Source organism: Myxocyprinus asiaticus, chromosome 48 (genome assembly GCF_019703515.2).
Source record: "Myxocyprinus asiaticus isolate MX2 ecotype Aquarium Trade chromosome 48, UBuf_Myxa_2, whole genome shotgun sequence".
Taxonomy (NCBI): Eukaryota; Metazoa; Chordata; class Actinopteri; order Cypriniformes; family Catostomidae; genus Myxocyprinus; species Myxocyprinus asiaticus.
The window spans coordinates 286,445-430,623 of NC_059391.1; the positions used below are offsets into that span (position 1 = coordinate 286,445).

The 144,179-nt window shown below is 40.5% G+C and overlaps 1 protein-coding gene across 5 annotated transcripts; it reads right to left on the reverse strand.

The window, feature by feature from the left end:
- Positions 1–32,716: 32,716 nt before the first annotated feature.
- Positions 32,717–119,288, reverse strand: LOC127437222 (zinc finger C3H1 domain-containing protein-like). 5 transcript variants are annotated; one of them, XM_051692021.1, is made up of 36 exons: positions 118,726–119,288; positions 98,070–98,459; positions 97,897–97,973; positions 91,237–91,374; positions 87,308–87,602; positions 87,011–87,219; positions 83,754–83,874; positions 83,524–83,579; positions 83,263–83,436; positions 83,012–83,173; positions 82,796–82,933; positions 79,495–79,607; positions 71,200–71,307; positions 70,923–71,097; positions 70,335–70,466; positions 69,669–70,235; positions 60,059–60,168; positions 59,834–59,965; positions 59,632–59,753; positions 58,506–58,607; positions 58,305–58,427; positions 58,040–58,217; positions 57,236–57,422; positions 56,955–57,146; positions 51,756–51,999; positions 51,506–51,611; positions 51,221–51,419; positions 38,108–38,202; positions 37,611–37,718; positions 37,427–37,531; positions 37,044–37,212; positions 36,721–36,821; positions 36,453–36,554; positions 34,016–34,055; positions 33,656–33,718; positions 32,717–33,566 (listed from the first exon to the last, which is right to left on the reverse strand). In XM_051692021.1, exons 1-36 carry the CDS (start codon positions 119,159–119,161, stop codon positions 33,441–33,443), a joined length of 5,895 nt encoding a protein of 1,964 aa, XP_051547981.1. In that variant the 5' UTR covers positions 119,162–119,288; the 3' UTR covers positions 32,717–33,440. The 5 variants fall into 5 exon arrangements, with proteins under 5 accessions (XP_051547981.1, XP_051547980.1, XP_051547978.1 ...); XM_051692020.1 differs by having other exon boundaries at positions 37,044–37,209; positions 83,263–83,448; XM_051692018.1 differs by having other exon boundaries at positions 83,263–83,448.
- Between the last annotated feature and the right edge of the window lie 24,891 nt (positions 119,289–144,179).

Consider the following 144,179-nt stretch of genomic DNA (forward strand, 5'->3'; position numbering starts at 1 on the left):
AGATTGAGGCACATATGGGCATAGAACTTCTAGCTAATTCTAAAACTACATTCATGACACATAAACATTTCAAGTTATTGGAAGGCACAGCATTAACCATAACACAATCCTTTGTTGTTCTTTGGTCATAACACAAAATCCAAGTAGAACCTGACATTGGTTACTAGGAACAAAATGTTAGAGGAAAGGAGGGTTAAAGGTTAAAAGGCTTATCCTTGGAAATGATGGGGTTAACCTGTGGGATGGGCTCAGACTGGTGTGTAAAATGTGGCTGTATGAGAAGTGAGTCCAGTCTGGCCTGTAGGTGTTGAATGTACCTGTACATTCTAACCCTAACCCTAACCCTAACCCTAACCCTAACCCGTGTGCAATAATTGCGATGATCCAACCACTAAGGAGGAGCCAGAGGGCAACCAAACTGATAGGGTGTTCTCGGTAAGATGATGATCTGCTTATGTGACCAGGAAATATAGTGGTCAAGTCAGTCGGTTTGAGACTGAACTTCACTAATTTCATCCCTTCAGCCTGAAGCTGCTGTCGAAGGGTGTCACTAACGGTGAGGCTGTGACCTAAATGCGTCCGTGATCTCAATTTCTACGTCATGTTTGTTGACGTTGAGATGATGGAGGACAATATCGTCAATGTGCAGGTTGGCTCCTTGGGGAACCGTTAAGAACACCGTTTGGTTTGGTAGCCTTAGTTTAGTGGCTGTATCATGGCAGTCGTATGACACTGGGATTTCGGTGGCTGGTGTGTTAACGAGCCAACGATTGCCTGCTCGCTCTACCTTTGTCTCTGTTCCTTCATCTTTGATGGACATGCTACCATGACACTTGTTCAGGGAGGTAGTTAGTCACCTCTCTAACAAAGGGGTTGCGTTTTGACAAACCCAACGAATGTACTTTGTCTTGGTACACCTGTTTAGGTTAGGGATAAGGTAGCGCGAGGGGTCCTCATCATGGTAGGCGAGTGTTGGTGGTGTTTTGAGGTGAATGTGTGCATTACCTCTCTGAAAACCAACATTAAATACAGATTTTAGTCTATATATATTCTGCCTATGATGGTAGATTGAGGATAAATCCTATTTTGAGGTTCTGAGGATTTACATGGATTGGAATTTCAATGCCAAAACTATATGCCAAGTGCATCTGTGAAGGTTGCACAATGGAGATAGTAGCAGATCTAAGGATTTGTTCAACAAGGTCTAGGGAGACCAGGTAAGCTGGAATCCTTCCATCAATCAGACTGTTGACTAAGGAGCTAATTTCCCTGAGGAGGTCCTGCATTAGATCTCTAACGATACACGCATAAGTTGTTTTCTCTGACAAAGTCCCTAAAGCGTGCAAAGTGTTATTGATAAGAACAGAGTGCAAATTTACAGTGACTATAGTACCCTGAAGGGTTTTATTCAGGTCCTGTAATTGTTCTTATTGGAGTCGTCGTCTCTGCTGGATTTTTGGACGATGGCGACGTGTGTATCTGAAGCTGGCGAACTGTTTTCTGGACCAAGTGGTCTCGGTATGTCAACCTGAGCCCACATGTGTCCACAACGGCAGTCAACGAGCGGAGCCAATCGGTTCAGTAGGTCCTGGCCAACTAACAGTGGTTCCGTATTAATGGGACATATGTAAACAGGGTCTATTAGCATCATCCCTTGAAAGGTGTCAATCCAGGCCCGTTTTGTGATAGACAACCTATCTTGCGTGTAGCTTGTGATGCTTACGTTGCAGGTCTCTGTCTATAACGGTTTGCCAAGGGAAAGCTTTGCTCTAGCCACTTCTGCGAAGGTGTTGGAACCCATTAGACTATTTCGGAACCGGTGTTGAGTAGTGTGTGGGAGCTGAATGACCCATGTGTCAGGCATTGCTCTTACGGTACAGATCGCCCAAGAAGGTCAGAAAAGGAGGGTGTGGCATGTTAGGAGTGACTGTTTTGGGGAGCAACTTGGACACTGTTCCCCTTTTCCTGACCTACAAAGTAAACGTTGGCGTTAACGGGAGGGGGTACATCATCTAGTCATACTGGCGGGGTTTCAGTGCCGTGTTCCTTTGAGGAGGTTGACGGACCTGGTGAACAACGGAGCACGTCAAGCTTAGTTACTAACTCAGTCAAGCGTCTCCTTATATCCTCCATTTCCTCTCTCAAATCTTGTTCTCTGAGGGGATTTGAAACCTTGCCTACCCACTCACCTTCTTGTTTGGGTTTTCGTTTGAACCGCGCATTTCCTTTCGGCCGGCGAACCTGTTGTTTAGGCCTGCCATGACCCTGGGGGTGTGTCTGGTCACCACCCCCCTGGTTCTGTTGCCTACCCTGCTGGCGGGGTGATCGGCGCCTCTGAGGTCCTGTTCTGGCATTCACCTTAACGCGAGGCATTTCGTTGCCTTCAAGCGCTAGGTCTGCATATTCTGAGGCTTGGATCCCCAGGACTCTGGCGTCGCCTTAGTGCCCTCGGGCAGGGAGCATGCGTGTCTCCCATGCCAGTTGCGCGTATCTTCTGATTTCCTCCATGGTGGGGTTGCCCATTCTGCAGTGCATTGTGACATCATATCGCACGCACTCGTGGAGGTTGTGAAGGAAAAGAGACTTGAAAGCTCATTCCTCCTCCAGACCTGGTGCATTACTTCCTTGGAAGTACGTGGTTCTCAGGCGTCTATAATATTCACGCGGAGGCTCATGCCTCTTCTGGGTGATGGTGAAAGCAGCTATGATAGTGGAGGATTCGTCGATATACAGCGAATACTCCTCACGTAGGGCTTTACACAGAGCTGAATAGCAGTTTCGTGTACCAGTCGGTAGCGTTTCCATAAACGCATGGACACTCCTTACTGTGGTCTTCCATATAAGCTTGAGTTTTTCATGCGACGAAGCATAAGACAAATCAATCAGGCAGTGCTCAATTTCCCTAAGATAATTGTCGATGTTTGAATCACAATTACTTGGGTCAAAGCGTTCTATGTCCCCTGCGAGGGACTCGAGTTGTCGGATGCACAAGCATTGGTGTCGGTATGACCACGGGTCATCCGAGTCATCCGAAACATCATAGTCACTCGGATCACTATAGCGATGAGGATGACTTCCTCCCCTTCGTGGTGGGGAAGGAGTCCAGTCGACGCGTGGGGGTGGACCCCGGGTTGCATACAGCTCCTTGGCTAATGGGATATTCGAGCCGCTTACACCACTCTGGGCTTGGAAATAATTTCCCCCCCTCCGTGGTGTGGAATCAGTCGGTTTGAAAAACACGGTGGCGTGACTGAAAACTGACTGAGGAGGGTAACTGTAAGGAGGGGCACCTGCATCCAACCAGCGGGCCGCTGGAGGATTTTGAAAGGTGTCTTGGAGGACGAAGTCAGAGACTGTACCACTAGGGGCAGCTCGGCTCCTAGCGTGTGTCCCTGGGTTTCTCAGGGGCACATTTCTACGAGTTGTGCTAAAAAGGGGGCCCTCTTCTATGTCAGATGTCATGCGGTGCGTTTCAGCTGCACTTACCTGATCTGACTCTACTCTTAGCTGGGCAGCTTGAAGCTGCCTGCGCAGGGCTTCGTTTTCCTCCTGCATCCGGGCATTATCTTCCTGTGCCTGGATTTTCTCAGCTTGGGTGTACCTAACATCTTAGTGCAGGCTGAGATTTTCCTTCTGCACCGCTTGATAGGGAGGAGGGGTGGTAGTGGGTGTTAAAGTTGATTTTGTGTATTTATAATTGTTTTGTTTTTCTGTGTTTTAATAAATAAAAATGTTAATCATAAAAAAAAATAATGCAAAAAGTGTGAAAATATGATTTAATTGTGTGTATTCTGGATAAATAAAATGTTAGTTATTAAATTTGTCTTAGCAAAAAAACAAACAAAAAAAAAACAAAAAAAAAAAAACAATTGTGGTAAGTCATGGCATCTGCTCATGTTATTGCTTCCTGCATTACATGCCACGTATACTATAGCTTCTTCTGTCAGCAGTGAGTGGTTTGCATGTGATAAATGGAAGGAATTAATCAATGTAGGGCTTTACTGGTTGTTTAGATCAGTGTTACTATCAGAAATAATTAATAATTATTTCTTTAGTTATTCATTAATATTTAAATTAATTAATTGAATCTAACTCATTAAAACCTCATATGGGGCTCCAGTAAATGTAGTGTGCTACATTTAGGAGCAGGTTTGGTTATTAGCATAATATTTTTTATTAGCATAAAAAGATAATTATTAATTATTAAAATCAATAGAACGTTATTGAGAATCAATGTTAGCTTTTTTAATCCTTTAAATCAACAATTATCAAAGATAATCACCAATCATTAAAATTAACACTAGCTTATTGATCCTTCAAAATTAACAATCGTCAAAGATAATTATCAATTATCAAAAATCAATAGAATATTAATTTGGATTAACATTGACGGGGCACCACCCTGGAATCAGGGACTAATAACCAGATAGTATAACAGTCTTAATATTAGATTGTTTTCTTAGGAAAATTGACATCCGAAGAATATCGGTTTTTGGAGAAAAAAACAATGAATGAAGGCTTGAATCAGAGCACTGACATCCCCGTCAGCATGACACAGGTGTATGCAAAACAAACCAAAACACTTCTCTTTGTAATATAACAAAGTTTATTTATGCAGTAATATCAATTAATAATTAATACAATGCAGTCAATAAACTTCCGACTTACAACTACAAACTAAACAGTGATATGATTAGATATGGAAACTAAAATAATCCTATAACACATAAGGTGTGTGTGTGAGAGTGTGTGTGTGTGTAAGGAAAGACGCGCACAAAATGGCGGACGTGACACTCGTGGAGAGTATGTCACGCGAAACTTCCGGCCAGGGAATATGGCCGCGAATGTGGGCGGAGAGAAACCAGTCAATGGTAGCTTAGGGAGAAAGATGAGCTTTATCACGATACTATCTACTAGCCAAAAATGTGTGCCAGAATGTTTGTGAGGGGTCGCGTGTGTGTGTATGTGTGTGTGTGGTTAGCACAAGAGAGAGAATTAAGTGACGGACCCAAAGCTGATTTCGCGATCGTGGGAGAGAAAGCAGCTGTTAGTTTATCACTCAGAGACGCGGTGGACGGCTCGTAAACTGTCCCACATTCTTTGATTCTTTAATGGATAAACTCAGTTTGCCGGTCTCACCCGCGAAGGTGGAAATGCACAACAGCCCAATGTGGTTAGACTACAATACACCAATTCAAATTCGTGATAATTAATACAGAGTATTAATAATGAGCGAACATGGCGGTCCGTAAACTGTACAAGCAATAACCTTGATACACAAGAATAACACACTATAATATTCTATCTCTGCCCAGATGTAAATCTCTTACTTGAATCGCATGAGGATGCAGAATGTGTGTTCATCCATCCTTTAACTCAGACTCGGTTCCTCGAGGCTTGGGTGATGACGGGAGGCCGTTTCCTCGCTCTGTCGGCAGGCGGTACGGCTGCTGAATCTCGGCGGGCTGGCAGAGAAATCAGCGACATTGACTTGATTGAAGAGGGAAGAGAAATCTTTTCTCTTCACTTCTGTAGGCAAACGGATGAAGATGCGGATTGCTCAGTGGTCTCCTTCGGATCCGTTAGAGTGTTCGGTGGAACACAGAGCAATCTCAACTCATCCAGCGAGATGGAGATTTTATGGCCACAGTTTCAAGTCAGACGTTACTTCCTTGTGCCACGAGGCTGCACCTGAGGACACACGGCGAGCAAAGTTGCTGGAAGCAAATCCCGGAAGCATTTCAGAGGTATTTCTACTCCTGATGATGTCATGGTTGAGGGACGTTCTGTTGTGTGCCTCATCCAATAGGAGTTGAGAGTTCGATCCTTTAGTGAGCAAGGCTTCATGGGATTTGTAGTCTGTTTTGGTCTCCCTTTGTTTGATTTTGGCGCGGTTTTTATCAGTAAGATTTATGACTAATGTGGGGGCCTGAGTTAGGTTTTATGACTGTGTTAGGCCTGCCTTTGTCTTCTATCTGACTACATGAGGCCCAACATTCCCCCCCATTGGTCTGAAGAGGTTGTTGTCCAGCATCTTTAGAGCAACTGAAGGGCCAAACAGTTCTTGTCGGTTCACAGTAACCTGTGGGTTACACCATCCATGTATTCCTGATAGGAAAGAAAACGGTTGCACAGTCCATACAGTTCATTAAATTTCACAGAAGCTTTATCGTCTGGACAGAGATTGAGGCACATCTGGGCATAGAACTTCTAGCTAAATCTAAAACTACATTCATCACACATAAACATTTCAAGTTATTGGAAGGCACAACATTAACCGTAACACAATCCTCTGTTGTTCTTTGGTCATAACACAAAACCAAAGTAGAACCTGACATTGGTTACTAGGAACAAAATGTTAGAGGAAAAGAGGGTTAAAGGTTAAAAGGCTTATCCTTGGAAATGATTGGGGTTAACCTGTGGGATGGGCTCAGACTGGTGTGTAAAACGCGGCTGTAAGAGGAGTGAGTCCAGTCTGGCCTGTAGGTGTTGAATGTACCTGTGCATGGCGTGTGCAATAATGGCGATGAGCCAACTACTAAGGAGGAGCCAGAGGGCAACCAAACTGATAGGGTGTTCTTGGTAACATGACGATCTGCTTATGTGACTAGGAAATATAGTGATCAAGCCAGTAGGTTTGAGACTGAACTTCACTAATTTCATCTCTTCAGCCTGAAGCTGCTGTCGAAGGGTGTCATCAACGGTGAGGCTGTGACCTCTAAATGCGTCCATGATCTCAATTTCTGCGTCATGTTTGTCGACGTTGAGATGATGGAGGACAGTATCGTCAATGTGCACGGTGGCTCCTTGGGGAACCGTTAAGAACACCATTTGGTTTGTAGTGTTATTTTAATGGCTGTATCATGGCAGTCGTATGACATTGGGACTTTGGTGGCTGGTGTGTTAACGAGCCAACGATTGCCTGCTCGCTCTACCCTTGTCTCTGTTCCTTCATCTTTGATGGACATGCTACCATGACACTTGTTCAGGGAATTCGGCTCTTAGGCCGCAGAGGTAGTTAGTCACCTCTCTAAGAAAGGGGTTGCATTTGGACAAACCCAATGAATGTCCTTTGTCTTGGTACACATGTTAAGGATAGGGATAAGGTAGAGAGAGGGGTCCTCATCATGGTAGGCGAGAGTTGGTGGTGTTTTGAGGTGAATGTGTGCATTACCTCTCTGAAAACCAACATTAAATACAGACTTTAGTCTATATATATTCTGATTGAGGATAAATCCTATTTTGAGGTTCTGAGGATTTACATGGATTGGAATTTCAATGCCAAAACTATATGCCAGGTGTATCTGTGAAGGTTGCACCATGGAGATAGTAGCAGATCTAAGGATTTGTTCGACAAGGTCTAGGGAGACCAGGTAAGCTGGAATCCTTCCACCACTCAGACTGTTGACTGAGAAGCTAATTTCCCTGAGGTCCTGCATTAGATCTTTAACGATATATGCATAAGTTGTTTTCTCTGACAAAGTCCCTAAAGCATGCAAAGTGTTATTGATAAGAACGGAGTGCAAATTTACAGTGACTATAGTACCCTGAAAGGTTTTACCTAGGCCCTGTAATTGTTCTTGTTGGAGACGTCGTCTCTGCTGGATTTTTGGATGATGGCGACTTATCCATCTGAAGCTGGTAAACTGTTTTCTGGAACAAGTGGTCTCGGTATGTCAACCTGAGCCCACGTGTCCACGATGGCAGTCATTGAGCGGAGCCAATCGGTTCAGTAGGTCCTGGCCAACTAACAGTGGTTCCATATTAATGAGACATATGTAAACAGGGTCTATTAGCATCATCCCTTGAAAGGTGTCAGTCCAGACCCGTTTTGTGATAGACGACCTATCTTGCGTGTAGCTTGTGATGCTTACTTTGCAGGTCTCTGTCTATAACGGTTTGCCAAGGGAGAGCTTTGCTCTAGCCACCTCTGCGAAGGTGTTGGAACCCATTAAACTTATTTCAGAACCAATGTCGAGTAGTGCGTGGGAGCTGAATGACCCATGTGTCAGGCATTGTCCTTACAGTACAGATCGCCCAAAAAGGTCAGAAAAGGAGGGTGTGGCATGTTAGGAGTGACTGTTTTTGGGAGCAATTTGGACCCTGTTCCCCTTTTCCCGACCTACAAAGTAAACTTTGGCGTTAACGGGAGGGGGTACATCATCTAGTCATACTGACGGGGTTTCAGTGCCGTGTTCCTTTGAGGAGGTCGGCGGACTTGGTGAACAACGGAGCACGTCAAGCTTCGTTACTAACTCAGTCAAGCGTCTCCTTATATCCTCCATTTCCTCTCTAAAATCTTGTTCTCTGAGGGGATTTGAAACCTTGCCTTCCCACTCACCTTCTTGTTTGGGTTTTCGTTCGAAACTCGCCTTTCCTTTCGGCCGGCGAACGTTTTGTTGTTTAGGCCTGCCATGACCCTGGGGGGGGGGGGGTGTCTGGTTACCACCCCCCTGGTTCTGTTGCCTACCCTGCTGGCGGGGTGATCGGCGCCTTTGGGGTCCAGTTCTAGCATTCACCTTAACGCGAGGCATTTCGTTGCCTTCAAGTGCTAGGTCTGCATATTCTGAGGCTTGGATCCCCAGGGCTCTGGCATTGCCTTCGTGCCCTCGGGCAAGGCGCATGCGTGTGTCCCATGCCAGTTGCACGTATCTTCTGATTTTCTGCATGGTGGGGTTGCCCGTTCTGCAATGCATCGTGACATCATATCGCATGCTCTCGTGGAGGTTGTGAAGGAAGAGAGACTTGAAAGCTCATTCCTCCTCCAGACCTGGTTCGTTACTTCCTTGGAAGTACGTGGTTCTCAGGCGTCTGTAATACTCACGCGAAGGCTCGTGCCTCTTCTGGGTGATGGCGAAAGCAGCTATGGTAGCGGAGGCTTCGTCGATATACAGCGGATACTCCTCATGTAGGGCTTTACACAGAGCTGAGTAGCGGTTTCGAGTACCAGTCGGTAGCGTTTCCATGAACGCATGGACACTCCTTACCGTGGTCTTCCACATAAGCTTGAGTTTTTCACACGACGAAGCCACTCTCCCATTCCTGCTAGGGTTTCCAATCGATTCTCCCCACTCAGTGATGCCCCTTCTGAGAATCATGTTGAAGGAGCCTTAATAATTGATGATTCTATTGTAAGGAATGTGGAAATAGAGACTACAGCCACTATTGTTAAATACATTTCGGGTGCCAGAGCGTCTGACATCAGATTAAATTTACAAGTGCTGACTAATGCTAAACGTAGATTTTCTAAAATTGTTATTAATGTCGGCACTAAGGATGTCCGGATTCACCAGTCGGAGATCACTAGAGACACTGTTAAAAAGGTGTGAAAAATAAATCCTATAGTTGGTGCCTTAATGTGTCCCTTTTGCAAAATCCTGATTTCCAACAAATGCTAAAGATTGAAATCAGTGTTTATATGGAGACCAACTGGTCCACGGTATCCTCTGTGGGCATGGCTTGGGAGGCACTTAAGGCGGTTCTTAGGGGTCGGATCATACAGTATGCCTCATTCATTAAAAAATCCAAAGCACGAGAACTCGTGGAGTTGGAAGAGAATATTAAAAGTGCAGAGGCAGAGCTGAAGCGCTGTATGTCAGCTGATGGCCTCAAAGAATTGACCCAATTGAAATATAGATGTAATACTATTTTGTCACGGAAAGTGGAGTAACGGTTTTACATCAGCTGGAATTTGTTTCGTGGAAGATCACACCTTTGAGACAGTTCTGTGAATTAATCTACACATTATTTGTGTTCATTCCTTCTATTGACTGGGTTTATTTTACAAAGCATTTTCTGTTATGTAATTTTGCCTCACAAATTGAGCAATCTGATGGCAAAGATGTCGTGGGGGCTCGTGGGCGTTCATGGACCTTTTGAGTTTAGAGGGATTGTCGCCGGTTGGCGCTGTCATGCGTGGGGTTAATGTGCACGTTTTTCTTTTTTCTGTTTGTTTTGTTCGGGGGGAAGTTCGGGGTTTGTTTGTTTCAATAATGGGGAATGTGGTCTGTATAATTTTGTTTTTGACACAATTAATTTTTTCTACTATATCAAAATGTCAAATGTTAATATGAGTGTACTATCTCTCTCCACATGAAATGTGAATGGGTTGGGGCATCCATTAAAAGAAGGAAGGTTATTACTTTTCTTAAACGTAAGAAATATGATATAGTGTTTCTTCAAGAAACACATCTCTCCCCGCAGGAAGCTGACAAATTTGGGAAGATATGGGGTGGACATGTTTTTTAGTGCTGGCTCAAGTAAGTGCAAGGGAGTCATTATATTGGTAAATAAACATCTACAATTCAAATGTCTCAAACAGATTAAAGATAAATTAGGAAGAGTAATTATTGTTTTAGCTGAAATTCAAGGGCAAAGGTTGATTTTGGCTAATATTTATGCACCTAACGCTGATGATCAGGGCTTTTTTATAGATCTTGAAGGGATGCTGCAAGCCGCTGGCACCCCTCATGATATAATATTGGGAGGTGACTTTAATCTTTTGATGGATTCAGTCCTTGATCACAGTGAAGCAAAAGTGTGTAAACCCCCTAGAGCAACATTGACGCTTCACAGGATGTGTAAAAATCTTGGTCTTTCGGATATTTGGAGACTTTTGAACCCATCTGGTAGGGACTATACATTTTTTTCCATCAGTCCATAAGATTTATTCTAGAATAGATTTTTTTTATATATATCCAATCATATATAAATCATATATTATATATCCCTCATTTCATCTGTTGTTGACTGCTCAATTGGAAACATTTTAGTCTCAGATCATGCCCTGGTGAGTTTAGAGGTGATGCCACATATAGAGAAAAAGAAATCATATAGTTGGTGCCTTAATGTATCCCTTCTGCAAAATCCTGATTTCCAACAAATGTTAACGACTGAAATCAATGTTTATATGGAGACCAACTGGTCCTCAGTATCCTCTGTGGGCGTGGCTTGGGAGGCACTTAAGGCGGTTCTTAGGGGTCGGATCATACAGTATGCCTCATTCATCAAAAATCCAAAGCACGAGTACTCGTGGAGTTGGAAGGAAATATTAAAAGTGCCGAGGCACAGCTGAAGTGCCGTATGTCAGCTGATGGCCTCAGAGAATTGACCCGATTGAAATATAGATATAATACTATTTTGTCGCGGAAAGTGGAGTTTTGGTTATTCAGGGCAAGACAGTCATACTTTGAGTCGGGTGACAAAGCAGGGAAGCATTTGGCTAGATATATAAAGCAGAGAGAGTCTTTTTCTACCATTCCCTCAGTGAAATCTGCTGGTGGTGAAATTTTTACCTCAGCCATTGATATTAATAATGCCTTTAAAGAATTCTATATTGATCTTTATAGTTCCACGTCTACATTTATCGATGATTGGGAAGGTTAATGTTATTAAAATGAATTGTATTCCAAAATTCATCTACCTGCTTCAGTCTCTCCCTGTAGATGTCCCCCTCTCTTATTTCAAGCAATTTGATAGTATAGCGAAGTCCTTTATTTGGAATGGTAAGTGCCCCAGGTTAAATTTCAATAAGTTACATAGGCCGATTGACAATGGTGGGTTAAGCCTACCCAAGATTTTGTTTTATTATTATGCGTTCGCTCTTAGACATTTGGCTCATTGGTCGCTTCCACCTGAGAGAGCCCCTCCCATCACAATATTTACCAGTCTCCTCCGTCGCTTTTTCTTGTGTGACGGAGGAGTTCTGCACCGCAACTGGACAGGGCGCTTATTTGGAGAGCGAGATGATGCACCTCCATTTTTCCCGCATCTGTTTGGAATGCATCATCACGCAGGTACGCTTACGTCATTACCAAAGCAACCCATGCAGATAGGTTGGTTATGTCTGAACGCACAAATCTGATTTGTTCACTTGCAATTAATAGTGCGGACAGTCTGCCTGAAAAGATCTGATTTGAGAAAAAATCTGATTTGCCTGCAGTCTGAACATAGCCTAAGAGTCTTATCAGTGATTAGGAGATCCAGCGATGATGATATCCGATGAGGTGGTTGTTGGTGAACAAAATTCTAATAGTTCCATTTAAGGTGAATTCCAGGTAAGGTAAGTGGTCTTTCACATGAGTGTAGTAATCCAGCGTTCAGAAAGTTACATCCTTACATCCATCTTGTGACTTATCCACACAGTATCCACAATGTCGATGCAGAATTGTAGTAAATATATAGTGCAAACACAAAGTCCTTCTACAAAAAATACAAATGAACTCAAATTACTCTTCCAGCTTGAAGCAAACAAGTCCAAACATCAGAATAATTATAAATACAAGGTCTCAGTCACATTACAAATAAATCATAAGCATGATACATTTCTTAAAAAATAGAACAACGTCTTACTTACAGTTGAACTTGAAACAGCACGTTTTTCAACAAGGACTTTTGTTTGTAACACAGAGCAGGTGAGACATGCTTCCTCTACTCTACACCTAGCATTATACAAACTTTATGGCACCCTAACACCCCCCTAGCGGTGTGGAATAGTATTATAGCCTGAATACAAACTGGTAACAGGTTTGTGTCTGTTACAAACAAACTAACAATGAACAATTGTATTTTTATTAACTAACATAAAGATTAATAAATGCTGTAAAAAACATATTGTTAATAGTTTGCTCATGATACCTAATGCATGAACTAATGTTAACAAATGGAACCTTATTGTGAAGTTTTACCCATATATATTTATGGTTAAGAAATAACATCTACAGCAAGCTGCAACTGTTTTCCTTCCTCTTTTGAAAAAACAGCACAAGATATAGAGCGTAGAGTGAGAGAATTTTTTTGCAATGACTTAAAGGATGCTTAATTATTATCAAGAACACAATTCCATTCTTTATGATTTACTACCAGTCTTTGTGTCTCTATTGTTGGAAGAAAGTCAGATATAGGGATGTCTTAAAAAGAGTATTAAAGTCCTACCATGTGATCTTAAACCTACTATATGATCTTCTCTTCCACATATAATTATGTTTAAATGACTTCCCGTGTGGCGATGTAGGGGAAGGCAGCAGAGCTGACAGTCTCCCGACTAATCACATATTTATAGTATTATTTGTAGTGAATTCCCTTTCAAAAGACAGACTTAACAGTAGGGCGAAGCGGTAATAAATATTTTGCACAACTAGTGCACAATGAGCAGCACTAAACTGAAAAGTTATTTGGCTCAGATGAAAAAAGCCAGCATGGCTAGTAAACTAGCAAGCATGGCCACCGCTTCCTCACAAAATCAGGCCTTCGGAGGAAACCTGGACAATTCTCTCTCTATGACACCACTTTTCTCTGAGTTAGCAAAGCAGCGAGAAATTCTCAAGGAAGACATGGCCACCCTGATTCTAAGCTCTGTCAAACCATTGCAAGCATCCATGGATGCTCTGCGTGACACAATCAACACTTTTCAGAGTCGACTGACATCAACAGAAACTATAGCTGGTGAAAACGGAGCATCTCGCTGCGGCCAAAGCCACAGTCAACTCCCTTAAAACTCATTGATCGCCTAGATAATCTTGAGGATAGATCATGCAGAACCAATCTGCATATTTTAAATGTACCTGAGGGAAGCGAGGATGGTAAAAGTCCCTACTGTATTCGTCTCAGAGATGTTGGCTGAATCTATGGTTGAGGTGTTCACAACTCCACCACCACTGGAGAGCGCGCATTGCTCTCTCGGCCCCAAACCCACGGCTGGAAAATCAGCGCAAGCATTTGTCCTGTGTTTCCATCGTTATCAGGACCAGGAGCCTTGAGATGGGCCTGACAGCATGAGGTGAAGTTCAAGGGAAATATGCTCATTCTGAGTAAATTCTAGGGACTGTCCCAGGATATCAGCAGTTACAGAAATACTCAAACGAGCCTGTCTGGCACCAACAATCATGCCACGTTCCAAATCACTGAGATCACAATTTTTCCCCATTCTGATGGTTGATGTGAACATTAACTGAAGCTCCTGATCCTTATCTGAATGATTTTATGCACTGCATTGCTGCCACACGATTGGCTGATTAGATAATCGCATGGATGACTGTTGGTGCGAGACGGACTGGTTTGATTATTTCTGTAACTGCTGATCTTCTGGGATTTTTTTACACACAACAGTCTCTAGAATTTATTCTGAATGGTGCTAAAAACATCCAGTGAGCGGCAGTTCTGTGAACGGAAATGCCTTTTTGATGAGAGAGGTCAACAGAGAATGGCCAGACTGGTTCGAACTGACAAAGTCTACGATAACTCAGATAACCGCTCTGTACAATTGTAGTGAGAAGAATATCATCTCAGAATGCTATTCTGAGATGCGGGTTGGCGCTGTTTTGGCAGCATGAGGGGACCTACACAATATTAGGCAGGTGGTTTTAATGTTGTGGCTGATCGGTGTACTGTAGCAAGAGCAAAAGTCGACTGATTTTTTTATTTATATCAGACAATGTCACTTTCAGCACTATCACTTCAAAAGAATTAAACTTGTATCCTGACCTCTGAGTAACACCAAAAACATCACTATATAAATTGTAGCAACACCTCCTCCTCGACCCTGCAGCCTGGGCTCATGTTTATAACCTGGGGGAGTAGACTCATTTAAACTAATATATTCATATGGTTTAAGCCAAGTTTCAGTCAAACAGAGCAAATCCAAACTTTGACCTGTAATAGTTTAATTTACAATAATTGCTTTGATGAAAGCAATCTAATGTTTAGAAGCTCTACCATTTTAAGATGTTCATCTTCAATTTTGTTTTGTTATTCTCTAGTTTGACATCCATAAATTATTTTCTAAATGATTTGAGGAATTTTTGTTTGGTAGTTCGGGGAACAGACCCGGTCTCTATATGATATCTAGGTGATACAGTTTCTATGTGACCTGTGTTACATCTCAAGGCAGCAAGCAGACATTCAGATTAGCTTGTCTGTCTGCTTCTTGACCTGGGCTCCAGTCAAATACTATCAATATATGAATATATTAAGACTATGAGCCAAATTACTAGAGAGGAGAGCGGCACCCGACCTGGAGGGATGGAGACTATCTCTTTTAGCATGTCAGGTCTACTCCAAAAACTCGTCCAATTGTCTATAACTCCTATGCTATTCTCCAGACACCACTCAGACATCCAGCCATTCAGTTACAATAATCTACTATAAAGCTTGTCACCACGACAAGCAGGGAGGTGGCCAGAGCATATTACAGTGTCAGATTTTTTTGGCAAGTTCACACACCTCTTTAACGTTACTTATAGTGGCGAAGCCAGACATTGTTATTGCCGATGTGAATAAGAATCTTAGAAAATCTATGTTTAGCATTAGCACCAGCACTTGTAAATTTAATCTGATGTCAGATGCCCCGGTACCAGGCAAACATTTTACAATGGCGGCTGGAGTATTTATTTCTACATTCCTTAAAATCGAATCTCCTATAACCAGGGCGTTTCAACAGGCTACTCAGTGGGTGCGTCACTGAGTGGGGGGAACCTGTTGGAAACTCTAACAGGAACAGGAGAGTGGTGTGACTTTGCTGAGCGAGTATGCCATGAGACATCACCCAAATGCCCGGCTGTACTGCCGGAACCGAAGTGTGTGTGTTGCTCGCTGTACTACCAACATCCAAAACAGAATCTAACGGCTTCTCTTTCTCACTGACCTCCTCCCACCCTCATGGCTCTTTTTCAAGAACTGACTGCATTCTGATTTCAAAACAGTTGGTGAGTCAGGTCCAGTCTGCTTCAGTTTGAAATATTGTGAACAGAGAATTCTGTTTTGTCTTAGGGTACTTTTTGTCATGCCCACTGTCTAGGCCCTGCTCCGTCTCCCGTCTCTTGTGTTTCTGTGTTTCAGCAGGAGAAGATGGATCTGTCCGGAGTCCTGCCGGAGTACCATGATCTGTGAGCGGTCTTCAGCCAGTCCCAGGCCCCATCTCTCTGGGGTTATTCTTTGTGATGGAGGATGGCTCCTTGTGTACCTGCATCTATTATGGGGGGGTTGAATGACATAATAGTTAAGAACAGATACTCCTACCTCTTCTGTCATCGGCCTTCGAGATCCAGCAGGGAGCAAGGTACTTCACAAAGTAAGACCTCCGTAATGCCTATCATTTATTAAAGATTAGGCAGGGTGATGAGTGGAAGACGGCCTTTAACACACCCACAGGGCATTTTGAGTACTTGGTCATGCCCTTAGGGCTGATCAATCTGACATGATCAACAACTTTGTGTAACTGGATGACATTCTTATTTTTTCTTGCTCCCTCCAGGTGCACACCTAGCTTGTCAAGTGGGTGTTACAGCGTATGTCAGAATCAGCTGTATGTTAAGGCGGAGAAGTGTTCTTTTCATGTCCAGTTGGTTCCATTCCTGTGGTCCATCATTTCAACTGAGGAGATCCACGTGGATCCTGCCAAGGTGAGGGCCGGTTTGACTGGCCAGCTCCTCACTCACGCAAAGCTCTCCAAATATTTTTGGGCTTTACTAATTTCTATATATGTTTTATTAGGAACTTTATTAGGCACTTTGTCTTCATCCTTTCCTAAGAATGTCAAGCCAGATGCCCTCTCCCACCAGTTCATTGTCGTGGGTGACAGTTCTCCCCGATACTATTTTGTCTTCGGGCAGCATGGTGGGGGCTGTCACCTGGGGCATCGAGCGGCAGGTGAGGGGAGGCCCTTGTTCTGGTCGAGGTGCCCGGCGGGTCGATTATTCATTCCCGGGTCGGTCAGATTTGCAGTCCTCTGGTGGGGACACTCCTCCAGGCACATTCAGGAGTTAGGAGGACGCTATTTGCCATCCGTCAGTGGTTTTGGTGTCCAGCCATGGCAGAGGAAGTCCGTCGGTTTGTGGCGGCCTGCTCGGGCTGTGCTCAGAACAAATCCAGCAATTCTCCCTCCATTGGTCTGCTCCGCTAATTGACCTCCCACAACCCCTGCTCTTGGAGTAAACAGCTTACCTGTGCCAAATACACCCACAACTTTCTGCCGGTGTCATCCACTGATCTCTCCTTGTTTCTCTGCTGCCTGGGCTACCAGCCTCCCCTTTTCCCATTGCACAAGCACAACATTGCCATCCCCTCTGCCCAGGCATTTATTCAACGTTGCTGCCACACATGGAGGAGGTCCAAAGAGGTGCTTCTCCGGGCCGAGGGGCGCACCAACAAAGCAGCTGATGGTCTACGGACTAAGGCACCCAGGTATGTTTGTGGGAAAAGGGTGTGGCTCTCTACTCCACCAGAGACCTACCTCTTAGGGTGCCAGCATGCAGGCTGAAGCCAGAGAAAATAATTGTTTTGAGATTTTAAACTTTAAAGCATTCATTTAGCAATATGTTTTATATCAGCATTCAATATGTACAGTATGCATAGTGTCTAATAATGCATTGGCAATGTACGCTTAAGTTTCTCTTTCCAATAAAGTTTCATATGAACTGAATCTGCCCATTTGATCCTATTATTAAAAAAAGTCCACTGAAAAACAGCAGAAGATTTTGCCCTAATTGTAATTAAAACAAGTCCACTGATTTTAAGGCATGTATACTTGTATACCTGTAAAGATGTGTCTAATTAACTATCCACACACACAAATACACACACCAAAAAAAAAAAAAAAAAAAAAAAAATGTACATTTTAACATACATATTTAAATAAGTAAAATAAATGATTGAACTAAGAAGACTGGAAAGTTTTCCACATGAACTTCAGTTTATAGCACTCCACGGTCAGCCAGATGCATCTGTTACCAATGGATCATGGCAACAATAATCATACATGATACCAGAGTGTAACACTTACGAAGTCTGCTAACCTACCGAGGAGGAAGACCCTTTAACCAGCTAAACTGTCAGAGATGTGGTGCAGTGGGCTGTGCAGATACTCAGGACATATAAGCAGGGTCAGTGGATATCCAGTGCTTAGCCCAGATCTCTGTGGATACGCATTGGGCCATCTTTGATTAAATATTACAACCCCAATTCTGAAAAAGTTGGGTACATTATGAAAAATGCTAATAAAACAAAAAGGAGTGATTTATATATTAAATTCACCCTTTGCTATATTGAAAGTACTACAACTACACATTTTACCTTGTGAATTTAATTGTTTTTTTGAAAATGTTCAGAAATTCACACATCAAAAAAGTTGAGAAAGGGGCCATTTAAGACTAATAACAATTTGACAAATCGAAATAAGGCGATGTGGAACAGGAGATGTTACACAGGTGAGGCAATCATGTCATAGTATACAAGGAGCCTCCAAAAACAGCCTAGTCCTTCAAGAGCAAGGATCGTTCAAGACTTGTCAATTTGCCAACAGATGCTTCAGCAAATGATCCAGCACTTTGAGAACAGTGTTCCCCAAAGACAAACTGGAAGGATGTTGGTCATTTCCACTCTACTGTGCACAATATAGTTAAAAGATTCAAGGAATATGGTCAAATCTCAGCGTGTAAAGGACAAGACGAAAACCACTTCTGAATGCACTTGATCTCCGATCCCTCAGATGTCACTGTCTTAAAAAAACGTCATTCGTCTGTAATGGATATCAAGAACATGGGCCTGGGATTACTTTAGTAATACTTTATTAGTCAACACCACTTGCCGCTGCATCAACAGATGCAAGTTAAAACTTTACTTTGCAAAGCAGAAGCCATACATCAACACTGTCCAGATGCGCTGCAGACTTCTCTGGGCTCTGTCTCATCTTAGATGGAAAGTAGACCAGTGGAACCATGTTTTTTGGTTTTATGAGTCCACATTTCAGATAGTTTTTGAAAAACACAGCCGTCGTGTTCTCCGGGCCAAAGAGGAAAAGGACCATCCAAGCTGCTGTCAAGGTCAGGTCCAAAAGCCAGTGTCTGTATGGGCCAGGAGTGTGTCAGTGCCCATGGCATGGGTAACTCGCACATCTGTGAGGGCACTATTAATGCAGACAGATATGTACAAATTTTGGAGCAACATACACTGCCATCCAGCACCATCTTTTACAGGGATGTCCCAGCATTTTCCAGCAGGACAACTTTAAACCACATACAGGCTGGATTACAAGTGCATGGCTGTGTAAGCAGAGAGTGTCTGTGCTAGACTGGCCTGCCTGCAGTCCTGACCTGTCTCCAGTTGAGAATGTGTGGCGCATTATAAACAGGGTTGGGGAGTAACGAAATACATGTAACGGGATTACCTATTTAAAATACAAAATATAAGTAACTGTATTCCACTACAGTTACAATTTAAATCATTGGTATTTAGAATAGAGTTACATTCAGAAGTATTTTGATTACTGAAGAGATTACTTTGCATTTTATTGTCATTTGTTTCATTTAATATTTAGTCCTTTCAGATGGAAAAATGTATACATATAAATGATGTGATCCAAAGTGCATTTGAAAAGTGGTGAAACACTTTCTTATGATGTGTCACATTCATACGAGCAGACAGAGAAGTTTAGAGCAGAAGAAATAGAAATAAACCTTGTGTAAATTGTCAGCTTTTCGCTAAGCTAAAATGCTATTTCTAGCCATTTTACATGCACGTTACCAGGCACGATCATATTTTTTTATCAAGAAAATTCACGTTGGATCATAATTTCTTTTTTTCTAGTAAGGCCTTTGATATTAGGTCAAAAATCGTATTCTTGATAATAATTTTTGTATTGTTTTCCTGTAAAAATATCTAAAAATCCTTAAAACAAGATCAATTTGATTAATCTTGTTTTAGAAACAACACTGCATAAGATATTTAGGTTTTTCAGAGAATGTATTTTGAACATGTATATTTTGTCTTACTGTTCTGGCAGAGTTTTTATAGTCAAAACAAGTTAAAAAATCTACCAGTGCTGAAGAAGTAATCCAAAGTATTTAGAATATGTTACTGACTTTAAGTAATCTAACGGAATATGTTACAAATTACATTTTACAGCATGTATTCTGTAATCTGTAGTGGAATACATTTCAAAAGTAACCCTCCCAACCCTCATTATGAAACACACCATTCTGCAACGAAGACCCCGTACAATTGTGCAGCTGAAGACCTGCATAGTGGATGAATGGGGGAAAATTCCACTTTCTAAACTGAACAAATTTGTGTCTTCAGTGCCCAAATGCTTAAGTGTTATTAGAAGAAATTATGTTTCACAGTTGTAAACACTCGACTGTCCCAACTTTTTTGGAGCATGTTGAAATCATCTGATTTGAAATGACTGAAAAAAAAAAGAAAAAAAAAAAAGAAAAAAAAAAAATTAAATTCACAAGTTAAAAGGGTGGTTGAGCGGTGCCAAACAAACAAAATAAACAAAACAAAACACACTAGCTATACACCAAAAACAAAACACCATATCTAAACTGACTAGAAAACAAAAGATCTTCAGCATCCAAGACACCCTGCCTAAACTACTCTTCCTAGCCAAACACAAAACATACAGCGGGTGGCACTCACTCCTAACCTAATGTGCCTAAACAGTTGCGAAAACCTGCATGTGTGCACAATGTCCATCACGTGACTATCTTACCTGTCCACTTTCCCCAATTTTACAAAAATAATGAAAATGACGAAACTATATAACCAAATAACAAATAATAATGAAAAGGGATAAGAAAAACAGGACAGAGAACATACAATATGAAACAAAAACGAATGGATTGATTTATTTGCAACAATGAACTGATAGAGTACAGTAACACAGCCGGAGCTCGCGTGAATGGGTTTTGGCAGGGTTTTAAAGTTGGCGGTCTATGGCAATTGGTGGAGGAGATGATGACGTCAGAGGGGACTCCAACGGAAACAACCAATGGGAGATGTCTGGAAGGTAACAGAATTCGGAAAGCTGGAGACAGCGCTGAATGACACACACACATCTCATATAGACACACACAGGCACGTAACACCCCCACCCACAAGAGAGAGAATAAATAAGAGAGAGAGAGAGAATAAATAAAAATAAAGTCAGTAAACAAACAAAACAACATTCTAAACCAGAGAAAGGGCATCAGCAACCACATTTTCAGTGTTTTATAGGTTGTAGATTTGTACAACCAGAGACAAGCGCATGAGCTGCTGATTCTGGTTGTACATACAGGAGGGAAAGAATAATGGATTGTGATCTGTGTAAACAATGACTGGGAGATTGCAACAATGCAAGAGCCTCTTTTTCGATAGTGGAATAGTTGACTTGATGTTTACTGAATTTACGGGAGAAGTAGCAAATGGGGTGATCAATACCAGTATCCTCCTGGAGGAGTACTGCTCCAGCACCAACAGTGCTCACATCTTCCTCTATTTTAAAAGGCAGAGCAAAATCCAGAGCGTCAAGAACAGGAGCACTGCATAAGAGGGATTTGACGCTCTCAAAAGCATGCTGGCACTCTGCAGACCACATGAAAGTTTTAGACGGACACAACAAGCTAATGAGGGGGTGGACAACAGTGGAGAAGTTACAACAGAAACTGCGGCAATAACAAGCCATGCCCAAAAATCTGCGCAACTTGGCAATGGCTATGACCTTGGCCTCCACAGGATGAACTTGAACTTTCCCCACCTTTTTACCGAGGTAGGTAACTGTCGGTTATCCAATCTCACATTTTGCCAAATTTAGTGTAAGTGAAGCTTTTGCAAGGCATTCAAAAACTGTTCATAAAAGGGAAATGTGTTCTGACCACTCTACAATGAGTGGTCAGGACACTACAAGGTCATCCAAATATGCACTGCAATTAAGCACACCTGCCAACACCAAATTGACCAGTCTCTGAAACGTGGAAGGTGCATTGCACAAACTGAAGGCCATGACGGTATACTGCAGGAATAAATCTGGTGTTACAAAAGCGGATATTTCTGAGGCACGTGGAGTTAATGGCACTTGCCAATAACCTTTCAACAAATCCAGCTTACTGACAAAATAGGCAGAACCAAGGTAATCAATACAGTCCTCCATACGAGGCAACGGAAAGTAATCGGGCACGGTAACAGCGTTCATTTTGCGATAATTCATGCAAAAACGGAATGTTCTGCCCAGTTTGGGAACAAGAACACATGGGGAAGAGCATGGACTACAACTTGGTATGGCTAAACCGTTTTCTAGTAAGTACTCGTTTTTCAAAATCGAACACTTGTTAGCATTCACACGGTAAGCATGCTGCTTAATAGGAAGTGAGTTATGTTGTACAAACGCTCTTGGAACTAGCTGATGTAGCTCAACACATTAATCTTGGGACTCGAGTCAACTGCCAACATTTGTTCTTTGAGGACTTTTAGGGGTCCTCTAAAGTTTGACTAAAAACGAGCTCAGCAGGACTGAACCCGAGAGACTCTTGAACGGTCTCACGTACAGCAAACAAAACTAGCGGAACACCTTCGTCCCATGCTTTACAGTACTTTTTTAACATATAATTTTAACATCTGATGAAAGCATCCTGATTCTCAGGATGGTATGCACTTGAAACTCTGTGGGTTATGGCAAGTCATAATCATAATATGTGTTCTGCAGTGGGTGAGTAAATGATGAGAGAATTTTCATTCTTGGATGAACTATCCCTTTAAATATTTATCTGTTTCTCACCCACACCTATCATATCACTTCTGAAGATATGGATTAAAACACTGGAGTCGTATGCTTTACTTTTAGGATGCCTTTATGTGCTTTTTGGAACGTAAAAATTTTGGCACCCATTTACTTGTATTGTATTTATACATAGCTGAAATATTCTTCTAAAAATCATAATTTGTGTTCTGTAGAAGAAAAAGTCATACACATCTGTGATGGCATGAGGGTGAGTAAATGATGAGCGATTATTTTATTTTTATTTATGGGTGAACTATTACTTTAAATAAATCACTTTAAATAAATCACCGATCACTTTTTTCTTTTAATCTAACCACGGTTATATGAGATACTTTGCTTTCAACTTTGATATTGAATGCAAACCGCTCCAGTTTCACTTGAAACTATTGTTTTATGGCAAATGTTTCTGGTCATAGTGAGTTCATACACACAGTGTTAATGACATACAGTGACAGTGGAGGAGATGCATGCTTACTCTGTTTCTGTGGAGTGATAAAATGATGAAACAAAATCTCAAAGGTTTGCTTCATGAGAAATAAGGGCTTGTGGGTTTCATCAAAGATCATTAAAATAACGTGTGAAAGTGAAATATTTCAGAAATACATGTGAAAGTGAAATATTTTACTATTGCATAATATATAACATTTTTTTTTTAAGTTTTATAAAAAATTTGAGTTCCAAAATCAACAATGTAAGTAATAATAATAATGCGTTTTATTTATATAGCGCCTTTCTAAAACCCAAGGTCACTTTACTGAATCAATCACAACAAGAAATGAATTACAATCAATCTCAACAATAAAACAGAGCACGCACACACACACACACAAAACATATCATGGATCAAAAACAGGTAACACAGCGAAAAAAATAGTAGTTTTCAGTAGTTTATTGAAAGAAAGCAAGGAAGAGACTTCACGGAGGTTCTGAGGAAGAGAGTTCCATAGTCTTGGGGCACTAAAAGACCTGGCACCCATAGACTCTAATCTGAATTTAGGAACTGCAAGCCAGCATCAGAGGACCTTAAGGAGAGGCCAGGGGAGTAGGGCTGGAGTAACTTGGATACATAATTAGGGGCAAGGCTATGAAGAGCTTTGTATGTTATGGTGAGGATATTGTACTTTATGCGAAAGGAGACAGGGAGCCAGTGGGGGTCCTGAAAAATTGGAGTGATGTGTGCAGTTTTTGTTGTTGTTTTTTTTGTAAGAGTGACAAGACGGGCTGCATAGTTTTGCACATATTGAAGTCGTTTGATAGTTTTTGCAGAAAGTCCAACGAGTAGTGAATTACAGTAATCCAATCTTGATGTCACTAAGGCATGTATTAGGGTTTCAGCATCCTGGAGGCTGAGAGAGGAGCAAATACGGGAGATGTTACGAAGGTGGAAAAATGCTCTTTACAACCTTGCAAACATGAGTATCGAATGAAAGTGAATTACCTCAGAATTACCTCTGTTTTATCCAAGTTTAAAATTGAACAAAACTAAAGTTGACCAAAAAGAGACTATATATTTTAAAACCATTTAAAACCATATTTATATTTAAATATTTAATACCATGATCAATAGAAACATTTAAATGCTTCACGCTGCAACCCCCTCAATGTTCAAATCAAATCTATGCCCTTCTGGTCCTAAAACAGACAATCGGTCATCATAATCGCAATTATTTGTTTGACAATTAATCATCAGCCAAATTTCATAATTGAGACAGCCCTACTCAACACAGTTTCCAATATCTCACAGAGACAGTGATTTTGACCATTCACACACAGCCGCAATTGTGAGTGCTCTTCTTGCATTCGTGCACATCCGCATGACAGGCTTGAGTGCTGGAAACCAGCCAACAACAAAACAGAGCATGGGTAATGAATTGAGTCTTTATTTGGTATTGCTGATACAGTAGAAAGACCTCATTAATTTAGACATATATTACTTAATATTAAATATATATATATTTTAGTATCAACTTGATACCGAAGCACTGGTATTTTTTATTTTTTTTCCTCCCAATTTGGAATGCCCAATTCCCAATGCACTGTAAGTCCTCATGGTAGCATAGTGACTCGCCTTGATCTGGGCGGTGGAGGATGAATCTCAGTTGCCTCTGCGTCTGAGACGTCAATCCGCGCATCTTATCGCGTGGCTTGTTGAGCGCGTTACCGCGGAGACATGGAGTATGTGGAGGCTTCACGCTATTCTCCGCGGCATCCACGCACAAATCACCATGCGCCTCACTGAGAGCGAGAACCACATTATAGCGACCACGAGGAGGTTACCCCATGTGACTCTACCCTTCCTAGCAACCGGGCCAATTTGGTTGCTAAGGGACCTGGCTGGAGTCACTCAGCACACCCTGGATTCAAACTTGCGACTCCAGGGGTGGTAGTCAGCGTCTTTACTCGCTGAGCTACCCAGGCCCCCGAAGCACTGGTATTTTTTGACATCACTACAAGATGATAAAAACATTCAAGGCTTTCCTGAAAACATTCTGGGCTTAAGCCCAATTAGCCTTCCTCTAGCTCATGCATATAAGACCTATTTGCTCACGGACACCCAGATTCGAGTCCAACCTCATGTCCCAATCCCGCTTCCTCTCTCTAAACCCTACTTTCCAGTCTACACTCTACTGTCCTATAAATATAAGACAAAAAATAAAAATAAAACCCTGCTAAACTAGTAATAATCCTGGTGGATGACCATGATTTTGCCAAGGAGGACTTTACCCTAAAACCTTATTTGTACTATGGAAGAAGCTGAACTATTTAAGTATTTCTGTAACTGCTGATCTCCTGGGATTTTCTCGCACAACAGTCTCTAGAATTTACTCCGAATGGTGCCAAAAACAAAAAAAACATCCAGTGAGGGGCAGTTCTGTGGATGGAAACGCCTTGTTGATGAGAAAGGTCAACAGAAAATGGCCAGACTGGTTCGAACTGACAAAGTCTATGGTAATTTAAATAACCACTCTTTACAATTGTGGTGAGAAGAATAGCATCTTAGAATGCTATTCTGAGATGCGGGTTGGCACTGTTTTGGCGGCATGAGGGGGACCTACACAATATTAGGCAGGTAGTTTTAATGTTGTGGCTGATTGGTGTACTGTATCACCTAAATATGACCATTTTTAGCTCTTGGCAAATGTGCACATTTACAACAAAGAATATGTCCATGAAATCTGACAAATAAATGAAAAAATATGGATCTAACTCAACACAATGGCCTTGCTGGTTACGCACATAATCTGATAGCTCTAAGACCAACTATCCTATTGTTCTCCAGTGGAAAACTTCTCCTTTCTCTTCCAAAAGACGTGTTATAAAAGTGTTCCTCTGGACACTTGATAATGCCCATATAAGAAATTTCAACCTCAGATAGGAAACACTTCCTGCACAGCAATCAGTGATTTCCTGCCGTTATGAGACCTTGAGAGCAATATGTGTGGGCACATAACCAGAAGGGAGGGAGTGTAATGCTCCGTGCAACATTCTGATGAGGAATATTGGGTCTGGGCATTCATGTAGATGTTAATTTGACACATGCCAGCTACCTAAGCATAATTGTGGGTTAGGTACACCCCTTAATGGCAATGGTATTCCCTGATGGCAATGGCCTCTCTCTGTCACACATTAGGCTCATTTGAGAAGAGCAAGTTCTGCACAGCAGAACCAATCACCGGCATGTGCACGTGAGTTAGAAATGATCTCTGACTTGCTGAGATGTCATGGTGATGTATGCCAAAATAGTTGCTTTCTACTTGCTACAACATGATGGGACAAAAAATATTGTTAATTGTTAGTTCATGATACCTAATGCATTAACAAATGGAACCTTATTGTAAAGTGTTAACACACTCACAGTCTCCTAATAATCCCCAACCCTATTCCTGGAGGCACACCAACATTAGGGGTGTAACGATTCATCGATCTGGATCGATGCATTGATCCAATAACTAACCATCCAATGTTTTCGATACAACGCATAAATATCGATGTAGACATTTTTTAAAGATGTACCTTTATTTTAGTACTCTCATGTCAGCCACATCCGTACGCATTTCAGTCAGGCAATGAAGCAACCTTATTACATTCATTTGACACAGACACGGATGTGTGCGGGGTCTTTGAAGCCAAATTGTGCTCTGCTATCCGTTTGGCGTGCGCACGCGTCCACCGGGCTTCCGCGAAGCGTGGGCTCCAGTGACAGGATCAATGTGAGCATGTAAACCAGGCGCTCCTTGAAATGTGAGCTCTCGTGACAAATGCGGAGCGGCTCACATACGCGGTTAATTCGGCCGATATCGTTGCGCATGCGACCCATTTTAATTTTACATGAGAATTTGCTATTTAAAAGTACCATGGAGCAGTTCAACCATCATGTGAAACGTCTTGACAATGCCGACATTCTTGTTGTGTGTTAATGTTGGTATTAGGTTTGTCCAGTAGGGGGCGGTGTCGCATTGTGTTGGTGGGATGTAGCACTGTTAAAAGCAGAGAAGAAAGCGCAGTGTGGGGGCATTTGTGTGTGTATTGCTGGCTACTGAGATGGGTCCTAAATAAAAGACCATCAAGATGCAACAGTTCTCTCCGAGTTTTCCTTTGTATCTAATATACAACATATGGTGACGAGGATGAAAGTCGGAATTGTGGAGCAGCTGTTTCCTGAGTGCAAGTGAAAAGCAGGATGCCGACGGGGTGAGCTGATGCAAGCTAATAGCTACCACGTGACGTACTGACTGAACAGAACGATGGCTGGCATGGTGGGATCCGTGGCACCATTTGATAATAAGTCACAATCATGGGAGGAGTATTGTGAAATACTGAACCATTTCTTCGTGGCAAATGATGTTGAGGAACCTGAGAAAAAACGAGCCATATTGTTGAGCTGCGTTGGAGCGCTGACATACACACTGATGAGGAATTTACTGAGTCCTGAGAGACCAGGATCAAAGAGTTATGAGGAATTGGTGAGTTTGCTGAAGAATCACTTTAATCCAAAGCCCAATGAAATAGTTCAAAGGTGGAAGTTTAATTCACGTAACAGATGCCCTGATGAAAGTATAGTAGAATATGTGGCCGAACTGAGAAAGCTTGCACAAGATTGTAATTTTGGAGACATGCTCACAATTATGCTGAGAGACAGATTAGTGTGTGGTGTTAATGATGACAGCATACAACAGAGATTACTGGCTGAGGATGGACTGACATTTGAGATAGCGCTAAGGAAAGCTCAGGCTATCGAAGCTGCTAATATGGATATGGCAAATTTGCACAAAGATAAAGGAAATCGACTGGGTTCCACTGTCTTCAAGATGGACACAGGAGAAAAAAGTTGAGTGGTACAGGAATGTGCTATCGATGTGGCGGAAGTAACCATGTGCCGAAAGATTAAGTTTGCCAAAGAAAAGTGTTATAATTGTGGTAAAATTGGACATGTGAAAAGAGTATGTAGAATGAAACCACAAGAAACTAGTGTTGATAAAGTTAGAAAAGCTTTGAAATGGGGGAGAGGAAAACAATCAAAGAGGGCAAGTTACCTTCAAGAGGAGGAGGAAGATCAGCCTGAAGAAGTTTTCACCATGTATAGTATAGAGACAACACAGCCTCATGTACCCCCTATCACACAGATGCTGTTTGTAAATGAATGCCCTGTGATGTTTGAGATTGACACTGGATGTAGTGTGACTGTATTAACACAGATGGAATATGGCAAAATGGAAGCTAAAAAGAAACTGCCTGAACTGAAAACAAGCTCTCTCAGTTTAAAAACATACACAGGACAGTCAGTGAATGTTCTAGGTACCACCAAAGTTAAACACAAAGGGCTTACCAAAGAACACACAGCAGTGGTGGTGGCAGGATCTGGGCTTAATTTATTGGAGTGATCATGGCTCACAGATCTGGAATTCAGCTGGGAAAAAGTGAGTAAAATTAAAGACAGCTCAGAGTTGTTGCAGGACATCCTTCAAAGAGGAACTTGGAACATTAAAAGGAGTCACTGCTAAGATTCATGTACCAAGGGATGCAAAGACTAATTTTTTTTAAACCGCGATCACTGCCTTTTGCCATGAAAGAGAAAGTTAAAGCTGAACTTGATCGCCTGCTTAAAGACCATATAATCGAGTCTGTGAAATTCTACGAGTGGGCAGCACCTGTTGTGCCGGTTTTAAAGCCAGATGGGTCAGTGAGACTTTGTGGAGACTACAGAGTAACCATTAACAGAGAGTCGTCTCTGGAGCAGTATCCCATTCCCCGAATGGAGGATATGTTTGCAGTTCTAGCTGGAGGAGAAAAATACAGCAAGTTAGATATGAGTCATGCATATCAACAGATTCTGTTAGATGAGACGTCAAAGCAGTATGTGACAGTGAATACCCATAAAGGATAGTTCACGTACACCAGATTACATTTCGGGGTTAGTTCCAGTCCAGCAATCTTCCAGAGGACTCTGGAAGGGGTCCTGAAAAACATTCCAAAGGTAACTGTATACATGGATGATATCTTGCTGACAGGACGAGATGATCAGGAGCATTTGAGGACACTGGATCAAGTGTTGTAGCAATTGGAGGAGTATGGTTTGCAGTTGAAAAGAGGAAAGTGTAAATTCTTGGAAAAGGAAGTCATTTTCCTGGGACATAAAGTGGATGCCACTGGTATTCATCCCGTTCCCGAAAAAATCAAAGCAGTACAGGATGCACCAACACCGACGTCAGTAACAGAGCTGAAAGCATATTTGGGACTGTTGAATTTCTATAACCGGTTCTTGCCAAACCTTTCGACACTGCTTGCTCCATTTGCACAGGCTTTTGAAGAAGGATGTCTCCTGGTGTTGGAAAGAGGATCAAGAAAAAGCTTTTAAAAAATTCAAAGAGTTACTGCAGTCTAACCGTGTGTTAATACACTATATATATATATATATATATATATATATAAAAAAATAGGACTTTCCTATGATGCTTCAGCATACGGTGTGCGAGCCGTGTTAGCACATCGTATGGCAGATGGAACTGAGAGAACAATCGGGTTTGTATCACGAGCACTTTCAGTAGCAGAAATAAAACTACTCACAGTTAGAGAAAGAGGGTTTAGCTGTAGTGTTCGGGGTAAATAAATTCCACAAATATTTTTATGGCCATAAATTTGTAATCTGTACAGACCATAAACCTTTACTCAGTTTATTGAATGAACTGAAAGCTGTGCCACAGATGGCCTCGCAAAGAATTATGAGATGGGCAGTGATGTTGGGGGCATGTGAGTATATCATTCCTTACAGAGCAGGCAAGGACAGTGGAAATGCTGATGCCCTCAGTTATCTCCCTGTTCCCGAGAAAAAATTGAAGGAGAAGCATGTGTTGATGTTGGACAGAGTTGTTAATCCTTTGACGACATCAGAGCAAATCAAGCACTGGACCACCCGAGATCCTGTCCTCTCTAGAGTGCGTGAGTATGTGCTTAAAGTTTGGCCTGATCACAGTAATACCAATGATTTTGCACCTTATAAACAAGTGTTCAAGACAGGTGTGTGCTGTGGGGAGCCCACATCATCATTCCAGAGCAAGGACGTTCAGGGTTGCTGGAACAGTTACACCCAGGTATGTCGAGGATGAAAGTCCTGGCCAGGAGTTAACTGCGGTGGCCAAATTTAAATGCTGACATTGAGGCCAGAGTAAAAGATTGTACTGTGTGTCAAGAACAGAGAAAAGCACCGGTGTGTGCACCACTTCATCCGTGGGAGTGGCCACAACAGCCTTGGAGAAGAGTTCATATGGACTATGCTGGTCCATTTTTGGGGAAAATGATTTAATCTTAGTCGATGCCCATTCTAAGTGGATTGATGCATATCCAGTAAATTCAGCAACAACAGCTACTACTCTTGAGTGCCTTAGAAATAGTTTCAGTACACATGGCATTCCTGAAATGGTGTCTGATAACGCTCAGTGAGTGAAGCAAGTAAAGAATTTATATCTAGGAATGGAATAACGCATGTTACCTCTGCACCATATCATCCATCATCAAATGGTCATGCTGAGCGGGCAGTACAAACTTTTAAGGAACTCATGAAAAAAAGTTCTGGGAACACTATTTTGACCAAGTTGCATAGAGCACCCCAGTCTACAACGGGACTGTCACCTGCAGAAATGATGATGGGGAGGAAATTGCGATGCACCTTAGACAAAATGCAACCTGACTTCACCAGCAAAATTGAATCCAAACAACAAGTTCAAAAAGAGCACCATGACCAACATGTGAGATTCCGTTATTTTGAAGTAGGAGATACTGTGTATACTAGGAACTTTGGGTATGGACCAAAATGGGTACAGGGAGTAATTCAGGACATCACAGGACCTGTATCTTATAAAGTAGCATTAGGAAGTGCCCAAGTAGTACGGCATCATGTTGATCAATTATTCAGACGACAACAAAAGGAGATGCTGACTAAAGACTTTCAAGCTGGCCTGTGTGCTCAACCTTATGATACTGATGTGGCGTCAGTGGATACTGATATTAAAGTGCCAGAATCACTAAGTAATTCAACAACACTTGAATTGATTCCAACTGTAGATAGCAGGGAGCCTGAGAGTTTGCAACCTGGATATCAAAGAAATCAATTGCCAGATTCACCCAGTGCTCAAATAATGCCTGAATTTACTCAAATTGCAGATAGAAAGGACCATGAGAGTGAACCCCCAGGAGGTCTACGACGTTCAGTAAGAGAGAGGAAACCACCAGCATAATTTAAAGACTTTGTGACCAAAAAATAGAAAATAAAATAAAAAAAAATTGTAATAAAAAAGAACATCAGCCAAAAGGTTTTGGGAGGTTAAGTAATATGTATTGAATTAGGATTGTTATGAATTGTATGATGTAAAAAAAAAAAAAAAAAAAAAAAAAAAACTAAGATTTGTTTACTCTGAATTAAGTTGGGGGGGGGGGGATGTTGTATGTTAATGTTGGTATTGGGTTTGTCTAGTAGGGGGCGGTGGCTCATTGTGTTAGTGGGCTGTAGCACTGTTAAAAGCAGAGAAGAAAGCGCAGTGTGGGGCGCGTTTGTGTGTGTATTGCTGGCTACAGAGATGGGTCCTAAATGAAAGAGACCATCAAGAGGCAACAGTTCTCTCTGAGTTTTCTTTTGTATCTAAGATACAACATTCTGAACAGCACTAAAGAGGGAAAGAGAAATAACCTGCTCAGCACTAGCATCAGTTATAAGCCTGTACACATCTACACCCTTACTAACATTTATCCGCTAACTGTAACATAATTTTTCATTATAACTGTGGAAGTTGTAGCCAGGAAAACCGCGGATAGCACGGATAGTTGGAAACACGTCATGGGTATGTAAGTATTTTGAATTGGATTAAACTGAAAAATAAGATGTAATCAAACGATTGATGATCACTTGTGTGTGAGACGTTTTTTTTTTATATTGTATATATAATTTTTTTTTCAACATCTGAAGTACCTTATTTTGTTTTCAATGTCCCAATATGGATACTAAATTTGCACTTTTAAGAGCTCAATAAAATATTCAGATTATATTTTGGTTGCATTTGAAGGCAAACATTTTTTTTTACTGATTGTGAAAAATTGGCACATAATATCAGAATATCGGTCGCAGGGCCGAATCAAAATCGTATCGCTGCAGATTTTGAAGTATCGGCAAGAGAATCTATTTAAGATAGTATCGTGATGAAATGTCCAATTTACACCCCTGACCAACAATGCACATTTTCGATGTCTCCTTAAACTAACACACCTAATTCAACTTAGCTTGTTAGTAGAGACTCCAAGACCTGAAATGGATGCGTCAGATCAAGGAGACATCCAACATATGTACTGTTGGCAACGCTCCTCCCACCAATAGCTGGCGTGTGGTGAGCGTACTATTGCTGCTGTTGCATAATCCAGGTGGATGCTGAAAAATGGTGGTTGATGAGTCCCCTGTTCTCTATGTAAATTGCTTTTTAAGTATAAAATTATTTTTTTTAGTTGCAAATAAACCAATTTGTAATATTTTAGATAGAAACACATACAGGTGAGCTGGACTAGAATGTTTGCATGACTAAAAAGGCTTTATTTATCATTTATAATACTTACAATAATATAATACTGAGATACAATATAGTTTTCCCCATTCAGTAAACTCAGTCCCAAAGTTATTCCCCATAATAAACACACAACACCATATTTCTGTACAAAATAATTTAATAAAAACATTGTTCAATTATAAATGTAAAGAAAAACAGAGTATTATATAAAACTATTCCAGCAGATTATGTTAATCAATTTGTGTGTGGATTTTTTTTTTTTTTTATTGGTGAAGGAAAAGGTTTCTTGGCACAGTCCTTGACTACAGACATATTTGGCAGTCCGTAGAGAAGTTTCCAACAATACATGGACCCTGGTGAATCAAATACTTTCAGCGGTCTTTTCAATCCATAGTTGAAAAACAAAAAAAAAAAAAACTGTGCTGAGCCCTTAAACTCTCAGTTGGAGTTAATGTCATCCTTCACAAGACATGGTTAATACACCATGAGAAAATCAAGTATATTTAGAGGAAGGAAGCCACCTTAAAAACAGTCAAAGTCCATCAATGATGATGCAACATTAAAGAAAAACTACAATAAAACAATATGTTAGTGTACAAATGGAACACAAACCAAAAACAAAGAAGCAAATGGTATCATCAGCAAATTCATACTTACGTACATGATGATAAAAGAGGCCCACATACTGGATAACTTGAAGCTCTTAGTGTCTTCAGTGGCTTTGTAATTAATACTGAGTATATGCTGGTGCAGGCATGTCCACCTGCTGCAATCTAACCTAACACACCTGTCTATGTATCTGTGGAACTTTGGGGTGGTCTAATGGAAGCATGTACTCTTGTTATGGGAGTGTGGTGATCATGTCACTGTGATTGGCACGGCTCTAACCCTAGCGGCTCATTTAGACTCACGCCCACCTCTTGGCACTTGTCAATTATTTTTTTCAGTGTGTCAGTTTTACCTCCTTCAGCCGCCTCAAACAGCAAACACTACAAAGAAAATGAAAAAGACTCATAAGGAAAGAGTTCCACAGCGAAAAAGACAAGTCAACAGTAAGTCATTGCAAGAGGTTTTTTACATCTTTCCAGAGAGAAGCAGACAGGGGCAGTTTCTGGAGTGCCTGCTGGTAGAGCCGCTGGACCTGCAAATGTGTGAATAAAAGCACAAACACACCAGAGCAGAATCACAGTCAGTTCAGTCCAACACAAAAATAAACATTCACATTCCCCAACTACAAAAGCAAACTCCATTTGTCTTCATCAGAGTTATGCCATTAAAACTCTTACATATTCGTGCACTGAGCATACCCTGCAGAAAAAACAGTAGATTCAACAAAATGAAACAGTAAAAATAGAGACCTGCGGGATAAGTAAAGGTTAAAAATGATGGACACTGGACACTGTAAATGGCTTGACCTGACCTCTGAACTCTCACTCACCTCTGCTTTTTGCCTTTGCTCCCTCCCAACAGCAATCGCTCTGGCAAGAAATATATCAATACAGGACGTCAAACACTTCACACCTAATTTCTGCTTCCAAATTTAGGGACATCAAATTTACAAATTTCTACAACCATTACTGTCCTGTCAGTGGCAAAGTTCTGAAGATAACTTTATGCAAGTGTTTAAACACCATGGTAGTTTCACCAAGTAGATGAACAGAGTAGCTTTGGGTCTATGAGTTTTGCACATCTTGACAACAAATTCTTTGCTCATTCTGAATAAGATTGTTCTAAAAGGGTCATGAAACACTACACATGTTTTTCTAGATGTTAACAGACTTTTTTGTATGTGTTCCACATTATGCAAGACAATGATAGTAAGCATTCATTTTCATTTCAAGGATACATTTTTTGGGCCATTTTCTACTAACTGCTTTGAAGTCAATACTGAGAAAATGTCACATAGATTTTTTTATTTACACTGGACTTAAACATATACACGTCATTGGTTTCTCTTGATATTATTCATGAGATGGCGCTTTCTCAGCCAGTCAGTAGCATTGGTGGTGAATAAGCAATTGTATGATCCAAAGTATGAGAGCTGCCTGTTTTCCACTCCAAAGCAGACAGCTTGTTTGAAAGAAGTGGTCTGATGTGACGTGGTACCATAACATAAACCATTTATCCTTAAAGTGAGTGTTACTCAATTAAAGCAAAATATAACTGACTAGATGAGAAATGACAGGCGTGTTCTCTTCCCCTTTCCCCCCAGTCCGCTAATTACCATGCCAACTTTCCCCCGCATTTTTCAAAACTGGTGCGAGCGGAGCTATTCTGAAATAGGGATTTCTTGACCCTTTAATGAACTGCTTGAACTGCATCAGTCTGGTTGAGACTGTTGGAAAATGTTATAATATGACCTTTGAGTAAAAAGAGAATATGTAACAGAGTTTCCACTCTGTTACATATTCCATATGTACAGGAAAACTCAAGACATAGCTGTAGTCCAGAGTATGATTAGAACGCATGTCCAAAAAAAGAACAGTTTAAAAAATAATTATATTGGGATTGTTTAAACGACGATGGTGATTAATCAACCCTTTTGCCAAATATTGCTGCCTCAAGCCAAAGCACCAAGCAGTAACGAAAGGCTTGCCAGCTTCTCAAAGCACTAGCAAGGCAACTCATTTAGAGAACGCCAGATGCAAAAGCTGACTGAAAATGGAGACAACACTACTCCATTTTGGAATTATGCCCAGCCCACATGGGGAACAGTAGGACATTAGTGATGAGGTGTGCTGGACACCAACTCCCCAAAGGCTTCAAAACTTAACCAATGAAATTTTGTAAAGGTAGAAAGAGACGACCATGTGGCAGCTGGACAAACCGCCACAAAAACGTTGGATTTTTAAGCAAGACCAGTCGCCTTGGTTTATGGTCCTCCACATCCTTGAAACAGTCAACTTCTTGCATTTCAGAAGATGGAGGTATTCGTTTAGACACCTGGGGTCCAGTGTTGGGCAGAGGCCCCAATCCCATGTGGGTATGAGCAAGAGAAAAATTAAGGCCAGCAAATCACTTCACTTACCTGATGGCCCTTTTGGAGCAAGCGTGACAACATCTGCACAGAGCACTTCCAAGTGTTGTGGGTCTATTGCTGCAAAACTCATCAAGGAAGGGACACTAGAAAATTGCAGTCAGTAACCCTGGGTCAAAGGACCATGGGGCTTTGGCCTCAGTGCTGCCCATGCAGCAATCCGTGTTGAGGCGAAATGAGGGCAGCACAACCATAGGAGCAAGGCAGTGACTGCACAAGCTCCTGGCCCTAACTACCCTCCACCTGTGAGCAGAATCAGACTGGGGACTAAGGTCTCTAAGGCCCCACTGAAGTCCATACTCTCAAGGATACTGGAATTACAAGGATTCTCAGCCATAGGAAGTATTAGCTGCTCTGCACATCCATGCCCTCCTCTGGAGCATCAGAGGGGATTGGATACCCAACCACTGAATGTGCAGTGGAAAATCCATCATAGGAGTAGCCCTTGCTGACACCCAAGTGCATTATGCACTGAGTGAAGTAATCCAGAAAAAGCTTACATGCAACTACCCTTAGTGGGGATCAAAAAAAGCTGCAACTCCATGCAAGCATAAGTGCTTAATATGGCACTTATTTTGGGCATGGCAGGCCCAACTGGAGTGTCTCTAAAAAGCCTTCATTGTGTAACACTACATGTCAATCCTTGTACATGTGGAATTGGTAATAAAAAAGGGGAATAAGTCTTTGATTTGGTTGGAAAAGCACGTTTTTTAAATTATGTATTATTTTTAACATTATACAGAATTCAAAATAAGCTATGCCAACTAAAGCTTTGAATTAACAGCTGCCTTCATAAATATAAATCTCATTTGGAGACATGTTTGGAGCATGAACTTACATTTTCCAGATGGCCAGACAGGTTGGAAGGCTACTGCACAACATTCGGCTTTGCAATTTAAAATGTTCAACATTTCCATCCTGCCATTCCTGCTGCAGCAACCTACACAACAACAATTGACACTAAAACTCAAGGACATTAAATGTCTTTAGAAGTTGTGACTTGTATCTTGAGTCACCAATTTACATGGTTGAAGAATCAAATATTTCTCCATTAAAGAGAAAAAGACTGTTATGCCTCCAGTGAAGCAGGATAAACATCGGAGTACCTTATGGCCAGTTCAGTATTGGTTGGCATGATATGCTGAAGTCTTTCCAGGACAAGGGAATGTTGGGATTGAGGAAAACAACCCAAATAGAAGGATATAACCTGCAATTCACACAAGAGCTTCAAAATGCACCATATACACAAATAAAATGCATGAGCCTATGCAAATTACAAACACAGTACATTCACCACTATCTGGGAGCAATTAGGATGACATTTGCCTCAAAGTGCTAATAATGTAATAATCTTGTACAGAATTGAGTGAAACTATAACTAGAAAATGAGCTTCATAATTAGTGGGTGATTATGGAACAGGAGATGTACCTTGTTATGGAAGCTAAAGCAGTTCCAATACTGTGAGGAGCTAAAGGGCAGAGTAAGTCTGGATGGCACCGTCTCCAGGCATCGATGCACCAAACCTGTAAACATCTTCAGCTCGCGAACACTAGGCTGCAGCCCCAACACCTTACTGCTTGTAAATGACAGATAACTGCTGAAAATAAAACCACCAGCTGTTAATACAGGAAGATCAGACTGGGTTCCTTCAACTACACAATGACAGGATGCTCATATCAACAAAACCTTTGGTTTTTGCCCAACCCACCCTATGAACAAACTGAAGTCTACTCTCATTGGTTTAATACTGTGATAATTAACAGCTAATAATTCAAAGAAATAAGGTACGAATAACTATTTGCCTTACTTACTCCAGCCAAAGTGTGTAGATTAACTCCAGCTTCGTAATAGTTCCCAAAGCCTTTTCAAAAGCATCAATGGCCTCTCTCACACCGCCATAGACAGACTCCCAGAAACTGCATTAAAATCAAGAATCAGAGTTAGAAGAGGACAGATCTAGAGACATCTATAGCAGGAGACTCAGAGAGGACGTACCAGTGAATGAGATGCAGATATGGCAGCTGATCTCTTATCTCATCCTGAAGTTGATCTTTGAGCGTTGGAGCTCTAAGTAAGTCTCGAGTCACAATGCCAAGAATATGACTGAAATAATAATGGTGCACATTGAATAAAGCAAGAGATCTGTACAGTGGCCTAAAAAGTTATTTGGACACTGAAGTTGCACGTATAAATGTCTTTTTAGTAGCTATATTCAATCTGCCCCACTCAAATACTTATTGTCTTCATTCTGAACACTATCTATTGTTTTAGAATTTCAAACCAAATCAAACTTCTTTTTGTGAAATATTTTGTGAAAAGTGTGCAGTGCCATCCTCCTTTCGATGATGCTTTGATATTTAGTATCTATTGCAATATTTAAACATTTTGAGTGAATTAAGTGTCCACTGTATCTCTATCTCTCTCTCACTCACTCACACACACACACGTCTCTTTAAACACATGGTAGAGTGTGGTGTCAGTGATGATGTTACCGTAGTACATCTAGAGACGTCAGCTGATCTGGCACAGTTTCACAGAACGAGCACATGAACTTGTCAAAGAGTTTCTCCATAACACTGGACCTCCCCTACACAGCAGAAACACACGGACATGAGTTAATACACAGACAACACAGTGATTTTTACATTGAGAGAGTATTTTGTTCTGTGTGTGTGAAAAAAAAAAATGCAGCTATATGCTTCATTGTTACTCATACATTACAACATATTACAGGGTATCTGCAGGTATCAGCATTTATAATTTAATACTTTAACACCTTTTGCAAAACATGTAAAAAAAACTAAACAAATTAAGATCTGCACATCGTAAACCTAATGGGATCAGGGTTAGGGCTGGGTGATATGGCAACAAAATGTATATCTCGTTATTTTTTTTGTCTATTGACGATATTCAATATATATCTCAATAATTATGTATTTGCTATAAAATGGCTTAAAAGTGATCTTTTATTTAAATAAGTTCTGTCAGTGAATTAAAAATATAGAACTGTGATTAATTGCATGATTTTTCAGTTAACTGCAGATTTAAAAATTGCTTGAAATTGATTCATACAGTGCTGTGGAAAAGTATTTATCCCCATCCTGATTTCTTCTGTTTTTGTGTATATTTCATACAAAATTGTTTCAAAAATACAAACTAAATCTAACAAAACAAAGGCAATCTGAGTAAACAAAAAATACAGTTTTTAAATGATAAATGCAATTTATTGAAGCAAAAAAGTTACCCAATACCAACTGGGCTTGTTTGAAAAATTATTTGCCCACTTAGTTACTAAATCCCCAACTCTATGAAACTGCATTCATAATGGGGTTAAGCTGGACTAGACACACCCAGGTCTGATTACTGCCAGCCTGTTCAATCAAATCAACACCTAAATAGAACTTTTTCAGCAGCAAAGTTGGTAAAAAGGTCTCACCCAGTAGCACACTATGCCAAGGTCGAAAGAAATTCCAGAAATGATGAGGAGAAAGGTGATTGAAATACATCAGTCTGGGAAGGGTTACACAGCTATTTCAAAGGCTCTGGGACTCCAAAGAATCAGAGTGAGAGCCATTATTTCCAAATGGCGAAAACCTGGCACAGTAGTGAACCCTCATAGAAGTGGCCAACCTTCCAAAATTCCTCCAAGAATAATATATATATAGTTGCAAGCAGTGATTAACGGGGTTCAAGCCTTTAAGGTCCTTAAAGTTCACATGCAAAAGATATTAAGTATTAATTAGATAGCCTGAAAACAACTAAAACAATGTTAAATTGCCTTAGTTTTGAGAAACAACAGGTGAAATATCACATGTATATGGTATTTTTTACGTTCCTGACTGTTATAGCGCCACCAAGAGGCAAAGGTTTGTATTTTTTCATGTGTCCTCCAAATGACCCCATACATAAGTGTCTCAAATTTTATGAAAATATCTCATTCCATTCAAGAGTTATAACTGTTTAAGTAAAAGTGGCAATGCCCACAGCTTATGTTTTGGTGTAGCTTAGAGACTCTGAATTGAAGGTTAAAACTTTTTTTGATAATTAATAATAATGGGACTCCAGAGAATCTTTCTGCACTGGTTTGGATCCGATCGGGTGAACGGACTGCTAAAAGATGATTTTGTTGATAGCAGCCATGTTTTTCTAGGTATGTGACTGTGCTTCTAGACCTTGATGGAACCTTAGATACAGACACTGCATGCAAAATTTCAAGTTAATCGGTCCAGCCGTTCCATAGTTAGATCCATTTAAAAAAAAAAAAACTTTTATAGAGCCACCACACATATGTGTACCAAATTTGGTGACAATATCTGATTCTGTTCAAGAGTTATAACCATTTTTGTAAAAGTGGCCACGACCATTACGAACGTTTTGGTTAACCCTATATTAAACCTACTGAAAGCTGATTGGTCGATGGCGGCCATGTTTTTAAAGATATGTGACTGTCCTCATAGACCTTGATGGCACATTTTACAAAGACCCTGCATGCAAAATTTCAAGTCAATCGGACCAACGGTTCCATAGTTATCGCCATTTTAATTTTTTTTATTATTATAGCATCCCCAAGAGGCAGAGGTGTGCAATTTATTTGTGTGTCACAAATGACCTCTTACATAATTGTACCTAATTTGGATATATCTCATTCCGTCCATGAGTTATAACCGTTTAAGTAAAAGTGGTCCCGCCCACTATGGACATTTTGGAATACTGTTTAACAATGAACCAAAATTTCAAAAATCCTTTAACAACTTTTCATATTGGGACTCTGTTGAATCTTTCTGCACTGGTTTGGATCTGATGGGACGAACGGCCTAGGATGAGTTAGTTTAGAAATTTTTCAAACTATCCAAAATAGCGGGAAAACGAAGGGGTGGAGCAAAAATTTGACAAGGGGCAAAACTCTTCGGCATGGCGCAAGGAATCACTGGAATGGCTCTAGCCTTTACACCCCAAGATTTATGGCCCAAAATGTGACTTATTTTTTTGTTTTCATCACTGTAGCGCCACCGTGAGTTCGACTGGGGCAAGACTTTGCGGCTTTGTAGACTGGAGTACTACCTTTCCCCAAAGTTTTGAGTCTATAGGCCTTACAGTTTGGTCTGCACGGTCAGTTTTAAGGCAGAAAAATAAAAATAATAATAATAATAAATATAGCTGCAAGCAGCGATTAACGGGGTTCAAGCCTTTACAGTCCTTTAAGTTCATATGCAACAGATATTAAGTATTAATTAGACAGCCAGTTAACAACTAAAACAATGTTAAAGTGCCTTAATTTTGAGAAACATCAGGTGAGATAGCACAGATATATGGTGTTTTTTTTACATTACTGGCTGTTATTGCACAACCAAGAGGCATAGATATGCAATTTTTTTTTGTGTCCTCAGAATGACCCCATACATAATTGTCTCAAACTTTGTGAAAATATCTCATTCCGTTCAAGAGTTATAACTGTTTAAGTAAAAGTGGCCACGCCATCTGCGCACGTTTTGGTGTAACTTTATGACGATGAATCAAAAGTAAAAACGTTTCTGATAAATACTAAATATGGGATTCAAGAGAATTTTTCTGCACTTGTTTGGTTCTGATCGGATGAACGGACTAGGACTAGTTCAAATAGCTGCTAAAAGATGATTTTGTTGATGCCGGCCATGTTTTTAAAAGATATGTGACTGTCCTCATAGACCTTGATGGCACTTTGGACAAAGTCACTGCATGCAAAATGTCTAGTCAATCGGACCAACGGTTCCATAGTTATTGACATGTTTAGTTTTTTAATTATTATAGCACCACCAAGAGGCAGAGCTTGCAATTTATTTTGTGTGTAATCTGTATTACCCCATACATAAAGTGTACAAAATTTGGTTATAATCTGTTCAAAAGTTATAATCATTTAAGTAAAGTGGCCACTCCCACTACGAACGTTTTGGCGTACCGTTTGACGATAAAAACATTTCAAAATTCCTTTGATTACTTTTCATAATGGGACTATGCTGAATCTTTATACACTGGTTTGGTTCCAATCGGGTGAATGGCCTAGGACAAGTTTTTTCCCAAACAATCCAAAATAGTGAGAAAACGAAGGGGCAGAGCACAGCTTTGACAAGGGGCAAAACTCTTCGGCATGACACAAGGAATCAGAGGGAAAAAATTATTTTGTTTCTAGCCCAAGTTCAAGAGTTATTGCCCAAAATGTGAACATATATTGTTTTGTTAACTATAGCGCCACCTATGGGCCGATTCAATGCATATGGCTAGCCAGCCGGAGTACTACCATTCCCCAAAGTTTCAAGTCTCTAGGCCTTATGGTTTGGTCTGCACCATCAGTTTTAGGGTAGAAAAAAAACACATCCTTGCAAATATAATAATATAGCCGCAAACGGCAATTATCGGGGACCAAGCACATATGGAAAAATGACAAAAATAATCTGATTTTAAAGGAAAGATCCTGTGGAACCCTAACTCAAACCCTAACCGCCTTCAGAGGGCTGACGGCATATTCACTGTTCTCTTACAAAGTCATGTTTTATTGTAGGTCAATTTAATATTTATACCACCTCAGCTGCAAGTTTAAAGTTAATCCATAACTGAGATTTAAATCTGAGTTTAAAGTAATGGAGCAACAGCATTAAAGTTAATTCAGATTTACTGTGAAATTTAAATCAGGATCAAAATTATTATTTAAATGTAACCCTGATCATATTTAAACAAATTCAGTGCAACAGAATTAACTACAACCATGAAACTCAACTGGGTACATAGCTTTTGTGTTTTTGTACACTGGTAACACACATGAAACTGCTTACTGGTGTGCATAAAACACCAAATACATAGTCTGAACAGGACAAAAACACATTAAATCAGATTCTTACAAGCCCCAGCCAAACCATATTCATAGTTGATTTGGAATCCGATTAAAATCTGATTTTTCTTAATGCATCTCGGTCAGATCGGATTTCATGTGGTTTTTTCATCCACATGTGGTTTTTGCTGCTGTGCGCGAAGGTTGTTATATGTCATATTTGCGACGAGAAAACATACTGCGCTCTGAACGGCATAATTAATGCCTTCACTGGGCACTTCAAATTTAATACAATAATGATGGCCATGCAATAGGATCATTACAAACAGAATTTTTTATATAAAAATGACTTCAAAATTGAGTTCAGCCTGTTTTATTACACATTTCAGCACTACAAAACTCTCACAGTGGAAGGTAAACAGGGCACAGAAATCATCACTTCTGAATGAAACACACCCATATGTCATTTATATGTTGCAGGGCATGCAAAGCACTGCAAACCTCTTATAATAACACAGAAATTGGCTTAACTTACCCAAAGAGATGCGCTAAGATGCAGTAACCCATACTGGTTGCGAGAAACCATAACGCTATAGATGAAGTTACTGTTTACAAACAAACGCTCTGCCCTTCCGGGTTCTTTTGGTAGCCCAGAAAAGAACTGCTGTCAATGGCCACTTCGCTCAAATTGCGCTGAAACTGCAAATTACTGTCCAGCAAAACTTCTGAATATTCAAAAACTGGGAAAAGATTGTCTGGATAGATATAGTTCTGTTTATGTAGATAGATATTTCTATTCATAGCTTTCTCTTCCTCTTCTTCCTGGGATTGTTTAATAACACTTAACATAAAACTATATTTGATTTAGATCTTCAACAAATCAACATTCCATGGTAAATTATTCTTATTTAAAAAATAAATAAAATAAAACAAAATCTTAATTCTGTTCTTACAGTGCCACCTTGTGGTGGAATAATGCAAGGACACCACATATTGTGTCATCGCGTTTGCGTTTGAAGAACGAGTTGAACGAGTTGAATAACGTGAAAAAAAGAGGAAGAAAATTAGCGCTCAGAGCAAGATCTTCCCCACCTATATCTGAGGTCACGAGCCACAACACATCAATCATTATTTTCCTGTGTTACTGCAGGATTAATGTGTTGCTTAAATTGCAAGCAAAAACAGTATAATATTTTACCAATGTATCAAGTGGCCACCCCCACTTTGTAAGTTTTGGCATACTGTTGCATGTTTTATGCACACCAGTAAGCAGTTTCATGTGTTACCAATGTACAAAAACACAGCTGAGCTGATTTACATGGTTGTAGTTTCAGTTCTAAACAATTTTACACATTAGAGTTTAAACACAACAGTTCACGAAAACACAGTTTTATAAGTTAGAGGGCCACATATGTTTATTATAGAAATACATATTTATATGTCATAGGATATCATAGCTCCATTTCAAACAAATGTGGAGCTACTATTTATAGTTAAAAAAAATTTAAGTCCACAAGTATTTATCTTAAGCACTCTTATTTTAATGTTTATTTAATATGTATTTCTGTTATAATGTATTTATTTATCTGATTTACAAGGAGTGGCTGAATGCAGGGGTGTAAAGTAACGAATTACAAATAACGTTACTGTAATTAAGTAGTTTTTCCCAGGAATTGTACTTTTAGTTTAAAAATGTTATACTTTTACTTGAGTACATTAAGTGCTGTAACTGTACTTTTAATGCGCTATTTTGCCACCATCTGTGTTCACTACTTCCCTAGCAATGTTATCAATAGGGCTGGGCGATAAAACAAACGATGTTTATCTGAAAAAAAAAAAAAAAGAGACGTCCTCGATATCGATGATAAACTTTTGAGTAATTTTCTATACTTAGCCTATGTTCTGCATCTAGAACAGGGGTGTTCATTACATCGATCGTGACAGCAAGACAATCACTGGTTGGTTGATCTAGATGAAATATAAAAGATTGACTTTATTTCTGGGCGTCTGTAGCTGCGTGCTGTTTGACTGACAGGCGGCTAATGTTTGTGCGCTTTACATGCGCTTGTTCTCCAAGAGTGCTAATGCGGGTACGCAACTAAATGGTCAAATACACTTTATAATTCCGCCAATGCCCGTCTTGGTGAGGCATTAATGTAAATGCACTCAGTTTGGTCTTAAGTGAACGTAAACAGTGGGACAAAAAGTGTATTTGTATCAAAATGTCAGACTTGAAGTGTACATGTTACAGAATTGAGCACTGTCTAGTAGGCTATGTCATAAAATGTAGAGAGTGTGTTAATTTGTATAATAAATTCCCAGGAAAGTAGAGATGATAAAATAGTTTATAATTATGCTTAGCCTTTATCAAGTTTTTTCTAATGCCTGATAGAAAAGATCAACCTTTGTAGAACAATACTTCAGGCAGAACATTCCACCAGTCACAAACTTCAGAATATTGTGTATCATGCATTAGAATGAGAACACAATTATTTCTATGTGAACGACGAGCTCTGTGCACTTTGCTAAATTTTTTATTATTCTCATGTTATAATTTGGTGAAATTCGATACACCCAGTTACACATTTGCTCTTTGAGGTAAAACATGGCAAAGAAGTCAAAATCATCGGGCTCTGGAGACATTAAAAGACACTTACGTGTTCAGGATGAAAGCCCCGACAGACCTACAGACCGGGGACTCGATTTGGATGGCGCGGCGGGAGAGGAGATCCAACGTCAGTTGTCCATCATGTCGGTGATGTTGACGAAGGTTCTTGTTGACTTGGAGGATCTCGCTGTAATACGTCAATCGATTACGGCAATGGAAATAAAATTCTCTGAGTTAGTTACAAGAGTGTCGGATGCTGAGAAACTAATAGATTATTTGGAGAGGGAATTAACCGCTAATCCGCCAACGACCAAAGTTGATCTGGAACGTATTCTTGAAAAGCTTGAAGATCTTGAGAATAGAAACCGCAGGAATAACGTCAGAATTGTTGGAATTCCTGAGCATGAGGAGGGCAGAGATATGATGAAATTCCTAGATGAGCTCTTCCCGAGTCTACTCAACATAACTGGCCACAAGCTGGAAATCGAGCGAGCTCACAGAGTCCCTGCTCGGAGATCTGCTGAGGGAGACAGTCCCCGATCGATTATGGCCAAATTTCTGAGGTCATCCGATAAAGATCTCATGTTGCGCCAGACGAGGAACAAAGGGAAGCTTTCTTGGAGGAATCATAATATTTTCTTGTTCCCGGACTTTGCGAGTTCGATAAGAGAGAAGTTCGGGGTTTGATTGTTGCACTAATGGGGAATTTGGACTGTATAATTTAGTTTTTGACACAGTTTTATTTTTTTTATTATATCAATATGTCAGTTGTTAATGAGTGTACTATCGCTCTCCACATGGAATGTAAATGGGTTGGGGCACCCCATAAAAAGAAGGAAGGTTATTACTTTTCTTAAACGTAAGAAATATGATTCTTGGTCTTACAGATATTCGGAGACTTTTGAACCCATCTGGTAGGGACTATAAAGTTTTTTCCATCAGTCCATAAAATGTATTCTAGAATAGATTTTTTTTTTTATTTCCAAGTCCCTCATTTCATCTGTTGTTGATTGCTCAATTGGAAACATCTTAGTCTCAGATCACGCCCTGGTGAATTTAGAGGTGGTGCCACATACGGAGAAAAAGAAATCATATAGCTGGCGCCTTAATGTGTCCCTTTTGCAAAATCCTGATTTCCAACAAATGCTAAAGGCTGAAATCAGTGTTTATATGGAGACCAATTGGTCCTCAGTATCCACTGTGGGCATAGCTTGAGAGGCACTTAAGGCAGTTCTTAGGGGTCGGATCATACAGTATGCCTCATTCATCAAAAAATCCAAAGCACGAGGAGTTGGAAGGAAATATTAAAAATGCCGAAGTAGAGCTGAAGCGCCGTTTGTCATCTGATGGCCTCAGAGAATTGACTCGATTGAAATATAGATATTATACTATTTTGTCGCAGAAAGTGGAGTTTTGGTTATTCAGGGCAAGACAGTCATATTTTGAGTCTGGGGACAAAGCAGGAAAACTTTTGGCTAGATATATAAAGCAGAGAGAGTCTTTTTCTACCATTCCCTCAGTGAAATCTGCTGGTGGTGAAATTTTTACCTCGGCCATTGATATTAATAATGCTTTTAAAGAATTCTACTTTGATCTCTATAGTTCCACATCTTCGTCTACTGATGATGATATTAGAAACTTTGTGGAACCATTAGATCTCCCTAAACTGACGACTGAGCAAAAAAATTCTCTTGATTCTGAGATAAACTTGGAGGAGCTTGGCGAGGTTATTAAGGCCTTACCTACAGGCAAGTCTCCGGGGCCTGACGGCTTTGCTGCTGAGTTTTTCAAATCTTATGCTACAGAACTGGCTCCACTTTTGTTAGAAGTTTATACTGAATCATTAAAGAATGGAAAGCTTCCGCCAACCATGACGCAAGCCCGGATCAGTCTGATTCTTAGAAAGGACAAAGATCCAAGCGAGTGTAAAAGTTACCGTCCAATTTCCCTGATCCAGTTAGATGTAAAAATGTTGTCAAAAATTCTGGCTAATCGATTAAGTTATGAAATCATTTATACATATAGATCAGGTGGGGTTTATTCGGGGCCGTAGCTCTTCTGATAACATTAGGCGTCTCATCAATATCATGTGGTCAGTAGCGAATGAACAATCTCCGGTCGCTGCCATCTCACTTGACGCCAAAAAGGCATTTGATATGGTAGAATGGGATTATCTTTTTAAGGTTTTGGAAATATACGGGTTTGGGAGTACATTTATTGGTTGGATTAAGTTACTTTATATACACCCAGTAGCGGCGGTACAAACAAATGGACTAATTTCAGATTATTTTACTTTGGATAGGGGCACCCGGCAGGGTTGCCCTCTTTCCCCATTATTGTTCTGTCTTGCACTGGAACCATTAGCAACCGCGATAAGAAAGGAGGATGATTTTCCAGGGGTGGTGGCGGGAGGTATGGCGCATAAACTCTTGCAGATTATATTTTATTATTTGTCTCTGACCCCAGTAGATCTATGCCTTTCCTCCACAGAATTATTAATTCCTTTTCTAAGTTTTCAGGATATAGAGTCAATTGGTCTAAATCCGAAGCTTTGGCTCTGACAGCGTACTGCCCAGAAACAGCTTTCCAGCCGGGTGCTTTCCACTGGCCCAAACAGGGCACTAAGTATTTGGGTATTTTATTTCCAGCAAATTTGTGTGATTTATTTAGAGTTAATTTTGACCCCTTAATAAAACGGTTTTCGAGCAATGTGGGCAGGCGGGCTTCACTACATTTATCTATGATTGGGAAAGTTAATGATATTAAAATGAATTGCATTCCAAAATTCAATTACTCACTGCAGTCTCTCCCTGTAGATGTCCCCCTCTCTTATTTCAGGCAATTTGATAGCATAGCAAAGTCTTTCATTTGGAATGGTAAGCGTCCCAAATTACATTTCAATAAGTTACATAGGCTGATTGACAAAGGTGGGCTAGGCCTACCCAAGATTTTATTTTATTATTATGCATTCGGTCTCAGACATTTGGCTCATTGGTCGCTTCCACCTGAGAGAGCCCCTCCCTAGTTCTGTATAGAACAGGAAGTTCTTGCCCCTATTTCACCACCGCAGAGCCTATCAAATTAATCGGAGAAGCTAAGTTACATCCCGTTATCTCACACTTGAACTCGGTATGGACTAAAGTGTCCAGACTGTTTAATTCTGACATTTTTTTAAAATGTTGCCTCGAGCAAATGGCTGAACCCCAAACTATGCATCAACAAGTCCCCTTTTTGCTGGTCAGAGTGGATTGGGAGGGGGGTTACTACACTCGGTGACCTGTATGAGAATGGAGTGTTGAGATCCTTTCAAAATTTGGTTAAACTTTTTGGGATTCCTAGATCTCAGTTCTGTAAGTATTTACAGCTGCGCCACCTGCTCTGTACTGTTTTTGGGAGTGGTTTACACCCTCCTAAAGCGGTAGACACTCTGGGAGAGGTGATTACTGCTTTTGTAAACGGTCATGAGGCATTGGTGTATTACTCCCTACTAATTCAGAGTCTGGGAGATGGAACTTCAACTTCTCTTAAGAGATTATGGGAGAAAGATCTAAATTTGAATTCTACTCTCTACCAGAAAATCCTAAATGTGAACGTCCGGTCATCAGTCCTTTTTTACTGTAAATCGACAGATCCTTTTTTCACCCACACTTACCATATCTCTTCTAAAGACATGTATTTAACCACTGGAGTCATATGGATGAATTACATTTATGCTGAATTACATTTAGAGACTAAGGAAACAGTCAGAGTCACTCACAGTACCTTGTGGAGGGACAATGTAGGAAAAACCACTCACACAACTTCGAGCTTTGATGTGACTGGGCTTTTCAGCAAAACTGGAGATGACAGCCACCCTGGAAGTTCTAGTTACGTTACTTGGGCTAGGCGCAGTGGTTAGCCTAGCACAGAAATGTGCCATAGACAGAGACTTTTCCTGACAATTTGCAGTGGATTTGTGGCTGGTGACTGCATGTATGAATTTACTGCATTCAACGTTATTTTGAAGAACGTTTTACAGATTACACGATAAGCTTCCATGTTTGTTGCCCTCAAAATAGTTCAAAGTCCTTTTCCTCCAGCCATTCCTTAGAACTTACATTTCTCCATGTTGTCATGGTCCTTCTAATGTGTTCTTTTTGCTAAGTTAGACTAAATTAAAAGGATGACGTCAAGTTAAAACATAGTTCTATGCAGACACACAAAATCACTGTGCGCAACATATATCCGAAAAAGCAATTTAATTTAACCTTATGACATAAGAAGGCAAATGTAAAACAAATTTAAGACTTTTGAATCTAAATGACCCAACAGATACCCTGTTTTAAGTAAAATTCTTTACAAATATAGAACTTTGTACAAGAAGCTCAATGGCTTTGCCATGCAATCATCCTAGGCCTCATTTACACTTTGCATTAACATGCTTTCAAATCCAGATATTCCTTAGCTGGATTGCATTTACACCTTGCAGTCAAACGTATCTCCAATGTGATCGGAGAGAGATCCAATTAAAGTTACTCGTGCAAAATGGAAAACGCTACTTGCATATCACACCAGAGGCTGTGGTAACTGATGATTCTCCATCATTTAGCAAATTTTTGAAACATTGATGGATAATTCAAATGCTTTCCATCACTTTGACAGTCAGGGTTTTTTCTTCCTTTTCCCTGTATCCAAATAACAAAAGCATTTGCATTTACACCTTTGAATGTGGTCAGAATCCATCCCTGAGCACCTCCGAAAGTGGTTTCAGTGAGCTGATCACCAAAAACACATTAATGCAAGGTTTAATTGGGGACATAAAGTACGTAAATACATAAACATGGTACAGTATGCATGATATTAGTGGCCAAGCTTAAATATAACAATATGTATGAGGGGGTCCCTGATCCACAGTGTTTCCCATGGTTAGTAACTATGGTTTCTATATAAAGAACTATGGCATTTTTGTTATGACAAAACAGCAGTCTTAATACATACAGAAATTTTTTTCTGCCACAACTACCATAGATAATAGAGTACAGTTAGTGTTACTGCAGTAAATCTATAGTACAATTTTGGAAGCGTTGTGACCTGAGAATTAAAAAGCCTTCTAATTTGTTATTTTCTGTTTTCTTTGTCAGTGCCGTTTAGAATGTGGGGGCTGTTTGTTTTAAACTAGTTTCATCAATGAGACATAAGAGTTTTGCTAAAGACAATTCTGTACCACATTTAAACGGGTTTTGCAATCCCCGCTGCACATCTCACTGGTTCACACATGCATTTAAAATAGTCTGTTTTTCGGTTGAGACCAGTCCGCGAATTACTGCACCTGCTCTGCGCTCATGTGGCTTTATCCATTATTGAGCTGTGTTGATAACTGATCCATGAAGCGTTGATTCATTCCACTTTTGAAGCGAGCAAAATGCACTCCAAAACATAGAGATGACAGGGGAAGTCTCATATTCATGAGGAAAGCACTAACTGATTGTTCAGTGAAACGTTGCGATCCCCTGCCATGCTACGTTTCAGAAATGAGCTCGCGGGTCGCCTGAAATGAAGCGAGTTTGACGCATGTTATTATGTGATGACGTTACTGTAAGTGTATGTATTTGTGTGTGGTGGGGTCTCTTGCAGTGTAGAAAGCGCACAGCTGACTGGGGCTGGCAAGCGTTATGTAGTGAGGAGCCATGCATGGTTTTACCTATGGTTACCATGAACTATTACAAATATCACTGTTAAAACTAATGGTTACTATGGAAGAACTATGGTGCATTTTCATAATGATGGACCAAGCTATCAGTTTTCCATCTGTGCAAAATCTGTACGCTTGTAATGCTCTGATTGTAGGAAAATGTAAGTTGTTTTGTTTGCCAACAGAAATTCCAAACATGGTTGTAGTTTAATTAGTAGTAGCCTGTTGAAAGGAATCTGTAAAGAGACCCAACTTATTCTTGGGTGCTACCAAAGCAGGTGCTGGTGCCACATTTTCAAAGGGCCCTTTGAGGGCACAAATAAACCCTGATGTGGCCCAGGCTGAAATTGAGTTTGACACCCATTTTAATACATTTGTTGACCAACATGCATTACTACAGGTCAGGCATTGCGGGCTTGTGGACGCACGCACAACAGTACTGCTGCTGAAAAAATTCCTAGGGGAAACACTGCTCCATTTCTCTGTCCACCAGAAGGTCCCTGGAAGATTACAGGACATCATACCTGAGTGTGCAAACACTTGCTTAGCTGGTAGAATATACGCGCGTCTCTGGAGCTCTCGTGATAAGCGCGCATCCACATGTCAGCAGCTTTATCTGCATGTCCAGTGGAGACGTGCAGGTCACTGGTGATGTCCAGCAAGGGGCAGTAGAGTGGACACACCGCCAGCAAACGCTCGCACAGAGCAACAGCCTCCTGATGTCTGAACACATGTGACTCATGTAAACAGTACAGCACTTCATCAACTCATTATAATCACATGATCAAAGTCCATGATGAAGGCAGTACCTGTCCAGCAGACGGAGCAAATTAATGAGGTTTGAGTGAAGAGGAAAACAGGCCTGAATCTGTTCACTGCTGGACAAACGCTCATCTGTACAGTGTGATAAAGCATCTACAGCAAACAGACACAACAACAACACAATGGAATGACTCGAATGACAAACAATGGCTGGCTGATATACAGCCATTATATAATAAGAATTTCCTTTTATCTATATAATCTGTTGACTGTGATTGAATCACACAGGTATCACACCTTCAAACAGACTGATGATGTCGTCAGTGGGTGTGTGGATATCTTGATGTTTGTCTGTTCCCCAGGGAATGACAAACGGATCTGCGCACACGATTCGGGAGGGGTTGGAGTTGGAGGGGTCATACAAACACGGCGGCAGATATTTGAATTCAGTCATGTAAATATACGACAGCCACATCAAACACCGATCCGGCACAGTTAAATGCTTTGTGACGCTCGATTCAGAGCCTGAATCCAGCACGCTCTACATAAAAACAGACATAACACATCACAGTTTCACTGAAAACATTTTTCAAATTTTGAAAAAAGAGAAAGACATTAAATCAGACATTTAAATGTCAGCACCTAAGGAGCACTCACGTTAGTAAGTGAAGATTTTTGGGGCACAGTTGGAGTTTGGTTTTCAAAAGACTTGTGTATAACTATTAATGTATCACAACAGAACATGCATATATACAAGCAGGCATAAAGAATTACTACAGAATTCATCAACAAAAATATACTTGATCCTTGACTATTACACTGGACACTTTGCTGAACCTTTTTCATGTTTTTGTTTTATTTTTATTTTCAGTTAACCTTATAGATGGCAGTAAACAACATCATACCTGACAGATCACCTTTATGAGCATCTAATAAAGAAAAAAATATAGATAACACTTCATTTGTCATTAAACAATAAAAACATATAATTCTTAACAGACTAGTACTGTAGAAGATTAAAATATAAATGAATATTACATTGAACTTTCATTTGAATGCATTTAAAATTCTTCCCAATCTGTGTAATGTTACAATGCTTGTTAATGTTATTTATGAAAATCATTTATACCCATATATATCTTACATAAGGTGCAAGTGAACTACTGCACATTCTTTATTCAAGATGCCTGTGTTATTGTACACTACAAAGGTAAAAGCTTTGCTTGTGAATATTATGTTGCGCAATTATTGTCTGACACGGACATTAAAAGTGCGCTAATCAGCTGACGAATGAAGGAATCTCATAAAAGCATGACTCATTTATATTAAGTTAGTTGAGTGGACATTCTGGGAAGGTACAAAGCAACATCTGCGTGACTCAAGTAATATTCATTAAATTACTTCACCTTCATTTCACTTCAGGACGTACACAGAAAAAACTGTTGCGTTTAAAAACAGAACGTGGACAGAGCTTATGAAAATATATTGTCATTTACCGAATTTTTAAAAATATTTACAGATTATAAACAATAAACCCCATTTAAGCCTAGCGTGTTGATTTCATCTGAATCATCTTTATGTGGTGTACACTGTATATGCCTATTCGGCTTCTCTCTCCCTTTTTCCCTGTGCGTGTGTGAGAGAAAGAGAGAGAGAGAGAGAGAGAGAAAGAAAGAAAGAAAGAGAGAACTGTTAGCCAAGTGAAAGTGAGAAAACAGCACTTTTTAATGCAAAAATAACTTATGTGCTGCTTTTCAAGGGAACGTTCCCCAAATTGACTTTCACCAGACTTCCACTTGTCATTAGTGCCTGACCGATTTATCGGATATTATCGGCCAATATTAGCCTTTCACCGATATATTGGTATATGTTTACTGATATGCGCAGATATAAAAACTTTTTTCAGAACATATAATGCAGAAAACAATGCTTGAATTGGTGTCATAACTTAGTTTGTCCAGCAAAGCGCACTCCGACTCCATTGTTTACAGAGCTGAGCTGACGGTGGTTCTGCAGACAGGGCGGAGTTAAGCGGTGCAGTGTTAAGCGGTGTCAAGCGGTAAGTTGCTAACTAGTTTGTGAAATACATACTGGAAAGTTAATAAACAATGATCCCATCATTTCCCCTTTTCAATATAACTAATATAATGTTAACCCTGTCCCTGATAACCATGTCACTCATGTTTATCACATCTGTTTGCTGTTAGCCAGCTAGTTTGTCAGTGCAGTCAGTAATGAAGCAGATTGAAAGGTAAATATCAGAGCATCTTTTTGCAGCTCAGTAGACAACTGTGCGGTGGTGGATTGTGTCTGCTGAGTGTTGATTTCACGCTATGAGTTGGTGAGACGCAATGCTGTAAATTAAATAAACAACGTCCATCTTTTACTCTCCGTGACAACAAGCTAACAGCTAACTAGCTAGCCATGTTGCTACTTTCATTGCTTGTTAGCTGAGTGGAAGCTAATGTGTAAACATGTATTCACCAAACTGTTTTGTTCAGGATTCACAGTTTGGTACCCCCTTCAACCGAACAATTCCAGTCGTTGCATTTACAAAATGTAATATTTAAAAGTCTGGTTTTCCACCGTTGAAAGTTTCCCCTGAACTTGCATAGAAGAATACGGTGTAACACCGCTGCCACTGTTTATCTCTTGACTCAGCAGGTGTAAATGCTTCTTGTTTTACAACCTGCCCCCAATTGACTGGCAGTATTAAAATAGTCAGCATTTGACTGATTCAATACTGATGTTTATTTAACTATTTATTTTATTTTTATGTATTCTTTATTTTAATGGTCAGCATTTGACTGATACTAAACAGTAATACTGATGTTTATTTAGCTATTTATTTTATTTCTATTTATTCTTTATTTTAATGGTCAGCATTTGACTGATACCAAACATACAGTACTTATTTTTATTTACAGTTGTGCTCAAAAGTTTGCATACCCTGGCAGAAATTGTGAAATTTTGGCATTGATTTTGAAAATATGACTGATCTTGCAAAAAACTGTCTTTTATTTAAGGATAGTGATCATATGAAGCCAATTATCACATAGTTGTTTGGCTCCTTTTTAAATCATAATGATAACAGAAATCACCCAAATGGTCCTGATCAAAAGTTTACATACCCTTGAATGTTTGGCCTTGTTACAGACACACAAGGTGACACACACAGGTTTAAATGCCAATTAAAGGTTAATTTCCCACACCTGTGGCTTTTTAAATTGCAATTAGTGTCTGTGTATAAATAGTCAATGAGTTTGTTAGCTCTCACGTGGATGCACTGAGCAGGCTAGATACTGATCCATGGGGAGCAGAAAAGAACTGTCAAAAGACCTGCGTAACAAGGTAATGGAACTTTATAAAGATGGAAAAGGATATAAAAAGATATCCAAAGCCTTGAAAATGCCAGTCAGTACTGTTCAATCACTTATTAAGAAGTGGAAAATTCGGGGATCTCTTGATGCCAAGGTCAGGTAGACCAAGACATTTTTCAGCCACAACTGCCAGAGGAATTGTTCGGGATACAAAGAAAAACCCACAGGTAACCTCAGGAGAAATACAGGCTGCTCTGGAAAAAGATGGTGTGATTATTCCACTATTAGCGGATTGTGAGCCGGCAGTAATCCATACCATTGATAATAACGGAGCTACTTCAACGTGACAGCCTTATGCTGCTTGTTGGAGAATATTCTCTACATGGTGTGGGGATCAGGGATTTGATCTTGTCCACTGTACTGTGCCGAAGGTCTTGAGCTTCTTGCAATATCTATTGGATGACAACAAAGCTGCTTTAAAGGTGCATATCGCTGCCATATCTGCACATCATGCCCCAGTTGGTGGTTCATCTTTGGGGTCTCATAGCCTTGTTTGCAATTTTCTGAAGGGAGCAAGGCGTTTAAAGCCGGTTCGTGTGAACACTTTTCCTGTTCGGGACTTGCTACTTGTGCTAGAATTCCTTAGTGCACTATTATTCGAACCATTGGGTGCAGATCTTAAGTGGATGTCTTTGAAAGCAGCATTTCTGCTGCCGGTTGGTTCCACTAAACGTGTTGGTGAGCTCCATACGCTGTCTATGAGTTGTGCTTGCGCAGGTTGCCAGAGGATTCAGGGGTTATTTTTCATCCTAATCCAACCTTTCTTCCAAAAGTCCTTTTGCCGCAATTTGTGAATCAGTCCATTAATCAGGCTGCTTTTCAGCTGCCCTCATCTCAATCCGATACTGATGTGAGGGCTCATCTCCTGTGTCTTGTATGCGCTTTAAGGTTTTATGTAAATTCTACCAATTCATTCAGGCAGACGGATCAGTTATTTGTCTGTCATGGAGGTGTACGTAAGGTTTTGCATTTGTCCAAACAAAGACTGTCGTGCTAGATTGTGGAGGTGATAAAATTAGCATATGATAAGGCTCAACAACCCTTACTAGAGGGTGTTACTTGCCATTCTACCAGGGATGTCTCTTCATCTTGGGCTGCTCTTCGGGGAGTTTCCTTGGCAGATGTCTGTGTGGTTGCTACGTTCTCCAAGCACCTTTGCATGGTTCTACAAGGTTAATGAGGCTGCTTTCCATGCTGTGAGCTATGCAGTTCTTCTGGAGTGACCTTGATGATTTCAGGCAGGTGACATTTCTCATGAATGTGTTGGTATGTGTCATCCACTAGTGCTTAGCACCACCTCTGGCAGACAGGAGGAATAAAACAGAAGGCTAGTTACATATGTAACTGTGGTTCTGTTAATTCCGGATTACCGCCAGAGTTCCTTGTCATTAAGAATGCACGAGAAAACATTCCGAGGCTGGGCACCAAACTGCTGCGGTTTATATCCTTGCAGCTCAGTCTGCATCACGACGTGACTTTGTTATATTTTCTCGACCTATCTGGCTGGCGCTGCAATTATCCACTAGTGGCCTCTGGCAGTCATCTGGAATTCACAGAACCACAGTTACATACGTAACTAGCGATATTTCTGATATTTGCAACCCTCTTTGCAATGTATTAATTATCCAGTTCACCAACTGAATGTTTTTACTACGAGTGTGATGAAGCACCATTTTGTGGGCATGTGAGGAGTTGCGTTTGACAGCGTGGTCTTTGCTAGAACAATAATGTGATGATGGGACAGAATATTTAGACTGATGTTTTCATCTGTTTTGATCAGGTGTTGAATGTCACTTGCAAAGGTGCGCCCAAATAATTTTCCACATACACTTGCATTGTAGAGCTCTGCATTTATCAATAAAAATAAAATCAGGACACTGGAAACAGACAGGTTAGATTTCTGCAAGTAAGATTAGTTTCATAAAAATGTCATAAAACTATAAAGTGAAAATGGCAGTTTTTTTTAATTTTTTTAATTTATTTTTTTAAGTACTGACAACTATAAAATATTTTAAAAGTTTATCGTTTTGACTGAAAATATTTTGTTTAATGTACAGTATCAAATCCATTCCAGGGCATGTTACTTGATAGTTTTATAACAGTGTTCATTGCAGACCTTGAGTATGTTGAGAGCGTTGTGCAGTCGGCCTGTAAACACACTGAGCTGAACTCGAAACATCACCGACTCCAGCAGCTGAAACGAGTGCACATCCGATCTGATATCATGTGACTGTGTCTCCAGCAGGTGTGAAATCAGACGGCCACACACGTAATCTTTACCCTCGAAACTGCTCTCCACACTCATGTACTGTAACAAACATTTATAGTTCTTCATGAGCTCAAATGTTTGAAGACAACAGCTTCTCAGACAGACAGACAGACAGCTCTGAGACTCACAGTCCACCAGATGTCATAGTGCGGCGCGTGCTCCACAGCCATCTCACACATCTCCTGAACTTCCTCTCTGCTGCCTCGCCGTGAGAACAGCGTCAGATAGTGACACCACACCTCTGCATGCTTGCGGTTGTCCTCCAGAGCTCGAGACAGTGTGTTCAACGCTGCATCCAGACACTCTGACACAGAGCTGTGGACAGACAGAAAGAGACACACCGACAGTCAGACGAGGTGTGGTGTCCGTGAAAAAAAAAAAAGTGTGCACTAATCTGCATTTCAGAATGATCCTTTTCAGCTGATGCATCATTTCTCAGCAACACTAAAAAGCACTACATATATCTAATATTAGTGCTTATAACACGTCAATAAAATAAATTTTTAAAACATATATGAAGAATTCTGGCACATTTTGAGAAGAATATCTTCACCTGCTCCTTTTGTTTTGCCCTTAGTCAAATTCATGACATTTTAAATAATAACAAAGAAACATCACATCCAACTGTCCCAAACTATTATTATTGTTTTTACGTGGGGTTGTATGGGATGTCTTGGGGCTGCCACTGTTTCTGTTTTATTTTCTGTATACTACTATTGTTATCACTAACATGTTGAATACATGAACCACGTATCTACACAAATCAAGTAAATTACATTTTCGATTCATTGGAGGTTTAATTATTTTTTATTAATAATAATCCTTTTATTCATGCCATTTATATAAAGAGTAGTACATTTATGTTCTCAAGTCAAAATCATCAACCACAATTGTCAGTGAAAATGTGATAATGGTGAGAGCTCTAGACTCACATGTCCTTCTGGTTGAGGTATTTGAAGGCCAGTTTGATCCACAGCTGCACGTCGTTCGGGCTCTCCAACACACTGGTCTCTAGGTTACTGATGTTATCAGTCTCACTGTCAAAATATCTCTTATCATCCTGAGTGACGCAGATATCAGCGGACAACCAACGCTTCTGCACACCAACATCTGACAGACAGAAAAACAATACAATCCAAACGCATCCACTGAATTGATGGTGTCATGAGCCCTGTATTGTGATGATGTGATTCTGACCGTGTCGTACAGGAACAGTGACATCCACTGAGGTCTGATCTTCATTTTTCTGATCATCTGTCTTCTCTCTCTGAGCTTCAGGTCTCCATCTCCTCTGAGCTTTACATGTGGTAAATGGAGGAACTGAGAGACAGAATGAACCATCAGCTCCAGTCCAAACTGAACTCGTTAAAATAGAAACACTGCACAGCGAGAACTCACTGTGTCTCAAACTCTCGTTGACTTTGCTCACGAGCAGAACGGCCTTCTGGTCTGTTCCCATACGATCCTTATTTGCCCCAAACAGTTTCTTCATGTATTTTTCTGGAAACAGGAGGGTCAGAAAATAAACACTAGCTCCTCTGTTGTAGGTTATTATTAGAGCAGCCAAACGATTTCACATTTTAATCAAATTCAGTTCATTACAATCACATACTTTAATGTTTATTGTGAAAAGCCCCACATTGACAAACAGAACACGTTCTGCACTATTATCGAATTGTTAATCTCTGTACACATGTAGAACAGGGTTTCTCAACCTGTGACCCCCTTTTTTAGAACGCCAGTCATCCATGACCCCTACGGGGAAAAATAAATTAATAGGTATTTTTATTAATCTATTTATGTTTATTTGCTTATAATACAACATTATATTTATAGCCTAATTAATTTCCTGAATACACAAACATTTACAGTCATTAAGCAAACTATGACAAAAATTGTTTTTTTCTCTCGTTAGTGTGCCACTTGAGACTGCCGCTCGAAATGATGATATCGCCTTCATGTTTTCTTTTAAAAAAAGGATGCATTTTTCCAACAGACTGGGTTGCATTTAGTCTAGAATGATAACGTATGCATGGAGCTAGCACATGCAATGCTATGTAGAGAGAGCAGGACCTTGTCCAAAAAGAACTGTTCGTGGCACTGATGAATTATTGAGATTGGACAGATAATAAATTACGTAAGAAAATTACAGCCTCTTATTTGCAACTGTTTACGTAAACCTGGCAATTTTGACACGATTGGACAATAGAGGTCACTGTTGTCCCAAACAATGCAAATGAGCAGTTTACTTCTAATTGGTAATTTGTACTCATGACAGAACAGATCTTACGACCCAGTAGACAATGATCCCAGTGATTGAGAAACTCTGTGCTAGACGGACACCTCTGACCCCTGCATCACATTTAAATGTTTTTTTTTTTTGAGTCTCGCGCCATGAGCATTGTGTTTTTAAGATGCATTGTCAAGTTTAAAGTAGCACAACGTTTGCAAACATGTATTGAGACTAGTTTACATAGTAAAATACACAGCCCTTACCCAGAGGCATCACATGACGTGACGTTACCTGTGGCGCTTCTGATGTCACTGGTGCTGCTGGTCTCCGGGCAGCCAATCAGAGGCAGGCTGTAGGAAAGGATATCTTGAAAGAACTGACTCTCAGTCAGTGTGCAGTTCCTCATGTGCTGCCTGAAACACACACATCAGTAACAGTGATAAGAGTAAAAACACAGTAAACCTTCATACAGTGAGATGGTGTCCAGATGTACCTTGGACAGTTGTCATCGTTACACGTGCCCGTTAGATCAAAGCGACAGAAACACTTCTTTGGCTCGATGGCATTGCTGCAGGTCACTGAGCGCAGGGAAAGTTTCTCTTTAGTCCGGTAATATGGGCTGAACCTGAACGTTTAAAGTGCATGTGAATAAAACAAATGAACTGGATTGATGATAGTGAACATTGTTAATGAGGTCAGAGTGAATCAATCGTCAGACCTGTATGATTTAAAGACTAGTAAAGGACTGTGATATGCTCCAAATGGTTCTGGTTTTGGTTCCACTCGGTTCTCATGAGCTGCCATTGGATCAAAGTCCACATGCACAACCTGTATGAGAAACACAATTTAAGTGATTATTGTGATAGGAAATAAACATGGTAATTTCTATACTTTTACTTTCCTGCATTGAAAATTGTTTGGTGGAAATTCAATGATTTTCATCTGGCGTGCAGTGCTTAACACGTGTTAAACATGAGTTTCTCCTAAAACACAGATTATTGCGGGTAGACTGAAGCCTAGATTTACATGAGTGTCATCACAGAACCAAGTGCGCAAGTGATCCTCTCTGCGCTATCCTGTCTATGGAGGAAGCATGGACACGGGCATTAACCGGGCTCGCCGCAGGATAACTCAGAGCGGATCATGTGTGTGAACGGCGAGTCAACGCTTCCCATGGCTCAACATCAATTACAAGACTTTTTAAACTACAGAACATCACCCTTGCTAAAAATGTATCATGGTAAACTATGAGAAATTTTATAATTTCATATTAAATAATCTCTCAAGTAGAATATGTAAGACTTAATTTTACTTTTTTTTTTTATAATATCTAACTAATATTATTTCATATTACTCATTACCAAGGTAAAGAGGCAGCATCCATGGTCTTACCTGTGCTTATGGCATTACAAATGCCACAATGGAGGAACAATGGTAAACATAAGGGCATGTAGAATAAAAGGCTTTTCCTCACACCCTCAAAACACCACATTTTATGAGCAACGAGCACTGTGCTTATCACAGCGCCTGCAATCTATATATTTATATAATTAAATCTTTCCATTCAGAAGTGATCATCCCTATGCCCTACTCCCTTTTGAAGACTTTACCATCTACTGTGAGAGCTTTGGAGGGCTGAAAGGTGTGAGGCTCAAAAATGTGTCATTCGGAACTCACTTTTTAAGTCTTTTTTTGGAAATTCTATTCAAAGCAATCTTACAGCATGACTATCAAGATTGTTCTCCCTTCAAAGTGGCCTTCAGAGGGTGATTTATTCTGTTTGGAACACACAGTGGTTCATGTCTTATCTGGAAGTGTGAAACTACCATCAAAAACACAAAACCGGAAAAGCCTTCACATAAAAATAGGATCGATATCGAAATCATGTAAATGAAGATTGCGATGCATTGGAAAAACAATATTTTTACCCAGACATAATGCTGTATGTTTGTCGTTGCGTGCAGCCAGTGGAGACAACGTAACAGAGAGATGTGTTGTCTCTTGTATTTGTATTATTTCATGGTGCCCAGTCTTTCTCTCTCACATTCAATTAAATGTTGCAGACATACATTTCTATTCCAGAGTTCGCTTAAAAACGGTTCATGGCTTTACATTTTTAATACGAGTAAATATTGTGCTCAGGGGCTAAAAACGGTTCAAGAAACAAAAAACGAAAAACAAAAATGAACGAAATTTTTGCAGAACCTAAAAGAAAACGGGAACAAAGCCCCTTTCAATTGTTCCGGAGTGAAACTTTATTTTTGAATGCTGGTAACCGGTTAATAACTGCTTAATTTTGTTCCGATCATTTTTAATGAAACCAAAGACTAAATGGTTTATAACAGTACATTTTTGGAAACTACACCACTGCCTGTAGCCCCAAAAATGGGGCTTCACTCTCTGTAATAGAACACAATATGCATGTGCTTTGATCCTGAAGGAAACTGCTACATCACTTTTCTTTGCCTAATTGCACGTTGTGGATGAAGCCTTCTGTGACATCCTGAAGACCTTTTTAATTACTATAAACACAAAACATACATGCCAATTAATCCAGATGCAAGGAAAAATACTGAGGTAGAGAGTACATATTTCTCAGTTGTTTCAGAGACTTCACTGAATTATTGTTACATATGATGCATTAATACAGATTTGATGTTGCCGGGTTTTGACTGAGATCTGTAATTAAAACAAATAATTAAAATAAATTTAACAAAAAAAATGTTCTCCCCTTTTTCTCCCCAATTTGGAATGCCCAATTCTAAAATGCGCTCTCCAAGTCCTCACAGTGGTGTCGTGACTCGCCTCAATCCGGGTGGCGGAGGACGAATCTCAGTCGCCTCTGCGTCTGAGACCATCAATCCGCGCATTTTATCATGTGGATTGTTGAGCGCGTTACCGCGGAGACACAGCGCGTGTGGAGGCTTCACGCTATTCTCCGAGGCATCCATGCACAAGTCACCACGCGCCCCACCGACAGTGAGACCACACATTATAGTGACCATGAGGAGGTTACCCTATGTGACTCTACCCTCCCTAGCAACCGGGCCAATTTGGTTGCTTAGGAGATCTGGTTGGAGTCACTCAGCACACCATGGATTCGAACTCGCGACTCCAGGGGTGGTAGTCAGCGTCAATACTCGCTGAGTATATATGGTGCGCACATCAGAGTGCTTGAGAAGTGGTTCATCTTCATGCGCTCTCAAGAGAGCTGCTCTGGGTGACATCCAGGGTGCGGTTCCATGAGACGCTCTGAGTTCAACTGAATGAGACAAACGCATTTTCCTGTGCACTCATGAGAAACAGCATGCAGGGAAAGACGAGGCTGAATTCAGCTTCTTAACCACCTGCTCAGTAAAAGCATCTTCTTCGCCACAACACAACTCACAATCACTGGCGAGTTGAAGGATAATATTTACTAGCTAGTGGCTAACACCTGACATGTTTTAGTCACTTAGCAAAAACATTACTTGCATATGCAAGCGATTTATGTAATGTAGTGGGCTGTTAATATTCAGAATACATTTATTGAAAAGATGTTATTTTATATACGCTACTGTATCCTATGTTTGTTATGATTTCTATGCTGAGAATTTCCCACATGGGGAATTTTTTTTTTGTTTTTCTTATTTCAGAATCAGAATTATCTTTATTGCCAAGTATGTTTACACATACATGGAATTTGTCTTGGTGACAGAAGCTTCCAGTGCACAAACAATACAGCAACAAGTATTTAATGCACACATACTGAAGTAGTTTAAGTCTTTGGTTCTTTTAATTGTGATGATTTTGGCTCACATTTAACAAAAACCCACCAATTCACTATCTCAAAAAATTAGAATATGGTGACATGCCAATCAGCTAATCAACTCAAAACACCTGCAAAGGTTTCCTGAGCCTTCAAAATGGTCTCTCAGTTTGGTTCACTAGGCTACAAAATCATGGGGAAGACTGCTGCTCTGACAGTTGTCCAGAAGACAATCACTGACACCCTTCACAAGGTGGGTAAGCCACAAACATTCATTGCCAAAGAAGCTGGCTGTTCACAGAGTGCTGTATCCAAGCATGTTAACAGAAAGTTGAGTGGAAGGAAAAAGTGTGGAAGAAAAAGATGCACAACCAACCGAGAGAACTGCAGCCTTATGAGGATTGTCAAGCAAAATCGATTCAAGAATTTGGGTGAACTTCACAAGGAATGGACTGAGGCTGGGGTCAAGGCATCAAGAGCCACCACACACAGACGTGTCAAGGAATTTGGCTACAGTTGTCGTATTCCTCTTGTTAAGCCACTCCTGAACCACAGACAACGTCAGAGGCGTCTTACCTGGGCTAAGGAGTAGAAGAACTGGACTGTTGCCCAGTGGTCCAAAGTCCTCTTTTCAGATGAGAGCAAGTTTTGTATTTCATTTGGAAACCAAGGTCCTAGAGTCTGGAGGAAGGGTGGAGAAGCTCATAGCCCAAGTTGCTTGAAGTCCAGTGTTAAGTTTCCACAGTCTGTGACGATTTGGGGTGCGATGTCATCTGCTGGTGTTGGTCCATTGTGTTTTTTGAAAACCAAAGTCACTGCACTCGTTTACCAAGAAATTTTGGAGCACTTCATGCTTCCTTCTGCTGAAAGATGCTGATTTCATTTTCCAGCAGGATTTGGCACCTGCCCACACTGCCAAAAGCACCAAAAGTTGGTTAAATGACCATGGTGTTGGTGTGCTTGACTGGCCAGCAAACTCACCAGACCTGAACCCCATAGAGAATCTATGGGGTATTGTCAAGAGGAAAATGAGAAACAAGAGACCAAAAAATACAGATGAGCTGAAGGCCACTGTCAAAGAAACCTGGGCTTCCATACCACCTCAGCAGTGCCACAAACTGATCACATCCATGCCACGCCGAATTGAGGCAGTAATTAAAGCAAAAGGAGCCCCTACCAAGTATTGAGTACATATACAGTAAATGAACATACTTTCCAGAAGGCCAACAATTCACTAAAAATGTTTTTTTTATTGGTCTTATGATGTATTCTAATTTTTTGAGATAGTGAATTGGTGGGTTTTTGTTAAATGTGAGCCAAAATCATCACAATTAAAAGAACCAAAGACTTAAACTACTTCAGTCTGTGTGCATTGAATTTATTTAATACATGAGTTTCACAATTTGAGTTGAATTACTGAAATAAATGAACTTTTCCACGACATTCTAATTTATTGAGATGCACCTGTATATATATATATATATATATACACACACACACACATATATATGTATGTACAATATACAAATACAAACCTGTTATATACAGAAGCAAAGGAACATAAATAGCAGAAGAGGTGTGGTATGTTGGATAAATATAAATATACTAAGCTGTGTATTGCACATTAATTATTGCTCAATGGGGCAGTTTTAACTGTTCATGAGATGGATAGCCTGAGGGAAAAAAACTGTTCCTGTGCCTGATGGTTATGATGCTCAGTGCTCTGTAGCACCTGCCAGAAAGCAACAGTTGAAAAAAGTAGTGGGCTCCAGAGTGATTTTTCCAGCCTTTTTCCTCACTCTGGAAGTGTACAGTTCTTGAAGGGAGGGCAGGGGGCAACCAATAATCCTCTCAGCAGTCCGAACTGTCCTTAGTAGTCTTCTGATATCCGATTTCATGGCTGAACCAAACCAGAGAGTTACTGAAGTGCAGAGGACAGACTCAGTGACTGCTGAGTAGAACTGTATCAGCAGCACCTGTGGCAGGTTGAACTTCCTCAACTGGCGAAGGAAGTACAACCTCTGCTGGGCCTTTTTTTATTTTTTATTTTTTTTTTACAATGGAGTCAATGTGGGTCTCCCACTTTAGGTCCTGTGAGATGGTAGTGCCCAGGAACCTGAATAACTCCACTGTTGCCACAGTGCTGTTTAGAATGGTGAGGGGGTCAATGTTGGGGTGTTCCTCCTAAAGTCCACAATCATCTCCACCATTTTGAGCGTGTTCAGCTCCAGGTTGTTTTGACTACACCACTGAGCCAGCCATTCATCCTCCCTTCTGTATACACTCATCGTCATCTTGGATGAGGCCGATGGCAGTAGTGTCGTCTGCAAACTTCAGGAGCTTGACAGAGGTGTCCTTGCTGGTGCAGTCATTTGTATACAGGGAGAAGAGTAATGGGGAGAGAACACATCCCTGGGGGGCACCAGTGCTGATTGTACATGTCCTGGAAGTGAATTTCCCATCTCATTAGCTGCTGCCTGTCCATCAGAAAGCTGGTAATCCACTGACAGATAAACATCGGAATAGAGAGTTAGTGTAATTTAGTCTGGAGAATAGCTGGGATGATAGTGTTGAAAGCCAAACTGAAGTCCACAAAAAGGATCCTTGCATATGTCCCTGGTCTGTCCAGATGTTGCAGGATATGGTGCAATCCCATGTTGACTGCATCATCCACAGACCTGTTTGCTCAATAAGTAAATTGAAGGGGATCTAGAAAAGGTCCAGTGATGTCCTTCAGGTGGGCCAACACCAGTCTCTCAAATGATTTCATGACCACAGACGTCAGAGCAATGTGTCTGTAGTCATTAAGTCCTGTGATTTTGGGTTTCTTTGGGACAGGAATGATAATTGAGCATTTGAAGCAGCATGAGACATCACACAGCTCCACTGAAGATCAGTGTGAAGATGGGGGTCAGCTGGTTAGTACAGGATTTTAGACAAGTGGGTGAAACACTGTCTGGGCCCTGTGCTTTCCTTGTCTTTTGTTTTCGGAAGACACAGCACACCTCCACTTCACAGATCTTAAGTGCAGTTTGAGTAGCAGGAGGGGGGTTGCAGGAGGTGTTGATGTTTGTGTGAAGTGAAGGTCAGAGCGGGTGTGGGGTGTGAGATTGGGCCTTACAAATCTACAGCAGAAGACATTCAGGACATCAGCAAGTTGTTGGTCCACTACAGTGTTGGGGGCAGGAGTCCTGTAGTTAAATTGTTTCAGGCCACTCCACACTGATGCAGAGTCGTTAGCTGAAAACTTGTTTTCACACTGAAAAACTTGTTTTTCAGCTTATCAGAATAGCTTCTTTTAGCCACTCTGATTTCCTTATTCAGTGTGTTCCTGGCCTGATTGTACAAGACTTTATCCTCACCTCTGTAAGCATCCTCTTTGGCCTGACGAAGCTGCTTGAGCTCAGCTGTAAACCATGGTTTGTTGTTGTTGTATGTTAAATAAGTCCTACTAGAAATGCACATATCCTCACAGAAACTGATATGTGATGTCACAGTATCTGTGCTCGTCCAGATTGGTGTCTGCAGCCTTAAAAACACTCCAATCAGTGCAGTCAAAGCAGGCTTGTAGTTCCAGCTCTGCTTCATTGGTTCATATTTTTACAGTCTTTACTACAGGTTTAGCCAATTGTAGATTCTACCTGTAGGTTGGAAGATGATGAACCAGACATTGATCAGAGAGTACCAAAGCTGCTCTAGGAACAGAGCGATATGCATCCTTTATTGTTGTGTAGCAATGATCCAGTATATTTCTGTCTCTGGTTGGGCATGTAATGTGCTGTTTGTATTTGGGCAGTTCACGTGTGAGGTTAATCCCCAAGAATAATAATAACTGAGTCCGGATATTGTTGTTCCATGTCTGTGATTTGATCAGTCAGCTGTTGCAGTGCTGTGCTCACGCACGCGTGTGGCGGGATATAAACACTCACCAGAACAAACAATAAAACTCCTGCGGTAAGTAGAAAGGCTTACAGTTGATAAAGAGCGCTCCCAAATTAGGACAGCACATCTTCTTAAATGCTGTTACATCTGTACACCAACTTTCATTGATGTAAAAGCATGTTCCATCGCCTCTCGTTTTCCCCGTTAAATCCGCGATGCGATCTGCTCCGAACAGCTGAAAGCCCGGCAGATGTGATGCGCCATCCGGAATGGCTTCACTCAGCATGTTTCTGTGAAGCACAATGCAGCAGAATTTGAAAAGTCCTAGTTTGTACGGGTAAGGCGATGTAGTTCATCCGTTTTGTTAGGAAGAGAGCAGAGAATCTCTAGATGAATACTTGGCAGCACTGTTCGAAAGCCGCGCTGATGAAGCTTGACCATCACGCCAGCTCGTTTTCCTCACCTGCATCTCTTAAACAATACAGCTGCGCCTCTGACTAAAATGTCCAGCAAAGCGTCCGAATAGTCAAAAACCGGGATAAGATTGTCTGGTATGTGCTGCCAAATGTTCAAGCAGTTCATCCCTGGTAAAACTGGTTGGAAAAAGATTACTAAACACAGGACAAACAAACAAAAACAACAAAAGAACTGGAGAGCTCCACACCGTGGCTGACATCCACAGCGGCATCTTGATGTACTTATTTTTTGCTCATATTGGGTGAGGCAAGTCATTTTGTCATTTTAGACTTCACTTCAGTCTACTACGAACTTCACAGAGGATGAATTAATGACATGGGATTTTTCATGAGCCACTGCCTGAAGCATGAGCTCAGGATGGAGTTCACAAAAATTACCAGCCATAAGCTTCCAGCCGGACTGCGATGCCCCTCACTGACTGATGCCTGTATCATCTTGGTCAAAGGATGGACTACACCAGGGTTAGTCAACTGCCAGCCCACGGGCCAGATCGTCTGGCCCTCGGACTGATTTTTGATCAAAATGTCTCACCATCTGAAATAACAGAGTGCTCTCTGTGCAAAACTCAGCATTCATTAGGCGCGAGCCTCAGCAATCAGCAGTGAGTTTAACAATGCTCATGTGCACGTGCAACAGCATTCAGCCATTATCAGTTGTGTGGACCGGAGCACGCGTTTAAGCTTTTCTGGTGATAGTTTAGTTAAACTGCTTTGCTAATCATGGACCACACCATTTAGGTGAGCATTTGATCACGTCTTTTTCAAACAAATGTATTTATATAAAACTGCTTAGTTGTGTGGAGTGCGGTCAAATCTACAGATGTAAAAATAATTAAAACAATTGATTATGAAAACCGAACGTTTAAAAGAAAATACGCTGAAAAGTTCGCTTTTATTCACTATTCTTGGAAGTCTCAAACGATCGTGTCTCATCTGTTCAGGGTCTGTAGGGCTTGGAAAAAAATGATAATGTGAAACTAAACCTGCAAATATCCTGATTATATTTGGTTCTATACAGCTGTGATTCAGCCATCTCAATCAAGAACAGCATCAGCTCAGTTTGTTCTTCTTTTGCCAATGACTACCTACACAAAAATTTGGCTATTGTGTGCAAATTCACAATATTAGCAGGACTAATTTTTTCCTCACTGAATAGGATGATACTTTATAGAGAAAATGGAAGAATAGACATTTTATCTCTTTTTTTTCCAAAAAGAAAATTCAATTTAAATGCATTCTTAAATAAATGTGACATTTCTATATGGCCATTGTTTTCATATGTGGGCTGATATTGTGAGAGGGCTTTAGCAGGTCTAAATGTTTCTCCTCAATTTTCATAATTTGTAAACAATAGCCCTAAAATGTTAAAATGATTGGTTTTTTTGTTTGTTTTTGATTTTTTTCTCAAAGTAAAGTTGATCAAAAATAATTTGTTAATTAAGAGTATAAGTCATGTTTGTTCTTCAGCCAGATCTTACAAAATAATTTATGGCCAGACCTTAAGAAAATTATAATTCAATATACACTATACCCTGTGACTATTTTAATATAAATAAATGCACTGTATTAAGTTTTTTTTTTTTTTTTTTTTTTTTTTAAGTAACATGTTACTTGCGATGAAAGTGCAATATGGAAAGTTTTCATCTGGATATTCTGGCCTCCGTAAGAAGGTAGTTGAAGAGCCCTGGACTACACGCTCTTAAAATGGAATGCATAGACAACGAATTAACTGCCAACAAAACCCTTCATCAATATTCGAACCGGAACAAAAACAAAAAATAATTCTGCTCAGAACAAACCAAAATGAACAACATTCAATTTTTATTCCCTAATTGTGCTTTATTATTTTATTAAGTATATTCTGAATACATTGCATCTGCCATCTAATTCAGTTTTTTGCATTCTAGATCACTCCCATTATAATCAACGAAGCGGTCTACACTTTCTAAATCTGCTTTCTAGATATGGGCCTACGCTAGAAGCAAGGGACGCATCACTACAGGACAAAACTTATCGCTCCCATTATGATGAACTAGCCGTCTACAGTGCAGTGACATTAGACATTTCCAGCACAGACCTAGTTTTGTTGTGTCACAGCGCCCACATCCAGTGTAGATTAGGTGTCATAAAAAAGGCACACTGGTCGAATACTAGTTCACAACTTAAATACCACTACCATCAAAAGTCTAGCAACATGATTCTACCAGGTTTTGTGACTTTACCTCCCCAAGATTATTTCTGTTGTCCAGAACACCGCAGAGAGCACTAATCTCCTCCTGCAGCAGCACAGAGAGTCCAGCACAGTGCTGATATCTCTGCCGCAGGTCCTGCACGTTCAGTCCCAGCAGCAGCATTGGCAGATCAACCGTGCTGCACAAAGATGGTTTAGTGTGTTTGATGGGCACGGGCAACGCAGCAGGCACTTCCAGATGGCACAGATTGGGTTTGGTGAAGGAGCCAGATTCACGGAACGATCGCCGCCGTTTCGAGGACGTCACTGCGGCAGGAACCAGCTGCTGTTGCTCATCGTCCTCGGCCTCCACGTCCTCGCTGGACAGGGTGAGTTTATCCTGCGTCAGGTCGTGCAACGAGGGCTGCGGTAACGGGTATAGTGGGCTGGCTGTCTGCGGGACGGTGGGCTGCGACTCAGCCTGTCGTAACGCCTGAGCTTCTTTCAGTTTTTGAATCTTAAGAGCGTATTCAGACTCCAGCTGCTGCAAACGTTTCTTCTGTGTGATGAGCTCTGCATAGTGTGTGTCTGAGTAATCCACACGCCGAACCTTCACCACCTGCAAAAAAAAATAAAAAAATAATAATTTTCACTGTGACAGTTTTACACAGATTCATTGGTTGAAACAGTTCTGGTTTGGTGTATCTGCAGCTCTCACCGAGTAGAGTGCAGCAGATTTGCTGTGTTTTACTGCAGCAGGAGCAGTGGCGGCCTGCGCTTGAGCGAGATCTTTCTCCAGCTTTACAGACTGATGCTGCTTTACAGTCACACGGTGCTGAATTCGCTGAATCTGCAGATGATAATGTATCATGTTACACTGAGAGTTCACATAACACACATTTACAGATTATAAACCCTGAAAAAATGTTTTCAGCTGAAACTGAACACCATGACACTAGAATGTTGCCAGAGCGTTGCTATATAGCTGCCAAGGAGTTCCGAAGTTGCCTCTTGGGTTGTTGCTAGGGCATTGCTTTTTAGAACACTGCTTCGCAGTTGCTAGGTGTTCTTTGTGGACACTAGACCATTGCTGAGGTGTTCAGAGAGGTTTTTAGTGGTTGCTGGGGTGTTCTGAGTGGTTGTCAAAAGAACCCACCCTTAAGTCCCTCCATTTTAAGTCTACAGGATTTTTTCCCCCTTCTCCTATTGTATCATCCACCAGGTAAAAATCATACATTTCATTACTTGGAAAAGTAATCGCACCCCTCAACTAAATGCAACTCACAGACATCTCTCACACACACACCTGTTCTTGTAGTTTCTTGAGCAGTACTCTATTGGCGCTCACAATCTTCTCAGATGCCAGCAGCTGCTCTTTGAGTCGCATTACTTTTCCCTCGGCTGCTTTCAGAGACTCTTTCTTCTTCATTTCCTGCTGCAGGAGCAGCTTCAGCAGAGAATCATCTTTTCTCAGCTGAGCTCTGCACACAAAACACAGGAAATGCAATAGGAAAAACATAGAGATGCATTCATAGGTATTGTGTGTGTTTCTTCATGCATTAGACTGAGATGGACTGACTCACTTGTGTTGATTGAACTTCTCCTGCAGGTCAGCTGCTCTTATTCTGATGTCCAGCTCTGAGTCGGAGCCCACAGGAGATGAGGCCACCATCAACCTCTGCTTCTCCACACTGCAGAACATCACGCACCGCATTACACGTCTCATCCATGATGTGTTTCATGCATTGAATCTTCCGTTACAGACCAAAATGATACAGAATGAGAAAAAAAAAAAAAGACCTCCTTTGCAAGTACTTCTTAAAGCGGGAGCATTGACCAGGTTTTACCTTATGCATATTCAACAGCAAAATGGCAAAAATTGTGCTAGGTGAGGTTTATGCTTTATGCAGTATCCTGGAGTCAGTGTGCACAGGTTGATTTTCAATTACTTATGGTAGGTTTGGGAACAGTTCTGAACAAGATGACTGGTTCCATTTTTAACCACATGTGTAGGTATAAATTACAATACCACCCACAGAGTTATTTTCACACAAAAAATAATATGCTCAAAAGAATGCAAAAACTGAGAACTGCAAAAACAGAAAAAGAGTGTCACATCTCATGTCCCACACACAGAGGGGGATAGAGTATAGGCAAGTAGCACATCAGTCAGGAAGTAGTCATTGCAAGGCAACAGAATGGATTATGCAGTATACATATTACCTTTATTTGATCCATATCATATTTGTTTGAAGTGAGTTAAACACTAGATGAGTGTGTAAGAACATCAATAATTTTTATTTGCTGCTGAAATGGTAAAGATAAACACAGGTTGTGCGCGAGTACACTGTTATCGTTGTATCTCTGTTAAAGCTGCACTATGTAAGACTTTTTTGGTAAAAATGAACAAATTGCCATTACTGATTGAGTACATAAACAATCAACCTTCAAAACAATGTCCTTACCTTACCCCGATTCACTATTGTAAGCCTATAAACATTATTTGTATTTTGAGCTGTCGGGTTCCATTTGGCACAAAATCGCTGGTTTATGACATTCATCCTTGCGTTATTGTCATATCCACACACGCAGGAAAGAAGTACCGGCTGTCTCATGTTTCAGCTGGCAAAACTAACTACGCTGTTTAACTCACATAGTTCAGGACAGCATCGCTGCAGTCTAGATGGATGTTTATCTGTTATCCATTTGGCAAAGTTGTTTACCTGCTATAGTGCTTGGATATGTTTTCTGGTAGGGTTGTTGAAGCTAATATTGCTTGTCATGCTTTCATGAATCGAACATTACTTGTGTGTTAACCGATCGCAATGCATCTACGTTGTCTGGTGAAGTTACTGTGACATGTTTAATATGTATGCCTTCTGAAATTGACTTCTTGTAATTGTTATATTACATATTTAAGCATATATATTCATATAATATATCATTACTGAATCCTCATTTTATGTTTTTAGTTTACAGTGTTATTGTGTGCACTGCACAGACATGCTATTGTATTAACTGAGGCTGGACAATATAGTATAAAAATAAAAAAGTCTTCTATTGAACTCGTATCAGCCATATCACGAGTTTAACCTCCTAAATTGAAAATTGTAGAGCAATTCAAACATGAATAGTAGATAAAACACTTGAATAATCATATTAAGATATACTGGTGGTGGCTGAGGAGAGTACCCTGTTCTCCACTTAAAAGTGCTTTGAGTGTAGTGTCAGAAAAGCGATTTAAGTGTAAAATTCATTCAATTATGTAAACAAGAGTGTTGTTTATCTTCAAAGCAAGTAATATTTCCGTTTCAAATGTTTAATCGTATAACATATATCAACATGAAAATAGCACATTATAACTCCGGCTTCAGTCATGATCATACACTGGTGATTCATCCGCCAGAAGACCAGTGCCAGAACACGACTGACGTAATGTATCTTTCCGCAAATTGCTTGCACTTTTAAGTTTCAACCACAGATGTCGCTAGATAGCACAAAGTTACATACTGCAGCTTTAAATAAAAAAAATGCATCATGTGGTTGAAAAGGATGCTTGAACAGCTGATTCTATAAACAGCATAGCGAGTTTGTCTTTGTGTTGGCTGCTTGAAGCAAAAGCAGATTTAAAGACTCTATGAAATCAAAATTCATGTTTTGCTGGTTTAGCAGTTATCCTGAGGTTTCTTGGGATGTGCAGCACAAGTAAGTGTTCCTTATTAATTGATATATTGTGAACTCATTTTTCATTCATCTGTAGTGACTTGCAAAACGGCTGCAACCTCATCGTAAGCAAAGACCTTGATGTGCTACGTTAGTTTTTAGGCTGGTTATGTAGTAACATGGTCAGGTAGATAATTGTTTGGTTCTCATGTCAGTGGAAAAGTGGTCAGACTCTCAGTTTCCATGACTGAACACTGGCTCAAGCATGAGAAGCAGCAGGGGTATGTGTGTGTATGGCTGTGATGTAAACTAAAGCCTATTTGATATTTTTAAAAGAAAGCCCATGTTCACGTTTTAGAAGGAAATACAACAAAAGTCCAAAGAAAGCTACGCTCGTCAAGGCACTTCACGGGACTACAAAATCTGTGAACTTGTGATATCGCTGTCAATTCCAAAGACACAAATATGTGATGCTCTGCTTCTGGGCATTTAATTAGCTGTCACAAATATGTGACTCTACATATGACGCGGTTAAAGGCCCCAGCAACTATATCATTCAGACAGAGCTATTCTTTCAACTACTAAAGATAGCTTCAGTAATAATCTTTCAGACTTGTCTCAAATACTCAGTATGCCAAAAAGTTCAGAAGAACTTGATTGTCACAGAAAATATGGATAAATATGGGTCTTCTCCAGCACTCTAGATAATGTCGTCCCCTTCAATTAAAGAAAGTTAAAGAGAAAAATCTTGCACCATGGTCCAATGATCACACTCGTGCTCTCAACAAAGCAGCTCGGAACATGGAGTGTAAGTGGAAGAATACAAAATTAGAGGTATTTTGCGGTGCATGGAAGGATAGTGTCCCTAACTACAGACAGGTTCTAAAAACTGCCAGGTCTGCATATTTAAGCAAACTCAAAGAAAATAACCACAACAATCCTAGGTGTTTATTCATTACAGTGGCTAAATTGGTTAGGAGAAAAATTCTGTTGAACCAGATATTCCATCGCAGCATAGTAGTAATGAATTTATGAATTTCTTTAATTATAAAATCAAAATCATCAGAAACTAAATTGGAATTACGCATCTGTCTGCCACAGCACCCCAGAAGACAAAAATTATTCCCTACGAGCAACTTTGACCCTTCACTGTTAAAGGTCAGGAAGAGCTAACAAAAATGATAAAAACATCAAAATCAACAACATGGATGTTATATCAAATACTGATTAAACTCCTAAAAGAGGTGTTTCCTGTAATCTCAGTACCTCTTCTTAATATTATTAACGCCTCATTATAGGGCATGTCCCAAGAAACTTTGAACTGGCAATTATGAAACCGCTTATCAAGAAACCACAGCTTGATCCAGGAGAATTGGCTAGTTACAGACCAATTTCAAATCTCCCATTTATGTCAAAAATTCTAGAAAAGGTAGTGTCCTCCCAACTATGTTCATTTTTACAGAGAAATGGTATATATGAAAAATTTCCATCAGGATTTAGGCCCCATCATAGTACAGAGACTGCACTCATCAGAGATACAAATGACTTGCTCTTATCATCTGATCGTGGCTGTATTTCTCTTCTAGTGTTTTTCGATCTTAGTGCTGCCTTCGACACCATAGATCATGACATTCTCTTGGATAAGCTTGAGAATTATGTTGGCATTTGTGGACAGGCATTAGCTTGGTTTAGGTCCTCCCTCTCTGACCGCTACCACTTTGTGTAAATGAGGAACTGTCAGAACAAAGTATGGAGTGCCACAGGGATCAGTTTTAGGGCCTCTGCTTTTCTCCCTATATATGCTCCCCCTGGGAGACATTATCAGGAACCATGGAATTCGTTTTCACTGTTATGCCGACAATACACAACTTCATATTTCTTCGAAACCGAACGAAATTTCAAAATTTTCAAAATTAACAGTATATAAAAGATATCAAAGAGTGGATGACTAGAAATTTCCTTCTACTCAATTCCGATAAAACAGAAGTACTAATTATTGGAACAAAAACCTAAAAAAAATAAGACACTAAAATATAATCTGACTCTTGATGGATGTACTGTAACGTCGAGTTCTACAGCAAAAAATGTAGGTGTTACATTTGATAGCAATCTAACCTTTGAAAAACTAATTTCCAATATTTGTAGAACTGCATTCTTCCACCTCAGAAATACTGCCAAGTTATGACACATGCTATCTGTTTCTTATGCCGAAAACATAATTCAAGCATTCATGACCTCAAGACTAGATTATTGTAATGAATTACTTGGTGGATGTCCTGCAGGTTTAATAAATAAACTTCAGTTGGTTCAAAATGCAACAGCGAGAGTGCTAACTAGAACCAAGAAATACGATCATATCAGCCCCATTTTATCGGCGTTACATTGGCTGCCTGTTAAGTTTTATATTAATTTTAAGATTAAATTTATTACTTACAAAGCTTTGAATGGTCTAGTTCCAAAGTACTTAAGTAATCTTCTGTCACGCTATAAACCATTGCGCTCATTATGATCGCAAAACTCCAGCCTGTTAACAATACAGAGAATATTAAAAAACAACAGAAGGAGGGAGATCATTTAAATTTTTTGGCTCCTAATCTAAGGAATAGTCTTCCTAGCAGTGTTTGGAACTCAGACACACTATCTCAGTTTAAGTCTAAACTAAAGACTTATCTATTCAGCCAGACATACACCTAATTTATCCCTCAATTCATAGCTATGCTGCTTTAGTTAGGTCTGCAGGAACCACAAACACTTCTCTTATTCTTTAACCCTGCTTCAAATTGAATGGCATCTACGCTAATTTTATTCTATTTCTTTCCCTGTTTAAACCTCAGGATTATATCCAGAGGTTACCAGAGCGACTGCAATGCTTGTCACTGAAAGATACCTATTTCAACTTGGTCAAAGGATGGACAACACTCTCTAAACTACAAAGAAAATGAATTAACCACCAACAAAAGCCTTCATCGGCCAAAATGGACAAAGCATATTTCCTCAGTTAATTCGGGATGACTTCAAGGACTTTAACACTAAAGCTTATAGTTAATATAAAATCATTTTGTTTAATCATTGACCCACAACACTTAGTTTACTAATTTTAACCACTAATAGTTCTAAACATAAATAACTAATATTGGCATTATATTCATTCATTTTCTGTTATAGCATAATTTCACATACAGCTGCTTTGAAACGACACCTGTTGTGAAAAGCGCTATACAAATCAATTTGACTTGACTTAGGTTTGGCTGCCTGAAAACAAAATATCAAAATCATCCTAAATTTTCTGCAGATTGAATTTGATCAAACATAGTCAAAATGATTTGAATAACGGATATTAATGATTAATCGAAAATCAATTCATTGTTGTTTAATTTGTTCGGTTAAGCTTATCGATCGTTGATTAATTTCAGGACAAATACATTCAGTATTTATGACAGCAGACGTTGATGAGGCTGTTTATATAGATATCTGCCGCTAAAGGGCACTTGCGCACTGCATGTCATGTCTTTTCCAAATCACAGAAGAATAGTGATGGGAAGTCCAATTCATTACTGCGAACCGGTTCACATACAATTAAGTGGTTCTTTTACATCATCACGTAATGACATCACTTGTACGTATTTCTAACATCATGGTTTCACAGTCAAACATTTAAAAAGCCATATGTGAGTGCATATTGCTTATTATTATCTTTTATTCAATTAAGTTATTATAATAATTGTGTTTATTGTCATCAGTGTTTCATTCTGAAATCCTGCATGTTGAATACGGCACTTAAGAGTATTTGAGTTTGATTTCCATTTGTAAAGTAATAAAAAAAAAAATTGCATGACATTTTTTTTTAAATGTCTCTACGCAAACAATTGTACGCTTAAAAAAAAAAAAAAATTAATCTAACTTCCATTTGTCAGTCAAACTCTTTTTTAAAAGTTGACTGAACTATCAAATGTAGAATAAAGTTGAGATTTGTGTGATGGACTTAATTTATTTAGTTAAGTGAATACACAGACAAACAAACTGTTAAGTGGATAACTTTTGATTTTTTACAGTGTATAGATATAGGTAAAATTCCACCTGCTCGCTAATAACTCGCATGCCAACGTGTTCATGTTGACTATTCTTAACTGACTGAACGGGAATTAATTGTTCCAGGTCACACCTACCGATGACATGGACCAATGGCTCTGTATGCTCTGTCGTCAACAAGCAACAGGTTGCTGAGGGCAGTAAATGCAATAAGAATTGCGTTTCTTATTTCCACATAATTCTAACTCAAAAGGAAGATTTTTTTTTTTTGTTACAATTAACAAAAGTCTATTATTCAGCGAGTACATAAAACATGCGTGTTCAAAACCCTTTCCTTGCCCTACCCCAATTCACAATGGTAAGCTTACAATAATGATTTTTATTTTGAGCTGTTGGGTCGGATTTGGCATAAAATCACAGGCTTACTTCATTCATGTTTATGTCATGTCCGCAAGCTCAGAAAAGAAGGACCAGCTACTGTGTGTCATAACTGGGGAAGCTATGGCTAATCAGTCAGTCGCAGTTCAGGACAGCAGTCTTCAGATGGATGGTTAAAAGGAATATCCCAGGCTCAAAACAAGTTAAGCTCAATCAACAGCATTTGTGGCATGATGTTGATTACCATAAATATTAATTTCAACTCGTTCCTCCTTTTCTTTATAAAAAGCAAAAACTGAGGTTACAGTGAGGCACTTACAATGAAAGTGAATGTGGTCAATTTTTGGAGGGTTTAAATACAGAAATGTGAAGCTTATAATTTAATAAAAGCACTTTAATTCTTCTTTTAAAGGAAAAGTTCACTTAAAAATGAATATTCTCTCATTATTCACTTACCCCTGATTGCCATCCCAGATATGTATGACTGTCTTCTCCAGCAGAACACAAATGAAGATTTTTAGAAGATAGAGCTCTGTCAGGTCTTGGAATGCAAGTAAACGGGTGCCAGTACTTTGACGGCCAAAAGTAACATTTAGGCAGCATAAAAGTAATCCACACGACTCCAGTCGATCAATGAATGTCTTCTGAAGCAAAACGATAGGCTTATGTAAGAAACATGTCGATAATTAAAATGTTTTTAACTTTAAATCACCGCTTCCGTCCAGGGCTCTGATGCTGTTTGAAATGGCTGAACTCTCACGCGACATTCGTTATTCTGTTGTAAATAAGCACCGCTTCTGAATTCTCGCGTGAACTCACCGACGCGCTTACGTCATGCGACAGCTACGTGGTGCGTCAACTGCTGGCAGGAAGGGCTTTTTAAAAGTTAATAACGTTTTAATTATTGATTTATTTTTTACACAAACTTATCAGTTTGCTTCAGAAGACAGTCTTTTTACTTTTATGCTGCTTAAATGTGACTTTTGGACTGTCAAAGTGCTGGCACCTGTTCACTTGCATTATAAGGACCTGACAGAGCTCTATCTTCTAAAAATCTTAATTTGTGGTCTGCTGAAGAAAGAAAGTCATACACATCTGGGATGGCATCAGGTTATGTGAATAATGAGAGAATTTTCCTTTTTGGGGGAACTATTCTTTTAAACTCATGTATTAAGTTGTAAAATTGTAAAAATCACACTAAAATCATGTTAACTCACATATTGTTTCTGGCTTGTGGCTATTCTTTTGAAACAGTGAGTATTTTAATGTTTATGGATTCACCCCAATGACTTCCATTGTAAGTGCCTCACTGGAACCAAGATTTTTGCTTCTTTCAAAGAAAAGGAAGGACAAGTCAAAATAAACTTTTGTGGTAATCACTATTATGCCACAAATGTTGTCAATTGAGCATAACTTGTATTGAACTGGAATATTCTTTAACAATTACTTATATTTAATCGATGCATTTAAATTATTGTTAATTCTTATAAATGTAAAACATTTAAACTGCTCAAGTTGATTTATCATTATTTTGTGGCCATGGGAGGTACAGGGTGTTTATAAATGCAGTGTGTTCAAGAACGGGATAAGGGAGAAGCAACAAGGATGGAAACAGGGTGTAAGGAGCTCTGTACATGTGTACGTTTGTGTGTGTGTGTCTCAAATTTACCAGAAATGTAAAAAAGGTGTGTGTAAACTTTGTTTGGAGAGACTGATCTTTTCTTTGATTTCTAATAAACTCTATGCGAGAGAGAAAACCGTACTCCTGATTTTTCCCTAACAGATTCTACCACAACTGTCTGCTTTACCTGCCCATGTCCTCCCTCAGCCGGCGATACTCCATCTTGGCATCAGGCAGTGCTTCTGCACTCTTCACTGGATTGTTCTCCTTCTCTGACAATGAATGCTTAGGTTTGGCTGCCTGAAAACAAAATATAAAAATCAACAGAAAAGTTCTGCAGTCTGAATTTGATCAAACATACAGTGAAAAATCTCGAAAATTGATTGTCTTTTAATTTGATCAGTTAATCTTATCGATCGTCGATTAATTAATTTCAAGACAAATGCGTTCAGTAATTATGACAGCAGACGTTGATAAGGCTGTTTATACAGATATCTGCTGCTAGAGGGTGCTTGCGCGCTGCATGTAATGTCTTATCCAAATCACAGAAGAATAGAGATGGAAATTCCAAATTCATTTCTGTGAACCGGTTCAAAAATACAATTCAGTGTTTTTTTACGTCAGGGTCGGGCAACCTTTTTGACATGGAGTGCCATTTTTTATTTTCCTGGTCAATGGCTGTGCCGACGCCCCCAGTGAGTCCACCTGTGAAAATTTCTGTTTTGCATTTTTCTAATTTATTAGTTTATTTTTCATTAAAAATGATATTATCAGCATCACAGAGCATCTTGCGAAAGTGCTTTCATGAAAGAAAACCTGTCCTTTTGTACAAAATGAGTAAACACAGTTAATGTCACAAATTTGCTTATTTGATTACTGATCACGAAATTGTGTGGAATCTTAAATATTTCTTATGTTACGTCATACACTTGCCAAAATCATGCACGCAAGCAACAGCGAGAGAGAAGCAGTCTATTTTATTTATAAGTTTTTCGCACCTGCATTCCAGTCTACATCTTGATGAAATCCTTCCTCATGATCACGCAGCATTTTCATCAGCTGAATGGGAGGCTAAACACTATTAAAGCGTGACGAGGCTCGTGCTGCGCATACAAGCCATTCGCACATCACAAGCCGAACAACTATTTAGCCCTTTTCTGTGAACTGCACCTGCAAATTCCTAAAACTTTATTTCCAGGTTTAATTTAGATTTTTGAACCCCATGATGTGGGTTTGTTTTCTCTTTTAATCGTTTTATGTAATTTTGAGTGTGACCATGGTTTAAGGAGGGTGTACCTGTATGCTGTGAAATCTCAAGGATTAATAGTGGTGTTTTCCTTACTACATCACATGTTGTTCTGAAAGCAAAAAGAAACAAATGAAACATGGAATGTTGGCTGTCCTCGTCACATTTTAACTTTTTGTTTAGCCTCCCATTCAGCTCATGAAAACATGCTGCGTGAATTTATATAAATAAAATAGTCTACTCCTCCCTCACCGTTGCTGGCATGCCAGTAATTACCCCTCCGCGTGTCAATGCTGGCATGCGTGCCATAGGTTGCAGACCCCTGTTTTACATCATCACGTAATGACGTCACTTGTACATAATTCTAACATCCCGATGTAATTTTTTTCATGCTCAAACATTCAAATAAAGCCGTATGTGAATGCATAATGCTTATTATTACCTTGTATTCAATCAAGTTTTTATAATAAGTGTGTTTATTGTCATCAATGTTTCATTCTGTGATCCTGCATGTCGAATACGTCTGACAAATATTGATTACATCTTGGATTAGTTTCCGACATTAAAGTTTTGCACCTAAAGCACCCAATACAGACACTAACGCACAAACGCGGATATGTTCTACGTGCCTAAAGCATATAAAGAGAATCAACTTACCAAACCATGATTCAGCTTATAACAATTTATAATATAATCTGCATGCACAATAAACAATAGTAAAAGTAATTAACATCTCTCGACTGAAAAGCTTTTTTGCACGTTTTAATAAAAATGTTGTTGTTTTTTTTTTTTTTTTTTTTAAGTAGTCATAAGCATATTTCCAGTGCATTTTGTTTGTCATTAAAGAAACGTACATTTCACCCATGGCTCATTCAAGTCCTTGGTTCACGCATGCTCATAGTATCAGCATCTCTGTAATCCTCTGCAAACTTCCGACAGTTAATTTGACTGGCTCCTTTGTTCAGACATGACCGAAAAGCTGACTTTCAATTCTGCCTGTAGGTTTGATTCCTTTTCATTTCGAACAGGTTCTTTGGTTCAATAACCGGTCTAGTAACTCGTAAGAGCTGCCTAGCCTGTATGAGTCCAACACGTTCATTTCAAACTCGGTCTCAGGCTAAAAGAGTCATCTGCATTTGGTGTGGTTTTAGTATGTTTTTGCTGATACATAACTTAATGAAATTCAGATTTCTTGAAAATATCCATCACATTTAGCTACACAATTCATTAGTCTAATTAAAAAAACACAAACACAGCTAGAAAACTAATATATTATTAATATTTTGTATTAATAGAGTAAAAATTATCATCTACAAATATTTTTTTGAATAATTCAGAAATAACACAGATCAAATCTGTAGGTTTATAAATATTTTATTCGGCTACTGCCATTAACGTCTCAACACATAGTCTTGGTAATCCTCTGCAAACTTTGACAGTTCGTGGGACCAGCTCATTCAGTTCTTTTTGAGTCAGACAGTTGCTGCATAGCCAGAACAAGTACTTCAGCTGTGTGTCTTGCATCATCAACCCAGAACTAAAGTTCGATTCAGTTTGATTTTGTGAATCAGATCGACCGGTTACTTGCTGAGAATCGGCTCAAAAGAATGATTCGTTCAAGAATCGGACATCACTACAGAAGAAGAGCCAAACAGCCACAGATCAGAGATGAAGCGGGCTCAATGTATACAATGTTGGACTTTCTCTATAAATGAACATTAATCTTTTCTGCACACACCATGAAAATACAACATAACAGGCACTGCTGATCTCCTTTGTTTCATCCCAACCTACAATTACATCAGCAATCGCTGGAAAAGCACGAAGACCCATTCAGCTGACATCTCACCAGCACCAGAGAAGCGATAGCCTGTGTTATGTATTCGTTTATGCAGCGTGTTACGATTTGACTTAATTTATAATAAAAAAAAAAGTCCAAAGGTCCGAAATATACCACGATCCACGATGTGAAGTTTTAATGAACTCAAATATGTATACAAGATTTGCATGTGTGTTTTGTGATATTAACAGTTAATGATTAATTGGCTGTTTATTTCCATGATGATCAATTATGAAAATGTCTGAAAATTGACATCCCTAATTTGCATAACATTCATTCTCAACTCTTACGCTCATATTTGACACTTTGATGTCATAGCACTTTTTTTTTTCTGCACTGTTTCGATTTTACATCTCAATCGGTCTTACTGTTCAAGTGCCCTGCATGCCAGTTTCCACACACCTCTACAGTCCTGCGTGCTTCTTTAATCATGGACTCCAGCCCTCCAAACACGATCTGAGAGGTGCTGCAGCTCTCGCCATCAGAGTCACTGTCGTCAGACGCATTCAGACACACCACCACAGTCTTGTGCCGAGGCAACTTTACAAATGAAAAGAGAATTTACAGTTGTGCACATGCCTGACTTTACAACTCTGGGTATTTCACGGCGTCACTCACCACAAACGGGGCATTAGGGGCAGAATGGCCCCGCACAAACTTGAGCGCTCGTGGGTGCGAGATGACGCTGTTGAGGCTGACGGCAGCGAGGTTGTTTCTGGTGTTGGACTGAACCGCTGGTCTCAGAGCAGGAGAGGGTGGACCGCTGCTACTGGATGTGTCCTACAGAGAGAACAGCTCCATCACATCTGAAGCCACACTCGCGTTACATACATTACACACAGAACCCACATCCTGTGGCGCTCATTTACCTCTGCTTTAACAGCGCGCTTGTTTGCCAGAGATTTGAGCAGCTCCTCTCTCAGCAGCATCTCCTCTTCCTCCTCCTCGTCAGCAAACGGAGGCTTCGGCGGCAGCTCCGTTTCATCTGGGGGCGGCAGCGGGGGCAGAGGAGGAGGAGGAGCTGAAAGAACAAACTCCACCTGCTGCCTCAAAACCTGACACATGACAACAGCACATTATCACAAGACAAGAGAATCTGGAGTCGATATGAGATGAGAGGGTTAACATACCTGTCTGAGCGGTGTGGACTCCAGAGGAAACAATGCATCATGTGTCGGTGATGTGGCTACAAAACAATCAAATTCAGATTCATGTTTGAAAGGTGTTTTTTTAGTTAAACTCTACCCGAAAACACTAGATCACAACAATATTTTTCCTGCTGATTTTAGTTGTGTGTAAAGGTGACAAGCATCAGTCAGCAATTGTGTTTCTCATGGAACTAATTACTCGTCTCCAGTACCTGGTGAGTTGGTTTCACTGTCAGTATCCATAGCAACCTCATCATAGTTATCATACTGGTAGAGGTTTCCTGATGTGTCCAGACTCTGTTTAAGCAGTTTCCTCTGATCAGTGTCCGAAGACTGTAAGACATGTCACATAAAAACATCATATTCTTTCATCTCTATCCCTTTAAATTGGATACTAATTTGATGCTGATTTATTAAAATTAGGCGCATATCTCAATATTTGAGATTTGAAAAAAAAAAAAAGAATTCAATATATCAATCAAAATAACAATATACAACAATTATTGCAGATAATTCTAAGACAATACAAAATTGAGGCAGATAAATAATTAGACAATACAAAAAAGTGTCTTAAGTCAGTATTTTGTTTTATTTCCATCTCACTGAACATAAGCCTATCACTGGCCAGCAACAATTCATTCTGCAGTTGAGATCATCAATCTGTCTGAGGTAGACAGAGCTGTTCTCGCATCTTGCATCTGTCTGCGGCATTTTAGTTGGTCTATGTATTAGGGCTGGGCAATACGACTACAAAAAAATATACCTGGAGATTTTTCAGCCTATTGATAAAATTCAATATATAAACTCGGCAAAAAAAGGAACGTCCCTTTTTCAGGAAACTGTATTTTAAAGATAAATTTGTAAAATCCAAATAACTTTACAGATCTTTATTGTAAAGGGTTTACACAATGTTTTCCATGCTTGTTCAATGAACCATAAACAATTAATGAATATGCACCTGTGGAATGGTCATTAAGACATTAACAGCTTACAGACGGTAGGCAATAAAGGTCACAGTTATAAAAACTTAGGACACTAAAGAGACCTTTCTACTGATTCTGAAAAACACCAAAAGAAAGATGCCCAGGGTCCCCGCTCATCTGCGTGAACGTGCCTTAGGCATGCTGCATGGAGGCATGAGGACTGCAGATGTCGCCAGGGCAATAAATTGCAATGTCCATTCTGTGAGACGCCTAAGACAGCGCTACAGAGAGACAAGAAGGACAGCTGATCATCCTCGAAGTTGCAGACCACGTGTAACAACACCTGCACAGTATTGGTACATCCGAATATCACACCTGCGGAACAGGTACAGGATGGCATCAACAACTGCCCGATTTATACCAGGAACGCACAATCCCTCCATCAGTGCTCAGACTGTCCACAATACGCTGGACTGAGGGCTTGTAGGCCTGTTGTAAGGCAGGTCCTTACCAGACATCACTGGCAACAATGTCACCTATGGACACAAACCCACCTTCGCTGGACCAGACAGGACTGGCAAAAAGTGCTCTTCACCGACGAGTCGCGGTTTTGTCTCAACAGGGGTGATGGTCAGACTCGCGTTTATCGTCGAAGGAATGAGCGTTACACCGAGGCCTGTACTCTGGAGCGAGATCGATTTGGAGGTGGAGGGTCCGTCATGGTCTGGGGCGGTGTGCCACAGCATCGTCGGACTGAGCTTGTTGTCACTGCAGGCAATCTCAACTCAACACTGTGCGTTACAGGGAAGACATCCTCCTCCCTCATGTGGTACCCTTCCTGCAGGCTCATCCTGACATGACCTTCCAGCATGACAATACCAGCCTTACTGCTCGTTCTCTGCGTGATTTCCTGCAAGACAGGAATGTCAGTGTTCTGCCATGGCCATCGAAGAGCCCGGATCTCAATCCCATTGAGCACATCTGGGACCTGTTGGATCGGAGGGTGAGGGCTAGGGCCATTCCCCCCAGAAATGTCCGGGAACTTGCAAGTGCCTTGGTGGAAGAGTGGGGTAACATCTCACAGCAAGGACTGGCAAATCTGGTGCATTCCATGAGAAGGAGATGCACTACAGTACTTAATGCAGCTGGTGGCCACACCAGATACTGATTGTTACTTTTGATTTTGACCCCCCCCCCCCCCTTTTTTTTTTCAGGGACACATTATTCCATTTATGTTAGTCACATGTCTGTGAAACTTGTTCAGATTATGTCTTAGTTGTTGAATCTTTAAATGTTCATACAAATATTTACACATGTTTAATTTGCTGAAAATAAAAGCAGTTGAAAGTGAGAGGACATTTCTTTTTTGAGTTTATATATATATATATATATATATATATATATATATGGATATTTAATGCAATTTTAAGTATAGCAAATTTATGGCTTCAAAACGTTTAATGCAAGAAGTAAAGCTCTATTTAAAAGTAATGTTTTCCACACATGAACCCAAGGAAGAATGAGACTTTAATTTAAATGCACCAATACAACAAAATATAGTAATAAAATCAATATTTACCAACAATTATTTTACTAAAAACATTTTTTGTGTAAAAACTACAACTTCACTCACTTTTTGAGACCCGGTCAAGATGAATATTATTATAACACTGAATTATTATCATTAGTTTGAGGATTAGATTTGTTTTATATAATAGTAATATATTTCACACATTTATAATGCACTTTCACCTAGAGCCTTGTAAGAAGACCACAGTTGCACTGTGTATTTTATAGATTTATTCTCCTTACAAGTCTGGAGAAGTGCTGTCATCTCCTTTCCTGTGACACGGTGTTGCGTCTTTACATCTTTATAATAACTTGTAGCAGTTACAAGAAATTGAAATGCGTGAACCTGCAGCAATTTGCTTTCATAATGCACACCAATCACTCCGAGAGCGCTGAAAACATCATGAGCCCTGCAAGTGTACATGGAACAGTGCATCAAATGTTCACTCTGAAGGGCACACAACCTATGTATTTATTTATTTTGTTTAATTAATTATGCAGCCATGCAAGGATGGTGAAATTAGTCTCAAGATGGAGTGTCTTTGAGAAACGTAATGGCCAAACACTAAGCGCTTTAAAATCATTGCGATATTCACAATACTGCTTAATTTTATATCGTCAGCAAAATTGTGGTGATTACATTGTAAATATATGATATATTGCCCAGCCCTACTATGTACATGTATTTGTCAGACACACTTTCAGCAGCTCACTCTCTGTGTCTAACCACTGAGTTTTTAAAACACACTGTCAAGTTAAATGCAGTTCAAAACGTGTCTCGACACCCCTAGTCATATTTAAAGCATTTTTAGTTGGTGGGAGAATTCCTTACTACGGAATTTATGGACTGTCAGGGGGCTTGATTAATTGTCAGTTTCTTTCAACATATTATATTTTTAATACAATTAATCTCACTGAATTAACATGGTAAAATGACAGCCTTGTAATAAAATATGAGACATGGTGAGGACTCTGACCTTGCTGTTCGAGCGACATTTAGATCCCACCAGCTTCATGAAGCGGTTGTACTGCTCATCCTGATTGGATAGATCTCTGATCTTCCGGATTTCATCCTCTCTCTTCTTCCTCTCCTCCTCTTCCTCTTGTTTGTGTCTTTGCTCTACCTGTTCTTGCTGATGCTGCAGTTTCCATGTGCGCAGGCGCTGCTTTCGCCACGCCTGCTTTGCTGTGGTACAACACATGCATGAACTTCGGCAATCTGCTGATTAACTGAGACTGAAACCCTGTCACTGTGTAATATCTGAATTTCTTACTCATGTGAGCAGGTTTCTTTGCTCTGGCCACTGGTTTGGTCTTGTCCGAAGCCGGTTTGGCTGCAGGTCTGGCTCTGTCCTGTGACCTGCACACAGCAGCATTTGCTCTGCTGTTCATCTTGTTCCTGTCGCACGGAGAGCTGCTCTTGTCCTGAGACACTTTGGCAGCTTTTGTGATCTTCTCCCTGCTCTCCTTCAGAACCTGCTGCTCCTTCTGCTGCCACTTCCTGCTGGCCGACTGCAACGCTAAGAGACGCAGCTGCAGCTCCGACACGTCATCCTCTTCCTCCTTCACCTGATTCAGCAACATAAATAAACAACAACACACATCAGAGATGCTATGAGGTTCAGTTGATTTTATACGTTTGCAAAATTTGCAAGATGTACATCATTTCAAAAATAAGAGAGATATAACAAAAAATTGCCTTTTGATTTTTTATGTAGTTGACGCTGAAGGCAACACACTAAGGGGACATAAACTTTTGAACTGGATGATGTGTAGATTGTTATAATTTTGTCTTGTGGGATATATGTAAATATCTGTTATGTAGCTTCTGAAGGGCAGGACTCAATAAAAATAAAAAAACTATAAAACTATAAAACTACTTTTATCTCTTACATTTGTGTAAAATCTGAAAGCACTCAACTGTATACCTGATCTTCTAATCGTGATAATTCCCCTCCAGCTATTTCAGCTCTTCAGACGTGCGTGCAGATTTTATCTGAGTTATCTGAGATTATAGTGTTTTCCTTTGTTTCCTGAAAAATGCACGTGTCGATACTCACAACTAGGATCAGCACTGCAGAGATTGGTCAGACAGACCAATGTGATGACGTTATTTAGTATTGTAAAAATAAATCATAGCAATATCTGTAAATATCTATGTGAATATATATATATATATATATATATATATATATATATATATATATATATATACACACACAGGTGCATCTCAATAAATTAGAATGTCGTGGAAAAGTTCATTTATTTCAGTAATTCAACTCAAATTGTGAAACTCGTGTATTAAATATATTCAATGCACACAGACTGAAGTAGTTTAAGTCTTTGGTTCTTTTAATTGTGATGATTTTGGCTCACATTTAACAAAAACCCACCAATTCACTATCTCAAAAAATTAAAATATGGGTGACATGCCAATCAGCTAATCAACTCAAAACACCTGCAAAGGTTTCCTGAGCCTTCAAAATGGTCTCTCAGTTTGGTTCACTAGGCTACACAATCATGGGGAAGACTGCTGATCTGACAGTTGTCCAGAAGACAATCACTGACACCCTTCACAAGGAGGGTAAGCCACAAACATTCATTGCCAAAGAAGGCTGTTCACAGAGTGCTGTATCCAAGCATGTTAACAGAAAGTTGAGTGGAAGGAAAAAGTGTGGAAGAAAAAAATGCACAACCAACCGAGAGAACTGCAGCCTTATGAGGATTGTCAAGCAAAATCGATTCAAGAATTTGGGTGAACTTCACAAGGAATGGACTGAGGCTGGGGTCAAGGCATCAAGAGCCACCACACACAGACATGTCAAGGAATTTGGCTACAGTTGTCATATTCCTCTTGTTAAGCCACTCCTGAACCACAGACAACGTCAGAGGCGTCTTACCTGGGCTAAGGAGAAGAAGAACTGGACTATTGCCCAGTGTTCCAAAGTCCTCTTTTCAGATGAGAGCAAGTTTTGTATTTCATTTGGAAACCAAGGTCCTAGAGTCTGGAGGAAGGGTGGAGAAGCTCATAGCCCAAGTTGCTTGAAGTCCAGTGTTAAGTTTCCACAGTCTGTGATGATTTGGGGTGCAATGTCATCTGCTGGTGTTGGTCCATTGTGTTTTTTGAAAACCAAAGTCACTGCACCCGTTTACCAAGAAATTTTGGAGCACTTCATGCTTCCTTCTGCTGACCAGCTTTTTAAAGATGCTGATTTCATTTTCCAGCAGGATTTGGCACCTGCCCACACTGCCAAAAGCACCAAAAGTTGGTTAAATGACCATGGTGTTGGTGTGCTTGACTGGCCAGCAAACTCACCAGACCTGAACCTCATAGAGAATCTATGGGGTATTGTCAAGAGGAAAATGAGAAACAAGAGACCAAAAAATGCAGATGAGCTGAAGGCCACTGTCAAAGAAACCTGGGCTTCCATACCACCTCAGCAGTGCCACAAACTGATCACCTCCATGCCATGCCAAATTGAGGCAGTAATTAAAGCAAAAGGAGCCCCTACCAATTATTGAGTACATATACAGTAAATGAACATACTTTCCAGAAGGCCAACAATTCACTAAAAATGTTTTTTTATTGGTCTTATGATGCATTCTAATTTTTTGAGATAGTGAATTGGTGGGTTTTTGTTAAATGTGAGCCAAAATCATCACAATTAAAAGAACCAAAGACTTAAACTACCTCAGTCTGTGTGTATTGAATTTATTTAATACACGAGTTTCACAATTTGAGTTGAATTACTGAAATAAATGAACTTTTCCACGACATTCTAATTTATTGAGATGCACCTGTATATATATATATAGATATATATATATATATATATATATATATATATATATATATATATATATATATATATATATATATATATAAAATGTACAAATTTATTTTGTTTATTTGCAAGAAATAACTTATAATATACATATTACATCTATTGTAACTAAACCATAGCCCTATATTTAAAAGAATTTAAATCTTTATTCAGTCAGTCTTTAAAAGGATGAGCATAAACCAATTCTTAACACCAGACAAAAAAAGAGGTATTTTTAGAAAGTTTCGAATAATTTCTGGATTTTATAAGAGCAAGGACATGCCACCAAAGCAAACAAATCAAAGAAAAGTGCTAACAACTTTTACTGGAATTAAATATATCACTGTACATTATTTCTATTTGCATTATGTCTTTACTCTCCATTTTAAAGTTTTACTTGATTTAAATGTCAGAGATATAAACATACTCAGATAAACGTAACAAATAATTTAATTGTATAGTGATGCGGGTTGCACGATAGCATTAAAGCACTCTTTAAAAGCCTGTGTTCTTACGTGGCCAGGAAACGATGTAAATCATGAAAGATTTCTTAGTATGTAAGAGGGCCAGGTTTACTTTTCTAATGACACAACAGGCAATGCTCTTTAAGTTCTCAGCAATTTTCGAGCACCTACAGATCAATGTATGGAGTTAATGCACGGCTCAGACAAATTGTTCAGAATGTATGGCTCCAATAAATTATTCCGTCAAGACTAAAGGCCTGTTCACACCAAATCCGTAACGAGTCTGACGGTAGGTCTGTTCACACAGAGTCCGTAAAAAATTAAATGAAATTTCAACCCCTGTACAGTAGGTGGCGCTGTTGCTGTTTTACAAACATAAATACCAATCTCCTGCCCAGACCCTTCAGTTGTTAGAGATTAATATATTTAATGCTGTTAAAGCATTCATTTACCAAATTTGGCATAACTGTTTCATTATGTTTGTTGGGCGCTTCGTTCAGGAGCGGGTTTGGTTATTAGCAATAATTAATAATTATCAAAGATAATTACTCAAAAGTAAATGACCACTGTTCTTAAGGGGGGCGTCTTACCCCATCTTACCCTATATTATAAAATATGATCCATAATATAATAAATTATATACAAGAGAACACTGGCTCATGGTCTTTTCTTTATTTAAATTATTGAAATACTTTGTTATATTTGAAATAAAAATAGCAGTGTGGAGAAGACGGTGACACAATGCGAAGGGCAGACGTGTGAGAGACAGCTCTGCACACTTTACTAATCTTTTTAATTATTTTCATGATATAATCCGGTGAAATTCGATACACCCAGTTACACATTTGCTGTTTGAGGTAAACATGGCACAGAAGTCAAAATCATCGGGCTCTGGAGACATTAAAAGACACTTACGGGTTCAAGATGAAAGCCCAGACAGGCCTGTGGACTGGGGACTCGATTTGGATGGTGCGGTGGGAGATGGAATCCAGCGTCAACTGTCCAACATGTCGGTGATGTTGACGAAGGTACTTGCGGACTTGGAGGATCTCGCTGTAATACGTAGATTGAAAAAAAATTATCTGAGCTAGTCACAAGAGTGACAGATGTTGAAAAACGAATAGATTATTTGGAGTCATCAGAGAGGAAATTGGCCGCTAACCCGCCCGGAACAAAAGTTGATTTGGAACGTGTTCTTGAAATCTTGAAAAACTTGAGAATAGAAGCCGCAGGAATAACATTCGAATTGTTGGAACTCCTGAGCATGAGGAGGGCAGAGATATGGTGAAATTCCTAGACGAGCTTTTCCCGAGTCTGCTCGACATAACAGGCCACAAACTGGAAATCGAGCGAGCTCACAGAGTCCCGGCTCACAGATCCGCTGAGGGAGGAAGGCCCCGATCGATTCTGCCCAAATTTTTGAGAATAAACACCAGGGACGGCAGCAAAGTATTTACATGTCCCAATCAGGCAATGTCTTTTATTGAAACAATGGGTGAGTAACCATCGGGTGTTTTTCTTGTGAGTGGATTGACTCACTGTACATACTCTGGCTTTCGGAGGAAGCTGGGCGCCATTTTTGTTTCTTTTTGCGTTGGCTCCGCCGAGTGGTTGGAGTTTTTGTTTTGTTTTGTGGATAAACACTTTTCCTTAAAGAAACTTTTGCATTGACAGAAGATCACATTTACAATGAAGTTCCCGGGCAGATTGAGAATAGACACTACGGATGACCGCAAAATATCTACATGCCCACACAAAGGATGTCTTTTATAAAGTTGGTGGACTGTGTAAATCATGGGATATACTTTTATGCGGCCGCCAAGTGAATTGACTCTTGACCATCCGAAGAACTGGGATGCGTGTTTTGTTTCCTTTTGTGCTGGTTCCGCCTAGCGGTTGGAGCTTGTTTTGTTAAATAACATTACTTCGGGACAGTTATGGATGAATTTGTCAGTTCCTTGTGCTTATGCCTCCTGTTGGCTGGAGTATAATTTGTGAAGTATTTTCGTGGGACATTGGAATGATTATGTCACTCAATTATTACTCAACAGCTGGCTCACTGAAAATTCCGAGGAAACTGAACGGCTTTATGTCAGCTGGAATTTGTTTTGTGAAGGAACACACCTTTGAGACAGTTCTGTGAATGAGTCTACACGTTCTTTGTGTTTATTCTGCCTATTGGCTGGGGTTTGTTTTACAAAATATTTGATGTTATGTAATTTTGCCTTACAAATTTGTTAGGCAAAATTGAGCAATCCGATGGCAAAGTTGTCACGGGGGCTTTCGTAGGCGTACATGGACTCTTTGAGTTTTAAGGGATTGACGCTGGTTGGCGCTTTCATGCGTGGGGTTAATGCGCACATTTTTCTTTTTTCAATTTGTTTTGTTCGGGGGGAAGTTCGGGGTTTTATTGTTGCATTGTTGAAATGTGGTCTTCATAATTTTGTTTTTGGCACACAATTGATTTTTTCTATTATATCAAAATGTCGAATGTTGGTATGAGTGTACTGTCTCTCTCCACGTGGAATGTGAATGGGTTGGGGCACCCCATAAAAAGAAGGAAGTTTATTTCTTCTCTTAAACGTAAAAAATATGATATAGTGTTTCTTCAAGAAAAACATCTTTCCCCGCAGCAAGCTGAAAAATTTGGGAAGATATGGGGTGGACATGTTTTCTTTAGTGCTGGCTCAAGTAAGAGCAAGGGAGTCATTATATTAGTAAATAAACATTTACAATTCAAATTTCTCAAACAGTTTAATGATAAATTAGGAAGTGTCATTATTGTTTTAGCAGAAATTCAGGGGCAAAGTCTGATTTTGGCTAATATTTATGCACCTAACGTTGATGATCAGGGCTTTTTTATAGATCTTGAAAGGATGTTGCAAGCCGCTGGCACCCCTCATGATATAATTTTGGGAGGAGACTTTAATCTTTTGATGGACTCAGTCCTTGATCATAGTGAAGCAAAAGTGTGCAAGCCTCCCAATTTGGAATGCCCAATTCCCAATTTGCTTTTTAAGTCCTCGTGGTCACGTAGTGATTCGCTTCAGTCCGGGTGGCGGAAGACGAATCCCAGTTGCCTCCGCGTCTGAGATCGTCAACCCGCGCATCTTATCACGTGGCTTGTTGAGCGTGTTGCCACGGACACATAGCGCGTGTGGAGGCTTCACGCCATCCACCGCAGCAACCACGCTCAACTCACCACGCGCCCCACTGAGAACGAACCACATTATGGCAATCACGAGGAGGTTACCCCATGTGACTCTACCCTCCCTAGCAACCGGGCCAATTTGTTTGCTTAGGAGACCTGGCTGGAGTCACTCAGCACATCCTGGGATTCGAACTAGTGGACTAGCGAACTCCAGGGGTGGTAGCCAGCGTCTTTGCCACTGAGCTACCCAGGCCCCCCTCCTAGAGCAACATTGACGCTCCAAAGGATGTGTAAAAATCTTGGTCTTACAGATATTTGGAGACTTTTGAACCCATCTGGTAGGGACTATACATTTTTTCATCAGTCCATAAGATTTATTCTAGAATAGATTTTTTTTTTGATATCCAAATCCCTCATTTCATCTGTTGTTGATTGCTCAATTGGAAATATCTAAGTCTCGGATCACGCCCTGGTGAGTTTAGAGGTGTTGCCACATATAGAGAAAAATAAATCATATAGTTGGTGCCATAATGTGTCCCTTTTGCAAAATCCTGATTTCCAACAAATGTTAAAGACTGAAATCAGTGTTTATATGGAGACCAACTTTTCCTCTGTATCCTCTGTGGGCGTGGCTTGGGAGGCACTTAAGGCGGTTCTTAGGGGTCAGATCATACAGTATGCCTCATTCATCAAAAAAATCCAAAGCACGAGAACTCGTGGAGTTGGAAGGAAATATTAAAAGTGCAGAGGCAGAGCTGAAGCGCCGTATGTCATCTGATGGCCTCAGAGAATTCACCTGATTGAAATACAGATATAATACTATTTTGTCACAGAAAGTGGAGTTTTGGTTATTCAGGGCAAGACAGTCATACTTTGAATCAGGGGACAAAGCAGGGAAGCTTTTGGCTAGATATATAAAGCAGAGAGAGTCTTTTTCTACCATTCCCCCAGAAATCTGCTGGTGGTGAAATTATTACCTCAGCCATTGATATTAATAATGCCTTTAAAGAGTTCTATCTTGATCTTTATGGTTCCACGTCTTCGTCTACTGATGAAGATATTAGAAACTTTGTGGAACCATTAGATCTTCCTAAACTGAAGACCGAGCAAAAAAACACTTGATTCTGAGATAACCTTGGAGGAGCTTGACGAGGTAATTAAGTCCCTACCTACTGGCAAGTCTCTGGGGCCAGATGGTGTTGCTGCAGAATTTTTTAGATCCTATGCTACAGAACTGGCTCCACTTTTGTTAGAAGTTTATACTGAATCATTAAAGAAGGGAAAGCTTCCTCCAACCATGACGCAAGCCCGGATCAGTCTGATTTTTAAAAAGGACAAAGATCCAAGTGAGTGTAAAAGTTACCGTCCAATCTCCCTGATCCAACTAGATGTAAAAATGTTGTCTAACTGATTAAGTAAGGTTATGACATCTCTTATACATATAGATCAGGTGGGGTTTCGTGAGTGGTGCAAGGAGATGGGCAGGGTGGCAGCTTTGGAAGAGTTGTCATATAGAAGGCTAGGCAACATGGATATGTTCATCAGGAGGTGGGGCAGCTATTTGGCCTTTTCAGGGAGGGGCAGTGGAGGGAAACGTGTTGTTTTAAATGTGTATGTTGTAGCCTTTTTGTTTTTGAACATATACTTTTTTTTTAATTTATTTCTAAATATTTTCTTCTGTTTATTGTTTGTTTGTGTGTCTTTGTCAATTGTATTTGACCACTGGGGTATCTGTTTGTGTTGGGTGGTGGGGTGGTTAATGTTCGGGAGGAAGGGTTAATAAATAATTAAATATAAATAAATAAATAAATAAATAAAATTCAAACAATACCAGTCTTTTTGCAGGATTTGCAAAACTGATTACCAACTCAATTCAGTACCTGCATGCTGTCCAACTTATATATATATATATATATATATATATATATATATATATATATTTAGAAATTGTATCTTTGTTCATTTTTATTTACTCTATTGCTTGTTATTTGTTTCTTTGTCTGTTTAATTATATAATTACTTGCGATCTTGAACCAATGTTTAAGCAATCTTTTAAGAAAAAAAAAAATAGCAGTGTGGTTCTACAATTCGTTTGTCTACAGTAAAATATTGCATGTAAAGAGTCTTTTTACAGGATTTTAATACAAGCTTTATGGAAACTAATAGCCTAACCTCGCTGCTATTTTTAATGCCATGAAAATATAACAGGCACAGTAATATAGGCTACATATTATATAATGTACATTAAGACAAAACACCATAAGCAGACTTTGAAAAACAGACCGGATTTATGTCTGCAGTACAAACATAAATCTGCAACTATTTATTTTTAAGTATTCACTCACCGGCCACTTTATTAGGTATACCTGTACATCTACTTGTACATCTACTTATTCATGCGATTATCTATTCAGCTAATCATGCAGCAGCAGTGTAATGTATAAAATCATGCAGATATGGGTCAGGAGCTTCAGTTAATGTTCACATCAACCATCAGAATGGGGAAAAATGTGATCTCAGTGATTTAGACTGTGGCATGATTGTTGGTGCCAGATGAGCTGGTCTGAGTATTTCTGTAACAGCTGATCTCCTAGGATTTTCACACACAACAGTCTCTAAAGAGAATTGTGTGAAAAACAAAAAACATCAAGCGAGCAGCAGTTCTGTGGACGAAAACGCCTTGTTGATGAGAGAGGTCAACGGAGAATGGCCAGACTGGTCCAAGCTGACAGGAAGATGACAGTAACCCAAATAAACACACGCTACATCAGTTCTATGCAGAAAAGCATTTCTGAACATACAACATGTCGAACATTGAGGCAGATACAGCAGCACTGTAGCTAAGAACAGGAAACTGAGGCTGCAGTGGGCACAGGCTTACCAAAACTGGACTGTAGACAATTGGAAAAACATTGCCTGGTCTGACAAATCTGGATTTCTGCTGAGGTACACAAATGGTAGGCCCACTGCAGCCTCAGTCTTCTGTACTTGGCTGACAGAAGTGGAACCCAACGTGGTCTTCTAAAGTTGTATCCCATCCGCCTCAAGGTTCGATGTGTTGTGGATTCTGAGATACTATTCAGCTAACTACAATTGTACAGAGGGGTTATCTGAGTTACCTTAGCCTCTCTGTCAGCTCAAACCAGTCTGGCCATTCTCCGCTGACCTCTCTCATCAATAAGGTGTTTCATCCACAGAACTGCCGCTCATTGGTTATTTTTGTTTTTCGCACCATTCTCTATACACTAGCTAGTCTTAAATAATAGTAATAAATTATAGTATTTATGAAAAAAATACTAGCCGAAACACATTTTGAAACTTTAACTACAACTCGCACTGTTGATATAAAAATTAGGTCTAATAGATTATACCTATAGATTATTTAATATGAAACTATAACATTTTGTCAAAATATAACAGTTACTTTTACTCATGTAAAATAGTGAAACAATTTTGTAAAAGGTGATGTGTAATGAAAAAAAATACATATTTTTTTTTTGCGCATGGCACAATGTTGCTCTTTTCCTCGGTGCTGTTTGGCGTGTCAGGGCTGCCTACTGTTTGAGAGGTTTGACTTGACTTCCTCCGTAACGCTTTAAACTAGAAAAGTCTCACTAGAATTGAAATGGGTCACATCAGTTTTGAAGTCTGCGTGCTGCAATATCGAGGAAAGCCCAGTTGATGCACACGCGCACCAGAGAGCAGAGTAGCTCATTAGTGCGAGCTGGTTCCATTACACTCGCACCGAAGCTTTAATCGCACCGCGAAAATATCGCAGTGCAGATGAAAAGACTTTAGCTGTGAGATTATCATTGCTGGATTGAGCAGCTGCAGCAACTCTGGAAAAATATCAAAAAGCTCTTCTCATTGGTCAGTAAGTTTTCATCGCAGTCCGAAGAAAAAAAAAATCTGACCACTCTCTGTAAAAAAAAAAAAAACTTCGGATTGACGGCGGACGATTTGTCTGAGCCGATGTGAATAGCACCATAGCAATGCATTGTTACCGTTCAAATGCTTGTACGGACCAAACAATCAGAAAAAAAAAAAAAAAAAAAACTGACTTGGTGTGAACAGGCCTTTAAGCTGTACTCTCAATGAGTAAAACAGGATGTTACACAATATTATTTAAACTATTACAATTATGGTTATAATAATGAATTATTATTGCCCTTTGATTTCGTATTAATAATAGGGCTGGGAGTTGATACAGATTGATACCTATAGTAAACATCTGCTTGTGTATTCTGCATAAGAAAGTGTCACGTGGGTCTGGAACAATATGAGGGTGTGTAAATTATGATATTTTCATTTTTGGGGGAACTATTCCTTTAAAAACCTCCTTTCATTAACTGTTAAAGAAAAGCCCTAAAACTTAATTTTCAACCATTTTGTAGGAGTTTCAACCCGTAAAGATAAACCTTTACCTGGCCGTGGGCAGCTGTGGTCTCTTCACTCACAGTAGTGATGTTGAGGTCTGATTCTGACTCCTCATCCTTCACATCTGAGAAAAACACACACTCAGAACTCAGAACATTGATATGATATCAGCTGCACAGGAATATTTATAACCACCAAATCAGGATTTCATTAATGATACCATCATCTTGACTAGGGTCCTTCTCCATCTCCTCATTGTCCTGTCTCTGGTAGGACTGAGTGCTTTTGCTGTTGAGAACATCTCGTTCAGCGGGGCTCAACAGCTTCTGTCTGAGCGGTTTGATGTTGAATGCTTGGAATATTTTCTTCTGCTCCGTCACAGCAGAGATGGGCTCCAATACTGTGACGGCCAGCGGGTCGTTGTCAGTGCCCGCCAAACGCTGATCAGCCGTGTCCTCATCTTTCAGGGCCATCCTCTCCTCCTTATGGATGCATTCGAGCTCCACCTGGATCTGTTTGTACTTCAGCAGCAGATCTTCAAAGCTCTCGTCCACAGTCTGTGCTTTAGGAGGAACTGTCCACTTCACCACACATCTACCACCTGCTTTCTCTGAACATCAGCAGTTAAGATCTCCACAACTTGGCCTGTATACTGTGTGCAGTATGTTCACTTTCAGTATATAGAAGTTGCAAGAACTCTTATGTTCTTTGATAAAAACAACCGTTATTAAGAGGATGAATTTTATGTTGTATGCCATTCTGATCTTGAATGAGTAATTTGTTAAATTTAATGTAAAAATTATTTTAGCTTTTTAGCTCGCCATGGAAGTTTGCTTAGGCCCCCGGTAGAGACCCACTGATGTAGCACACTACTGTTTGATACGTTTATAGGTCGATAACTGAGATCTGATGAGGCACAATCGCAAAACAAAAAGCTAAGGTAGCATAATAATAATTGTAAAGTTAAGAGAAAATTGGTCATGAAAAAGACCTTGAGAAAAAACTAGTGGACTAAAATGGGAAAATGCTACAGAAGTGTAAAACAGCGCGACAGCATGTGGGCCACATGAGGCCCGAGTCGTCTTTTGCGGCACGCGTTATGATTTCATCATCAAAAATAGATTTACCAATTGCATATCAAATGTGTATGAATTGTGAGGTGTACATTTTCAAGAGTATTTACGGTAGTTCTATGTATTGCTAAATCACGGCACAGTTAGAGAGAGAAATAAACTGCAAAAGGATTTAAAGAATTAAACAAAGAATATCTGAGCATAGCTGTTGTTCCTGAGTGGTGGTCAGCCTGTGCATGTGTTCACAGAAACAGTATATGCGCACACGTGTGGTCTTGTTGCTCAAACATGCACAAACATCTCAATCTCACTTGAGAGTCCTTCATCAGTGCAAATCTGTGTCAAATCTGTTTGAACAGCTTGATAACAGTCAGGGATGCACCGATCTGAAACCTGGATCAGTATCGGCTCCAATCCTGAAGTTTTTACCCGGATCGGGTATCGGTCTGACAAGCCCGATCCAAATCCAATATCACGTTAGTTATGGTCATTAGCCAAGCTCAAAAGAATGACATAAAAGAACCTTTAAAGCACCATTGCAGTAGTCCTTATAAGTTGTGCATTTTATTCAAAGACTCTTGAAGACATGCGATAGTTAATGAATCTCAAAAGGCTGTATTTAATAAATAAATACAGTGTGTATGCGCAGCGCGCTTCCCTGAACGAGCGCCGCTCTGTTGACACACACACATAAGCACGCGCATGGGCTTGCGATGCGCTGCTCAGTGTGATGTGCAAAATGTGTATAGTTCGGTTCTCTTATAACATGCATTGAGAACGACACAGGATGTGCATTTCACCAGATGCTGAATGAAAAGCGAATTAAACTACTGTGAGTGTGAACTATCCTACAGTCTTCTGGAGTCTTCCTGGAGTTGTCCATCAAAATAAGCCCTTAGAAATTACAACGGAAGTGCATCACTATAGTATAATGACATTTTATTACATTTATAATTTAACAACTTTTAAAAAAATATTTAAATTGACTGGGTTCCAAAAAATTAATATGTGATCGAAAAGTGAACTTCTTAATAGGCTGCACATGTTGTTATTTTATTTATTTTTTTCCTATAATGAAATAATGTGTAGTTAGAGGTTTTTGTTTCATTACACATAAAATTCCCAATTAGTTCCACACAGTGAGTTATAGGTAACTCATTAAGAAAAAAATTGGCATCGGATTGGCTGATACTGAGAGTTCAGGTATCGGAATCAGATCGGGAGAGAAAAAAAAAATAGTATAGGTGCAAAACAGGAAAAAATTATAGTTTATGCATGCATATGCTTATTAGTGATCTGCGTTAATTCACCGCATAATGCTAAAGAGGGTGAACATATTTTTATGACTTCTCACTGGAGCAGTATTAGTTAATATTGCATGTGTTTCTCTTGTTTTAAACACATCTCTGAGGCCTGTACCATGAAGCCGGTTTCGGTGGCTAGCCAGGTAAGTTATAGTTTAGTTTGCCTCAATCGCAGGTTTTAGGTTCCATGAAAGTTGGTCGGCTTTTAGCGGTGTTCATCGCCATAGCAACAGCTAACCTGCTCCATAGCAGGTTTTGTTCTGGATTACAGATTGCTAACAGATGCTGAACCAATCAGCTGTGAGTAAAATGACATCTCTGACGCAATCAAGTCACTCCCCCGTGTCTCTAAAAGCATACTTTACAAATAAAATCTTAGAAATCCACAAAAATGACTCTTCACGATAAATTATTTATCTGAAAATCTAAATGTAGATTTTCAGCAGATTGAGTGTTGTATTTTATTTAAAATTTAATTGCTTTACATTTACCCTCTTTAGCCTTAGCAAAAAATATCTTTGAAAATATAAACAGCCAAATATGTTATATCTAACTCAGCAAAAAAAGAAACATCTTTTCACTTTCAACTGCTTTTATTTTCATCAAACTTAATGTGTAAATATTTGTATGAACATAAAAAGATTCAACAACTAAGACATAAACTGAACAAGTTTCACAAACATGTGACTAACAGAAATGGAATGTGTCCCTGAACAAAGTGGGGGTCAAAATCAAAAGTAACAGTCAGTATCTGGTGTGGCCACCAGCTGCATTAAGTACTGCAGTGCATCTCCTCCACATGGACTGCACCAGATTTGCCAGTTCTTGCTGTGTTGATGTTCCACTAAGGCACTTGCAAGTTCCCAGAACATTTCTGGGGGGGAATGGCCCTAGCCCTCACCCTCCGATCCAACAGGTCCCAGACGTGCTCAATGGGATTGAGATCCGGGCCCTTCGATGGCCATGGCAGAACACTAACATTCCTATCTTGCAGGAAATCACGCACAGAATGAGTAGTATGGCTAGTGGCATTGTCGTGCTGGAGGGTCATGTCAGGATGAGCCTGCAGGAAGGGTACCACATGAGGGAGGAGGATGTCTTCTCTGTAACGCACAGCGTCGAAATTGCCTGCAGTGACAACAAGCTCAGTCTGATGATGCTGACACACTGCCCCAGACCATGACGGACCCTCCACCTCCAAACTGATCCCGCTCCAGAGTACAGGCCTCGGTGTAATGCTCATTCCTTCGACGATAAACATGAGTCCGACCATCACCCCTGTTGAGACAAAACAGCGACTCGTCAGTGAAGAGCACTTTTTGCCAGTCCTGTCTGGTCCAGCGAAGGTGGGTTTGTGCCCATAGGCGACATTGTTGCCGGTGATGTCTGGTAAGGACCTGCCTTACAACAGGCCTACAAGCCCTCAGTCCAGCCTTTCTCAGCCTATTGCGGACAGTCTGGGCACTGATGGAGGAATTGTGCGTTCCTGGTGTAACTCAGGCAGTTGTTGTTACCATCCTTTACCTGTCCCGCAGGTGTGTTATTCGGATGTACCGATCCTGTGCAGGTGTTGTTACACGTGCTCTGCCACTGTGAGGACGATCAGCTGTCCTTCCTGTCTCCCTGTAGCACTGTCTTAGGCGTCTCACAGTACGGACATTGCAATTTATTGCCCTGGCCACATCTGCAATCCTCATGCCTCCATGCAGCATGCCTAAGGCATGTTCATGCAGATGAGCAGGGACCCTGGGCATTTTTCTTTTGGTGTTTTTCAGAGTCAGTAGAAAGGTCTCTTTAGTGTCCTAAGTTTTTATAACTGTGACCTTAATTGTCTACCATCTGTAAGCTGTTAGTGTCTTAACGACCGTTCCACAGATGCATGTTCGTTAATTGTTTATGGTTCATTGAACAAGCATGGAAAACATTGTTTAAACCTTTTACAATAAAGATCTGTAAAGTTATTTGGATTTTTACAAAATTATCTTTAAAATACAGTGTCTTAAAAAAGGGACGTTTCTTTTTTCCTGAGTTTATAAAACAGCCAGTAAGATGATACCTGCAAAAAATAATCGTTTTTAAAATATTAAAAGCTCAAGATTGTTAGGAAAGCTGAATGCCACCGAAGCCCCTTCTTTCTTTCATGGACTCGAGATGAACAAAGTATTTTACTTGAAGTTAAAAATATAAGCAATAAGCAGTACACAAAATACGTCTTTTATAAAAAGAACAAAATCGGAGTCGCGTGGCACCATGCGAGGGTCGGACGTGTGAACGGTGAGCTCTGCGCACTTTGCTAGTTTTAATACTATTTGTGAGATTCGATACATCCTGATTCTTAACTGTTCTATGACGACAATATGGCAAAGGATTCAAAATCCTCGGGCTCTGGCGACATTAAATGACACTTACGTGCTCAAACTGATACCCCAGACAGGGCCGCAGACCAGGGACTCAGGTTGGACGGTGTGGTGGGAGAGATTCAACGTCAGCTGTCCAGCATGTCTGTAATGCTGGCGAAGGTCGTGGCGGACTTTGAGGATCTTGCTGTAATATGTCGATCGATCACTTCCATGGAGACGAAATTCTGAGTTGGTTACATGAATTGGGGACGTCGAGAAACAGATCGATTATCTGGAGTCATCTGTGAGGGAATTAGCTGCTAACCCGCTAGCGACCAAGGCAAATTTTGAGAATCGTAATTGGTGAAACAACGTCCAAATTGTTGGAATTCCTGAGAACAAAGGAGGCCGAGATATGGTGAAATTCCTAGACGAGCTCTTTCCGAGTCTGCTCGACATAACAGGCCATAAGCTGGAAATCGTGCGAGCTCACAGGGTCCTGGCGATCCGCTGAGGGAGACAGGCCTCGATCAATTTTGGCCAAATTACTGAGATCATCCGATAAACATCTCGTGTTACGCGAGGCGAGGAGTAAAGGAAGGCTGTCTTGGAAGAACCAAATCATTTTCTTGTTCCCAGACTTTGTGAATTCGACAACAAAGAGAGACACGTGATCGATTCAAGGAATGCAAGAAACTCTTACATCAACGGACGGTCGCTTTTGCACTGATTATCCCGGCCAAACTGAGAATAGATACTAAGAATGGCCGTAAAGCATTTACTTGTCCCCAGCAAGCAATGTCCTTCATAAAGTCAATGGAGAAAGTTATTTTGTGGTTCTCACGTTGCAGCCAAGTGAGCCTGACTCACTGAACATCCACTTGATCGTCTGAGGAAGCTGAGCGCCTTTTTTGTTTCTTTTTGTGCTGGTTCCATCTAGCTGCTGGAGTTTGTTTCGTGTAGCAGCACTCCTTCGGGACAGTGTTGTGGATGAATCTGCACATTCTTTGTGCTTATGCCTCCTATTGGTTGGAGTTTGTTTTGTGGAGTATTTCTTGCAGGACAATGGAGTGATTGGGTCATTTGTTACACTCGTAGCAGTTGACTGGGCCAGCTCACTGAACATTCGTTTGACTGCCCGAGGAAACTGAATGGCCTTTTTTGTGTGTGTGTGTGTGTGTGCTGGTTCCGCTAGAGGCTGGAGTTGGTTTTGTGGAGGAATACACCTTTGGGACAGTTATGTGGATGAATCTACACATTCTTTGTGTTTATTCTGCCTACTGGCTGGAGTTTGTTTTATAGATTATCTTCTGTTGTGTAATTCTGTTTTACAAAATTTGTACAGAAACACCTGACATGAGCAATCTGGCGGCAAATTTGTCATGGGGGCTCTCGTAGGCGTACATGGACTGTTTGAGCTAAGAGGGATGGACGCCAGTTGGCGCTGTCGTGCGTGGGGTTAATGCGCATGTTTTTCTTTTTTCTGTTTTTTTGGTACATGGGGAAGTTTGGGGTTTGATTGTTGCACTAATGTGGAATGTGGTCTTTATAATTTTATTTTTGACACACAATCTTTTTTTCCTAATATAGCAAAATGTCAAATGTTAATATGAGTGGATTGTCTCTCTCCACGTGGAATGTGAATGGGTTGGGGCACCCTATAAAAAGATGTTATTTCTCTTCTTAAACGTAAGAAATATGATATAGTGTTTCTTACAGAAACGCATCTTTCCCCGCAGGAAGCTGAAAAATTTGGAAAGATATGGGGTGGACATGTTTTCTGTAGTGCTGGCTCAAGTAAGAGCAGGGGAGTAAGCAAGAAGGGAAGATGATTTTCCAGGGGTAGTGGCGGGAGGTTTGGCACATAAAATTGCTTTACGCTGATGATATTTTATTATTTGTCTCCGACCCCATTAGATCTATGCCTTGCCTCAACTGAATTATTCATTTCTTTTCTAAATTCTCAGGATACAGAGTCAATTGGTCTAAATCTAAAGCTTTGGCTCTGACAGCATACTGCCCAGTAACAGATTTTCAGCCGGGCGTCTTCCAGTGGCCCAAACAGGGCATTAAGTTTTTGGGCATTTTATTCCCAGCAAATTTGTCTGATATAGTTAGTTAATTTTGACCCCTTAATAAAAAAGTTTGAGCGATGTGGGCAGGTGGGCTTCATTACATTTATCTATGATTGGGAAGGTTAATGTAATTAAAATGAATTGTATTCCAAAATGTAACTACCTGCTACAATCTCTCCCTGTAGATGTCCCCCTCTGTTATTTCAAGCAATTTGATAGCATAGCGAAGTCCTTCATTTGGAATGGTAAGCGTCCTAGATTACATTTTAATAAGTTACATAGGCCGATTGACAAAGGTGGGCTAGGCCTACCCAAGATTTTGTTTTATTATTATGCATTCGGTCTCAGACATTTGGCTCATTGGTCGCTTCCACCTGAGAGAGCCCCTCCCTGGTTTTGTATTGAACAAGAAGTTCTTGTCCCTATTTCGCCATTGCAAAGCCTTTCTAGCAAACTAATCGGAGAAGTTACATCCCGTTATCTCGCATTTGCACTCGATATGGACAAAAGTATCCAGAGTGTGCACATTTATTTAAATGTTGCCTCGAGCATATGGCTGAAGCCCAAATTATGTATTAATAAATCCCCTTTCTGCTGGTCAGAGCGGATTGTGAGGGGGGTTACTTCACTCGGTGGCCTATATGAGAGTGGAGTGTTGAGATCCTTTGAAAATTTGGTTCAACATTTTGGGATTCCCAGATCTCAGTTCTTTAGGTATTTACAGCTGTGCCACTTGCTCTGTACTATTTTTGGGAGTAGCACACACCCCCCTAAAGCGGCAGATACTCTGGAAGAGATGATTACTGCTTTTGGAAAAGGTCATGAGGCATCAGTGTATTACTCCCTGCTAATTCAGAGTCTGGGGGATGGAGCTTCAACTTCTATAAAATAGATTATGGGAGAAAGATTTAAACTTGGTATTGGAGGAAGGAGTTTGGGCTAGGATTCTAAAAAACGTCAAGTCTGCATCTAGAGATAAAAGGAGAAAAAATTGCCTTATGCAATTCAAGATTTTACATAGATTCTATTGGACCCCCTCTAGACTGTATAGGCTTTGTCTTAAAGACACACCCACCTGCTGGCGACACCAATCAGAGGATGGAGACACAACCCGTGTTTTTTGGTGGTGTGTTAAGATCCAAGAATTTTGGTTGAAGGTTCAGAGTTTTATATGTGACATATTGGGCACTCAAGTTTCATTTTGCCCCAGACTCTGTATTTTGGGCAATGGAGTGGTCATCAATATGGGAGATTAACCAGTTCTGACCAGTGTTCTGATTGGTAGGCAGATTATTTTAAGGGGATGGAAGTCGGATGGAGCACCCTAATTTCTGGAGTGGTGTGCAGAGATGGGGAGGATGGCAGCTTTCAAGGAGGTGTCAAGTAGAAGGCTGGGGTTTTGGGATTTGTTTGATAGGAAATAGGGCAATTATTTAGCATTTTTGGGGGACTCTCAGGGAGGGGCAGTGGAGAAAGAAGTTTAGCTTTTCTTTTTTTGTTTTCTTTTTTGTGTGTGTGTGTATTCTTATATGTGACCACAGGGTTGTTCGTTGGGGGTTAGGGTGGGGTTGGTGATTGGGGAAGGGTAATAGTGTGGGTTAAATTTTGATTCAGTGTATACAGTTGTGCTCAAAAGTTTGCATACCCTGGCAGATATTGTGAAAATTTGGCACTGATTTTGAAAATATGACAGATCATGCAAAAAACTTTTATTAAGGATAGTGATCATATGAAGCCATTTATCATCACATAGTTGTTTGGCTCCTTTTTAAATCATAATGATAACAGACGCCATGCAAGAAGCAGACGTGTGAGCGATGAGCTCTGCGCACTTAGCTAAATTTGTAATTATTTTCATGTTATAATCTGGTGAAATTTGATACACCCAGTTACACATTTGCTCTTTGAGGCAAAACATGGCAAAGAAGTCAAAATCCTCGGGCTCTGGAGACATTAAAAGACACTTACGTGTTCAGGATGAAAGCCCCGACAGGCCTACAGACCAGGGACTCGATTTGGATGGCATGGTGGGAGAGGAGATCCAGCGTCAGTTGTCCAACATGTCGGTGATGTTGACGAAGATTCTTGCTGACTTGGAGGATTTCGCTGTAATACGTCGATCGATTACGGTGATGGAAATAAAATTCTCTGAGTTAGTTACAAGAGTGACTGATGTTGAGAGACGAATCGATTGTCTGGAATCTTCGGAGAGGGAATTAACCACTAATCCGCCCGCGACCAAAGTTGATTTGGAACATCTCCTTGAAAAGCTTGAAGATCTTGAGAATAGAAGCCGCAGGAATAACGTTCGAATTTTTGGAATTCCTGAGCATGAGGAGGGCAGAGATATGGTGAAATTCCTAGACGAGCTTTTCCCGAGTCTGCTCGACATAACAGGCCACAAGTTGGAAATCGAGCGAGCTCACAGAGTCCCAGCTCACAGATTTGCTGAGGGAGATATGCCCCGATCGATTCTGGCCAGATTTCTGAGATCATCCGATAAAGATCTTGTGTTGCACCAGGTGAGGAGCAAAGGGAAGCTTTCTTGGAAGAACCATAATATTTTCTTTTTTCCGGACTTTGCGAGTTCGACAAGAGAGAAACGCAATCGGTTCAAGGAATGTAAGAAACTCTTACATCAGCGAAAGTTCACTTTTGCTCTGATGTTTCTGGCCAAACTGAGAATAGAAACGAAGGACGGTCGCAAAATATTTACATGTCCCAATCAGGCAATGTCTTTTATTAAATCAATGGGTGAGTAAACCATTGGGTGTTTCTCATGTGAGTGGGTCGACTCGCTGTACTTACTCTGGCTTTTGAGGAAGCTGGGCGTCAGTTTGGTTTCTTTTTTCTTTTTGCGTTGGCTCCACCGTGCAGCCGGAGTTTGTTTTGTGAATAACACTTTTCCTTAAAGAAACTTTTGCATTAGGTCATGTGACGCCATGCAAGAAGCAGACGTGTGAGCGACCAGCTCTGCGCACTTTGCTAAACTTTTGATTATTTTCATGTTATTATTTGGTGAAATTTGATACACCCAGTTACACATTTGCTCTTTGAGGTAAAACATGGCAAAGAAGTCAAAATCCTCGGGCTCTGGAGACATTAAAAGACACTTACGTGTTCAGGATGAAAGCCCCGACAGGCCTACAGACCGGGGACTCATTTTGGATGGCACGGCGGGAGAAGAAATCCAGCGTCAGTTGTCCAACATGTTGGTGATGTTGACGAAGGTTCTTGCTGACTTTGAGGATCTTGTTGTAATACGTCGATCGATTACGGCGATGGAAATAAAATTCTCTGAGACAGTTACAAGAGTGTCAGATGTTGAGAGACGAATCGATTTTCTGGAATCTTCGGAGAAGCAATTAACCACTAATCCGCCCGCGACAAAAGTTGATTTGGAACATCTCCTTGAAAAGCTTGAAGATCTTGAGAATAGAAGCCGCAGGAATAACGTTCGAATTGTTGGAATTCCTGAGCATGAGGAGGGCAGAGATATGGTGAAATTCCTAGACAAGCTTTTCCCGAGTCTGCTCGACATAACAGGCCACAAGCTGGAAATCGAGCAAGCTCACAGAGTCCCTGCTCACAGATCTGCTGAGAGAGACAAGCCCCGATCGATTCTGGCCAGATTTCTGAGATCATCCGATCAAGATCTTGTGTTGTGCCAGGCGAGGAGCAAAGGGAAGCTTTCTTGGAAGAATCATTATATTTTCTTTTTCCTGGATTTTGCGAACTCGACAAGAGAGAAATGCGATCGGTTCAAAGAATGCAAGAAACTCTTACATCAGAAAAAGATCTCGTTTGCTCTAATGTTTCCGGCCAAACTGAGAATAGAAACGAATATTGGTCACAAAGTATTTACATTTCCAAATCTGGCAATGTCTTTTATAGAATCAATGACTGAGTAAACTGCGTTGGCTCCGCCGAGCGGCTGGAGCTTGTTTTGTGAATAACACTTTCCTTAAAGAAACTTTTGCATTGATGAAAGATTACTTTCACATTGAAGTTCCCGGACAGATTGAGAATAGACACTACGGATGACCGCAAAATATCTACATACTCACACAAAGTATGTCTTTTATGAAGTTGACAGATTGTGTAAGTCATGGAATATACGTTTATGCGGCCTCCGAGTGAATTGACACGATCATCTGGGGAACCGGGATGCCGGGTTTGTTTCTTTTTGTATTGGTTTCGCCTAGCGGCTGGAGCTTGTTCTATTGAATATGTTGAGCCTCATGTATTCAGATAGAAGACAAAGGCAGGCCCAACACAGTCGTAAAACCTAACTCAGGCCCCCACATAACAAGTCGTAAATCTTACTGATAAAAACCACGCCAAAATCAAACAAAGGGAGTCCAAAACAGACTACAAATCCCATGAAGCCTTGCTCACTAAAGGATCGAACTCTCAACTCCTATTGGATGAGGCACACGACAGAACGTACCTTAACTATGACATCATCAGTAGTAGAAATACCTCTGAAATGCTTCCGGGATTTGCTTCCAGCAACTTTGCTCGCCCTGTATAGATGCAGCTCATCGCTGCTCTCAGGTGCAGTCTCGTGGCACAATGAAGTAACGTCCGACTTGAAACTGTGGCCATACAATCTCCATCTTGCTGGACGAGTTGAGATTACTCTGTGTTCCACCGAACACTCTAATGGATCCGAAGGAGACCGCCGAGCAATCTGCATCTTCATCCGTTTGCCTACAGAAGTGAAGAGATTAAAGATTTCTCTCCCATCTTCAATCAAGTCAACGTTTCTGATTTCTCCGCCAGCCCACCGAGAATCAGCAGCCGTACCGCCCGCCGACAGAGCGAGGAAACGGCCTCCCATCATCACCCAAGCCTTGAGGACCGAGTTTGAGTTAAAGGACGGATGAACACACATTCCACCTGCATCCTCATGCGATTCAAGTAAGAGGTTTACGTCTGGGCAGAGATAGAATATTATAGTGTGTTACTCTTGTGTTTCAAGGTTTTTGCTTGTACAGTTTATGGACCGCCATGTCCGCTCATTATTAATTCTCAGGGTATTAATTATCACGAATTTGATTTGCTGTATTGTGGTCCAACCAAATTGGACTGTTGTGCATTTTCGCCATCGCGGGTGAGACCGGCAAACTGAGTTTATCCATTAAAGAATCAAAGAACGCGGGACTGTTTACGAGCCATCCACCGCATCTCTGAGTGATAAACTAACAGCTGCTTTCTCTCCCACGATCGCAAAATCGGCTTTGGGGCCGTCACTTAATTCTCTCTCTCTCTCTCTCTCTCGTACTAACCACACACACACACACACACACACACACACACACACACACGCGACCCCTCACAAACATTCTGGCACACATTTTTGGCACACGTAGATAGCTTAATGATAAAGCTCAGCTTTGTCCCTAAGCTATCGTACAAGCGGATACACGCAGTAACTGGTAGACGCCATTGACTGGTTTCTCTCCGCCCACATTCGCGGCCATATTCCTTGGCCAGAAGTCTCGCGTGACATACTCTCCACGAGAGTCACGTCCGCCATTTTGTGTGCGTCGCTCCTTACATACACACACACACACACACACACACACACACACACACACACACACACACCCTCATGTGTTATAGGATTATTTTGATTTCCATATCTAATCATATCACTGTTTAGTTTGTAGTTGTAAGTCAGAGGTTTATTGACTGCATTGTATTAATTATTAATTGACATTACTGCATAAATAAACTTTGTTTATATTACAAAGAGAAGTGTTTTGGTTTGTTTTGCATACACCTGTGTCATGCTGATGGGATGTCAGTGCTCGGATTCAAGCCTTTATTCATTGTTTTTTCCCGAAAATCGATATACTTCGGATGTCGATTTTCCTAAGAAAACAATCTAATATTGAGACTGTTATACTATCTGGTTATTAGTCCCTGATTCCAGGGTGGTGCCCCATCAGTGTTAATCCTTATTAATATTCTATTGATTTTTGATAATTATCTTTGATGATTGTTGAATTTGAATGATCAATAAGCTAGTGTTAATTTTAATTAATGTTTCATCGATGTTAATGATTAGTGATTATCTTTGATAATTGTTGATTTAAAGGATTAAAAAAAGCTAACATTGATTCTCATCAATGTTCTATTGATTTTAATAATTAATAATTATCTTTGATAATTATTAATTATTGCTAATAACCAAACCCGCTCCTAAACGTAGCGCACTACATTTACTGGAGCCCCATATGAGGTTTTAATGAGTTAGATTCAATTAATTAATTTAAATATTAAATAAAAAAATTAAATAAATAATTATTAATTATTTCTGATAGTAACACTGACCTAAACAACCAGTAAAGCCCTACAAATAATACTCCTTTGGAACAGCTGTGGATTAATCTGTTCGTTCTTCATGCTTATTCCTCCTGCTGGCTGTAGTTTGTTTTGAGTATTTTATGGGACATTGGAATGATTACGTCATCCGCTGAACTCATAACAGCTGGCTCACTGAACATTCGTTTGTCTGTCCGAGGAATCTGAACGGTTTTATATCAGCTGGAATTTGTTTTGTGGAAGATCACACCTTTGAGACAGTTCTGTGAATTAATCTACACATTCTTTGTGTTCATTCTTCCTATTTGCTGGGGTTTATTTTACAAAGTATTTTCTGTTATGTAATTTTGCCTCACAAATTTGTGATGCAAAATTGAGCAATCCGATGGCAAAGTTGTCGTGGGGACTCGTGTGCGTTCATGGACCTTTTGAGTTTAGAGGGATTGTCGTCGGTTGGCGCCGTCGTGCGTGGGGTTAATGCGCACGTTTTTCTTTTTTCTGTTTGTTATGTTCGGGGGGAAGTTCGGGGTTTGATTGTTTCACTAATGGGGAATGTGGTCTGTATAACTTTGTTTTTGACACAATCTATTTTTTTCTAATATGTCAAAATGTCAGATTTTAATATGAGTGGATTGTCTCTCTCCATGTGGAATGTGAATGGGTTGGGGCATCCCATAAAAAGAAGGTTATTACTTTTCTTAAACGTAAGAAATATGATACTGTTTCTTCAAGAAACACATCTCTCTCCCCGCAGAAAGCTGAAAAATTTGGGAAGATATGGGGTGGACATGTTTTCTTTAGTGCTGGTTCAAGTAAGAGCAAGGGAGTCATTATATTGATTAATAAACATCTACAATTCAAATGTCTCAAACAGATTAAAGATAAATTAGGGAGAGTCATTATTGTTTTAGCTGAAATTCAAGGGCAAAGGTTGATTTTGGCTAATATTTACGCACCTAACGCTGATGATCAGGGCTTTTTTATAGATCTTGAAGGGATGTTGCAAGCCGCTGGCACCCCTCATGATATAATATTGGGAGGAGACTTTAATCTTTTGATGGACTCAGTCCTTGATCATAGTTAAGCAAGTGTGTAAGCCCCCTAGAGCAACATTGACGCTTCACAGAATGTGTAAAAATCTTGGTCTTACAGATATTTGGAGACTTCTGAACCCATCCGGTAGGGACTATACATTTTTTTCATCAGTCCATAAGATTTATTCTAGAATAGATTTTTTTTGAGTGTCCAAGTCCGTCATTTCATCTGTTGTTGATTGCTCAAGAGGTGTTGCCATATACAGAGAAAAAGAAATCATGCAGTTGGCGCCTTAATGTATCCCTTTTGCAAAATCCTGATTTCCAACAAACGTTAAAGACTGAAATCAGTGTTTATATGGAGACCAACTGGTCCTCAGTATCCTCTGTGGGCGTGGCTTAGGAGGCACTTAAGGCGGTTCTTAGGGGTCGGATCATACAGTATGCCTCATTCATTAAAAAATCCAAAGCACAAAAACTTGTGGAGTTGGAAGGAAATATTAAAAATACCGAGGCTGAGCTGAAGCGCCGTATGTCATCTGATGGCCTCAGAGAATTGACCCTATTGAAATATAGATATAATACTATTTTATCATGGAAAGTGGAGTTTTGGTTATTCAGGGCAAGACAGTCATACTTTGAGTCGGGTGACAAAGCAGGAAAACGTTTGGCTAGATATATAAAGCAGAGAAAGTCTTTCTCTACCATTCCCTCAGTGAAATCTGCTGGTGGTGAAATATTTACCTCGGCCATTGATATTAATAATGCTTTTAAAGAATTCTATTTTGATCTCTATAGTTCCAGGTCTTCATCCACTGATGAAGATATTAGGAACTTTGTGGAACCATTAGATCTCCCTAAACTGACGACTCTGCAAAAAAACTCTCTCGATTCTGAGATAACCTTGGAGGAGCTTGATGAGGTAATTAAGGCCTTGTCTACAGGCAAGGCTCTGGCCCCAACCAGTTTTTTAGATCCTATACTACAGAACTGGCTCCAGTTTTGTTAGAAGTTTATACAGAATCATTCAAGAATGGAAAACTTCTACCAACCATGACACAAGCCCGGATTAGTCTGATTCTAAAAAAGGACAAAGATCCAAGCGAGTGTAAAAGTTACAGCCCAATTTCCCTGATCCAGTTAAATGTAAAAATTTTGTCCAAAATTCTGGCTAATCAATTAAGTTATGACATCACTTATACATATAGATCAGGTGGGGTTTATTCGAGGCCGTAGCTCTTCTGATAATATTATGCGTCTCATCAATAGCATATGGTCAGTAGCGAATGATCAGTCTCCGGTTGCTGCCATCTCTCTTGATGCCAAAAAGGCATTTGATATGGTAGAATGGGATTATCTTTTTAAGATTTTGGAAAGGTATGGGTTCAGGAGTACATTTATTGGTTGGATTAAGTTACTTTATAGACACCCTGTAGCAGCAGTACAAACAAATGGGTTAATTTCAGATTATTTTACTCTGGATAGGGGCACCCAGCAGGGTTGCCCTCTTTCCCCATTATTGTTCTGTCTTGCCCTGGAACCATTAGCAGCCGCGATAAGGAAGGAGGATGATTTTCCAGGGGTGACGGCGGGAGGTGTGGCGCATAAGCTTCTGCTTTACGCAGATGATATTTTATTATTTGTCTCCGACCCTACTAGATCTATGCCTTGCCTCCACAGAATTATTAACTCCTTTTCCAAATTCTCAGGATACAAAGTCAATTGGTCTAAATCCGAAGCTTTGGCTTTGACAGCATACTGTCCAGTAACAGCCTTCCAGCCAGGTGCCTTCCAGTGGCCCAAACAGGGCATCAAGTATTTGGGGATTTTATTCCCAGCAAATTTGTCTGATTTAGTCAGAGTTAATTTTGATCCCTTAATAAAAAGGTTTTTGAATGATGTGGACAGGTGGGCTTCATTACACTTATCGATGATTGGGAAGGTTAATGTTATTAAAATGAATTGTATTCCAAAGTTCAATGACTTACTGCAGTCTCTCCCTGTAGATACCCCCCTCTCTTATTTCAAGCAATTTGATAACATAGCGAAGTCCTTTATTTGGAATGGTAAACGTCCCAGGTTAAATTTCAATAAGTTACATAGGCCAATTGACAAAGGTGGGTTAGGCCTACCCAAGATTTTGTTTTATTATTATGCATTCAGTCTTAGACATTTGGCTCATTGGTCGCTTTCACCTGAGAGAACTCCTCCCTGGTTTTGTATTGAAAAGGAAGTTCTTGCCCCTATCTCGCCACTGCAAAGCCTTTCGATTAAACTAGCCGGAGAGGTTAAGTCGCACCCCGTTATTTTGCATTTGCACTCGATATGGACAAAAGTGTCCAGAGTGTTTAATTCTGATATTTATTTAAACGTAGCCTCGAGCATATGGCTGAACCCTAAACTATGTATTGATAAGTCCCCTTTCTGTTGGTCGGATTGGATTGTGAGGGGGGTTAATACACTTGGTGACCTATATGAGAGTGGAGTAAATTTGGTTCAACATTTTGGCATTTCCAGATCTCAGTTTTTTCAGTATTTACAGCTTCGCCACCTACTCTGCACTGTTTTTGGGAGTGGCACGCACCCCCCTAAAGCGGCAGGTGCTTTGGGAGAGGTGATTGCTGCTTTTGGAAAAGGTCATGAGGCATCAGTGTATTACTCCCTGCTAGTTCATTATGGGAAAAAGATCTAAACTTGACATTGGAGGAGGGGGTGTAGGCTAGGATCCTAAAAAATTTCAAGTCTGCATCTAGAGATGCAAGGGTTCGCCTTATGCAATTTAAGATTTTACATCGATTTTATTGGACCCCCTCCAGATTGTATAGGCTTGGTCTTAAAGACACACCCACCTGCTGGTGATGTCAATCAGAGGTTGGAGACATAACTCATGTCTTTTTGGGGGTGTGTTGAGATCCAGGAGTTTTGGTTGAAAGTTCAGATTCTTATATGTGATGTATTGGGCACTCAGCTTTCACTTTGCCCCAGACTCTGTATTTTGGGCGATGGGGTGGTCATCGACGTTGAGAATCGGCACATAAAGAGTTGGGTCCTAACGAGCGTCATGATCACCAGACAGGTTATTTTAAGGGGTTGGAGGTCGGTTGGAGCACCCTCATTTCATGAGTGGTGCTCGGAGATGGGGAGGGTTGCGGCCTTTGAGGAAGGGATCTATAGAAGGCTGGGAAATCTGGGGTTATCTGATAGAAAATGGGATAGATATTTGTCGTTTTTGGAAGGCTTTCGAGGAGGGGTAGTGGAGTGGGATCTTTAGGTTTAAATATGTGTGTGCAATTTGATTGTTTTTTTTTTTTGAAAATATGCTTTTATTTATTTATTTATTGTGCGTGCATGTTTTTTTTGTTTATTTATTTTTATATATTTATGACCACTGGGGTGAGTGTTTGTGTCGGGTGGTGGTGTTCGGGGGGAAGGGTTTAATTGTATAATTTGATTCCGCATTTTCTGCGATGTTTATGTAATTTGTTGAATGGAATCAATAAAAATTGTTAATATCAAAAAAAGAAATAAATGTGTTTTAATTAAACTGTCTAATCACTTCATTCCAATAAGTTGTCAATTTAGAGCACCCGTATAGGATTTGACTGTAACAAGCCTTTTTTTCTCCACAATTTCTCCAACAATCCCTTTTTACCATGCTGTTGTATTTACTTTGAATAACAGGCATTATACAAAATGTCATTTGTATCTTCAAAGCATCTTCCCTCCAAACACTGGATTGAGTAGTATGGAATATATTATATATTTCTTCCCAGTCTTGCTGAACTACTTTTTATTTTTAATTCATCCTCCCACCTACATATAATTTTATTGAGAGTGTCCTGTATATCTCTTTCAAGTGCACTCACATTTTTATTGGATTAATTGTATGTATCAATTATATAATTTATTAATGGATGCATTTCCTTTTTTTATTTCTTTTACTTGAACTTCTGTTAATAAATATCTTCTTACCTGTAAATAATTAAAAAAATTGTGAATTTGGAAGCTCATACTTTTTTGCTAGGTTTGAAAAGGTATCCATTCCTTTATCAGTGAACAGTTGGTGATATCTTTTCAGAGCTCTATCTGCCCAAAATTTAAATGTATTATCTAATCTATTTGGCATGAAATCATGATCTTTAGCAATTTATTGTAAATTAACTATCTTTCTTAATTTTACTATTTATTATTTTTATTTTTTTACCAAATTCTAAAAGTACTATTAATATAAATATTATCTATTAATTTAAATTTGTTGCTTTGTTTGGGTAGGAACAGGGATATACTAATAGGTTCCCCTATTTGATAAATTTCCATCTTCCTTCATTTCACTTTAGATTCTTTGTTCATCCAAATCAATACAGGTTGAATTTGGGCAGCTTTAAAATAATTTATTAATTTAGGGAATTCTAGTCCTCCAAGTCTTTTTCACAACTTAAGAATTTTAAGACTAATTCTTGGTTTCTAATTCTATTATCCCATATATATTTACAAAGTAAATAGTTTATTCCATTGTCTAAAAACACTTTTTGATATACTAATTAGTAGATTTTGAAAAAGAAAAAGAAACTTAGTGAGAATATTCATCTTTATAGTCTCTCTTCGTTTGTAATCAGTAGTAGTCAATATTTATTTGTAATAGTTTTGAATGATATATACAATTTTCAATTCAAATAAACATACAAGCTTTTATATTTTAAATACCTTTAAGCTTTTAAAATTAATAAGCCGATGTGTTCTTGTTGTGGGCCTATATTAATTCACTTACGCATTGATATACCAGCTGTTTTATATTGTTTTTATCACATTAAGAATTTAGGATCGTTCGAGATGAGCAAAATCTACACAGCACCGATCACCGCGAGGTGCATGCCGGTTAGAAATGTGTCCGACTTGTGTCCTATTTCATTTATTTAAAAAAGGAGGTGAAGCCTTTCCACTTTATTTGAAATAAAAAAACATGTAAATTAATGAATTAAACATGTTATTTATAGAATATGTTGTGAATGGTTATTTGATATGGTTATTCAAAATGTACAATTTGTACATTGTCTTTAGTAAAAACAAAAAAACAAAAGCGAAAATAAAGCATAAAAAATCCAACTATAAATTAATTAAAAATTGAGCACATGGAATACTGTATGCAAAAAATTGGTATGCAATAATAAGACGTATTTGTTCTTTTTATAAAAGAGTATTTTGTGTACTGCTTATATTGCTTATTAATTATATTATTATAACTTCAAGTAAAATACTGTATGTTCATCTCGAGTCCATGAAATGTTTGGGTGGCATTCACCCCTTTCCTAGCAATCTTGAGCTTTCAATATTTTAAAAACGATTATTTTTTTGCAAACTGGCCATTTATAGATAGCCTAATATATTATGTTTATATTTTCAAAGATATTTTTGCTATGGCTAAAGAGAGAAAATGAAAAGCAATTTAAAAGCAAATCTACATTTAGATTTTCAAATAAATAATTTATCATGAAGAGTTGATTTTGAGGATTTCTAAGATTTATTTGTAAAGTATTCTTTAAGAGACAAGGGGGAGTGACTTGATTGCGTCAGAGCTGTCATTTTACTCACAGCTGAATGGTTCAGCATAAGTTAGCGATCTGTAATCCAGAACGAAACCTCCTACGGAGCAGGTTAGCCATGTAGTGTAAGCTGCTATGGCGATGAACACCGCTAAAAGCCGACCAACTTTCATAGTACCTAAAACCTGGGGTTGCGGCAAACTAAACTACAACTTACCTGGCTAGCCACCGAAACCAGCTTCATGGTACAGTCCCCATGAAGTGAGGCCCAGCAGGCAAATTCATTCATTCACATATGATGGCACAATGCGGCGGTACACGGATAACATCAGATGAAACTTCATAACATTTCAGTAACCTCCCTGGCTGAAATTTTTGATTAATACTTTTTCTGAAGAAAGATAAACAAATGATGAAAGCCAAAATATTAAATGCCATGTATAATTTACAGAGTAATCCATTAATTTGTAGAGGGTGGTAGCATTGTTACTTTATTTGTACACAGATAGATAGTTCTATTGCTAAAATTAGTTCACTTCAGCACCCCTTGTTGCATTAGATACCAATGGTGCCAGTCCAAAAATGGGGAGGTGGGGGCTTTGTGTTGTTTTTCCAAAGCTGGAGTGCCTATAACTCCAGAAGTATTGAAGATCTTTATATCCTTTTAGATTTTAGTTTTGAACAATCTTTCCTTTGGTATCTTAATATTTAAGGCCCAATATGGTGAAAACCCAGAGATATGGGGCTCTCAGAGTGGGTATACAATATCTGTGAATTATTACATTTTGTTCATTTTCAATGGTCAAAAAGAAAATGTGGGTCACGTGGTATGAAGCTAGTTTTACTCGTCTAACAAAACCAAGATCACGTTGAAACATGGTGTACAAATAATGCTGAAGTACAAATAATATGAATGTTGAAACTAGAAATCTCTTTTTCCCCCGCTGACTACTTCAATATGATGGGATTTCAATTTCCCCAAGAATTTATTTTTGCAATGTACATCAAAGGATACCGAAGTATTACCATGGCACTTTGACATACACTGTGGTACTTTGATTATCATAATTTATATAGCATAGTACTTGCATTGTAGCCCAAGGTAGAAAAAAACAGTTTTTAAAACAACAACTATGAATGTTTATTGGTATGATCATTATTGCGTGATGTGAGGATACGTTTCCTGCATGGCGACTCGGTTCTGCCGCTGTGGTTCTCGGCGAATCGCTCTGGCCAGCCACGAGTCCAGTCTGACGCGTGGTGACTGCGGTATCTGAAGCGGCCCAGTGCGCCGTGGCTACGCTCCCAGAAGCCGGAACGCGGCACGGCCTGTCCGGGCCCTGTGAGCGGCCGCAGCCCGTGGGGGAAGGCTGGGTGCGGGGCGGTGGGGATCATGGGCCCGGGCAGATGAGCTCTCGGCGGCACTGGAGCGCTGTTATTGACCATAGGTCCGGGTAAACGCGCTCTCTTGTTCATCATGCCTCGACTGGTTCGGGTGCGTCGCGGAGGCCGCACATACTGTTGCCGCTGCGTCTGCGGCTCATCGTCGAAGATCTCACCGTCTTCCAGCTCACCTTCTTCTTTAGGAGACGCACAGCTCGAGTTCACCTCCATTACTGAACCTGGCTAAAAATGACATGCGTTTAACTACGATTCATGTTGATAATAATGATTCAACTACACGCGTCACGTCAGGTAGCGTCAAACACTCGGATAAGCAGCATTCATTGGGACATCACGCTCAGCTGTTTCACATTTGAGTATCGCGATATTTCACACCCGATTGGAAATGACTGGCTGATGACACAGCTTAATGCTCATTGGCTTAATTAACCGTGATGTTTCGTTATCTTCTAAAATGTTTGATTTTTTTTTTTTTTTTAATCTTTAATATCATGTTTTTATGTGTATAAATTATCTGTGAATATTCCCAATTCCCATCTCGGACAGTGCGATCTCTGTATGGGATAAGTGGTTTTTATTATATTTCTGAAATAGCTAAAATATGTTTCTTTATTCAACTAAAAATGGATGGAAAGACACGTCTTATGGGGGGAATTAAATAAAAGGTACATTGAGTGTCTTTTTCATCACATTTATTTTCATTTTAAATCAGCAGAATTTAAATTGCATCCACTTTATCAGCAACAGCACATGAACGTAAATCCCGCGATATCTGCTTTAATCTCGAAGGTGTCTGATCCACTACGAGAACTGAGAACTGTCCGACTGTTGCCAGATTGTGAGTGAGATAACTTTTTCTAAACAGGGTTTCAGTCTTCTACATATACTGCAGCTAGTAGTTTTTAATCAGAGTTAAGCAAAGTTATTGGGTGCCAATTATCTAAGAAATTTTTATCTTTGTTTGGTTTTGGAATTAATGTAATTAGGCCTTGCTTCATTGATTCAGATAGTTCTCAGTCAGTGTTACAATCCAAAAACAGAATCATGGAGTCATCTATTTTGATTATTTTATGAAATGCATAAAAAATTAACATAGCTACCTGGGTCCAAAAGTTTGTAATTACAGGTGCAAAATAAATGTGTAGAAGTTTCAGGTTCAAGATTACAAAAAGAACATTGCGGTGAAACGTCTCCTTTAAACTTATCTAGAAAAGCATTGCATGGATAATATCTATGCAACACTTTAATGTGAATTTATTTTATCTTATTGGGCAGTACAAATCTATTAGTCTCGGACCATATCTTGTCAGTGGGAAGCATAGGAAAATTTGGGGGACAACTTAATCTTGTGTGAGACACTTTTTAATGTGAAAATTATTTCATTTATTATCCAAGATAGAGATACCTCCAATAAAAAGTTTTGGAACTTGTCCAACTACTGAGTTGTATCTAAAATGTGGTTTCACAAGATGAAGCAATTTAGGAGAAATGCTTTTCACAATGAAGTGAATTCTCTAAATGAAGACAGAATTCCTGAGATAGAGATAAATTGCTCATAAGCATAAATCTCCCCATTACAATTTAGTAAATCTGAAACAAAAATAATTCCCTTTTCAAACCAGTCTTTTTTAAATCTAGATTTGTTCTTAAATAACCCATGTTGATTATTCCATAATATAGATGAGTGTGGAGAAAAATTATGTTTAAAGGCTATTTTCCAAGCTTCCAGTGCTTGCTTATGAAAATTAGCAAGCTTAATGGGAAGTTTACTACATTTCAAGTCACACGAAATTAAAAATTTTAGACCACCGCACTTATTAAAAAACAAATTGGGGATATAAAAACATATAGAGTCCTCCTGAGCCAAGCAATGTTTTGTCCAATTGATTTTAAAAATGATATTAACAGTACTGAAATCAAGGACGTTGAGCCCACCCTCTGAAAGAGTTCTTATAACTGTTTTTCTTTTTACATATTCAGTCTTGTTCTTCCAAATAAACTTAAACAAAACCCTGTCAACAGCTAAGCACATTCAGAATCAGAATCACAATGAGCTTTATTGCCAAGTATGCTTACACATACAAGGAATTTGTCTTGGTGACAGGAGCTTCCAGTACACAACAATACAAAACAGCAACAAGATTTTTTAAAAATTATTAAAAATTGAATAATAAAATAAAATAAAAAAAAAATATTGAAAAGAAAATAAAGTATATATAGAATACACAATAAACAATATATATATATATATATATATATATATATATATATATATATATATATATATATATATATATATACACACACTACCGGTCAAAAGTTTTGAAACACTTGACTGAAATGTTTCTCATGATCTTAAAAATCTTTTGATCTGAAGGCGTATGATTAAATGTTTGAAATTAGTTTTGTAGACAAAAATATAATTGTGCCACCGTATACATTTATTTCATTATAAAACTAAAATTTTATTAAAAAAAAAAAGTTTTTGAAACTGATGACTCGGACCAAATAATAAAGAAAAGCAGCCAATAAGTGCCAAACATAGATGGGAACTGCTTCAATACTGTTTAAAAAGCATCCCAGGGTGATACCTCAAGCAGTTGGTTGAGAAAATGTCAAGAGTACATGTCTGCAAATTCTAGGCAAAGAGTGACTTTGAAGATGCTAAAATATAACACAGTTTTGATTTATTTTGGATTTTGTTTAGTCACAACATAATTCCCATAGTTCCATGTATGTTATTCCATAGTTTTGATGACTTTACTATTATTTTAAAATGTGAAAACAAATTATAATAAAGAATGAGTAAGTGTTTCAAAATGGTAGTGTGTGTGTGTATATATATATATATATATATATATATATATATATATATATATATATATATATATATATATATATATATATATATATACATATATATATATACACACACACACATACATACATACACACATACGTAGTGCAAATCTAAATAAAAATCGGTTATATACAATGCAAGGGAATGTAATGTCAGAAGAGGTTGGATGTGTTGGATTATAATAAAAGACTAAGCTGTGTATTGCACATTAATTATTGCACAATGGGGCAGTTTTAACTGTTCATGAGATGGATAGCCTGGGGGAAAAACTGTTCCTGTGTCTGACGGTTCTGGTGCTCAGAGCTCTGAAGCATCGGCCAGAAGGTAACAGTTCAAAAAGGTAGTGGGCACAGGGGCCTGGGTAGCTCGGTGGTAAAGACGCTGGCTACCACCCCTGGAGTTTGCTAGTTCGCTAATTCGAATTCCAGGGCGTGCTGAGTGACTCCAGCCAGGTCTCCTAAGCAACCAAATTAGCCCGGTTGCTAGGGAGGGTAGAGTCACATGGGGTAACCTCCTCGTGATCACTATAATGTGGTTCGTTCTCTGTGGGGCACGTGATGAGTTGAGCGTGGTTGCCGCGGTGGATGGAGTGAAGCCTCCACATGCTCTATGTCTCCATGGCAACACACTCAACAAGCCCCATGATAAGATGTGTGGGTTGATGATCTCAGACGCAGAGGCAACTGGGATTCATCCTCCGCCACCCGAACTGAGGCGAATCACTACGCGACCATGAGGACTTAAAAGCACACTGGGAATTGGGTATTCCAAATTGGGAGAAAAAGGGGAAAAATCAACAACAAAAAAAAATTGGGGATCTCAGACGCGGAGGCAACTGGGATTCATCCTCCGCCACCCAGACTGAGGCGAATCACTACGTGACCACGAGGACTTAAAAGCACATTGGGAATTGGGCATTCCAAATTGAGAGAAAAAGGGGAAAAATCAACATAAAAAAACAAAAAACAAAAAAAAGGTAGTGGGCAGGGTGAGTGGGGTCCAGAGTGATTTTTCCAGCCTTTTTCCTCACTCTGGAAGTGTACAGTTCTTGAAGGGAGGGCAGGGGGCAACCAATAACCCTCTCAGCAGTCCAAACTGTCCTTTGTAGTCTTCTGATATCTGATTTCGTAGCTGAACCAAACCAGACAGATATTGAAGTGCAGAGGACAGACTCAATGACTGCTGAGTAGAACTGTATCAGCAGCACCTGTGGCAGGTTGAACTTCCTCAACTGGCAAAGGAAGTACAACCTCTGCTGGGCCTTTTTCACAATGGAGTCAATGTGGGTCTCCCACTTCAGGTCCCGTGAGATGGTAGTGCTCAGGAACCTGAATGACTCCACTGCTGCCACAGTGCTGTTTAGAATGGTGAGGGGGCAGTGTTGGGGTGTTCCTCCTAATGTCCACAATCATCTCCACCGTTTTGAGCGTGTTCAGCTCAAGGTTGTTTTGACTGCACCAGACAGCCAGCTGTTTAACCTCCCTTCTGTATGCAGACTCATCGTCATCTCGGATGAGGCCGATGACAGTGGTGTCATCTGCAAACTTCAGGAGCTTGACAGAGAGGTCCTTGGCGATGCAGTCATTGGTGTAGAGGGAGAAGTATAGTGGGGAGAGCACCTTACGTTTGGGGGCACCAGTGCTGAATGTACAGGTGCTGGAAGTGAATTTCCCCTGTCTCACAAGCTGCTGCCTGTCTGTCAGAAAGCTGGTAATCCACTGACAAATAGACATCGGAATAGAGAGTTGGTGTAATTTAGTCCGGAGTATAGCTGGGATGATGGTGTTGAAAGCCGAACTGAAGTCCACAAAAAGGATCCTTGCATATGTCCCTGGTCTGTCCAGATGTTGCAGGATATGATGCAATCCCATGTTGACTGCATCATCCACAGACCTGTTTGCTCAATAAGCAAATTGAAGGGGATCTAGAAAGGGTCCAATGATGTCCTTCAGGTGGGCCAACACCAGTCTCTCAAATGACTTCATGACCACAGATGTCAGGGTGACAGGTCTGTATTCATTAAGTCCTGTGATTTTTGGTTTCTTTGGGATAGGGATGATAGTGGAGCGTTTGAAGCAGCATGGGACTTCACACTGCTCCAATGATCTATTGAAGATCTGTGTGAAGATGGGGGCCAGCTGGTTAGCACAGGATCTAAGACATGCAGGTGAAACGCCATCTGGGCCCTGTGCTTTCTTTATCCTTTGTTTTCGAAAGCCACGCCACACTTCATCTTCACAGATCTTAAGTGCAGGTTGAGTAGCCGGAGGGGGAGGAGGGGGGTTGCAGGAGGTGTTGGTGTTTGTGTGAAGTGAAGGTCTGAATGGGTGTGGGGTGTGAGATTGGGCCTTTCAAATCTACAGTAGAACACATTCAGGTCGTCAGCCAGTTGTTGGTCCACTACAGGGTTGGGGGTAGGAGTCCTGTAATTCGAAAGTTGTTTCATGCCACTCCACACTGATGCAGGGTCGTTAGCTGAAAACTTTTTTTTCAGCTTCTCAGAGTATCTTCTTGTAGCCACTCTGATTTCCTTATTCAGTGTGTTCCTGGCCTGATCTAAATATAAATCAGAGGCCTCATTAAAATCCCCTCCCACAATAAATGCAGCTTAAGGAAATTTCAGATTTAAAGCTGAAAGTTTTGTGGACAAACTTTGGAAAAGAATACTGTTCAGCTCAGACCTGTTAAAGCCATAAATATTACATAAAATAACAATAGTCTCCCCAGACTGAATAACGGCTATTATATATCTTCCCTCTAAAGAAAAGTATGACTCAAGAATATTACCATTAAAGTTATGACTAAGTAAAATCGTAACTCCACCAGAATGAGTAAAACCATGTGAAAATAACATTTTACCTCCCCACTGAGCTGACCAAAATAATACATCATTAACACTAGAATGAGTTTCTTGTAAAAAAAATAGACATCTCTTCTTTTGGAACTGTAGAATAAAAATAAAGCTTTACGTTTGGTTAGATCACGAATCCCCCAAACATTAAGAGAAAAACACGAAAAGTTAAAAGACATTGAATGAAGAACAAGAAAGAACAATATGCCTTAAGGCAGAAGAATCAACTGTATTAAGCGAGAAAAAAATGAAGTGCAAAACCTATCTATTTACCTTCCATATTTAACAAGGATCAATTGGTTATTCAAACAACTACCTTAAGAGATGGGGATCATGTCAGAACAAAATAAATGGACACCATCTTTACAAAAAGGTCACAGCTGAGCTTTCAGTTAAAGTTCAAAGTGTTTTTCTTTTCCCCAGAGGGAACAAGAGTATTTGTTGAAGTGGTTCACATATTGTGTGCTGTAATCTTCTTTCCATTAATAATGGTAAACGAGCCCTTAAACCTAGCTCATTTCCTTCATTCCTGGCTTGACTTACCAGTGGCCACAACTTGTTCCGTGCATCCCTCGTCCGCTGTGTCAGATCTTCAGTTATCTTAATGCCTTTCTGTTTGAGGATTTCAGAGTGTTTTGCATTGAGCTATATGCAATCACGATGAGTGCGTGACAAAAATTGCACAATAATCCGCCATGGATGTGCACCTTCCGCTTTCAGCCCGAGTCTGTGTAAAATGTCAATGGAAGTCTGAAGAACATCTCTCAATTCCGGTGAGACTCGAGAAAAAATGTCCATTGCAACCATTTTCACATTTTCCCTTTCCTCCTCGGGAATGCCAGACATTTTCAGGTTCCACCGTCTTTTATATGCATCCAATTAGTCCACTTTATCCCACAGTTGTTTATTCTCTGTGATCATGACCTCTATTTTAACATCCAGTCTGTCCGTTTTAGTGACTGCTCTATCCATTTTATCTGTAACTGATTCAACTTTAGTAGTAAGTTCAGATATCAAGGCGGAGTTCGATGCCACAGACCTTTCGATTACCAACAACTTCTCCAAGAAATCATCTTGCTTTTTCCCAAGCTTCTTGATCGCCTCCAGCAGAACCGTATTTGAAGGTTCGGATGTATGTCGCCACAATTTTGGAAGAGGGCTGTTAGACGGGGTCTCTGAGAGTGGTAGACAATCCATATTTAACTCCTCTTCGAGAGTGGGTTAAGCATAATCATGTACACGCTTCACTCTTCACACTTTCCGCAATTCCTTTGTCCACTTATTGTCTGGAGTCGCTAAAGAGTATTGTCTCAGCAACACGTGAAGGGTGATTTCAATCAATGTGCTCCATTGGTCGAAAACCACGTTGTGTCCTCACCTAAAAAAAAGATTCTCAACTCACAGAATAACGCTACAGAATCGTTCAGGATATAGAGATATTTGTGTCAATAACGCATATCACCAAGGAAGGTTAAATAAGATAAAGTTTTGCACTAAATTTTGCAAGAGACAGAAAAGATTCGACTACACAGACGCCATCTTGGCCTCCGCCACCTTGACAGCACTTATTTCACTCCTCTCCTGACTGCAGCTGTCTACTCTAGTCTGCTTTCAAGGCGAGGCGTTTGGCATCTCGAACAAGCCTATAGACCTTTTTCACACTCCAGGTTTTGGAACGTGGAAGTAAACTTTTAAAAAAATGTTTTTTTTATTTTTTTTTTATTTTTTTTATTAATGCCAAAAATGTTTAAAATGACAAATGATGGCAAGAATCACATAACAGAGAAAAACAAACAAAACAAAAAAACAAGCCATAGAGAAACAATTACATAGGTTGTATAATGTTAGTAGTTGTTGACATTTTAAGGACTTTTTTGTTATTTGTGCCCAACATAGATGTAATATAAGAATCATAATCTACTAAAAAAAAGCATGGGTGTTTTACAGAAAAGTGTGCATTTATGTATAAATAATTTTCCAAGAATAATAAATACATTAATATTATACTGAATATGAGGGTTTGTGTTATGATAGAAAAAGATGATATTGAAAGTGTTAATACATATGTTAATATTTGTTTTTTTCTGGTGATGCCATGCAAGAAGCGCACTTTGCAAAATTTTTAATTATTTTCATGTTATAATCTGGTGAACTTTGATACACCCAGTTACACTTTTGCTCTTTGAGGCAAAACATGCCAAAGAAGTCAAAATCCTTGGGCTCTGGAGACATTAAAAGACACATACATGTTCAGGATGAAAGCCCCGACAGGCCTACAAAACGGGGACTCGATATGGATGGCGTGGCGGGAGAGGAGATCCAGCATCAGTTGTCCAACATGTCGGTGATGTTGATACGTCGATCGATTACGGCGAGAAAATAAAATTCTCTGAGTTAGTTTCAAGAGTGACTGATGATGAGAGACGAATCAATTGTCTGGAATCTTCGGAGAGGGAATTAACCGCTAATCCGCCCGTGACCAAAGCTGATTTGGAACATCTCCTTGAAAAGCTTGAAGTTCTTGAGAATAGAAGCCGCAGGAATAACGTTCGAATTGTTGGAAATCCTGAGCATAAGGAGGGCAGAGATATGGTGAAATTCCTAGACGAGCTTTTCCCGAATCTGCTCGACATAACAGGCCACAAGCTGAAAATCGAGCGAGCTCACAGAGTCCCAGCTCACAGATTTGCTGAGGGAGATAGGCCCCGATCGATTCTGGCCAGATTTCTGAGATCATCCGATAAAGATCTTATGTTGCACCAGGCGAGGAGCAAAGGGAAGCTTTCTTGGAAGAACCATAATATTTTCTTGTTCCCGGACTTTGCGAGACCGACAAGAGAGAAACGTGATTGGTTCAAGGAATGTAAGAAACTCTTACATCAGCGAAAGATCACTTTTGCTCTGATATTTCCGGCCAAACTGAGAATAGAAATGAAGGATGGTCGCAAAATATTTACATGTCCCAATCAGGCAATGTCTTTTATAGAATCAATGGGTGAGTAAACCATTGGGTGTTTCTCATGTGAGTGGGTCGACTCGCTGTACATACTCTGGCTTTTGAGGAAACTGGGCATCATTTTGGTTTCTTTTTGCATTGGCTCTGCTGTGCGGCTGGAGTTTGTTTTGTGAATAACTTTTTCTTAAAGAAACTTTTGCATTGACGAAAGATTACTTTTGCATTGAAGTTCCCGGCCAGTTTGGGAGTGGACACTACAGATGACCGCAAAATATCTACATGCTCACACAAAGGATGTCTTTTATAAAGTTGACGGATTGTGTAAGTCATGGTATATACTTTTATGTGGCCTCCGAGTGAAATGACTCGACAATTCCAACCCATCGAACAGGGATGCCGGTTTTGTTTCTTTTTGTATTAGTTCCGCCTAGCGGCTGGAGCTTGTTCTATTGAATAACACTCCTTTGGAACAGCTGTGGATTAATCTGTTCATTCTTCGTGCTTATTCCTCCTGCTGGCTGGAGTTTGTTATGTTGAGTATTTTTATGGGACATTGGAATGATTACATCATCCACTGAACTCATAAATGCCAGCTCACTGAACATTCGTCTGTCTGTCCGAGGAATCTGAACGATTTTATATCAACTGGAATTTGTTTTGTGGAAGATCACACCTTTGAGACTTTGTTCTTTGTGTTCATTCTTCCTATGGCTGGGGTTTATTTTAGTATTTTCTGTTATGTAATTTTGCCTCACAAATTTGTGAGTGGACATTTTTTTTAGTGCTGCTCAAGTAAGAGCAAAGGAGTCATTATATTGATTAATAAACATCTACAATTCAAATGTCTCAAACAGACTAAAGATAAATTAGGGAGAGTCATTATTGTTTTAGCTGAAATTCAAGGGCAAAGGTTGATTTTGGCTAATATTTACGCACCTAACGCTGATGATCAGGGCTTTTTTATAGATCTTGAAGGGATGCTGCAAACTGCTGGCATCCCTCATGATATAATATTGGGAGGAGACTATAATCTTTTGATGGACTCAGTCCTTGATCACAGTGAAGCAAAAGTGTATAAACCCCTAGAGCAACATTGACGCTTCACAGGATGTGTAAAAATCTTGGTCTTACGGATATTTGGAGACTTTTGAACCCATCTGGTAGAGACTATACATTTTTTTCATCAGTCCATAAGATTTATTCTAGAATATAATTTTTTTTTATATCCAAATCCCTCATTTCATCTGTTGTTGATTGCTCAATTGGAAATATCTTAGTCTCGGATCACGCCCTGGTGAGTTTAGAGGTGTTGCCACACATAAAGAAAAAGAAATCATATAGTTGGTGCCTTAATGTGTCTCTTTTGCAAAATCCTGATTTCCAACAAATGTTAAAGACTGAAATCAGTGTTTATATGGAGACCAACTGGTCTTCGGTATCCTCTGTGGGCGTGGCTTGGGAGGCACTTAAGGCGGTTCTTAGGGGTCGGATCATACAGTATGCCTCATTCATCAAAAAATCCAAAGCACGAGAACTCATGGAGTTGGAAGGAAATATTAAAAGTGCAGAGGCAGAGCTGAAGCACCGTATGTCATCTGATGGCCTCAGAGAATTGACCCAATTGAAATACAGATATAATACTATTTTGTCGCAGAAAGTGGAGTTTTGTTTATTCAGGGCAAGACAGTCATACTTTGAGTCGGGGGACAAAGCAGGGAAGCTTTTGGCTAAATATATAAAGCAGAGAGAGTCTTTTTCTACCATTCCCTCAGTGAAATCTGCTGGTGGTGAAATATTTACCTCAGCCACTGATATTAATAATGCCTTTAAAGAATTCTATCTTGATCTTTATAGTTCCACATCTTCATCTACTGATGAAGATATTAGAAACTTTGTGGAACCATTAGATCTTCCTAAACTGAAGACTGAGCAAAAAAATGCTCTTGATTCTGAGATAACCTTGGAGGAACTTGTCGAGTTAATTAAGTCCCTACCTACCGGCAAGGATCTGGGGCCAGATGGTTTTGCTGCAGAATTTTTTAGATCCTATGCTACAGAACTGGCTCCACTTTTGTTAGAAGTTTATACTGAATCATTAAAGAAGGGAAAGCTTCCTCCAACCATGACACAAGCCCGGATCAGTCTGATTCTTAAAAAGGACAAAGATCCGGGGGTCACGTGACGCCATGCAAGGAGCAGACGTGTGAGCGACGAGCTCTGTGCACTTTGCTGAATTTTCGATTATTCTCATGTTATAATCTGGTGAAATTTGATACACCCAGTTACACATTTGCCCTTTGTTGCAAAACATGGCAAAGAAGTTAAAATCCTCGGGCTCTGGAGACATTAAAAGACACTTATGTGTTCAGGATGAAAGCCCCGACAGGCCTGCAGACCGGGGATTCGTTTTGGATGGTGCGGCGGGAGAGGAGATCCAGCGTCAGTTGTCCAACATGTCGGTGATGTTGATGAAGATTCTTGCTTACTTGGAGGATCTCGCTGTAATACGTCGGTCGATTACAGTGATGGAAACAAAATTCTCTGAGTTAGCTACAAGAGTGACTGATGTTGAAAAACGAATCGATTTTCTGGAATCTTTGGAGAGGGAACTAACTGCTAATCTGCCCGTGACCAAAGTCGATTTTGAACATCTCCTTGAAAAGCTTGAAGTTCTTGAGAATAGAAACCGCAGGAATAACGTTCGAATTGTTGGAATTCCTGAGCATGAGGAGGGCAGAGATATGGTGAAATTCCTAGATGAGTTTTTCCAGAGTCTGCTCGACATAGGCCATAAGCTGGAAATCGAGCGAGCTCACAGAGTGCCGGCTAGGAGATCTGCTGAGGAAGAAAGGCCCCGATCGATTCTGGCCAGATTTCTGAGATCATCCGATAAAGATCTTATGTTGCGCCAGGCGAGGAGCAAAGGGAAGCTTTCTTGGAATCATAATATTTTCTTGTTCCCGGACTTTGCGAGTTCGACAAGAGAGAAACGCGATCGGTTCAAGGAATGCAAGAAACTCTTACATCAGAAAAAGATCTCGTTTGCTCTAATGTTTCCTGCCAAACTGAGAATAGAAACGAAGGTCGGTCGCAAAGTATTCACATGTCCAAATCAGGCAATATCATTTATAGAATCAATGTCTGAGTAAACCATTGGATGTTTCTCATGTGAGTGGGCCTGACTCACTGTACTTACTCTTGAGGAAGCTGGGTGACATTTTAGGTTTTTTGCGTTGGCTCCGCCGTGCGGCTGGAGCTTGTTTTGTGAATAACACTTTCCTTAAAGAAACATTTGCATTTAAGTTCCCGGACAGATTGAGAGTGGACACTATGGATGACCGCAAAATATCTACATGCTCACACAAAGGATGTTTTTTATAAAGCTGACGGATTGTGTAAGTCATGGTATATACTTTTATGCAGCCTCTGAGTGAATTGACTCAATCATCCGGGGAACCGGGATGCCGGTTTTGTTTCTTTTTGTATTGGTTCCGCCTAGTGGCTGGAGCTTGTTCTGTTGAATAACATTCCTTTGGAACAGCTGTTGATTCATCTGTTCGTTCTTCGTGCTTACTTCTCCTGCTGGCTGTGGTTTGTTTTGTTGAGTTTTTTTTTTTTTTTACGAGACATTGGAATGATTACATCATCTGCTGAACTCATAACAGCTGGCTCACTGAACATTCGTTTGTCTGTCCGTGGAATCTGAATGGTTTTATATCAGCTGGAAATTGTTTTGTGGAAGATCACACCTTTGAGACAGCTCTGTGAATGAATATACACATTCTTTGTGTTCATTCTTCCTATTGACTGGGTTTATTTCACAAAGTATTTTCTGTTATGTAATTTTGCCTCACAAATTTGTGAGGCAAAATTGAGCAATTCAATGGCAAAGTTGTCGTGGGGACTCGTGTGCATTCATGGACCTTTTGAGTTTAGAGGGATTGATGCCAGTTGGCGCTGTTGTGCGCGGGGTTAATGCGCACGTTTTTCTTTTTTCTGTTTGTTTTGTTCGGGGGGATGTTCGGAGGTTGATTGTTTCACTAATGGGGAATGTGGTCTTCATAATTTTGTTTTTGGCACACAATTTATTTTTTCTATTATATCAATATGTCAGTTGTTAATATGAGTGTACTATCTCTCTCCACATGGAATGTGAATGGGTCAGGGCACCCCATAAAAAGAAGGAAGGTTATTTCTTTTCTTAAATGTAAGAAATTTGATATAGTGTTTCTTCAAGAAACACATCTCTCACACAAAAATTTGGGAAGATATGGGGTGGACATGTTTTCTTTAGTGCTGGCACAAATAAGAGCAAGGGAGTCATTATATTGGTAAATAAACATTTACAATTTAAATGTCTCAAACAGATTAAAGATAAATTAGGAAGAGTAATTATTGTTTTAGCTGAAATTCAAGGGCAAAGGTTGATTTTGGCTAATATTTACGCACCTAACGCTGATGATCAGGGCTTTTTTATAGATCTTGAAGGGATGTTACAAACCGCTGGCACCCCTCATGATATAATATAGGGAGGAGACTTCAATCTTTTGATGGATTCACTCCTTGATCATAGTGAAGCAAAAATGTGTAAGCCCCCTAGAGCAACACTGACGCTTCACAGGATGTGTAAAAATCTTGGTCTTTCGGATATTTGGAGACTTTTGAACCCATCTGGTAGGGACTATACATTTTTTTCATCAATCCATAAGATTTATTCTAGAATAGATTTTTTTTGATATCCAAATCCCTAATTTCATTTGTTGTTGATTGCTCAATTGGAAACATTTTAGTCTCAGATCACGCCCTGGTGAGTTTAGAGGTGATGCCACATATAGAGAAAAAGAAATCATATAGTTGGCGCCTTAATGTATCCCTTCTGCAAAATCCTGATTTCCAACAAATGTTAAAGACTGAAATCAATGTTTATATGGAGACCAACTGGTCCTCAGTATCCCCTGTGGGCGTGGCTTGGGAGGCACTTAAAGCAGTTCTTAGGCGCCGGATCATACAGTATGCCTCATTCATCAAAAAATCCAAAGCACGAGAACTTGTGGAGTTGGAAGGAAATATTAAAAGTGCAGAGGCAGAGCTGAAGCGCCGTATGTCAGCTGATGGCCTCAGAGAATTGACCCGATTGAAATATAGATATAATACTATTTTGTCACGGAAAGTGGAGTTTTGGTTATTCAGGGCAAGACAGTCATAATTTGAGTCGGGTGACAAAGCAGGGAAGCTTTTGGCTAGATATATAAAGCAGAGAGAGTCTTTTTCTACCATTCCCTCAGTGAAATCTGCTGGTGGTGAAATATTTACCTTAGCCATTGATATTAATAATGCCTTTAAAGAGTTCTATATTGATCTTTATAGTTCCACATCTTCATCTACTGATGAAGATATTAGAAACTTTGTGGAACCATTAGATCTTCCTAAACTGACGACTGAGCAAAAACACGCTCTTGATTCTGAGATAATCTTGGAGGAGCTTGATGAGGTAATTAAGTCCCTACCTACTAGCAAGGCTCCGGGGCCAGATGGTTTTGCCGCAGAATTTTTTAGATCCTATGTTACAGAACTGGCTCCACTTTTGTTAGAAGTTTATACTTAATCATTAAAGAACGGAAAACTTCCTCCAACCATGAGACAAGCCCGGATCATTCTGATTCTTAAAAAGGACAAAGATCCAAGGGAGTGTAAAAGTTACCGTCCAATCTCCCTTATCCAACTAGATGTAAAAATATTGTCAAAAATTTTGGCTAATCGATTAAGTAAAGTTATGACATCACTTATACATGTAGATCAGGTGGGGTTTATTCGGGGCCACAGCTCTTCTGATAACATCAGGCGTCTCATCAATATCATGTGGTCAGTAGCGAATGATCAATCTCCAATCGCTGCCATCTCACTTGATGCTGAAAATGCATTTGATACGGTAGAATGGGATTATCTATTATCAAGATTTTGGAAATGTATGGGTTCGGGAGTACATTTATTGGTTGGATTAAGTTACTTTATAGACACCCTGAAGCAGCAGTACAAACAAATGGATTAATCTCAGATTATTTTACTTTGAATAGGGGCACTCGGCAGGGTTGCCCTCTTTCCCCATTATTGTTCTGTCTTGCCCTGGAACCATTAGCAGCTGTGATAAGAAACGAGGATGATTTTAAAGGGGTGGTGGCGGGAGGTGTGCCGCATAAGCTTCTGCTTTACGCAGATGATATTTTATTATTTGTCTCTGAACCTACTAGATCTTTGCCTTGCCTCCACAGAATTATTAATTCCTTTTCCACGTTCTCAGGATACAAAGTCACTCCCTGTTAATTCAGAGTATGGGGGACAGAGCATTAAATTCTCTCAAGAGAGTATGGGAGAAAGATTTCAACTTGGCATTGGAGGAAGGAGTGTGGGCTAAGATTCTTAAAAATGTTAAGTCTGCATCTAGTGATGCAAGGGTGCGTCTTATACAATTCAAAATTTTGCATAGATTTTATTGGACCCCCTCTAGACTGTATAGGCTTGGTCTTAAAGACACACCCACCTGCTGGAGATGCCAATCGGAGGATGGAGACATGGCCCATGTTTTTTGGTGGTGTGTCGAGATCCAGAAATTCTGGTCGAAGGTTCAGAATTTTGTGTGCGACGTGGTGGGCACTCAGGTTTCATTTTGCCCCAGACATTGTTTTCTGGGCGATGGGGCGGTCTCGATGTGGGGGATGGCCATATAGGGAACTGGGTTCTGACATGTGTGATGATCGCCAGGCAGGTTATTTTGAGGGGTTAGAGGTCAGCTGGTGCGCCCCCATATCCAGAGTGGTGCACGGAGGTGGGGAGGGTGGCAACTTATGAGGAGGTGTCATCTGGAAGATGGGGTGGCTTGGATAAGTTTGTTCGGAAATGGGGCAGGTATTTGGAGTTTTTGGAGGGCTCTCGGGTGGGGAGTGGAGAGAGTAGTGTATTATAGTTTGTATGATTATTATGTGTATGTATGTATGTATGTGTATATATATGTATATGTATTTGTGTTTGTATATGTATGTATGTATATTGACCACAGGGTTGTTGTTTTTTGGGGGGGTCGGGGATGTTTACATTTCATTGTAAAATAAAAAATAAATAAAAAAAAGGACAAAGATCCAAGCGAGTGTAAAAGTTACTGTCCAATCTTCCTGATCCAACTAGATGTAAAAATGTTGTCAAAAATTTTGGCTAACCGATTAAGTAAGGTTATGACATCTCTTATACATATAGATCAGGTGGGGTTTATTCGGGGCCACTGCTCTTCTGATAACATCAGGCTTCTCATCATTATCATGTGGTCAGTAGCGAATGATCAGTCTCCGGTCGCTGCCATCTCACTTGATGCCGCAAAGGCATTTGATATGGTAGAATGGGATTATCTTTTTAAGATTTTGGAAATGTATGGGTTCGGGAGTACATTTATTGGTTGGATTAAGTTACTTTATAAACACCCCGTAGCAGCGGTACAAACTATTTTTTTTACTCTGAATAGGGGCACTCGGCAGGGTTTCCCTCTTTCCCCATTATTGTTCTGTCTTGCCCTGGAACCATTAGCAGCCACGATAAGAAAGGAGGATGATTTTCCAGGGGTGACGGTGGGAGGTGTAGCACATAAACTTCTGCTTTACGCAGATTATATTTTATTATTCGTCTCCGATCCCACTAGATCTATGCCTTGCCTCCAAAGAATTATTAATTCCTTTTCCAAGTTCTCAGGATACAAAGTCAGTTGGTCTAAATTCAAAGCTTTGGCTTTGACAGCATACTGTCCAGTAACGGCCTTCCAGCCGGGCACCTTCCAGTGGCCCAAACAGGGCATTAAGTATTTGGGAATTTTATTCCCAGCAAATTTGTCTGATTTAGTCAGAGTTAATTTTGATCCCTTAATAAAAAGGTTTTCGAATGATGTGGACAGGTGGGCTTCATTACACTTATCGATGATTGGGAAGGTTAATGTAATTAATATGAATTGTATTCCAAAATTCAACTACCTGTTACAATCTCTCCCTATAGATGTCCCCCTCTCTTATTTCAAGCAATTTGATAGCATAGCGAAGTCCTTCATTTGGAATGGTAAGTGTGCCATGTTAAATTTCAATAAGTTACATAGGCCGATTGACAAAGGTTGGTTAGGCCTACCCAAGATTTTGTTTTATTATTATGCATTCAGTCTCAGACATTTGACTCATTGGTCGCTTCCACCTGAGAGAGCCCCTCCCTGATTTTGAAAAGGAAGCTCTTGCCCCTATCTCGCCTCTGCATAGCCTTTCGATCAAATGAATCGGAGAAGTTAAGTCACACCCCTTTATTTTACATTTACACTCAATATGGACAAAAGTGTCCAGAGTGTTTAATTCGGATATTTATTTAAACGTAGCCTCGAGCATATGCAGATACTCTGGGAGTGGTGATTACCGCTTTTGGAAAAGGTCATGAGGCATCAGTGTATTACTCCCTGCTAGTTCAGAGTCTGGGGGACGGAGCTTTAACCTCTATCAAGAGATTATGGGAGAAAGATTTTAATTTGGTATGGAGGATGGAGTGTCAAGTAAAAAACGCCAAGACTGCATCTAGAGATGCAAGGGTGCAACTTATACAATTCAAGATTCTACATAGATTCTAGATAGAGTAATCTCAACTCGTCCAGAGAGATGGAGATTGTATGGCCACAGTTTCAAGTCGGACGTTATTTCCTTGTGCCACGAGGTTGCACCTGAGAGCAGCGATGAGCTGCATCTACCCACTGCAAGCAAAGTTGCTGGAAGCAAATCCCGGAAGCATTTCAGAGGTATTTCTACTCCTGATGATGTCATGGTTTGAGGGACGTTCTGTTGTGTGCCTCATCCAATAGGAGTTGAGAGTTCGATCCTTTAGTGAGCAAGGCTTCATGGGATTTGTAGTCTGTTTTGGACTCCCTTTGTTTGATTTTGGCGCGGTTTTTATCAGTAAGATTTACGACTTGGTATGTGGGGGCCTGAGTTAGGTTTTACGACTGTTAGGCCTGCCTTTGTCTTCTATCTGAATACATGAGGCCCAACATTCCCCCCTTTGGTCTGAAGAGTTGGTTGTTGTCCAGCATCTTTAGGGCAACTGAAGGGCCGAACAGTTCTTGTCAGTTCAGAGTAACCTGTGGGTTACGCCATCCATGTACTCCTGATAGGAAAGAAAAATGGTTGCACAGTCCATACAGTTCATTAGAGTTCACAGAGGCTTTATCGTCTGGACAGAGATTGAGGCACATCTGGGCATAGAACTTCTAGCTAAATCTAAAACTACATTCATCACACATAAACATTTCAAGTTATTGGAAGGCACAGCATTAACCGTAACAATCTTTTGCTGTTCTTTGGTCATAACACAAAATCAAAGTAGAACCTGACATTGGTTACTAGGAACAAAATGTTAGAGGAAAGGAGGGTTAAAGGTTAAAAGGCTTATCCTTGGAAATTATTGGGGTTAACCTGTGGGATGGGCTCAGACTGGTGTGTAAAACGCGGCTGTATGAGGAGTGAGTCCAGTCTGGCCTGTAGGTGTTGAATGTACCTGTACATGGCGTGTGCAATAATCGCGATGATCCAACCACTAAGGAGGAGCCAGAGGCAACCAAACTGATAGGGTGTTCTCAGTAGGATGACGATCTGCTTATGTGACTAGGAAATATAGTGGTCAAGCCAGTCGGTTTGAGACTGAACTTCACAAATTTTATCCCTTCAGCCTGCAGCTGCTGTCGAAGGGTGTCATCAACGGTGAGGCTGTGACCTCTAAATGCGTCCATGATCTCAATTTCTGCATCATGTTTGTTGACGTTGAGATGATGGAGGACAATATCGTCAATATGCACGGTGGCTCCTTGGGGAACCATTAAGAACACCGTTTGGTTTGATAGCCTTAGTTTAGTGGCTGTATCATGGCAGTCCTATGACATTGGGACTTCGGTGGCTGGTGTGTTAACGAGCCAACGATTGCCTGCTCGCTCTACCTTTGTCTCTGTTCCTTCATCTTTGATGGACATGCTACCATGACACTTGTTCAGGGAGGTAGTTAGTCACCTCTCTAACAAAGGGGTTGCGTTTTGACAAACCCAATGAATGTACTTTGTCTTGGTACACATGTTTAGTTTAGGGATAAGGTAGAGCGAGGGGTCCTCATCATGGCAGGCGAGTGTTGGTGGTGTTTCGAGGTGAATGTGTGCATTACCTCTCTGAAAACCAACATTAAATACGGACTTTAGTCTATATATATTCAGCCTATGATGGTAGATTGAGGATAAATCCTATTTTGAGGTTCTGAGGATTTACATGGATTGGAATTTCAATGCCAAAACTATATGCCAGGTGTATCTGTGAAGGTTGCACAATGGAGATAGTAGCAGATCTAAGGATTTGTTCGACAAGGTCTAGGGGTACCAGGTAAGCTGTAATCCTTCCACCACTCAGACTGTTGACTGAGGAGCTAATTTCCCTGAGGAGGTCCTGCATTAGATCTCTAACGATACACACATAAGTTGTCTTCTCTGAGAAAGTCCCTAAAGCGTGCAAAGTGTTATTGATAAGAACGGAGTGCAAATTTACAGTGACTATAGTACCCTGAAGGGTTTTATTCAGGCCCTGTAATTGTTCTTATTGGAGTCATTGTCTCTGCTGGATTTTTGAACGATGGCGACTTGTGCATCTGAAGCTGGCAAACTGTTTTCTGGACAAAGTGGTTTCGGTATGTCAACCTGAGCCCACGTGTCCACGACGGCAGTCAATGAGCGGAGCCACTCGGTTCAGTAGGTCCTGGCCAACTAACAGTGGTTCCATATTAATAGGACATATGTAAACAGGGTGTACTAGCGTCATCCCTTGAAAGGTGTCAATCCAGGCTCGTTTTGTGATAGATGACCTATCTTGCATGTAGCTTGTGATGCTTACGTTGCAGGTCTCTGTCTATAACGGTTTGCCAAGGGAGAGGTTTGCTCTAGCCACCTCTGCGAAGGTGTTGGAACCCATTAGACTATTTGGAACCGGTGTCGAGTAGTGCGTGGGAGCTGAATGACCCATATGTCAGGCGTTGCCCTTACGGTAGAGATCGCCCAAGAAGGTCAGAAAAGGAGGGTGTGGCATGTTAGGAGTGACTGTTTTGGGGAGCAACTTGGACCCTGTTCCCCTTTTCCCGACCTACAATGTAAACTTTGGCGTTAACGGGAGGGGGTACATCGTCTAGTCATACTGACGGGGTTTCAGTGCCGTGTTCCTTTGAGGAGGTCGGTGGACCTGGTGAACAACAGAGCACGTCAAGCTTAGTTACTAACTCAGTCAAGCATCTCCTTATATCCTCCATTTCCTCTCTCAAATATTGTTCTCTGAGGGGATTTGAAACCTTGCCTACCCACTCACATTCTTGTTTGGGTTTTCGTTCGAACCGCGCATTTCCTTTCGGCCGGCGAACATTTTGTTGTTTAGGCCTGCCGTGACCCTGGGGGTGTGTCTGGTTACCACCCCCCTGGTTCTGTTGCCTACCCTGCTGGCGGGGTGATCGGTGCCTCTGGGGTCCTGTTCTAGCATTCACCTTAACGTGAGGCATTTTGTTGCCTTCAAGCGCTAGGTCTGCATATTGTGAGGCTTGGATCCCCAGGGCTCTGGCATCGCCTTCGTGCCCTCGGGCAGGGCGCACGCGTGTCTCCCATGCCAGTTGCGCGTATCTTCTGATTTCCTGCATGGTGGGTTTGCCCATTCTGCAGTGCATCATGACGTCATATCGTATGCACTCGTGGAGGTTGTGAAGGAAAAGAGACTTGAAAGCTCATTCCTCCTCCAGACCTGGTGCGTTACTTCCTTGGAAGTACGTGGTTCTCAGACGTCTGTAATACTCACGCGGAGGCTCGTGCCTCTTCTGGGTGATGGCGAAAGCAGCTATGGTAGCGGAGGCTTCATCGATATACAGCGAATACTCCTCACGTAGGGCTTTACACAGAGCTGAGTAGCAGTTTCGTGTACCAGTCGGTAGCGTTTCCATGAACGCATGGACACTCCTTACCGTGGTCTTCCATATAAGCTTGAGTTTTTCACACGACGAAGCGTAAGGCAAGTCAACCAGGCAGTGCTGAATTCCTCTGAGATAATTGTCGATGTCTGAATCTCGATTACTTGGGTCAAAGCATTCTATGTCCCCTGCGAGGGACTCGAGTTGTCGGATTCGCAAGCGTTGGTGGCGGAATGACCACGGGTCGTCCGAGTCATCTGAAACACCATAGTCACTTGGATTGCTATAGTGATGAGGACGACTTCCTCCCCTCCGTGGTGTGGAATCAGTCGGTTTGAAACGCACGGTGGCGTGACTGAAAACTGACTGAGGAGGGCAACTGTAAGGAGGGGCACCTGCATCCAACCAGCGGGCTGCTGGAGGAGCAGCTCGGAGAGCGAGGTCGGTTGCTGAGTGCAGTTCCTGCATCAAATCTGGGGCGGAACTACCTTCGTGCAGTTCTTTCAATGCCTTGGCTTGGTGGACCTGCAGGAGAGCCATGGCGTGCGGGGCAGAGGCGGCTTGTCAAGCAGCGCTTTAGCCGTCAGGGACGACATGAGCCTACAGGGCTTGGATGGGAGCTTAGGGCGTCCGCGCCAGGTGGTGATGCTCTGCGGGCATAGGTGCACCGCGAGTGCCTTATCCACCAGGGGAATCGCCGTATAGCCCCTGGCCCCATATATCGCCGTATAGATCCCACTGTGGTCCCCAAATCGCCCCCAGTGCTAGTCACACTGGCCTTATACCCGTAAGTACAAGGACCGAGACAGGGAGCTGCTGGGGTGGCTTGCTTTCCCCACAACACACGAGAAACAACACACGAGAACGATCCGACAAACACAATTCACACAAAGGGCTGCTTATAAAGGGGAAAGGAGATAGCGTGCAGGTGTCATGTTAATCAGGCAGCGGCTGGTAATAAGCGTTGCTGAGCAACGCCGCCGTGTAATTAACGCCACACCCGCAACAACACGAGGAAAGACACACAAAACAAACCGGGGTTGAATAATCCCATGACAGTACCCCCACCCTACGTGTGCCCCCTGGCGCACTCAGGGCCGGTGAGTGTCTCCTCCTCCATATCGTCATCTCTCCTCCGGACCGTAACCTTCCCAGTCCACCAAATACTGGAACCCGCACCCCCTCCACCTGGAATCCAGAATACGTTTGACCAAATAAGCGGGTTCCCCATCTATGAGACATGGCAGTGGAGGAACAGGAATGGGCAGATTTATCGGAGAGTAAAAAACGGGCTTAATTTTAGAGATGTGCAAAATGGGGTGGACCCTCCTGTACACTGGAGGCAATGTTAGACGGACTGGCTAAGGATCTTGGTAACAGGAAATGGGCCAATACATTTGGGAGCGAGTTTATTGGAGATGGAACGCAAAGGAATATCCTTAGAAGAAAGTCACACCTTTTGACCTACAACATAGACAGGAGGCTTAGACCGGTGGTGATCGGCTTGGGCCTTAGTGCGGCGTCCCACCTGGATGAGAGTATGTCTGGCTCTCTTCCAGGTGCGACGGACCTCTGGATAAACGCATGGGCAGAGGGGACCGTGACTTTGGTTTCCAGTGCTGGAAATAGAGGTGGCTGGTAACCTAAACTAGTCTGAAACGGAGATAGGCATGTGGATGAAACTGGCAAAGTGTTGTGTGCGTACTCCACCCAAGCAAGACTCCAAGAAGAGGGATTGTGGGAAGCCAAACACTGTAAAGTTCTCTCCAGGTCCTGATTAGCTCACTCAGCCTGCTCATTGCTCTGAGGATGGAACCCAGAGGTAAGACTGACAGTAGCCCCGAGTAATCTACAAAATTCCTTCCAAAATTTGGAAACAAATTGGGGCCCCCTGTCGGAGACCACGTCTGTCGGGAGGCCATGAATTCAAAAGACGTGGTCAATGACAGCAGTCGCTGTCTCTCTAGCAGAAGGTAATTTTGGTAGAGGAATGAAATGTGCTGCCTTCGAGAAACTGTCCACTATGGTCAAAATGACTGTAAATCCCTGGGAGGGAGGGAGAGCAGTAACAAAATCGAGGGCAATATGAGCCCAGGTTCTCGAAGGCACCGACAGGGGCAAACTGGAGACCGAACAGGTGACCACAAACTGACGAACATCACAGGCCATGCATGACCACCAAAATCTGTCTGACCAGAGCCAGGGTGCGCATAACTCCAGGGTGACAGACTACTTTGGAGGAATGACACCAACGGATAATGTCTGGATGGACAGACTCCGGCACATACAAACGGCCCATTGGGGTTTTAAGAGGGGGTGTTACCCCTTGTAAGGCCGTGAGGACCTTCAACTCAATCTCCCAGGACACTGCCGCCACCACCAGCTTGGTAGGGATGATAGGTTCCGGAGAGATCGGTCGCTTGGAACGATCAATAATACGAGACAAGGCATGCGGTTTGATGTTTTTGGAACCAGGACGGTAAGAGTCTGGTTCTGTCAGTGCCACATCTGACGCATCTACCTCCACAACAAACTGACAAGATGGGTCAGGGGTAACAAGAATAGAGGCCGAAACAGGTCGGCCTCCCTTGACCAGCAAAACTCAGTCTTGGTGGGGGTAAGGTGTGTCAGAGGTGCGGCTATTTGGCTATAATTGCGAATAAAACGCAGGTAAAAATTGGCAAAACCCAAGAATCTCTGCAGGGCCTTGCGAGAATCTGGGATTGGCCAGTCTACCACAGCCTTAATCTTAGCTGGGTCTACCTGAATCCCCTCCGGTGACACGATGAATCCTAGAAAGGTTTCCGATCGAGCGTGGAACTCGCACTTCTCGGCCTTGACAAAAAGTCCATTCTCTAGCAGCCGTTGGAGCACTCGTCTGACGTGCTGAACATGTTCCTGGAGAGAATGAGAAAAAATCAGAATGTCATCCAGGTAGACAAAAATGAACTGATCAATCATATCTCTCAGCACGTCATTGACTAATGCCTGGAAGACTGCGTGGTACTCCATAGGAACTCTGGAAACATCCACCGATTCATCCTGCAACACAGAACAAGAAACAGTGGAAGGCGCAGACAAAAGACAAGAAGCATGGCAGAAAGTACTCCAAGCCAAAATCGTGTTACCAGACCAGCAAATGTGAGGATTGTGTGTGGATATCCATGAATGTCCTAGGATGACTGGGGTGAGCGGAGAGTCAATGATGTAAAATGAGGTGAGTTCAGAATGATTACTGGAGACAGTGAGGTTCAAGGTGGTGGTGCAGTGAGTTATTTCCATAAGTTGAGTGTTGCATAGAGGATTGACTGGAATCTTGACATTGAGAGTAGAAGTGGGGATCTTGAAAGCCTTGACCAGGGTTGAGGTCGGCCTCAGCACCAGAGTCGACTAGGGCTTGACAGGAGTGATGCAGAGAACCCCACTGCAGTTGTACTGGGAGGAGAGTAAAAGATGAGGATTTCCATTGGAATGAACTACCCATCAGTAACTTCTGAACTACTGGTGGGCTCTCTCTTATACAGGACAGGAATGTGCTTGATGACCTGGAGATCCACAGTAGAGACACAATCTTCTCCTCTCGGGACAACCGAGTTCTGCCCACCTGCATGGGTTCTCCCTCAGTTAACTGGCTTACCGCAACCTGACTAAAAACTCCCCTGGGAGGTGACGAAGCATACGGCAGATGCTCATGAGTTGCTGTAGATCCCAGATGTGAGCAACACTGAAGACATGCGTCCACTCAAATAGCAAGATCAACCAGTCCATCAAAAGTCTTTGGTAGATCTAGAGCATAGATCTCATCCTTGATGCGGTCAGCCAACCCATGGAGGAATAAGTCCCACTGCGCCTCCTCGTTCCAGTTACAACTAACAGCCAGCGTCTGAAACTCGATGGAATACTCAGATACTTATAGTGTTCCTTGGTAAAGTTCGGCTAGAGCACATGCTGCCTCTCTGCCATGTGCTCCACGGTCGAAGACCTTCCGGAGTTCCTCAGCAAAGGACTGGAACGAGGAACAACATGGATGTTTCTGTTCCCACACTGCCGTCCTCCACAGACATGCCTGACCAGTCAGCAGTGAAATAACATAAGCCACCTTTGATTGCTCGGTGGGAAATACAGATGGCTGCAAGGAAAAAGCTCTGCAATAGTTAGGTTCACCCAAATAGGATGCTGGAGGGTTGATCTGAGGCTCAGATCGTGAAGCAGTGGGTGGTGCTGACTCCGGCGGGGGTGGCAGTGGCGGTATGGGTGCAGGGGACTTATCTTGAGATGACAGTCACCGGACGAGGGAGGAGAGCTCGGTGAATTGTGCTGCCAAAACTTCGATGGCTCACCCGGTGGATCTCGTGACCTCCTCTTGCTGAGCGAGATGGGAATCCTGACGAGAGAGGAACTGCTGGATCTCGGTGAGTCCTGCTGGGTCCATGATGTTGGTCAGATCGTTATGTTATGATAAATAGAGGACCCAGAAGCAGATAACAGTTCAAATGATATTTAATGGAATATAGAGTGGTTAAACACAGCAGACAATCCAACAGCAAGAGTAATCCAAATGGCAATGATGATGAAGATG

Coding starts and splice junctions, on each gene's coding strand:
- LOC127437222 (XM_051692018.1), bottom strand. CDS start 119,161: ATGGAGGTGAACTCGAGCTGTGCGTCTCCTAAAGAAGAAGGTGAGCTG. Junction 87,220..87,307: donor AAAGAAACCTGCTCACATGA/GTAAGAAATTCA, acceptor GTTGTACCACAG/CAAAGCAGGCGTGGCGAAAG. Junction 37,213..37,426: donor ATCTACACACTTTGGCTGGA/GTAAGTAAGGCA, acceptor TTTTATTTTCAG/CAGTTATCTGTCATTTACAA.